Genomic DNA, 144179 nt, shown 5'->3' with positions numbered 1-144179 from the left:
CATCCTATCCACTTGATCTTTAAGATCCTCCTCTGCTGAGCTCACCCTTTGGGGAGCATTTACATGAGACACAAATATCTTCACTTCTTTGGCCCTTTCAGAGAGGTCTCTCCACGTCCCCCTTCCCCGTAAATCCTTGTCTCCAATTTTTCGATCATGTCCCTTCTAGGTCCCTAACCATTCAGCCAAACCATTGGCCACAGGCCATGAGTCAGTATACAGTCGCACATCTGGCCATTTCTCCTTCCTAACAAAGTGAACAGCCAGGTGCACTGCTTGAAGTTCTGCCCATTGGGAAGATTTCACTTCACCACTGTCCTCCAGGGAGGTCCCAGAAAGGGGCTGTAGTCCTGCCACTGTCCATTTGAAGTGCCTGTATATCTCGCAGAATCATCTGTAAACCAGGCACAAGTTTTCTTTTCTTCCATCAACTGATCATAAGGAACTCCCCACGAGACCATGGGTGCAGACTGGGAGATGGAAGGTAACATGACAGGAGTGGAGACCATGGGCATTTCAGCTACTTCCTCACGCAACTTAGTTGGCCATCAGGTCCTGCTTGAGCCTCGTATATACCACTTCAATTTTATGATGGAGTTTTGGTGTGCATGTCCAACTTTATGGTTCTGTGGGTCAGACAACATCCAGCTCATGATGGGCAGCTCAGGCCACATGGTGACTTAGTGGCCATGGTTAAGTGTTCAGTCTCTACTAAGGCCCAGTAACAACCCAAAGCTGTTTCTCAAAAGGAGAGTAGTTATTTGCAGAGGATGGCAGGCTTTGCTCCAAAATCACAAGGGTCTGTGCTGTGATTCACCCTGCCAAAAACTCCAAGCAGCATCTCTATTTGCCACTGACACTTCAAGCACCATTGGATTAGCCAGATCATATGGCCCAAGTGGCAGAGCAGATTGCACAGCAGTCTGAACCTGTTGCAGAGCTTTCTCTTGTTCTGGGCCCCACTCAAAACTAGCAGCTTTTCGAGTCACTTGATAAATAGACAGGAGTAGCACGCCCAAATGAGAAATATGCTATTTCCAAAATCCAAAGAGGCCCACTAGGCATTGTGCCTCCTTTTCAGTTGTGGGAGGAGCCAGATGCAATAACTTTTCCTTCCCTTTAGAAGGAATATCTTTACATACCCCACACCACAGGATCCCTAGAAATTTCACTGAGGTGGAAGGTTCCTGAATTTTTGTGGGATTAATTCCCCACCCTCTAGCACACAATGTTTTACCAATAAGCCCAGAGTCATCGACACTTCTTCCTTACTAGGTCCAATCAGCATAATGTCATCAATGTAATGGACCAGTGTGACATCTTGTGGAAGGAAAAGGTGATCAGGTCCCTGTGGATTAAATTACGACATAGGGATGGAGAGCTGATGTAGCTCTGAGGTAGGCAGCTGAAGGAGCATTGCTGACCTTACCGTCTGTCATGGATTGAATTGTATCCCCCACAAATTGTGCGTCAACTTGGTTAGGCCATGATTCCCAGTATTGTGTGGTTGTCCTCCATTTTGTGATTGTAATTTTATGTTAAATAGGATTAGGGTGGGATTGTAACACCCTTACTAAGGTCACATCCCTGAGTCAATGAAAAGGGAGTTGCCCTGCAGTGTGGCCTGCACCACCTTTTATCTTACAGGAGATAGAACCAAAGGGAAGTGTGCAGAGAGTGGGGACCTCATACCACCAGGAAAGAAGCAGCAGGGGCAGAGCACATCCTTTGGAACTGGGGTTCCTGTGCAGATAAGCTCCTAGCCCAGGGGAACATTGATGAGAAGAACCTTCCTCCAGAGCTGACAAAGAGAAAGTCTTCCCCTGGAGCTGATGCCCTGAATTTGGGCTTGTAGCCTACTAGACTGTGAGAGAATAAATTTCTCTTTGTTAAAGCTATTCACTTGTGGTATTCTGTTATAGCAGCACTAGATGACTAAGACACCAGGCAAACTGCTTCTGATGGTCCTTCGAAACAGGTATGGAGAAAAAGGTGTTAGCCAGATCAATAGCTGCGTACCAGGTTTCAGGAGATGTATTAATTTGCTCAAGCAATGAGACTACATCTGGAAGAGCAGCTGCAATTGGAGTCAGCACTTGGTTAAGTTTTTGATAATCCACTGTCATTCTCCAAGATCCATCTGTTTTTTTCACAAACCATTTAGGTGAGTTGAATGGAGATGTGGTGGGAACCACTGCTCCTGCATACTTCAAGCCCTTGATGGTGGCAATAATCTGTGGAATCCTTTCGGAAATGCAGCATTGCTTTTGCTTTACTATTTTCCTAGGTAGGGGCAGTTCTAATGGCTTCCACTTGGCTTTTCCTACCATAATAGTTCTTATTCCATTTGTCAGGAATCCAATAAAGGGGTTCTGCCAGTTGCTGAGTATACCTATTTCAATTATGTGTCCTAGAACTGGGGAAATCACTATAGGATGGGTTCGGGGACACACTGGACCTACTGGGAGACTGACATGAGCTAAGACTCCATTAATAACCTCACTTCCATATGTCTCCACTCTGAGGGGCCGCAGTGATGTTTTGGGGCTTCTGGAAGTAGTGTCAGTTCAGAGCCAGTATCCAGTAATCCCCCAAATTCCGATTATTTCCTTTTCCCCAGTGAACGATCGCTCTTGTAAAAGGCTGCAGATCCCTTTTGGAAAGGCTCGGAGAAAGACTACCACTGTAAGTTTTTGGCAGTGTATTCTAGTCCTTCCTCAAGGGGACCTGACTTCCCCTTCAATCAAGGGGTTGTGGATCTGTAAACTCGCTGAAGTCTGGGAATTGATTGAGATGCCATGATTCTCTGTTCTGGCAATTCAAGTTAGACGGCTTTTCACTTGGCCATGAATTCATCTGCTTGTACAGATCAAGTAAATATTTAGTAGGTTTCCTATCTATTTCACTCCTAGGAACACCATGACTAAGTAACCAACACCTTAAGTCCATACCAGTCACACTATTCTAACTACTGCTTTGATTCTGCAGTCCATTATGGTAACCACACCCACCTAGTCTTTGTTGATTGACTGCTGCCGTTTCGGCCCTACCACCAAGGGCTCCAGTCAGCCCCATTGTAGTTAGGTGTCTTAATTCAGTTAGGGCAGTTCCCACTGTCAAATCTGACTTACATAAAATAGCAATCACAGCAGTCTTTGAGGATGCTGGCACTTCCTTCACAAATTTGTTCCTCACTGTTATGGTAAAAGTTGTGTCCTCTGGGCACTCCATGTGTGGGTCTGTGGGTCTAACCTGATAAATCCACTGTAGCATGCCAATCTCCCCAAGCCTTTGAATACCTTCTTCTACAATATACTAAGGCAAGTCTGGTACTTTAACTTGATTTATTTTAGGCTGCTGCACAATCCGTTCTTCAGCAACCCCCCAAAATAAACTACTGGATCCTTTCCTAACTTCTCAAGCTGAAACATTGAATGAAGCATCTGTCTTTAGAGAGCCCATACCAATAAACTCAGACTGATCCATCTTTATGTTTCTTGCAACATTACCCCACACCCTTAATAGCCATTCCCACACATATTCCCCAGGTTTCAGTTTGTACTTAGAAAATTCAAGCAGTTCTTACAGAGTGTAGTGTACCTCCTCCTGGGTTACAGTTTGTACTTTCACCTTTTGGGCCTCAGCGGAGACTTAAGTCTATTTATAGATCTAGGAGCCAAAATTGGTGGGAAAATGTTTTGAGAACATTCAGCATTGTGTTGTAAAGCATCTGTCTCAGGCTATGTACCAGGAAATGACTCAGACAAAGGTGCTTTACATACAGCAGGGTAAATCTCATTAGATGGGAATGGAGGGGGTAATGGTTCTGTTGGCAGGAGTGATTCAATGGAATTTAGGGGCTCAATGTCTCCAGCTTCCTCATTATTCACCCATATGTTCCCATCCCAGGTTTCAGGATCCCAGTTCTTCCAAATCAATGTCCTAACTTTAACTTCAGACACCTCTTAAGGTTGGCAGTTGAATTGGCGTTGTAATTCAGTCACTCTTACGATAAAACTCTGGGTTTGGTTTTCAGCAGTATCAGCTGTGTTATTACAAGAAATAAGGCTTTCTTTCAAGGCACAAGTTGAAACTTTGAGGTCGTGTATGCGACGTATGAGCTTTGACTCTGAAGCCCTGAGCTCATCTCTTTCTTTCACCAGTTTGTCTAGCAAAAGTAGGACCAAACGACCAGCTTCTTTGGACTTCTCATTATGACAAAATTGTAAAAGGGTATCATCCATGCAATCACCCAGAGCCTCGTCTTTCATTAATACCTGATCTCTTTGTGCTGATATTTTGCGTATTTGTATTGTCACCTCATATCATGGATTAGCAGTGCCCTCTTTACTAATGGAAGCAGAGTCATGAACATCTTTAAGACTAACCAGATCTGAGAACCAATTTAGAAAATTCATCCTTACAATATTGTTTCTCTAGAACCACTGTAGGTACCAAATGTCTTAGGCTGGGTTCTCTAGAGACGCAATACCAGCAAAGTGTATAAATATATATATGTAGAGAGAGATTTATATCAATGAAATGGCTAACACGGTTTTTAGAGGCTGTAACTTTCCAAGTGCATGGGGGCAGGAAAAGGCTTCTCCTGTCTCACGTAGCCACAGGGGCTGGCAAACCCAAGATCAGCAGGCCTGAAAGCAGGGCTGTTGCTTACAGGTTGTGAAGAGCAACAAATCTCAAGATCTCTAGGCAAGACCGCAGGCAAGACGAACAGGAGCCAGGTGAAGGATCCAGAACAAGCAAAAGCCCCGGCAAGGCAAGTAGGAAGAGCCAGGTCCTGGAGAGCAGAGAGCTGAAGATTGAGGGAGGCAGTGAGCCAAAACAGGCCCCACCTCTACCAGTACCGCAGCAGATCCCATCATGGGGGTGATCATGTATCAAATGTCAACAGGGAAGTGATCACAACATTATACAACTGCTGAGAATTATGGCCCAGCCAAGTTAACACACAATCTTAACCATCACAACTTCCATGATGAAATTTGATACAATGTGATCACCTCCATGATGGGATCTGCTGTGAGTAGCCAATCAGTTGAAGGGAATTTTCCTTGTGGGTGTGCCTTGCATCCAATATGGGTGGACTCTCTGGCAAGGCTCTTAGACTTTTGCTCGTTCTTGATCTTGCCGCTGGCTCCTGTTGGTCTGACCTCTGGTTATTGGAACTTGAGCTAGCAGCTTACCAGCAGTCTTGCCTGCCAGTTTTTGGATTCATTGGTCTTCCCAGCCTGTGAACAAGAGCCCTGCTGTCTGTCCTGTCAATCTTGGGTTTGTCAGTCCCTGTGGCCACGTTAATCAGGAGAAGCCTCCAGCCTGACCCGTGGACTTGGGATGTTCTAGCCTCTACAACCCCATGAGCCTTTCCTTGATATAAATCTCTGTATATAGATATTTATAGGTTTTACTGGTTTTGCATAAGTAGAGAGCCCAGCCTAAGACAGGTGGTATCTCGTTGTAGTTTTGATTTGCTTTTCTCTAATGGCTAATGATGTCTTTTAGCCAACTGAATGTCTTCTTTAGTGAAGTGTCTGTTCATATCCTGGGCCCATTTTTTAAACTGGATTATTTGCCTTTTTGTTGTTGAGGTTTTGAAGTATTTTGTAGATTTTAGAGGTTAAACCCTTGCCGGATATGTTGTAGCCAACAATTTTTTCCCAGTTTGTAGGTTCTCCTTTTACTCTTTTGGTGAAGTGTTTTGATGAGCACGATTGTTTAATTTTTAGGAGCCCCCAGTAATTTAGTTTCTCTTCTGGTGTTTGTGCATTGTTAGTCACAGTTTGTATACTATTTATCCCATGTATTAGGCCCCCTAGCATTGTCCCTATTTTTTCTTCCATGATATTTATTGTTTAGGTTTTATATTTAGGTCTTTGATTCATTTTGAGTAAGTTTTCGCATATGGTATGAGGTATGAAACTGGTTTCTTTTCTTTTCTTTTTTTTTTTTTTTTTTTACAGATAGGCATCCAGTTATGCCAGCACCGTTTGTTAAAAAGACTGTCTTTTCTCATTTAACAAATTTTAGCCCTTTGTCAAATACCAGCTGCTCATAGACAAATGGATTTACATCTGGGTTCTCAATTCTGTTCCCTTGGTCTATGTGTCTGTTGTTGTATTAGTACCAGGATGTTTTGACTACTGTGGCATTATAATTGGTTGTAAGATCAGGTAGTTTGAGGCCTCCCACTTTTTTCTTCTTCTTCAACAGTGCTTTACTTATCTGAGGCCTCTTCCTTTTCCATATAAAATTGGTGATTTGTTTTTCCATCTTGTTAAAAAAATGTTGTTGGAATTTGGATTGGGATTGCTTTGTACCTGTAGATCGCTTTGGTAGTATTGACATTTTCACAATGTTAAGTCTTCTTATCCATGAGCATGTATGCTTTTCCAGTTACTTAGGTCTCTTTTGGTTTCTTGTAGTAGTGTTTTGTAGTTTTCTTTGTATAGGTCTTTTGTGTTCCTGGTTAGATTTATTCCTAAGTATTTTATCTTCCTGCGGGCTATTATAAGTGGTATTGATTTGCTGATTTCCTTTTCCAAGTTTTATTTGTTGGTGTAGAGGTATCCAACTGATTTTTGTATGTTAATCTCGTATCCTGCTAGTTTGCTGAAATCTTCTATTGGTTCCAGTAGCTTTCTTGTAACTTCTTAGAGGTTTTCTGTGTGTACGATTACATCATCTGCAAATAGGGAGTTTTACCTTTACTTACCAATTTGGATGCCCTTTATTTCTTTTTCTTGCTTTATTCCTCTAACTAGGACTTCCACCGTGGTGTTGAATAAGAGTGGTGATAAAGAGTATCTTTGTCTGGTTCCCTTTGAAGGGAGATGCTTTCAGTCTCTGTCCATTTAGAATGCTGTTGGCTATTGGTATTGTATAAATGCCCTTTATTATGTCAAGGAATTTCCCTTCTATTCCTATTTTGCTAAGAGTTTTTATCAAGAATGGGTGTTGGACTTTATCATGAATGGGTGTTGGACTTTATCTGCATTGATTGATAAGATCACGTGATTCTTTTGTTTTATTTATGTGATGTATTATGTTGTTTTTCTAATGTTGAATCATCCCTGTGTAGCTTGTATGAATCAGACTTGGTCATCATGTATTATTTTATTGATATGCTGTTGAATTCTATTGGCTAGAATTTCATTGAGAATTTTTGTGTCTATGTTCATGAGGAATATTGATCTGTAGTAGTTTTCTTTTTTTTTTTCTGATGTCTTTTCCTGGCTTTGGTATCAGGGTTATGCTGGCTTCATAGAATGAGTTCTTGTCTACGTTCTGAAATAATTTGAGTTTTATTGATGTGAGCTCTTCTCTTAGAGTTTGGCAGCATTCTCCAGTGAAGCCATTCAGGCCAGGCCTTTTTATTGTTGAGAGTTTTTAAATTATCTTTTCAATCTCTTCTATCTTTATGGGTCTGTTTAATTTTTCTTCTACAGTTTCTGTTAGTTTAGGTAGGTAGTGTGTTTCCAGAAATTTGTCTATTTACTCTAGGTTTTCAAGTTTGTTGGAGTACAATTTTTCATAGTATTCTGTCATGATCATTTTTATCTCAGTCGTGTCTGTTGTGATACACTGTTTCATTTCTTATTCAGTTTATTTGCTTCCTCTCCTGTTTTCCTTTTGTCAGTTTGGTCAACAGTTTGTCAATTGTGTTGATCTTTTCAAAAAACCAGCTTTTGAAATTGTTGATTTTTCTATTGTTTTTCTGTTCTCTATTTCATTTATTTCTGCCCTAATCGTTATTATTTCTTTCCCGTGCCCTGGACTTCTTTTGCTCTTCTGTTTCTACTTGTTTGAGTTTTAGGGTTAGTGTTTTGATTTTGGCACATTCTTTTATTCTGATGCGTGCATTTTTTTTTTGCTATAAGTTGACCTCTAAACACTGCTTTTGCTGTGTTCCGAAAGTTTTAGTAAGATGTGTTTTCATTCTCATTTGATTCTATGAATTTTTTTATTCCATCCTTGATTTCTCCTGTTATTCAGTAGTTTTTAAGCAAAGTGTTGTTCAGTTTCCATGTATATAATTTTTTTCTTTGCTATTTCTGTTATTGATTTCTACTTTTATGGCGTTATTATTAGAAAAGATGCTTTGTATTATTTTCATTATTTGGATTTTGTTGAGGTTTGCTTTGTAGCCCAAAATATGGTCTATTCTGGAGAATGTCCCATGAGAGTTGGAAAAGAATGTAACTTTGTTGGTGTTGGATGGAGTGTTCTGTGTATATGTCTATGAGGTCGTGTTGGTTGATGGTGGCATTTAGATGTTCTGTATCTTTATTGAGTTTCTTTCTAGATGTTCTGTTCCTTCACTGAAAGTGGTGAGTCGAAGCCTGCTACTATTATTGTTTCTCTATTATTTCTCTTTTCAATGCTATTAGAGATTGCTTTATGTAATTTTTGAGCCCTGTCATTGGGTGTGTATTATTTATTATGGTTATGTCCTACTGGTGTGTGCTATATTAACCCTTTAATCATTATCTCGTGTCCTTCCTTACCCTTTATTGTGGATTTTGCTTTAAAGTCTTTTTTTTTTTTCAGAGATTAATATTGCCACTCCTGGCCTTTTTTGGTTATTGTTTGCTTAATGTATTTTTTTCCTTCCTGTGAGTTTTACTTTGTTTAGTCTTTGTGTCTATTGTATGTCTCTTGTAGACAGCATATATATGGATAGTGTTTTTTTTTTAATCTATTCTGCCACCCCGTCTCTTTACTGGTGCCTTTAGGCCATTTACATTCAGTGTAGTTATTGACAGGAATGAGTTTATTGCTGTCATTTTTTTTTTGTGTGTGTGGTATTGATGGTTTCTTTGTTCCATTTAATTCTCTGTGCTGAGTTCTTTTTATTTATGGGTTTTCTTTACATTTCTTTCATTATTGTTGATTTTGTGTGTGCTTAGTCTTTTTTTTTCTTCTTTTTTATTTTGATGGGTAGGTTTGTTAGCTTCCTTTGTGGTTATCTTGAAATTTACCTTTATTTTTCTAAGTTTAGGCCAGCCTTTTCTTTCTTGATATCACCTTGACTTCCTCTCCATATGGCAGTTCTATGACTGCACCGTTCATTCCCTCTTTTTGGTTTTGAAGTTGTCATCATTTACATATTGATATTCCTGATTCCCTATTTTCACTCTTTTAGCTTTGTTTTATTTTTGAAAGAATTCTCTATTTGGATTGGTATATGGTTGATCTGTCCTGTGTCCTAGTCTTGAAATATTGTCTGGTGTTGTTGGTTCTCCAACTGGAGGAGTTCCTTTAATATTTCTTGTAAGTTTGGTCTGGTTTTTACATAGTCCCTTTATTTCTGTTTATCTGGTAATGCTCTAATTTTGCCATCATATTTGAGAGACAATTTTGCTGGATATATAATTCTTGGCTGGCAATTTTTTTTCTTCAAGGCTTTATATATGTCATTTCATTGCTTTCTTGCCTGCATGGTTTCTTCTGAGTAATCAGAGCTTAGTCTTTTTGGTTCTCCTTTGCAGGTGACTTCATTTTTCCCTAGCTGATTCTTTCTTTGTCTTTGGTTTTGCCAAGGTTGGTATGATATGTCTTGGTGACTTTCTTTTGGGGTTTATCCTATATGGGGTTTTTGAGCTTCTTGAATAGATATCTTCTCATCTTTCATGATATTAGGAAAGTTTTTTGCCAGCAAATCTACAACAATTCTCTCTGTGTTTTCCATTATTCTCCTCTGTTCTGGAACTCCAATCACTCTTAGATTTTTCCTCTTGATAGTATCCCACATAATTCTTAGGCTTTATCCATCTTACTTCATTCTTTTTTCTGATTTTTCCTCAAACAAATTGGTGTCAAGGGATTTATCTTCAATCTCACTAATTCTGATTTCCATTGTATCAATTCTGCTCCTGTGACCTTTTATTGAGTTGACTAATTCTGAAATTTTATTGTTAATTTTTTTTTACTTCTAGTTGCTGCTTTTGTATGGTTTCTAGTAGCCTATTTATTCTGTCATTTTGTTCTTGTATTGATTTCTTGAATTTTTCTATTGCTTTGTCCATGTGTTCCTTGGTTTTGTCTGTATTTTTGCTGATCTCCTCCTTGATCCCTTGGAGAGCTCTGTATATTAACCTTTTGAATTCTGTATCAGGTAGTTCCATTTCTTTATCTTCTTCGAGAATGTTTTCTCACTGTTTATATTGGTCTCTTGCTAAAGCCATCTTGTCTTGCTTTTTTATATGATTTGATATTGACTATTTTCTCCGAGGCATCAAGAAGTTATTGTATTTATTTATTGTATGTTTGTTTACTGCACCCTGAATTTTTGTTTTCTTTTGTTTTGATATATCCAAATAGGCAGGGTGTGTGTACTACTCAGATCATTAATCTGTTCACATTGAAGCTCTCACCTCCTGTCTGTAGGTGGGCTGAGCAACTACTAGGTGTGTGAGCCTGGGACTCTGTTCATTGTCCTTGTGGGGCTGCTGAGAATGCAGGTGGTGTTTCTGGTGAGGTGATGTATCTGTCCTTCTGGTCACCTGGCCATGGGTGTAGCAGGTATTCTCCCCGGTTGTTGGGTTGTATACTCTGTGTGTGTGCTCCATCACTTGCCAGATGGTTGGGGTGAAGGAGCCTGGGTTATTGATCACCGTTTTGTGTGGAGGCTCTCACCTACAATTCTGGGCATGCAGTGCTGCATGGGGGTGTTCAGAGCAGGTGTGGAGACTGTCAGCTGCTCCTGGGTGCCCAGGCAGAGGGCATGCCCTTGTCTGCTAGAGCGCATAGTGGGGTACCTGGTTCCTTGGGTGCCTGGTGTCATTCTCTGGAGGGATTAGGTACACACCTGGTTCTTAGGACCCCATCATGGGTGGCTGGATGAAGTTGGTGGTACCGCTGGCCCTTAGGCCCCGTGTGTGTGTGGTTGAGGCCCTTTCTTGGGGGTGGGGCAGTGTCAAATGTAACAGATCTGCAGCTCCTGCTTAGCTGCTACAGGTGAAAATGTGCTACTGCTGGGAACCCTGCGTGCTTTGTCCTAAAGAGGGCATGCCTGCTGGGTCAGCTAGTAAGTCACTGGTGTGGGTAATCAGCAGGGGTGAAGTGTGCTACAAGTTTGTGGATCCCCTGTGCCAGTGGCTGGGCTAAGGGGCAGGCACCTAGGACTGGGTTGAGAGCTACAGGCTTAGGGGTTGGGTGGCATCAAATGTCACAGATCTGCAGCTCCTACTTGGCTGCTCCTGGTGAAAATGTCTCAGCTGGGAACTCTGCCTGCCTTATGCCAATGTGTACGTCTTGGTTCCAACTCAGTCAGCAAGGCACTGGTGCAGGTGGTTGGAAGGTGTGGAGGTCTCTGCAAGCCCATGGACTACCTGTGCCAGTGGCTGGACAAAGGGGTGGGAGCCTCCAGACTGAGGGTTGGATGAGAGAGAGGGAATGCTCCTTGGCCTGTAGAGCTCTGGTGGGGGGAGCGACTGTAGTGCACATGGAGTTGGGAGTGTGCACTTAACTTTTGCAGGACTGGTGTCACTCCTGTCTGATTCTGGAGGTGCATGTAGAGTTATTCCTGCTTAGCTGCACCAGATGAGGTTGGTTTAAGCTTGGAATGCTGCTTCTTGCCTCAACATGGCCATGCTGTGCAGTTCAGCTAGCAAGATGCCAGTGATCTTGTGATCTGTAATTCCTTATTTCCACTATTTTTCAATTGTCTCTCCTTCCACCTATAGCTCAGTCCAATTCTTCAGCTTCAGCTTTGATGCTTAGGGTTCCTAGATTGTTATGTATATCCAATTCACTTGTTTTTTTCTGATCTTTGCTTTAAGAGGGATGGCACGAAGTGTCTGACTATTCTGCCATCTTGGCCCCTTCTCCTAATAATTTACAATTTTTAGGGAGCTCATTCTGACATATGTCAAGGGATCTCCTCCCCTGTCCACCCTCCCCTGGCACTATAAGAACAAAATTTCTGTTTAAAAAGAAAAACCCCAACTTTTTTGATGGTTTGCAACCAAACGAGGGTTCTTGTCCGGTCTTATTAGCCAATCGAAATAAGACGGACGCCACATCACCAGTTGTAAAAGAAAGAGAAAGTGGAAATTTATTGTCTGTGCAGACAAGGAGCAACACAGGGTCTAGCAACCATAAGGCCACATGCTCGCTGTCTGAGGGGGTTAGGGAGCTTTTTATTTCCAATGGCTTCTGGGGGCTGGGTTTTGTGCCCCGAACTCTCTGCCCTTAGCCCTCCCATGTCCACATTTGGAGGTCTGGATGTTGAATCATGTCGGTAATGTTCAGGTCCAAAGACAGATTGAGGACACACTCTTCAGGTCCTGCGCATGTGCTGAAATCTTGGTTTGCACATGTGCAGGATTCTGGCACCAAATTCAAACTGTGGTATGGCCTCAGTGTGGTTGGGTCAAACTGCAGTTAGAAGCTGTGGCTTGGCGGGCTGCAGGTGGGGAGGGGGGTGTGGAACCGTGGCAGAGTGAGGGGAAGTCTCAGCAGAGGCTTCAATCCCCCCCTAACAGGTTCCTTTTAATCTTAGAAAGGGTTTAGGGCCGAAGGTCTCATCTTTTGTAGCTTCTTCCTGCTAGCTAGGGGTGCTGGCATAGAACTGGGCTCTAGCTAGAAGCTGCTCGGGGAGATGGGGTGATATCCCCAGTGCAGCGTCATTTGTAGGCGTAACTTCTTAAGCCTGGAAGACACAAACTTTACCAAAAAGTTAAACAAATCCTGAATATAAGCAGGAGGATGACCATGGCCAAGGATCTTAGGAGGGGAAGACACCATGTTAAATTTGGGATTGTTGCCTTTACTATATCTCAGATATCTTGTGAAGTTGGGCCTTGGTTGAACTTGTGTAGCCATTTATTACAGAGGGACTCAAGTCTTCAACAAGGGGCCATGAGCCCTATTACTGCGCCTGCCCCAGTTAGGATTAAACCCAGTGCCCTCTTTAGTCTACAACCTGAGGCTCAGCTGGAGGCCCAGTACATGCAGACACTGGTGCCTGAGAGAAACAAAAATTCTAGGGAACATTGACTGGTGGTTTTGGCAGGGCCGATGTAAGAAGCTGTCCATCTACAGCCAGGACAACGACAAGCTGGGTTGCAGTCACCCAGGCACAAGCCATACTCACACACTCAGACACACCTACTGGGGGCACAGTGATGGTACAGCCGCCGAGGGTGGCACCAGCTCATTCGAGCCAAGTGCCACTCCATAATTTTGGGGCCAGGGGACCATAAAACCCAGGTTGGCACACTTGGCACTTGGGGCTTTGGTTTTTTTGTGTGTGTGTGGCGTTGTAAATGTGTTTCAGAGGTAAATGAGTGCGCCTGGGGGTGTAGGCCCCATGTTGTTGGGCAAGCAATAGTCAAGGAGCAAATAAAATTTTGGGGGAAATTCTTGGATATTTTCTCTCAGTGCGTATCTCCATGTAACAGACTTGGTTGGTCAGATTAGTCTGGAGATAAGTTGTCTCATTCCAATTGTCTGGGGTTTTAGCAGTGGAGTCAGTGAGACCCTGGATAGTCTGTTGGACAAAGTTCTTATTGTAATTAATGAAAGATGGGCCCAGGGGGAGAACCATCGCCTGGGGAATCTAGTGGTGTTTTTAGAATGTGGGGGCACCTGGACCAGAACTGCCTCTACATTGTCTTTAGTTCTGGTGGGGGAGGTGAAGCAGACCCAATGATCTTTTAAGTGGAGAGCATTTGAGGTGTTTATGAGATAATTATCTTGTCATTCTGGGGGTGCTGTTTTTCTTTTAGAGAGACATAGGAAATAAACAAGCAGGATATAAGGCTGCATATAGGTGGCAAACTTGAACAGAGTCATGAATAACAACCTGCATGATTGCCAGGGGATGACAATCAACTGGCACAATTGTCTATCACTTTACATCTTCTGAAGCCTGACTTTTTGAATTATTACTGTCTTGTCAATTCTTACTGTTCTGTAGGACTTGTTGGTCGGTATCGTGAGTAGGAGCTGGCTCCATGCGAGAGGTGTGGATCCACACTCCCTTTTTGGCTATCTTGATTGCAGTGTTGGGGGTTTGTTCTCTTGCCAGGTCTGTAGTGCTCCAGGTCTTGACACTGACAGAGAGGCTTCAGGCTGTGCAAGAGTCCGTCACATTGTGTACCTGTAAACAGAGTCAAGCACCCCTGCCACAGAATATAAATTTTGTTTAATAGCGAGCTAGCTTTGTGTATGTCTCTAGCCTCCAAGGTATCTTCAGGACCCAGAGTAATGAAGCCCTCCCACAAGTTACAGAGGAGGGGACGCCCATACATAAGCTCAAAAAGGCTTACCTTAAGTTTGGTTTGAGGTGCAACTCTAGTCCTGGACAGAGCCAAGGGAAGGGTCTTAGTCCATGCTAATTAGGTCTTCTTGCAAGTTTTAGCCCGGTGGGCTTCAATAGTTCAGTTTACTTTTTCTTGCAGTCTTTTTCCGGAACATATTCCTGGTGCTTACTCTCCTCTTACGCTGCCAAGAAGATCTTGTTGTCTCTCTCTCTCTTTTTTTTTTTTTTTGTAAGTAGTGGGCTTTAATATTGAGAGGGACCATACAGAGTGCCAAGTAGTACAAAGCCAGCTGTTCACAAGACTCTAAAACCTGATCCAGTAGCAGAATAAATCAATATATTTACATTTAGGTTTTTCCTGGAAACCCAGGACTGTCCAGTCTGGAGTAATCCCTCTCTTTCTTCTCTACCTTTTTACTTCCTTCTCACATTTTTGTTTTCTCTTTATTCTTCTTGCTCTCTACCCTTTTACTCCTCCAAGCCTCATCAGTTGTTTTTTTCCCCTGTCCGGCCCCTGTTTTTGTAACTATAAAGCTCTTCTGCAGCTTATGGCAAGCTAGAATCAATCACTACTATTGCGGTCACCATTCTCGCTGCTCGCTTGGCCTATAAGTTGGCCCTTTGGTGGCCTTGGGCCACTACTGTATCTTCCTGTTGATGTCTTTTGCAGGGTACCATAGCCAGAACAACGGGAAGTGACACCGCCTCAAGGAGTTGTAAAATCTGTTGGCCATGTTTGATTTCTTTACTGACCCAATTTAAAAGCTCTCTTTGCTTCTACAAAGTCTCATATACATGTAAAACTGACAGCACTACTCCAAATCTATATAAATGGTCACTCACTTGGACTTAGCCAACTGCAAGGCCTGGATCACCGCAACCAGCTCAGCTTTTTGGGCTAAGGTTCCATTTGGGAAACTGTTTGCCTCAAGGACCTCTTCTGGCCACCCTTGATGAAGCTACTCCCACCTCTGAAGATCTCTAAACTGGCATCTCTCAGAGGCTGATTTTGTGGGTCTGGACAGCTGACATGGACCAGGCCCACTGTCTGGACACAGTCATGGTGGATGGAGTTTCCCAGGGACAGAGCGGGAAGAGGGGTGGCTGAATCTGGTGCAGCAACAGTTTGGGCCGATGTGTTGGAATTACTGACTAGAGAGGTCTGGTATTGAGTTACTCGGTACTCACTCTATGTCAGGATACTCTCTTTGTCAGTGGCCCTCTTGCTCACAACAGTATGCACACTGGTTCTTTCCTAGTGGGGGTCAGGGCTGGGCCTCACTAGGGTCTGTGGGTGTTTTCTTCCAATGGGGCCTATACTGTTTCTGTACTGTTGCTGCTGTTGCTGGTAGGGCAACCTGGGACTTCCTGGCTTTGTCTTCTTCCCTGTTGTTATAGACCTTGAATGCCAATTCAACTAGGTGTTACTCTTCCCTCTATTTTATGAAGTTGGTTCCCAATATCTGGGCACACTGTCTTATAAAAATATTATTGACCATGTGAGCATTTGTTGGGTCCTTTGGATCTTGATCAGTGTATCATTTAAAGGCTCTATAACTCTTTCGAGGAAGGTTGCAGGGTCCTCATCTTTACACTGGTTAATTTCATATACTTTGTTCTAATCTAAGAGCTTAGGCACTCCACATCTAAGGCCCACTAAAAGACAGTCCCAATATTGAGTGAGCCTACCATATTCTACTGTGTGATTGTGGTCCCAGTGGGGCCTTGAAGGGGGAAGGTGTCATCAACTGCATCTCTGGTCCATCAAGAATAATGTCTCCTCTGGGATTCCTCTCCGGCCTTGTCTAGGACCATCTTCTCTTTCAGGGGGAGGAAGGTGCTTAAGAGAGATTGACAGCCTGCCCAGGTGGAATAAAACGAGTTAAAGATGGCAGTAAACGGTTCATACAATTTTTTTAGTTTCTTTCGATATCCTGAGGTGTTATTCTTCCAGTTACCCAGGTCTGCTCTACTAAAGGGAACCTGGCCCCTAGTCACCACTGGAGTTATTTGGTGGAGGGGATAGTGGCCGGGGGGTAGCCTTCCCTGTTGGCTCTCTTCTGGCTTTGTGGCAACCAGGGCCACATTTTTCCTTCCATAGGGTGTCCCCCCGCCACCTCCGTATGGGGGGATGGCAAGGGAAAATTCTCAGGACATTTGAACTGCCTTTCCTGGTTAATTCTCCAACCCCCCCTCCACCATGGCACAGGTCCAGGAGGGAGCTGTGCACACTGCTGGAGTTGTAAGGGCTGTTCATCACTAACCCTGGTGGCAGCATGGTGGACTTTCTCTTTTCCCCACAATTACAACCGAATTTATTTCAATTCTCTGAAGTACACCTTAAGGGTGAATGTTTTTAGGATTATTTCTGTTCCTACACCTACACACTCACGCAAAGATACACAGACAGACAGACAAAGAACACCAGTTTTGAACACATTCAGACAGAAGGATACCCACCCCAACCTAGAGGAGCGCCCATCAGACAGACAGACAAAGAATACCAATGCAAAAAGGACGTTCCCTAAACCAAAACCAAGACTTAACCAAAATCGATGACCATAAATTAAATTACCAGTTTTCTGTTGTTGCAGAACAGAGTTAGAGAGAGAGAAAGGGAAAGGGGAAAAGAGTGCTCCGAAAGAAAGATTGTTGCGATGGCAGGGCAACCTCTGAGGGACTTAAAAAAAAAAATACCCTCTATCAACTACCGATTAACCTTGGGTGATCACATATGGACAAAGATCATCGCCGATGGTAGCGTGACCTGATACCGTTGGTTTCAGATGGGGCGAGGGACCCCAGCTAGGCTGAGGACGGGTCCCAAGGGCCACGACCCCCACTTCCCTCATTTTACAACCCTTGAGGCTGGGTTTTAGGACAGTACTTTTGCCACCCTCTTTTTTACCTAGCTCCCTGGGGGGACTGAACCCCTCTCGGGGGAGACTTTAACCCCCCTCAGATGACCAGTGGAACGACCTGGTCCTGTGAACATGCTTACCTTAATTCAGAGGCCTTTCACATCCAGTTTCCAGTTTCTGTTTCGAGATGAGGTGGGGACCCAGAGGACCTCGTCCTGGGGTAGGAATCACGGTGACAGCCCGAAACTCCTTACCCACCAAACGGGGTCCGGGCACACCTTAAGGGGTTGCGGGGGATCTGGATGCTCACCGCCCAGGCTTGGGAGCCTGCAAGACCCGGCAGAGTGGCCAAAATCTGTAACTAAACGAGGGTTCTTGTCCTGTCCTATTAGCTTATCGAAATAAGACGGCAGCCACACCACCAGTTGTAAGGGAAACAGAAAGTGGAAACTTACTTTCTGTGCAAACAAGGAGCAACGCAGGACCTAGAGACCATAGGGCCACATGCTCGCTGTCTGAGGGGGTTGGGGAGCTTTTTATTTCCAGTGGCGTCTAGGAGTTGGGTTTTGTGCCCGGAACTCTCTGCCCTTAGCCGGCTCATGTCCACATTTGAAGCTCCGGATGTTGAATCACGTCAGTGATGTTCAGGTTCAAGGACAGACTGAGGGCACAGCTCTTCAGCCCTGCGCATGTGCCAAAACCTTGGTTCGCGCATGCGCGGGATTCTGGCACCAAATTCAAACTGTGGTTATTGCCTCAGTGTGGTTGGGCCAAACCACAGTTAGAAGCTATGGCTTGGCAGGCTGCGGGGGGGGCTGGGATCCGTTGTATAGTGGGGGGAAGTCTCAGCAGAAGCTTAAGGTTCTCTCCCTTTACATTACTTCAACTTTTTCTAACCCAAACTTGGTTTCTTTGTGTCCCTTTTAAAAGTATAACAGGTCCAACTAATTGGGTTCTCACCAGGACTAGGAGTTATTGGATGTTTTATCGACATTACCAGCCACAGTAGTAATGGGAGACATGAAAGCATTGGCTTATGTCATACCTGCACTAGACATCAGGACAACTGAACTGAGCCACTATGAAAATCAACGATTTAGAATCAGCCAAGACCTTTGATATCTCATTTAGTCTTCACATTTTACTAATGGAAAAAAGAGGGGAAAGGGATCTGCCCAAGGATACATGGCCTGAACTCCTAATGTAACTCAGGTCTTCTGTCTCCCAGCCCAGTGCTCTTTTCACTACACTACGGACTTTATCAAACATACATATGACCACCATTTTGAAAAAGGAAAACCTAGTCTTTGTCACCACTATTGCTAGGGGTTCCCACTGGGAGCTTGCCTTATATTCTGGACTGTTCCTTTCCTCTTCATCCTTCACCAATATGTCTTTATCCTGGGCCCAGCTCTTCCAGGTTCTGTTTGCTGCTTTCCCAGGGGACAGCAGGTGTATTAACAGCCCACCCTTGGTCTATTTCTGTACATATAATTGGCCTTCTGGCAACAATGCCTTAACCTGAAGGAGTGATTAATATTGAACTTCAGGCACTGTGGCAAGATGGATGTTTAGGGATGGTGGGACCATATGATGGTTTTCAAATCATACTGAGTGGTCTCTTAAGTTTTGTACAATCAGGGCCATGACTTATCATATTAGAGGAAAGGTCAAAGGATCTCTACTGTTGATAGAGACATATCATTTTCCAACCTTACCAGCCTTTCTCTCTTTTTAAGTCTGGAAAAAAAAAATGAAAGACAGTGCAGACTGCACAGCAGATTTTTGGACACTTCATGGACTAATAATTAAATCACTTTATTTTATATACTTTGATTTCTTCAGCATGGTCTAATGGAAAGACCACTGCACTAGAAGTCAGGAAATAGGTTCTGTTTCTACTTCATTCACTAACTGATGCTATGACCTTGGCCTTGAACCCTACTCTTCTCTGGGCCCCAGTCCCCCTCACCCCTGCAAACTGAGGTGGCTAGACAAAACCAGTGGTTATCAACCTTCTGTGGATCACAATCAACTGAGGAGTTTTAAGAATACACATGTGTGGTCACTACCTCTCAGATTCTGATAGTTTTTTTTGGGGGGGGGCAAGCATTGATGTTTATTAAATTTCCCAAGTAAATCTAAAAAGATGAGGTTCAGAACTATTAGACTATATGTGATTCTGCAAGTTGACTCTCCCCAAAAGAGACGTTTTAAGGATAAACAAGCTGTATGTTAAAGGGTTTATGAGAGAATTACTAGGAACAGATTGTAGGGCAGAGGAGAGGGTGAAAATAGGGTATTACTTCAGTGTTTATCTCTTATTTATGTTATCCATGTGTCTCACAACTATCCTAACCTTCATTAAAATCCTCAATTCACTTTGTATGCAATACTCCCTGTTCTGAGCTCTGCTTTCCATCTTTGTATAATGGTAGATCTCAAAAGCTTGAAAGCTAGTAACAATGCAGACTCTGGAGAGAAAGTGAGGTTAGCTCACTCTCTTAATAGCCTTCAGAATGTCACTAATTATAGTTAAGCATTTCCAGTCACAATTAGCCCTTTTTAACTCCATTACAATATCTCTCAGGTTCCAGACTATATATAAAAAAAAAAAAAAAAATTTTTTTTTTTTTTTATAACAGACTGAAAAATATCCAAGATCTTTGTGTAATTGGTAGTAATTGGCATATCATTTTATAAACATGCAGACACTGTGAAAATGCAGGGAAATTTCCTTGTTTCCTTTTTCCTTTCAGGTTCCCTTACATCTGTTGTATATTAGTCCAGGCTGGGGGAGGGGGAAGGTAAATCAACATTGACATGAATCTCACCCCTATCTGATCTGAATTTCTGTTATGCCAATTTGGAGCTTCTTGTTGAGAGCCTTCCTCTTTTTCACTGACCCTTTATTCCACGAAGCCTGATGTGCTTCTTCAGGGACCGGTCCCTCCTGGTAACATGTCCCAAGTATGTAAGATGAAGTCTCACCATCCTTGCTTCTAAGGAGCATTCTGGCTGTACTTCTTACAAGACAGATTTGTTTGTTCTTTTGGCAGTCCATGGTATATTCAATATTCTTTGCCAACACCATAATTCAAAGGCATTGATTCTTCTTTGGTCTTCCTTATTCATTGTTCAGGTTTCACATGCATATGAGGCGATTGAAAGCACCATGGCTTGGGTCAGGTGCACCTTAGTCCTTAATGTGACATCTTTGCTTCTTAAACACTTTAAAGAGATCTTTTCAGTAGATTTGCTCAATGCAATACGCTGTCTGATTTCTTGACTGCTGCTTCCATGGGTGTTGATTGTGGATCCAAGTAAAATTCAATTCTTGACAGCTTCAATCGTGTCTTCACTCATCATGATGTTGCTTATTGGTCCATTTGTGAGGATTTTTGTTTTCCTTATGTTGAGGTGTAATCCATACTGAAAGCTGTGGCCTTTGATCTTCATCAGTGAGTACTTCAAGTCCTTTTCACTTTCAACAAGCAAGGTTGTGTCATCTGCATATCACAGGTTGTTAATGAGTCTTCCTCCAGTCCTGATGCCCTGTTTTTCTTCATATAGTGCAGCTTCTTGAATTATTTGCTCAGTATACAGATTGAATAAGTATGGTGAAAGGATACAACCCTGAAAGGATACACACCTTTTCTGACTTTAGACAATGCAGTGTCCTCTTGTGCTGTTCACACGACTGCTTCTTGATCTAAGTACAGGTTCCTCAAGAGCACAATTAAGTATTCTGGAATTTCCATTCTTCTCAATGTTATCCATAATTTGTTATGATCCACACAGTCGAATGCCTTTGCATAGTCAATAAAACACAGGTAAACATCATTCTGGTATTCTGCACTTTCAGATCCATCTGACATCAGCGATGATATCCTGTTTCATGTCCTCTTCTGAATCTGGCTTGGATATCTGGCAGTTCCCTGTCGATGTACTGCTGCAACCACTTTTGAATGATCTTCAGCAAAATTTTACTTGCATGTGATATTAGTAATACTGTTTGATAATTTCTGCATTCTGATGGATCACTTTTCTTTGGAATAGGCATAAATGTCGATCTCTTCCAGTCAGTTGACCAGGTAGCTGTCTTCCAAATTTCTTGGCATAGATGAGTGAGCACTTCCAGCTCTGCGTTGATTTGTTGAAACATCTCAATTGGTTCGTATTCTGTCAATTCCTGGAGCCTTGTTTTTCGCCAAAGCCTTCAGTGCAGCTTGGACTTCTTCCTTCAGTATCATAGGTTCTTGATCGTATACCACCTCCTGAAACGGTTAAGTGTCGACTAATTCTTCTTGGTACAGTGACTGTGTGTATTTCTTCCATCTTCTTTTGATGCTTCCTGAATTGTTCAACATTTTGCCCATAGATCAATATTGCAACTCAAGGCTTGAGTTTTTTCTTCAGTTCTTTCAGCTTGAGAAATGCTGAGTGTGTTCTTCCCTTTTGGTGTTCTACCTCCAGGTCTTTGCGCATGTCATCTAAATACTTTACTTTTTCTTCTCGAGCCGCCCTCCAAAATCTTCTGTTCAGCTCCTTTATGTCATCATTTTTTCCTCTTGCTTTAGCTACTCTACATTCAAGAGCAAGTCTCAGAGTCTCTTCTGACATCTATTTTGTCTTTTCTTTCTTTTCTGCCTTTTTTAAATGACCTCTTGCTTTCTTCACGTATGATGTCCTTGATGGCATTTCACAACTGGTCTGATCTTCAGTCATTAGTGTCCAATACGTCAAATATATTCTTGAGATGGTCTCTAAATTTAGGTGGGATATACTCAAGGTCGTGCTTTGGTTCTCATGGACTTGTTCTAATTTTCTTCAACTTCGACTTGAACTTGCATATGAGGAATTGATGGTCTATTCCACCAATGGCCCTTGCCTTTGTTCTGACTGATGATACTGAGTTTTTCCATTGTCTCTTTTGGCAGATGTAGCCGATTTGATTCCTGTGTATTTCATCTGACAAGGCTCACTTGTATAGTCGCCATTCATGTTGTTGAAAAAGATATTTGCCATGAAGAAGTCGTTGGTCTTGCAAAACTCTATTATGTGATCTCTGGCATTGTTTCTTTCCCCAAGGCTGTATTTTCCAATTACTGATCTTTCTTTTCTTCCAACTAGTAAGGGAAAAGGAATGAAAGCAAAAGGGACTACAAATCATTTTTTTTTATGTATCCTCTATTTACAAACTGTAGAGCCCTGGTGGTGCAATGGTTAACAGCTATGGCTGCTAACCAAAAGGTCGGCAGTTCGAATCCACCAACCACTCCTTGGAAACACTATAGGACAGTTCTACTCTGTCCTATGGGGTTGCTCTAAGTAGGAATAGACTCGATGGCAACAGGTTTGGTTCTGGTTTATTTACAAACTATATATGAGTCACTTGCAGAGTAGCCTTTGTGGACTCAAGGACCTTTGACACATCCCACATTTCTGAGTTCTGCTCATTACAGGAAATCTGTACATTTGATTGACTTATGCTGATCAGCCTGCCTTGACTAATGTCTATTGTGTTTCTAATCCTGTACTAGGGTACCCTTTAGGGAAATAGGGGAATCTAAGACATGGTTTTTCCTTTAATGACACTCTATTTTAGCTGTGGGGGGCTAGATTACAGTGTCCTTATTTTCCAGACCAAAATTGGGATGTCTGTTCTGACAAATACACATGTTCCTATGGAGATGTTTGAACATTTAATATTTGTACTGTAAAGAAAATATTAGGATGTTTGGTTGTAATAGAAAATGCACACACATACAGAAGTAGCATATGCTATATAGAATTGCTAGTTGTTATGTTGAGTGGGGCAGAGTGATAAAGGGAAGGTTTATCTAATATGGGGTGGTCAGGAAAGTCTTTATTAAAGATCCAAGATGTGCAAGCTTGTGAAAAGGAGGGAGAGGACATTCCAAACATTAGTATAGTGATAGAGTAGCAAATTGTTCCATATTAGAGAGAATCCAGTATTAGGCAGCTGTTTATGTCACAGCTGAAAAGGTTTCTCATGTGGCCTAACAAACCCAAGTCCACATAGCTCAAAGTTCCAATCTGACTCCACGTTACCCTGAGCAGTAAATTAACCCTCTGTGCCTTTCTTTATCCCCCTTAGGATGAACACAACAGGGGTGGCTATTGCACTGAGCAAATCCCCAGCTAAATGAAGAGGATATGGAAATGCTAGAATACATCAGTTTACGAGGACTATACCAGTTCATATATGCATCAAAACACCAGATCCTGTTAAAGTGCAGCCGACTAAAGTCAGGTGAGCTTCATCTTTCAACTTGGTCCCTGACCAAGTCCCCAAGGAGTCCTATGTTTAGAGAAGTCTGCTTTCTTCCATGCTCAGTGCCTGGCTTAAAATGCCACATTTCGATCAAGGGTGAGCCAGGAGATTCTCTACTTCACAGAATGGCAAAACTATTCATGATAAATAACAGATAAAAGTTTAACATATAATGCATATGAAGAACTTGCAAAAATGTATAGAGTTGCTCTAATATGTTTACATGATAAAATGATATGGGTATAGAATTTTAGAACTGGAAAAACTACTAAAGGTCCTTGAAGTTTCTCGTTTCAAAGCAGAGAAACTGTATCCCAGATTGCCTAAGATTTCACAGTTAATGAATGGAAGAGGTAGGGCTAGAATATTGGTTTATTTTTATTTTTTAAATACTTGTAATTGTTAAGGATGTGTGTCAACTTGGCTGGGCCATGCTTCACAGTAGTTTGGCAGTTATGATGTAGTTTGGCAGTCATATGATCCTGTGATCACTTCCGTGATGAGATTTGATATAATGTGGTCACCTCCATGATGAGATCTACTGTAAGTAGTCAATCAGTTGAAGGGGAGTTTCCTTGGGGGTGCGGCCTGCATTGAATATAAGTGGGCTTTCTACAAAGGCTCATGGGCTTTTGCTTGTTCTGGATCCTACAGCTGGCTCCTGTTGGTCTGACCTCCAATTTTTGGGACTTGAGCTAGCGGCTTACCTGCAGTCTCGCCTACCTATCTTGAGATTCGCCAGTCTTGAGATTCGTCATTCTTCGCAGCCTGTGAGCAAGAGCCCTGCTGTCTGACCTGCAGATCTTGGGTTCACCAGCCCTTGCAGCTACGTGAATCAAGAGAGGCCTCTATCCTGACCCACGGACTTGGGATGTTCCAGCCTCTACAATTGCGTGAGCCATTTCCTTGATATATAAGTCTCTCTATATGCATATTTATATGCTTTACTGGTTTTGCTTCTCTAGAGGACCTAGCCTAAGACAATACCCATTCCAGTGTTCTCTTCATTCTAATACACTGTTACTCTCAAATCACATAAAAATATCTAACATGTACTGAATTTTTGCTTTGTGCCAGGCTCTGGGCTAAGTATTTTACATGTATTGTCTCATTGAATCCTCACAAGAACATTAATAATTTGATACTACCAATACGGTGATATTCATTAGGAAACTGAGACTTAGGTTAAGTAATGTGTTCTAGGTCAAAGAGCTAAAAAAAAAAAAAAACAAAAAACAAACCAAACCTGTTGCCATCTATTGATTCTGACTCATAGCGACCCCTACAGGACAGAATACAACTGTCTCATAGTGTTCCCAAGGCTGTAATCTTTATGGAAGCAGACTGCCACATATTACTCTGGCAGAACAGCTGGTGGGTTGGAACTGCCAACCTTACAGTTAGCAGCAGAGTGCTTAATTACTGCATCATCAAGGCTTCTTAAGTCGAAGAGCTACTAAGTGGCTTAATTCAGGTCTAACACCAAAACCCATTATCTTCACAATTATGCTATACTGTCTGCAAACTGTAAACCATACGTGAAAGAAATTCAGCCTCACTACAAATAAAGGCAGACTAAATTCATTATTAGATACATTTTACTTCTCTTAAGTTAATAAAAAAGGAGCCCAACATTGCCAAGAAGCAGAAACACGCATTGCGAATAGTGATATAATTAGCAATGTAAATCTTAATGGAGAGCAATTTGGCAATATGCATCAAGACATGAAAAAGTCAGACTGCACTTTAACCTAGCAATCCCATTTATGGGATCTACTCTAAGGAAATAATTGTGAACCAAGTAAAAGGTATTTGTACAAAGCCATTGATACTTCTGTTAGTAGAAACCTGGGAATTGTCCAAAAGTCCTCAATGCAGAAATGTTTAAATCCTATCATTACAGAATACAGGAACTATAATCTATGAGATCATTTTGTCCAAACTCCATTTCTTTGCCAATACACCTTTTTTTTTCAGATGAAGCAATTAAGGCTCAACTGAACGAATATTCTGCATTCATCAAACATGATAATGACCATGAAATATAAGGTATGGATAAGATATTGTAGTCACAGCCTCCTATGAAAATGTAATGAAAAGGGGAAAAAAATACATAGTCAGTGAAAAGTTAAATTTCTAGGCCCACTCCTTGACAGCTGTCTGATATCTCAGAGTTACCGCTTAGTTGGTGCCATGCTGGAAAACATTAAGTAGCTTTTCTTGTTATGCTTTTTTGAATTTTAAAAACTTGACATTTAAAAATTTAATCAACTTGAGCAGTAAGTCAAGTAGAAGATGTCAACACTTGAATTTCTTACAGTCTTCTGACAGAGTCAAAACTTGTCAAGTAGCTTTACATTTCAACAAGTTCTTGCACTAAAAATGTATGCTTAGTAAGGTACAACTGCCCTCGGCTACTTGAACTTTATTTTTAATTTTATAGTTCACATGTAGGCATGCAGAGCTGAATGCAAAGTCGCTTAGAACCAACTTCCTACTTAGCCAAATGCCAAACATTGGGCACAACAAAGTCCCCCAAAGCCAACATATAGCGTGAATTACTTACAGGGTCAGGCATAATAGTAGCAAATGTGGGAAAGGACAATATGCAATATACAATTTTTAAAAGGAAACCTTAAGTATTCACCTTATAATGAGAAAAACAGAGAAGGGAAGGAAGATGCACCAAAGAAACACACTTTACTTCATTAACATCGATTTCCACTTTATTTTAATTTTGCATCCTGAGATAATAAAACTTTATATCTGACAAGTGAACAATGACAGAAGCAGCAGTGAAAGTTTCAGAGAGGCAGGTGTCCTTCATTTTGGCACAGCTGTATATAGGCTGAGTTCTCTCAGAGGAGTCACTCCAGTACTCAAGGGAGAAAAATGAATTCATTCCACAGGCTACGTAATAATACAAGATGCATGAATGTTCTTGCTTTGGATGGACAGGTCCACTATTCTTTTTCTGGTAAAGCTGTCCCAACAGGAATCCTCTGCCAAAAAATAAAAATCCTAGACTTTTCAATTAGATATTTTGATTAATGCCCACTTTCTAGCTATGTGGATTTCCTGTTCTTGCAGCCAAGACTCGTATTTGTCTGTGGTTAGTCCAAGGGTGATAAATTAGCTTGTAGATCATATCGTTTCAAATATTTGTAACTTGTTTCAAAGTCCAGGCATTAAAACAATCTTAAACACTATTTGCTTACTAGAAAAATGGAAAATTAAGCCAAGATTAAAAAAAAAACAAGCAAGAATAACAGTAACATTTGAGAAATTATTGCCTTGACTCATCATGTTGAGTTTATACACAGAACCATTTTAACAGACTCAGAAATTGATATTCAGTCCAACACTAGAACATGAAATTATAACACTTTTTACATTTGCAATCCTATGTGTGTATATATCATTTATACATATATATCCAAATAAATTAGCTCAGTCATATCATCCTGAAACAGAAAAAAAAAAAAAACGGAAGGCAAATTCTAACCTGAAGTTATGTAGCCCAAGCCAGGCAAAAGACATACATACACACACACACCCCACAATCCAGCATTTCATTATTCAGGGACAAAGTAAGCAATCTGTGGGGAGGGTCAGATAATCTTAGTTCCTTTACAGTGGCTCCCAAGAGTTTCACTATTATCCCCTCCATGTTTTCAAGTATTTTAGTTATCAAATTGCATGTAATAACAAGCTTTCTCAATTTTTTTCATTAATCAAAGGCATAACTGCCAGTCATAGCTGCTAATCAGCATGCGATAACCAGTGTTAACAGATAAACTTGGAAAACTAAATAAGCAAAATGCCAGGAAATTCCATGTTTTAGTTGACTTGTGCAGCAGGAATATTATGGGTAAATATGATTTCTAGTACATTTTTTTTAATATTGAAAAAGGCTCAAGGATGCTCCAATCTGCCCCAAATTGAGAACCATCTGCTCTTCCTCCCTAAATCAAGTATTAACACAATCACCCATGTTTAACACAGGAAATTAATAACAAAATTTGCTACTGACAAAGTAGACTAACTGCAGCACTCATTCTGTAGGTTATGACTGAGAAAGAAAACAACATGGATTTAAAGGAATCTATTTAGAAATTATACCATTAAGATAGATATCCAGTGTTATCAGTCTACTTCAAAAGCACACTAATATATGAAAAAATCCTCAATTCCCCTGTGAGGTAGGTCCAGATTATTGTCCCCACTTCAATGATGAAGACATGAGGTACAGAGGAATCAAGCAGGAGAGCTAAGAATTAAACTAGAAGTAACTTGGGTTTGAATGCAATACCACTTTCCTTTCCATCTACTATTATCAATTTTTTTCCAAAAGATCTTTTTGAAGGTAACACACTGAAGCAGATGCTGGATAGGTTATGAAACTCTTATCACATAAATGTCAAAGTGGGTCCTCTCGTGTCTCCATTGTTGTCACAGCTATAACTCTTGCCAGGATACCAGCTGGTAGCCGCATAGTCAAATTCCATAGAGGCAACGCCCACAGCCTTTAGTCCTTGGTTCCTAAGGAAACTACATTCATTCTTATCACCATGGAGAGGCTGAGGTCTAGGAGACATCAGGTTCTTTGAGTCTGTGATATGAATACACATCAGCTAGCAGTCAGTTGGCAAATATGGAACTTTTACTAAGTGCAAGGCACTGTGAGTGTTTCCACCAAGGGTAGTCCATCTGAGAATAATCATTCTGATCTTTTTCAGAGTAAAAATTTCCCAATGATTCCCAGAATTACAGAATGTTAGGTGATCTGTACTTTCCTGTCTTCTGATTTTATAGATGAAGATACTGAGAAGTAATTTAAGTGATGCCTGGACACAATATTAGATCATTTCCTCATACAGTATTTATTTGACATAGTCACAGAAAATGGACCATATTCTCAGGTTGCCATCATCAAAACAAAAAGACCAGCTCAGAATTAGGAAAGAATAATTTGGGGCAAGATAAGGTTAATGAGATATGTGTGTGTGTTTATCCTTCAATTAATTTCAGTCATGTAATACATGAACGGGTATTAGCAAAGCCTATTTTTTTTTTTTTCTGTAGAAAATTTTCCAACAGTTCACCATTTTAAGGAGTCTGAACAATGTGACAACTCTTGCAAAAGTTTTTTTTAAAAGAAGAAATTTATAGGCACAAGAGGACCTAATTTAAATGAATATGAGCATCTTATAATCAAATTAGCAAAAAAGTATTTCCATTATGTGAAACTGCTCCAATTAATCAGTGTGCACGATTTCTATATCCTAAGTCCAATAGTAAATCTTAATGAAATAGTGTTTGGGGACTTTATGTTCAAGTAGTGAAGTTTTATTTAAGTGGCAGTTTATTTTCTGTAAGCAAAATAAGGATGCTAATGATTTTCTTAAAGCTCTCATACATTTGAAAAAATCCTATTTGTTCAAAGGCTTACAAGTGTCATTGAACTTAAATTATGAAAAAATAAGAGTAGACTTATTAAAAAATGGTAGAGTATTAAAATAAATATTAATTCAGTTTGCTGAGTGTTTACAGGTCATAATACTATGAATAGTATGTGCAATAAATAAGTGCATCTTAACAGGACTTCAAACACACCATCATCCTTCCAATTTTTACTAGTATTCAAAGTATACAAGTTCATGTGACTGACTGATGTTAGGTGCCAACAATTTGATCTGGACTCATAGTGACCCCATGTGACAGACTAGAGCTGTCCCATAGGGTTTTCTAGGCTGTAACCTTTACGGAAGCAGATCGTCAGGTCTTTTCTCCGAGGAGCTGCTGGTGGGTTCAAACCACAGACCTTTTGGTTAGCAGCCGAGGGCTAATATATCACGATAGGGGGAAAACAAGGAAACAGGCTTTAATTAAAAATAAAAGAACTATAATATGCTATGTAATACTCTTTTATCTACTTGAAAAGGATGATTTTAAATCTAATAATATACTAATTTATTCACTCTGCTTCCTTCAGCATGATATGTTATCTTTGTTCAAAAAAGACAAGGCACTTTTCCATCTACTTCTAAAACCTGTTGCCGTCGAGTCAATTCCGACTCATAGCGACCCTATAAGACAGAGTAGAACTACCCCATAGGGTTTCCAAGGAGCAGCTGGTGGATCTGAACTGCTGCCCTTTTGGTTAGCAGCCGAGCTCTTAACCTACTTCTAAAGTTTGACTATAACGGTCTCTTTCCTAAGTTAACACAGAGGGTAAACAAAACCCAAACCAGTTGCCACAGAGTCAGTTCTCATTCATGGCAATCCCATGTGTGTCAGAGCACAACTGTGCTCCATAGGGTTTTCAATGGCTGTGATCTTTCAGAAGTAGACTGCCAGGGCTTTCTTCTGAGGTGCCTCCGGGTAGATTCAAACTGCCAATCTTTCAGTTAGCAGCTGAACGCTTAACCATCTGTGCTACCCAGTGACTCCAACATAGAGCGTAGGAGGGAATACAGAGTAGAGGACATGTCCAGGATGAAGCTAATAAATCTGTAAATGACTTGCCCATATTTGTTATTAATACTGCACATGCTATTGGCTTTCTGGACAAAACAAGCTTAAAAATGACCAGTTGGGCTAATGTATTAATCCAGAATCTTGGGCCAAATGAGAAGCATTAGAACACAAATTATAAATAAGGAGTGAAACCCAGACTGGAATGAAGATGAAGTGGCACACATCAGGCATCATAGTCCTTATTCTCTGGAGCCTAAACCACCACTATAAATGTGAAGCTGAAAAGAGTTTGAGCCTTTTCTATTTTATTCACAATTTAGGTGTTTAAAAGGGCAATGAAGATGGAGATGCAAAGAGGAAAGAAAGTTAGAGAACACTTTTAACCTGAAGGTCAAAGCCTTGTGAGATTTATATACTTTGGCAAATACATGTTATTTAATCTGGAAATTACCACAGCAGGCTTCATAAAGGAATATTATGTGACAAAGAAATTCAAAATTACTTTCATTAATCTAAAAACAATTTTCACAAAAATATTTTACTAAACCGATGGAAGAAAAATCTAAATATGATCTATGCTTAGGATTAAAAAAAAAAAAAGCCTGAAGGGGAGGAATTAATTACCACAGTGTGTTCTGTCATTTCAGCATTTGCTGCTGCCAATTTTATTTAAGGAATACAAATCCCCAAAAGCATTCCAAAATATCTGACTGGTAAACAGCCCCTTCCAAGGAAACATACTTTGAAAAAGCAGTAATAGAGAAAAAAGAAAACTGAGTGTTTTCTGGGTAGTTCAAGAAAATAACATGAGCCGACTAGCATAATGAACAATAAAATAATATTTAAGAGTGATTAGAGTCTGTTTTAAAATTATGTTTACCTACGCTGTCAAACGGTTTATATGACAACTACTACTGTTACTTGAATCATACTTTGTCACTTCCAGATGCAATCTATTCCTGTCTCAATATTTGTTTAATGGAAACAATTCACCACTTCCTGCTGTTCTTTCAGCAAAAACCAAGTGTGATTTATACATGGTAGAAAAAGTTACTATGACCACCACATGACCAAATTCTAAGTTTACAGGAAGAAAAAATGAAATTTTAATGGTTGACACTTGTATCAGTGATAATTAGAAATTTTGTACTACACTGGAAATCAATTTTGATAATAAAATACCACAGTTTGAAGCATAGATCTGATGCATCAGCTGGCACATAAACCACAGATACAATTTTTTCCTGATCTTAGCTGTAAAACAAGACACTTGTATACATTTCAAAGGTTTCCACCATCTATAAAAATACACTTTCAATTTTATGGCAGGTAGACACATGATATTTGCAGCTATACACAGTATATTAATAGAGATTTTAGCTGGCTGGGTGGCATAGGGAAAATGGTGTTGCACAGAGGAAGGTGGGAAAGTTTTTTTTTGCAAACAATTATAGTTACAAATCAAATAGTGCCTCTTTTTCCCTTATTTTACTGGTCAAGGACTGTGGATTCCAAATTACGCATACATTTTTAAAGTGGCTTAAGAAGTTTTGCCCTTGTATGAAGAAATGATTGTTCCCTTCACTGGGATGAATATTGCCCAAAAGTTTTACTAAAAGAAATAAACGATGACAAATAAAATATTATTCAGTCCCAGATACTTTTAATTTACTTTTAGCACTATGATTTACAAATAATGCCTACATACAGGCATATATTTGCATGTGAATTAACATGATATAAACCTTTAATTACATTAAAATTTTAAATACTAGCAGAATAAGGGTGTGGTACTCTCACTCAACTGTGAAGAGAAATACCCACACGGCAATGAAATGGACATGTGTGGTGAATTTATAAGTAAAAATACCTTTGTCTAAACATTTGTCTTCTCTCTTTCATTAATAATACCAAATGTTTAAAAAAGATCCCCAAAAGAGGATTTAGAATATTCTGTCAATTATGAACAAGCTACCATACCTTCTTTAGGTGCAGCTTCTCAATTAGCTTTTTTCCAAAGCAGAATATCAGAATTCCAAAAGGGAGTTAGCAGTGGCTTTCACAGGGGTATAGGCACCTCCTAGGACATTTAAAATCTCCAAATACACCTTAAAGGGCATACCTGTGTATATTTTCAGATGAGAAAAAGGATACATAAGGCGAAATAAATGAAGGATGGTAAAGCTGTGAAATACGTCAGATGCCAAAGGAATTCTTTTGGAGGTAGGAGTGGGGGACAAAACGGGGATTGTTGAATTAAATTAAAAAAGGGGGGGGTTCTTGGTTTCGGGTGCAACACAGAGTATCTGAGACAACAACTTCAATTTTAATCCACTTGTTACAAAGGGCAATCCTGCCCTACACCTGACATTTTTAACATGCTTATTATGGCTCTGCCATAAAATGGCATGTTGACAGCCTATACATTCAAAAGGATGCTTGCAAACATCATTCATATTAAAATCTATGCAGAATTGTCGGCAATACATTAAAAGTAATATTACATTCTGTAAACCATGGCATATCATATTTTTACATTATGCAGAGACAATATTTACAAGTCTTTAGATGTTTAAATATTTTATCCATTAACGCAAGAGATAATTTAGCAAAGTGCAGGACAAAACAGGTACTCTTATTTGAATGTTCCTTAAAAGCAGATTAGAGCAAAAACATTTCTAAAAGCTACCAAAAGCTTATTTAAATATACCCAGTGAGGGATTACAGAGCATAAGTAGCCTAGAAAAATGATGCATAATTAGAAATAGTATGAAAATTAAGAGGCAGCATGCTAGAACAAGTTTTTTTTTTTTTAACATCAGCACTGATGTTTTATCTTTAGTGGTAACTATATATATATATATATGCATATATATGTGTCAGTGTATACTTATTTAAAAATTAAATGTGCAAAACACAAGCCTCATTTAACATAAAAAAGATGTGCAAATTTTCTTCTTAAACTAACACAAACAAAAGAGCAAGGAGAATATTCTACCATTATAAAGAATAATCTGAACAGGGCAAAAAGAGACCATCTTCATTCTAAAATCATCTACAAGGCACTAAGGGTAGGAAATGACAGGTAACACAGAAGTGACTGAACAAAATTCCTCAGTCAGGTCGGAATATGGGATATTTTGGTAAGAATTCTATTAGTATTACCTGTAAAATAAAAGGAAACACGAATATATTGATAAAATGATTTTCATTTAACATAATTAATGTATAACCTAGAAAGTCTATGATCATTTCTCACAGGACTATATTTTGATCCTGTGCTATAAAGTAACTGAAATATATAAAACAGGGTTATATGAAGAACTTACCACAAATTATTTTTAGGTTGAAAATAAATTTAGCAAATATAACCACTTACTGTAGCAAATCCATGGCACTGGGTTGGGTAGCAAATAGTTTTTATTGCCTGATTTACAATAAGCATTTGTTTAGGTTCAGAAAAGCAAACACTATTACATTATTATGCCCCTCCCATTTTTCGCAATGGGATTAAAATTTGCAAAACAGATAAGATACTTTTATCTAAATGTATGTAATTTTCAATTAAAGCAGCTGGTATTGGTTGAGTATTACTATCTTTTACAAGTTATTTGTGAAAAATAATAAAGTATCCAAATGGACTGATTAAAACATTTTAATGATAGACAGGTTTGGAAACAGAATAAAAACAATCTATTTTTTAATGTTCTATCTACAGTAGATTTTAGATTTGTGGTCATTTGTACTTTTTCCCTAAAACTATTCAAAGGAGAAAGATACCATAATAATCCCTATTTATGAGATGCAAACAGAATATTTTATTATTAAATATATGCTACACGTCAGCAACTTGAGCTTAAAACCAAAAACCAAACCCAGTGCCATCAAGTCGATTCCGACTGAAAGCGACCCTATAGGACAGAGTAGAACTGCCCCATAGAGTTTCCAAGGAGTGCCTGGCGGATTTGAACTGCCCACCCTTGGGTTAGCAGCTGTTAGCACTTAACCACTATGCCACCAGGGTTTCCAACTTGAACTTAGAGAAATTTAATATTCTTTTGAATGTTAATGATGCTGAATTTATCACATTGAATATATGTGAATCTATGTTTTATGACTAAGATCACATAGTCTTCAGTAAAATATTTAGAACTTACAGTTACTTCACTCAAAGTTAAAGGTTAGCCAAGAAAAAAGAAAAGGCAGAAGTATGAAATGAATGCAGAAATCCAAAGTCAATTCATATCTTATGCAAGTTTTTACAAGATTATATTTTGGAATGTTTTGTTCAGAGTAGCTATTCCCATCACCATATACTAAGGTTTGCACCTGTGTTAAAAGGAGACTAAGGCAGTGCAATGTTTTTCATTCGAGCATATTAGCTGAGACTTATGCAAAATCTAAAGCATTGCTAGCTTTCAAGATATTTTATGTTGGCTACAAATTTAAAGAAGGTGGAAATCTCTAGGTTCTACCTGACAAAGTTCAGGCTGAGGAGAAAAAAGGTAGAAGGAAAATCTTACAACGATAAATCAAATAAAATGTTATATTTAGGATGGAATCTAAATCATGTAATGAAAAACAGCAGCATACTTACATACTCCATCATATTGCTAGTTTCACATTTCCTTTTAGTCAACTTCCAGTGCAAAGCAAGCTAAGAAAGTAAAATGTATTAAGTATTGTGATATCAAGTTATACCAATTACAACCTCTACAACCAATTACAACCTCTTGAATAAGTCACTGAAAACAATCCAGAAGAAATATAAGATACAAAACACAACATTTAAAAATCCTTGTAAAGAATATATATTAAAAAGTATTAGTTCTCTAATTCATTCCTTTGCTACTTGAAAAATTTCCATTTGGTACTTTTTTCCAATTTAAAATGCAAATATATAAAAAAACCTTTTTTTAAATGGGGCACTTATTTGCTTAAACTTTCTTACCTTGTGATATAATCTGTTATTTTCCCATTCTAATAACTTCTGAATTGATCTTCTGGTCTAAGAGAAAGGATCAACAGTTGTTACAAGATGAGTTGAGGAGCTATATAAACTGTGTGTATCTATATTTTCTGCTTACTTGTAAGATCACATTATTTTTTCCTCTTGTTTTTCTATTAGAAATCAGAAAAAAGCAACGTAAGAAAAGAAAACGCCAAAATAGGAGCAAGGTATTATATAACTATTATAGTCACAAGATTATAAGATTACATACATATATGTATACATATATAGGAAACCCTGGTGGCATAGTGGTTAAGAGCTATGGCTGCTAACCAAAAGGTTGGCTGTTCAAATTCACCAGGTGCTCCTTGGAAACTCTACGGGGCAGTTCTACTCTGTCCTGTAGGGTCGCTATGAGTCGGAATCAACTTGACGGCAACGGGTTTGGTTTTATATACAGAGAGAACTGCCAGCCAAAAGGTCGGTGGCTCAAATCAACCCACAGGTGCACCAAAAGACAGACCTGGCAGTCTGCTTCTGAAAGGTCACAGTCTTGAAAACACTATAGAGCAAAGTTCAACTCTGACACATGTGGAGTTGTCCATGAGTCTGAATTGACTTGACGGCAACTAACAACAATAATATACACTACATGTTAGGAATTAAAAAAATATTTTATTTATTGTGTTTTTGATGAGTTTACACAGCAAATTAACAATTTATATACATATTGTTCACTGACATTGGTTACATTTTTCACAATGTGTCAGCATTCTCATTATTTCCATTCTGGTTGTTCTGTTTCCATTAATCCAGCTTCCACATTGGCCCTTCTCATTTTTGGTTTAGGGTAAATGTTTACCATTTGGTTTCACTTAGATGATTATTTAGAAGAACACAATACTCACAGGTGGTATTAGTTATTTTATTACCCAATCTGTCATCTGGCTAAACGGTGACCTCAGGGAGTGGTTTGAATTCCAAGTTCAAAGGGTATCTCAGGGTGATAGTCTAGTTCCGCTAGTCTCTACTGGTCCAGTAAGTCTGGTCTTTTTTTCAGGAATATGAGTTTTGTTCTACATTTTTCTCCCATTCCATCTGGGACTATTTATTGTGTCCCTGGTTGGAACGGTCAGTAGTGGTAGCCAGGGACCACGTAGTTCTTCTTGTCTCATGATGGTGAGGCCGTTGTTCATGTAGACTATTAGTCCTGTAGACTAGTTTCTTCTTTGAGTCTTTGCTTTCCTCCTTTCTCTTTTGCTCTGGATGAACAGACCAATAATTTTATCTTAGATGGCCACATGCAAGCTTTTATGACTCCAGACCAAACTAGGATGTAGAACATTATTTTTATGAACTATATTGTGCTAACTGACTGAGTTGCCCCATAAGACTATGGTTCTAAGCCCTTAAACCCAGTAAACCAATCCTGTGAGGTGTTTAATTATGTCTAGGCAGTATCTATAACTGTGCCCCTATGTGCTTTATTTTACATATGAATATATATGCAGCACACATGAATACACACACACACACGCCTACAGATGAACCTATACATGCACATTTGTATATTCATATGTGCCTTCCTATACATATATATGCACACATATCTATCTATGTAACCACACACATATTTTTAGTTATTATTACTATTGTTGCAAAGTTATATATATCCTAGGTCCATTGTATTTGATAGAATCTCTCTAAACAATACCAGATGGGTAACAAATAGATTGAATTAGTAATTAAAAATCTTTCCACAAAGAAAAGCCTGGGCCCAAGATGGCTTCAATGGCAAATTCTACCAAACATTAGGGAGAAAAAATACCAATCCTTCACAAATTCTTACAAAAAATAGACGAGGGGACATTTCCTATCTCATTCCGTGAGGATATCAAAGCCAGAAAAAGAAAGACATCACAAGAAAACTAAAGATCAATATTCCTCATGAAATGCTCTCAAGAAACTAGCAAACTGAATCTAGCAACATATGAAGAGGATTATAGATCATGACAAAGTGGGATTTATCCCAGGAACATGAAAATAAATTAGGATAATACATTATACCAATAAATGGCAAAAACCACAAAATCATCCTAGTAGACACAGAGAAAGCATTGGACGAATCCAATTCTCACTCATGATAAACACCTCTAAAATACTAGGAGTAGAAGGTGTTATGGATTGAATTGTGTACCCCAAAAAGATATGTCGAAATCCTAACCCCTGTACTTGTGAACCTGACTGTTTGGAAAAAAGTGTCTTTCTTTGAAGATGTTAACAGTTAGATTCACATGCACTTATAATGGAGTAGGGTAGGTCTTAATCCCATCTGAGTAGTTTCTTATTAAAGGGAAAACAGAACAAAGACAGAAACACAGGGAGAAGACACTATGTGAACATGCTTCTGTAAGCCAAGGAATGCCAAGAATTGCTGGCAGTTACCAGATGCTAGGAGAAAAACATTGGAACAGTTCCCTTCTCAGAGCCCTCAGAAGAAATCAAGATGGCTGATAACCTGATTTGGACTTCCAGCCTTGAAAGCCATGAGACAATGAATTTTTTTTCTTTAAAATCACCCATTTTGTGGTATTTTTTTTACAGCACCCCTAGGAAACTAAGGCAGAAAGGAGCTTCCTCAAACTGATAAAGGCATCTATGAAAAACCTACAGCTAGCATCATATTTAATGAAAAAAAAAAAAAAACCCAAACCCATTGCTGACAAGCTGATTCTGACTCACAGCAACCCTACGGGACAGAGCAGAACTGACCCATAGGGTTTCCAAGGCTGTAATCTTTTACGGAAGCAGATTGCCACATCTTTCTCTTGAGAAGTGGCTGGTGGATTTGAACCACTGAGCTTTTGGTGAGCAGTTGAGCACTTAACCAGTGCACCACCAGGGCTTCCTATATTTAATGAAGAGAGACTTGCCCGTAAGATTGAGAACAAGACAAGGATGCCTCCTCCCACCACTTTTATTCAACATTCTACTGGATGTTGTAGCCACTGCAATTAGACAAGAAAAACAAATAAAAGACACCCAGATTGGAAAGGAAAAACTAAAACATTTTTCATTCACAGATGACATAATCTTGTATTTAAAAAACCCTAAAAATTGTTCTATAGCATCTTGGAACAAAATGTTCACTAATGGTAGCTGGGCACTAGCCAGTTCTAGTCTCATGGCAAAGGAGGCAGTTGTTCATTGAGGTAATTATCGGTGCCTTCGATTTCCTCTTTCTATTCCTGTAGTCACTGCTATAAATATTTGATACAATTCCCCAGTGAAACCATCCTTGCCCATGACTTTTCTTTGTCGGGAGGTTTCTGATTTTTGATCCAATATCTTCACTTGTTATGGATTTGTTGAGATCTACTACTATTTCTTCTTGAGTCAGTGTAGGAAGTTTCTGTGTTTCAAGGAATTTGTCCCTTTCCTTTTTTTTTTTTTATCTAATTTGTTGGCATGCAACTGTTGACAGTATTCCCTTAAGCAACAATCCTTTAAATTCTGTAGGATCAGTTATAATGTCTCTAATTTCTAGTTTTAGGTATTTGCATCTTCTCTATTTTTCTTTGTTAGTCTAGCCAAAGATTTATCAATTTTATTGATCTTAAAAAAAAAAACTTGTAGTTTTGTTAATTCTATTCTCTATTTCATTTATTTCTACTCTGATCTTTATTAATTCCTTTCTTCTGGTAGTTCTAGGCTTAGCTTCTCTACCTTTTCTAGTTCCTCTGGGTGAGAGTTAGGCTATTGATCTGAGGTCTTTCTTGTTTTTAAATGTAGACATTTATTGCTATAAATTTTCCTCTGTGTACTGCCTTCACTGTATCCTGTATGTTTTGGTATGTTGTGTTTTCATTCTTGTTTGACTGTACATATTCTTTTTCCTCTTTTGATTTCTTCTTTAACCTACTGGTTGTTTAGTAGAGTGTTATTTAGTTTCCATATATTTGTGTATTTTCCAGTTTTCTTCCTGTTACTAATTTCTAGTTTCATTCCACTGTGATTGGAGAAGAAACTTTGTATTATTTCAATCTCGTTAAACTTATTGAGGCTTGCTTTGTGTCCTAAGATACGGTCTATCTGGAAAATGGTTCGTGTGCACTGGAGAAGAATTATATTGTGCTGTTGTTGGATGGAGTGTTCTATATATATCTGTTGGGTCTAGTTGGTTAATAGTGTTATTCAAATCTTCTGTCTTTTATTGATATTCTTCTAGCTGTTCTATCCATTATCGGAAGTGGTACTTTGAAGTCTCTATTATTGTAGACCTATCTAATTCTCCCTTCAATTCTGTCAGTATTTGCTTTTTAAATTTGGGGGCTCTGAGGTTAGGTGCAAAGTGAAAGTTTACAGCACAAATTAGTCTTTCATTCAGAGATTTATAAACAATTTTTTTTGTGACATTGGTTGCAATTCCCACGACGTATCAACACTCTCCCCTTCTCCACCCTGGTTTCCCTATTACCATTCATCCAGTTTTCCTGTCCCTTCCTGCCTTCTCATCTTTGCTTTTGGGTAGGTGTTAGTCTCATTTACATGACTGAACTAGGAAGCACATTTCTCACGTGTGCTATCGTTTGTTGTATGGACCTGTCTAATCTTTGGCTGAACAGTGAGCTTCAGGAGTAACTTCAGTTTTGGGGTAAAAAGGTCTCCAGGGGCCAGAGTCTAGGGGTTCCTCAAGCCTCTGTCAGACCAGTAAGCCTGGTATTTTTTTTGTGTATTTGAATTTTGTTCCACATTTTTCTCCTGCTCTGTCTGGGACCCTCTATTGTGATCCCTGTCAGGGCGGTCAGTGGTGGTAGCTAGGCACTATCTAGTTGTTCTAGGCTCTGGCTGGTGGAGGCTGTGGTACTTGTGGTCCATTAGTCCTTTAGACTAATCTCTCCCTTGTGTCTTTGGTTTTCTTCATTCTCTTTTGCTTTGGATGGGATGGGACTATGTTCACTTTTTTATGCTTTTGTCATTATAATGCCTGAAGGACACACCAGTTGTATTTGCCAACCAAAATTACCTTAAATTTGATCTTTGACCTTGTCTAGACATTTCCTTTAATGGAAAAAAAACTTCCCCCATTTGTACACCTTCAAGTTACTGTCTAGTGTCCTTACTTTACCTTCTGGAGAATTCTCTTTAGCATTGCTTGTAGGGCCAGTCTCATGGTAACAAATTCCCTTAGTTTTTGTTTATCTGGGAATGTCTTAATTTCACCCTCAGTTTTGAACAGCAATTTTGCTGGATATAGTATTCTTGGCTGACAATTTTCTGTCAGTACTTTAAATATGTCATCCTGCTGCCTTCTTGTCTGAATGGTTTCTAAAGAGAAACTGGCACTTAATTTATTTGAGGACTGCTTGTATGTGATGAGTCAGATTGACTCGGTGACAATGGGTTTGGTTTTGGTGTATCATACCCAGCTGGAGCCTCCACTGCTTGATAGCTATTCCTCTTTTGTTTTTAACAAAAACAAAACTTCACTTCTCTCTTGCTGCTCTCAATATTTTCTGCTTGTCCTTGGTTTCTGAGAGTTTGATTATAACATGCCTCAGGGTTACTCTTTTTTGATTTATCCTACTTGGAATTTTCTGAGATTTTTGGATGTGTAAGTTCCCATCTTTCACCGTATTGGGAAGTTCTCAGCCATTATTTCTTCAAAAAATTTCTTTCCCTTTCTCTTCTCCTTCTGGGACTCCCATAACTGATATATTATTCTGCTCGACGGTGCCCCACAGATCTCTTAGGCTGTGTTCATTTTTCTCATCTCTCTCTTTTCTTCTCAGACCAAATAATTCCAATAGCCCTGTCTTCGAGTTCATTCTTTCTCCTGCCAATTCAAATCTGCTGTTGAGCCTTCCAGAAAATCGTTCACTTCTGTTATTGTACTTTTTAGCTCCAATATTTATTTTTTTTACAATTTCTATCTCTTTATTGAAATTCTTGTTTTGTTCTTGTATTGTTTTCCTGTATTGTTTAGTTCTTTTTCCATGTTTTCCTTTAACGCTTTAAGCATGCTTAATACTGTTGTTTTAAAGTCTTTGTCAGGTGATTCTGTTATCTCATTTTCCTTGGGGACTCTTTCTACCCCCTTATTTTGATCTTTTGTATAAGCCATCCTTTCCTGTCTCTTCATATGCTTTGTGATTGTCATAATTGGAACATTAATCCATTTTACTGTGGTAATTGGAGATTCAATTCTTCCTCTTCTCTAGGGTTTGCTCTTCTTTATTAATGTTGTTATTATTACTTTAAATTACTGAAGGTTGAAGTTCTCTGCTTCTATTTCAGACTCCCTATCTAGGTGCACTTGTTATTCTCCCTTCCCTATTAGTCCTCCCTGCCCAGGGATGCAAGCCATCACTGTTTCACTTCTAGGTATCCTGAATGGAGATGTTGGCCATGTTACTTCAGCACCAAACACTATGGTTTGTAGCATGTGGCATTGTTTTCTCCCAACCAGACACTGGGTATGCTAGTTGCAGCTTATGTCTCAGGGTATTGTCAAAAACAAAAGAGGAATAGCTATCAACCAATGGAGGCTCCAGTTGGGTATGATATCAACAGAGACAGACCAACCATAAGCTTAATAGGGAAATCAGGGTAAAAGAACGTATTACTCTGGCACCAGACTCCCCTCCCCAAGCATGCTGACCATGTCCCTCTAGCACCCGCCTCCTCATTTGGGATTACTGGCTTTCTTTGATTGCTCACCACAAATCTGCCCCACTATGAGAACTGGTCGTACAACTCTTGCACTAGGCCCCCACTCAGGGGTTGCAGCTGTCACAGACACACTATAGATCCTCTCCTGGGAGTATAAGTTGGGCTACATCAGTCTCAGAGTCCCACCCTGGAAGCAGCTGTTGCCAGTTCACCATATGTCCTTATTTTCCAGGAACCCCAGTCTAAACTGTGCTCACCTAGTTGCTTATTCCCGGGACTCATGGTAACTCCAGTTTGTCCTAGGCTCACCTAGTTTCTTTGTCCCAGGTCTTTCTGCCCAATTATTTCAGCCTGGACTGTGGCCCCCCTGCTGCTCTCCATCCTGTGGCTGACCACTCACTTACTATGGTCTGTGTTGAGCCCACTACACCACTCTTTATCAGGACTCATGGGAATTCATACCTGGTTTGTGCTCACAGAGCTTTTATGTCCCAGATCTGCCCACTCAGATGACTCGGCCCACACTTTGTCCTTCACACCTCTCTGTCGCAGGCCTACCTGTTCGCACACTGTGGCCTGTACTGCACCTGCTGCATTGTTCTCATTGGAAACTCCCGCCTGAGTTGTGCTTACTGGACCTCTGTGTCCCAGATTCCCCTGAGCAGGTATCTGGGGCCATGCTGTGCCCTCCACGCCTCTTTCCTGGCCCACTTGTTCACGTGCTACAGCCTGCACCATGCCTGCCATGCTGTTCCTTCCTGGGAACGTGGGAGCTCTCATCTACGCTGTGATCACCAAGCCACTCTGTGCCAGGTCTGGTGTCCATTGTGCTCTCTATGCTCCTCCAGTCCTGTGCTCCCTGCCCAAGATCACCAGCTGAAGCCACTCCAAGATGGCTGCGCTGAGTCAGGGAGTGGAGTGGGGCGAGGACACATCATGAACCCCCACTCTCTCTCTGTATGATATCTTTTTTGTGATCCAGTATCCACTTTGTCCCTCCACTCTTTTAATTGATGTCTAGAGTTCCAGGATCATCAATTTAATTAGTTTTTGCTTGTTTTCTTCTAGATTTGTTGTAGGGTCATGGGACAGCGAGACTGCTTATGTTGCCATGTTGCTGTGCCATCCGACAAATCAATCTTAAAAAGAAGGACCAAGTTGGGGAACTTACATTTCCTGATTTCAAAACTTAATATGAAACTGCAGTAATCATGTCAATGTGGTACTGGCATAAGGACAGAAATATAAAGCAATAGAACAGAAATGAGAGCCTACAGAAAAGCCATTATGTTTACGATCAACTGATTTCAGACAAAGGTGCCAAGAAAATTAAATGGAAAAGAAATAGTATTTATAACAAATGGTGCTGAGACAATTGTATATCTACATGAAAAATGATGAACTCAGTCCCCAATTCACACCATACACAAAAAATAACTCAAAATGGATCAGAGACCTAAACATAAGAGGTGAAAGTATAAAACACTTAGAAGAAAACATACATATAGGACTAAATCTTTGTGATACTGGGTTAGGCAAAGCCCTCTTAAATACAACCCTGAAAACAGATGGAAACAAAGAGAAAAAAAAAAGATAAATCTGACTTAAGTAAAACTTAGAACATTTGCCCTTCAAGACACCATTAAGAAAGTGAAGGCCATTCCAGAATGGGCCACGTGAGAAGCTTGAAGAAACCTCTTCCTTGGGGAGACAACTATTAAGCTGAACAATATTAGCAAAGATCATCATTCAAAGTCTTCAAAGAATGATCAAAGGGCAAAATTGAGAGGCATTTATTCTTTCAACAAAATCTATGGTAAGTAGGTAAGAACAGTGGGAGGCCTTTGTATTGCAGCTAGGGAACACACCCATCCCTATCTCCTCCAGATCCTTGGAGTGGAACAGCTATTCTGGGTGGTTCCAGTAGACAGTGAACATAGACAGAACCCATTTGCCACAGCTCTGTGGCAAATAGATATAGGCCACAGAAGGCCTATATCAAGTGGATCTTGGTAGCTGGGCAGCATCCATTTCCTCACCCCACTTCTGCTATATGGGAGGATACAGGAAGGGCAACTGTTTAACAGTGCAGAACCCCTATCTGGCACATATCTGTGTTGCAGGAGAGCTGCTGTAGTTGGCTTGGCAGTTGAGAGGCAGTACCTATCTCCCACAGAGTCCTGTGGCAGACCTATTCTAGGTAGATTTGACAACTAGTGAATACCAATAGATCCCATCCTCCCTAGTTCTGGGCTATTTAGGATCGATACTGGGTCCTGGATGCAGTCATGGGACGGCACCAGTTCTAATCTTATCTTCTAACAGCTCCTGCTCCATATTCCCCATTCTATGCCAAGTCTGCACCATAGCACAAGAATTTTCTTGAGGACTAGAATACAACTCAAAGTCTGGCAACCCCCGCCCCTCCCCCAAAGGGCTCAACTTAAATTGGTTCAGACTGTGCAACAACTTATACCTCAGGAGCACTGTCAAAAACAAAAGAGGAATAACTATCAAATAATGGAGGCTCCTTTGAGTTGGAATCAACTCGATGGCAGTGGGGGTTTTGCCAGCTGGGTATGATACCAATAGAGGCAGACCATCCATAAGTTTAATAGGGAGATCAGGGTAAGAGACAGTCAATGAAAGCCCAGTCAATAAATAGTCTTCATTGAACTAATCCATGTAAGGCATTAGACAAACAAACAAGAATAATAAGCTCTGGTTGTGGGGAGGGGTGGTAGTAGATCTGAATACAGGGTGTCTACAATGTATTATATAAACTATCCAATTTTAAACAAAAAATTAGGAGACATTAAAAACAACAGTAGAGAATGACTCACATGCAAGAAAATAAACAGGCAATAAAATCTTCCTTTGAGTGGGCCCAGATGTTGAACTTAGCAGACAAAACATTCAAAGCAGCTATTGTAAGTATGTTTAAGTCCAAAGGAAAACATATTTAAAGAATTAAAGAAAGGTATACTGACAATATCTCATTAAATAGAGAATATCAACAAGAGACAAATTATAAAAATGAACCAAATGGAAATTCTGGAGTTGAAAAGCACAATAACTGAAATGAAAAATTCACTAGAAGGCCTCAACAGTAGATTTGACCTGGTAGAAAAAACAATCAGTGAACTTGAAGATAGATTAATAGAGGTTATGCAATCTGAAAAACAGAGAGAAAAAAGTATGAAGGATATTAAACAGCGACTCCAAGAAATGTTACACATAAGTAGGTAAACCAACATATGTGTAACGGGAGAACCAGAAAAAAGAGGAGAACAAGAAAGAAACAGTTGAGGAAATAATGGTTGAAAACCTCCCATATTTAATGAAAAGCATTTATCTAGGCATCCAAGAATAGCCACAAGGAGATCCACACAAAAGACATCATAGCAAAAATTCTGAAAGCCAAAGATAAATAGAAAATGCTGAAATCAACAAGATGAAAATGATCCATCATGTACAAAACCTAAACCAAACCAAACCCGTTGCTGTCAAATCAATTCCAACTCATAGTGACCCTGGTAAGATGGAGTAGAACTGCTCCACGGGGTTTTCAAGGAGTGGTTGGTGGATTTGAATGCTGATCTGCTGGTTAGCAGCCTAGCTCTTAACCACTGTGCCACCAGGGTTCCCATCATGTACATGGAAACCAAAATAAGATTAACAGCTTGAATTCCTATGAGAAATAATGGAAGACTGAAGACAGTGAGATAAGGTTTTGAAAGTGTTGTAAGGAAAAAGAAAATTGCTGTCAATCAAGGCTCTTACATGCAACAAAATTAATTTTCAAAAATGAAGGTGAAATAAAGACATGCCCAGATAAACAAAAACTTTCAGCATCTGCTGCTAGCAGACCAGATAAGAAATACTAAATAAAGTTCTACAGGCTGAAAGCAAGTGACACTAGATATTAATTTGAATCCATACACAAAAATCCCCAAAACTCTAAGAAGCTCAACAAATTACAAGTAGGATAAACTCAAAAGATATTCATACTGAGACAAATTATAATCAAGCTGTTGAAAGAAAAGGACAAAGAGAATCTTGAAAGCAACAAGACAGAAACAGCTCATCAGATACAAGGGATCCTCAATAAGATTAACAGCCTATTTCTCATCAGAAACCACGGAGGTCAGGAGGCAGTAGGTTGATATACTTAAAGTACTAAAAAAAAAAAATCAAATAAGAATTCAGTATGTAGCAAAACTACTGGAGAAATTAAGACATTTCCATATAAATAAGGGTTGAGGGGGTTCGTCACTATTAGAAATGACCTAAAAAAACCAACAAAACCCAAACCCGTTGCCATTGAGTCGATTCTGACTCATAGCAACCCTATAGGACAAAGCAGAACTGCCCCATGGAGTTTCCAAGGAGCACCTGGTGTATTTGAACTGCCGACCTTTTGGTTAGCAGCTGTAGCTCTTAACCACCATGCCACAAGGGTTTCAAATGACCTACAAGAAATACTAAAGGGAGTCCTTCAGGCTGATAATGAAAGGATACTAGATGGTACCTTGAAGCCAAACTACAAAATAAAGAACACTGGTAAAGGTGACCACATACGTAAATAAAAAGCCAGTATTGTATTTTTGGTTTGTAACTCTTCTTTTATGCCTATATGCGTTAAAAAACAAGTGCATAAAACAATAATTATAAATTTATGTTAATGGGCACAAAATGTACAAAGACGTAATTTTGACATTAATAACATAAACAAGAAAGGACAAAAATACATTTAACAGCAGAGTTTTTGTGTACTATAGAAGCTAAACCCCTCACCCTCCCCCCAAAAAACCAAACCTGTTGCCGTCAAGTCGATTCTGACTCATAGCTACCCTATAGAACAGAACAGAACTGCCTCTTAAGAGTTTCCAAGGGGTGGCTGGTGGATTTGGGCTCCTGACCTTTTGGTTAGTAGCCATAGATCTTAACCACTGTGCCACCAGGGCTCCTAAGTTAGTATGAATTCAAACTAGGATATTCTAAATTTAGATATTAATTGTAATCCTCAGGGCAACAAATTAAAAAATGGCTAAAATATATAGAGAAAAGGGACCAAGAAGGCAAATGGTACACTACAAAATTTCAATTAAGCACAAAAGAAGGTAGTAATAGAAACAGAAGAAAAAAAAAAAAGACACACAGAAGACGAATGGCAAAGGTAAACCTTACTTATCAGTAATTACTTTAAACGTAAATAGGCTAAACTTTCAATTAAAGGCAGATTTTTGAAAAAATTAAAAAAGTGATCCATCTATAGGCTGTATATATGACACTCACTTCAGATCAAAAGACACGAATAGGTTGAAAGTGAAAGTAGGGTGTCACAGTAAGGGTCCTCTAGAGAAACAGAACCAATAAGATATGTGTGTGTGTGTGTGTGTGTGTGTGTGTGTATCCATTTATCTTGAGGAATAATCCATTTATTTTGAGGGATCGTGGGAGGCTGGCAAGTCCAATGCGTGTATGCAGTTCAAGTAATGGGCTGGAGATGCCTGCAGTCTTGTCCCCAAATCCACAGGTTAGATGACAGAAAAAGGAAATAATTCGGGGAACATATCTAGTTATACTCTGGAGGTATAATATACTCTAGTAAAAACTCTCTTTTTGCTGTTAAGGTCTTCAACTGATTGGTTTAGGCCCATCCACACTATGGAAGGTAATCTGCTTTGCTTAAAGTCAACTGATTTATTCACATGTAGTTCTTTATAACAGCAGCTAGACTAGTGTTTGACCAAGCAACTGGGCACCGCAGCTTAGTCAAGTTGACACATAAAATTAGCCATCATAGTCCACCTCCTGTCAACTTTGTACCCATAGACATCTCCTTAAACCATACTTCATCTCCAAATAAAGACAATAACAAAGATATATTTCAGCCTAATATGATACAACTATCCTGCATACAACTGAAAATGCACTAATCCCTTTTCCATAAAGAATGTAAAGTAAATGTATCTTATGTTTTATAAGTAATAAGATATGGAAGAAAATGAATATATTTGTGTGTATATATATACACACAAACATATTCATAATAAAAGAAGAAAGAAATACTCATTACAATTCCAATCCTTGTTTCTGCAACTGGCCATGTGGTCACAGCTGGTATTTAAAACTACGTTCTTCCACTACTCATACCATATTCCCTTTACCCTCAGCAAGCACCTCAGTTGGTTGTGGTTCTCTCTCTGCCTGGTGAGGAGACTCAACTTTCATTCCTGAAGGGTCTTGGCCGTTCATGGTCCTGCCTGAATTGGGTTGTTATAGTTCTATTGACCTTACTCACTGGGCATGGCAGTACTAAGAAATGCCCTAAGGTATCTTATGTATTTCAGACATACATTTATTTAACTTCATTGTATAATAACAGTCCATTAGTAATCAGGATCAATTGCACCAGCAAGTACAGCAAATCCGTTTTTTTGACTGTTCGTTCAGAGGCACGAAGAGCACAAAATGGCCAGGTGGCATTCTTAACTTCCAGTTTAATGGAATCATTGTGTCTTCTGGTGGAAGCATTCCTCCCTTAGGAACTAAGACTAGTAGACCAGCAAAGCGTACGATCATGGGGACGGAAAGCAAAAAATTTGTCAGTGGATCATTAGGGTACTAGACAATGGAGACACTCCCATTTTTACCCCTTGATTCCTGGACTCATGAATCCTGGCTAAGGGAGAAACAGCACCATATATTGGATGCTAAATTAGAGCATACACAGCCTCCTGGAGGACACTGCCCCAGCCCTGCAAGGCACTGCCACTTAGCTGGTAACATAACTGAGTTTTCAAAAGGCCATTCCACCATTCTACCAAGCTAGCTGTATCAGGATGACAGAGAACATGGCAAGATCAACAAATTCCATGAGCCCACTGCCACACTTCATTTGCTGCAAAGCAAGTTCCTTGATTAGAAGCCATTCTGTATGGAATACTGTGAAGGTGAATAAGGTATCCTGTAAGTCCATGGGTGGTAGTTTTAGCAGAAGAATTGTATGCAGGGAAGGCAAATCCATATTGAGACTAAGTGTCTGTCACACTAAGAATAAAATACTGCCCTTTCCATGATGTAAGCAGTCCAATGTAATCAACCTACTACCAGATTACTAACTAATCATCCTGCAGGATGGGGCCATACTGGGGCCTCAGTGTTGGTCTCTGCAGCTGGCAGATTGGCCACACAGCAGTGACTGTAGCCAGGTCATCCTTGGTGAGTGGAAGTCCATGTTGCTGAGCCCATGCATAACTTCCATACCTGACACTACAGCCACTTTGTTCACAAGCGCATTGGGCAATGATAGGAGCAGCTGGGGAAAAAGTTTGACTGATATCGATAGAATGCACCATCCTACCCACTTGATTTATTTAAATCTTCCTCTGCCAAGGTCATCCATTAGTGAGCATTCACTTGAGACACAAATATCTTCACTTCTTTGACCCTTTCAGAAAGGTCTATCCATAATGCCTCTTCCCCACACTGCCCTTTCACCAATTTTCCAATCATCCTTCTTTTAAGTCCCTGACCATCCAGTCAAACCACTGGCCACAGCCCAAGAATCAGTATATGTTTACACACCTGGCCATCTCTCCTTCCAAGTAAAATGAACAACCAGGTGCACTGCTCGATATTCTGACCACTGGCAGGATTTCCCTGCACCACTGTCCTTCAGGGAGGTCCCAGAAAAAAGGCTGCAAACCAGGCACGAGTTTTCTCTTCCTCAGTCAACTGATTGTAAGGAGCTCCCCAGGAGGCCATAAGTGTAGACTGGAGGAAGGAAGGTAATGTGACAGGAGTGGGGACCATGGACATTTGGGCCACTTCCTCATGTAACTTACTTGTGCCTTCAGGTCCTGCTTGCGCCTGATCTCATATATACCATTTGCATTTAATAATGAAGTGCTGCTCCGCACGTCTGAGTTTATGACTCTGCGGGTCAGACAACACCCAGTTCATGATGGGTAGCTCATGCTGCCTTGTGACTTGGTGGATCATGGTTAAGCATTCAGGCTCTACTAAGGCCCAGAAACAAGCCAAAAGCTGTTTCTCAAAAGGTGAGTAATTACCTGCAGAGGATGGCAGGGCTTTGCTTCAAAACCCTAAGGGTCTGTGCTGTGATTCACCAACAGGCATCTGCTGAAGACTCCAAACAGCATCTCTATGTGTTACTGACACCTCAAGCACCACTGGATTAGCCAGATCATATGACCCAAGTGGCAGAGCGGCTTGTACAGCAGGCTGAACCTGTTACAGAGCCTTCTCTTGTTCTGAGCCCCACTCAAATAGAAGCTTTTTCAGTCACTTGATAAACAGGCCAGAGTAGAAAACTCAAATGAGGGATATGTTGCCTCCAAAAACCAAAGAGGCTCACCAGGGGTTGTGCCCCCTTTTAACATGTAGGAAGGGCCAGATGCAACAACTTATCCTTCACTTTAGAAGGAATATCTTGACATGCCCCATACCATTGGACCCTTAGAAATTTCACTGAGGTGGAAAAGTGTCTGAATTTTTGTGGGAATGTCTTACCAGTGAGTCTAGAGTCATTGACACTTCTTCCTTATTTAGTCCAATCAGCACAATGTAATCAATGTAATGGACCAGCATGATATCTTATGGAAGGGAAAGACAATCAACATCCCTGTAGACTAAATTATGACATAAAAACCTGTTGCCATTAAGTAGGCAGGTCAGATGTCAGGCTGTTGGCTCAAGTCTCAAGGGTGCTTTGCCACACCCTCAGGCCACACCCCCAAAGAAACTCCCCTTTCAACTGATTATCTGCTCACATCAGATTACAAAATGGAGGATGATTGCATAATATCTGCCAAACCACTGGGAATCATGGCCTAGCCAAGCGGACACATAACCTCAACTATCAGAAGACTAAAGAAAAAATCATTTGGCAGATCAACAGCTGTGTACCCTGTACCAGGAGTTATAATTTGTTTAAGCAAGGAAACCACACCTGAACAGTAGCTGTAATTGGAGTTACCATCTGGTTTCATTCACGATAGTCCACTGTCATTCACCAAGATCCATCTGTGTTTCTGCACAGGTCGAACAGACGGGCTGAGCAGAGATGTGGTGTGAATTACCACCTCTGCTTTCTTCAAGTCTTTAATGGTGGCACTAATCTCTGCAATTCCTTCAGGAATATGATACTGATTTTGATTTATTACTTTCCTAAGTAAAGGCAGTTGTAGTGGCTTCTGCTTGACCTTCCCTTCCGTAATAGCTTTCATTCCACATACCAGACAGCCGATGTGGGGATTCTGTCAGTTGCTGAATATGTCTACTCCAATTATTCATTGTGGAACTGGGACAATTACTACTGGATAGGTTCAGGGACCTATTGGTCCACTGAAAGACAAACATGAGCTAAAACTCCATTGATTTCCTGACCTCCGTACACCCCTACTCTGACTGGCAGACCACAGTGATGTTTTGAGTCTCCTGGGATTAGTTCAGAGCCAGTTTCTAGTCATCACTGCAAAGTCTGATTATTTCCCTTTCCCTAGTGAACCAATACCCTGGTAAAAGGCTATAGGTCACGCTGGGGGAAGGCTGGAAGAAAGATTGCCAGTGTACATTTTTGGCAGTGTAGTGGGGTCCTTCTTCAAGGGGACTTGGCCTCCCCTTCATTCAATAGATTGTAGCTCACGTCTGGGAATTGATTGAGGTGCCATGCCTCTCTGTTTTGGTGATTTAAGTTAGACTTCTGTTCACTTGACCTACAACTCTTCTGCTTGTACAGATCAAGTAAATATTTACAGATTTCCTATCCATTTCACTCCTATGGACACCATGACCAATTACCCAATACCATAGGTCTATGTGAGTTACACTATTCTGACTGCTGTTTTGACTCTGGTGTCCATAACAATAACCACACCCACCTCATCTTTGGCAATTAAGTGCTGTGACTTGGCCCCTGCCACCCCCGGAACCAATGCGCCTCCCACTGCTTTTAAGTTTCTCAATTCAGTGGCAACAGCTCCCAGTGTAACATCTGATCGAAAGAGAATGGGGAATCACAGAACTCTTCAAGGATGATGAGTCTCATCTCAAACTTATTCCTCAGTCGTGCTGAAAGGTGTGTCCTTGGGGCACTCTCAGGGTGGGTGGGTGGGTCTGACATGATAAATCCACTCTAACATTGCAATTTCCCTAAGCCTTTGGATACCTTCTTCAACAGTATACCAAGACAGTTCTGTTATTTCAACTTCATTTATTGTAGATCACCTTTTGGTCCTTATTTTAGTCAACCAACCAACCAAAGAGTTAAGATTTCTTTCTAACCCCTTGAGTTGAAACACTGAATGCAGAATCTCTTAGCTAATCAACCCATATCAATAAATTCAGACTAATACAACTTTATGTTCTTTCCACCATTATCTCACAACCTTAATATCCATTCCCACACCTATATCCAGGACTTTTGTCTGTATAAATTAGAAAAGTCATGTACTTCTTTTGGCGTATAGCATACTTCCTCATGCTCACACTTTGTATCTCAATTTTTGGGGCGTGCTGGAACCTGAGTCTAGTTACAGGTCTAGAAGCAAAGAGAGTTGATGGGATGGCCCTGAGAACAATAATCAGTACCTTTCAAGGCATGTGTCTCAGGGGTGGTCATTACAGGTTCCTCAGGCAAAGTTGGATTAATCTCTTCAGATGGGGGAAAAAGGGCTGCTTCTATTGGGAAGAAAGAGTCACCAAAATTTAGGGGCTCAACATTGTCAGCTTCATCACTATCTGGCCATATGTCCCGATTCCAATTTTGAGGATCCCATTTCTTCCCAATCAGTGCCCTCACTTTAACATCAGACACCTTGCGAGGGTGGGAATTCAAATGGCATAATTCAGGCACACACAGGATGAGACTCTGGGTTTGGCTTTCAGCAATTTCAGCTCTGTGGCTATAGAAGTTGAGGTTTCCTCTCAGGGCATACATAGCAACTTCCAGGTCATTTATGTGGTGCTTGAGCTGGGAATTTGAAGCCCTGGGCTCATCTTTTTCTTTCTCCAATTTGTCCAGTGAAAGTAGGAGCAACCAGCCAATGCATTATACTCATCAGTTTGACAAAAATGTTTTAAGATGTCAAATACATGATCACCCAAAACCTTGTCTCTCAAAAGTTTTTGATTAGGAGTGTCCAATGGTGATTTTGTGAACACTCCACCCAACAACAGAATGCACATTCTGCTCAAGTTTACACAGAATATTCTCCAGGACAGACCATATATTAGGTCACAAAACAAATTCCAATAAATTTTAAAAGATTGTTGTGCTCTTAAGCAACAATGGAATGAAACTAGAAATCAACAACAAAAGGAAAATTAGAAAATTCACAAATACGTGGAAATTAAACTACACACTCTTAAAAAGTCAATGGGAACAGAAGAAATCACAAGGGAAATTAGAAAATATTTTGAGATGAATAGAAAAAGACAACAACATAGCAGCATACCAAAACATATGTTGTTGTTAGGTGCCATCGAGTCGGTTCCGACTCATAGCGACCCTATGCACAACAGAATGAAACACTGCCCGGTCCTGTGCCATCCTTATAAGCGTTGTTATGCTTGAGCTCAGTGCTGCACCTACTGTGTCAATCCACCTCATTGAGGGTCTTCCTCTTTTCCAATGACCCTGTACTCTGCCAAGCATGATGTCCTTCTCCAGGGACTCATCCCTCCTGACAACATGTCCAAAGTATGTAAGACACAGTCTCACCATCTTTGCCTCTAAGGAGCATTCTGGCTGCACTTCTTCCAAGACAGATTTGTTCGCTCTTTTGGAAGTCCATGGTATATTCAATATTCTTCACCAACACCACAATTCAAAGGCGTCAACTCTTCTTCGGTCTTCCTTATTCATTGTCCAGCTTTCACATTCATATGATGTAATTGAAAATACTATGGCTTGGGTCAGGCGCACCTTAGTCTACAGGGTGACATCTTTGCTCTTCAACACTTTGAAGAGGTCCTTTGCAGCAGATTTGCCCAATGCAACAAGTCTTTTGATTTCTTGACTGCTGCTTCCACGGCTGTTGATTGTGGACCTAAGTAAAATGAAATCCTAGACAACTTCAATCTTTTCTCCGTTTATCATGATGTTGCTTACTGGTCCAGGTGTGAGGATTTTTGTTTTATGTTGAGGTACAATCCATACTGAAGGCTGTGGTCTTTGATCTTCATTAGTAAGTGCTTCAAGTCCCCTTCACTTTCAGCAAGCAAAGTTGTGTCATCTGCATAACACAGGTTGTTAATGAGTCTTCCTTCAATCCCGACGCCCCGTTTTTCATATACTCCAGCTTCTCGTATCATTTGTTCAGCATACAGATTAAATAGGTATGGTGAAAGAATACAACTCTGATGCACACCTTTCCTGACTTTAAACCAATCAGTATACCCTTGTTCTGTCTGAACATCTGCCTCTTGATCTATGTAAAGGTTCCTCATGAGCACAATTAAGTGTTCTGGAATTCCCATTCTTCGCAGTGTTATTCTTCGCAGTGTTATCCATAGTTTGTTATGGTCCACACAGTTGAATGCCTTTGCATAGTCAATGAAACACAGGTAAACATCCTCCTGGTATTCTCTGCTTTCAGTCAGGATCCATCTGACATCAGCAATGATATCCCTAGTCCCATGTCCTCTTCTGAAACCGGCCTGAATTTCTGGCAGTTCCCTGTCGATATACTGCTGCAGCCGTTTTTGAATGATCTTCAGCAAAATTTTGCTTGCGTGTGATATTAATGATATTGTTCTATTATTTCCACATTCGGTTGGATCACCCTTCTTGGGAATAGGCATAAATATGGATCTCTTCCAGTCGGTTGGCCAGGAAGCTGTCTTCCATATTTCTTGGCGTAGATGAGTGAGCACCTCCAGTGCTGCATCTGTTTGTTGAAACATCTTGATTGATATTCCATCAATTCCTGGAGCCTTGTTTCTTGCCAATGCCTTCAGAACAGCTTGGACTTCTCACTTCAGTACCATCGGCTCCTGATCATATGCCACCTCTTGAAATGGTTGAACATCAACTAATTCTTTTTGGTATAATGACTCTGTGTATTCCTTCCATCTTCTTTTGATGCTTCCTGCATCATGTAATATTTTCCCCATGGAATCCTTCACTATTGCAACTCGAGGCTGGAATTTTTTCTTCAGTTTTTTCAGCTGTAGAAACGCCGAGCATGTTCTTCCCTTTTGGTTTTCCATCTCCAGATCTTTGCACATGTCATCATAACACTTTACTTTTTCTTCCCGAGCTGCCCTTTGAAATCTTCTGTTCAGTTCTTTTACTTCATCAATTCTTCCTTTTGCTTTAGCTGCTCGATGCTCAAGAGCAAGTTTCAGAGTCTCCTCTGACATCCATCTTGCTCTTTTCTTTCTTTCCTGTCTTTTCAGTGACCTCTTGCTTTCTTCATGGATGATGTCCTTGACGTCATTCCACAACTTGTCTGGTCTTTGGTCACTAGTGTTCAGTGTGTCAAATCTATTCTTGAGATGGTCTCTAAATTCAGGTGGGATATACTCAAGGTCATATTTTGGCTTTCGTGGACTTGCTCTGATTTTCTTCAGTTTCAACTTGAACTTGCATATGAGCAATTGATGGTCTGTTCCACAGCCTTGTTCTGACTGATGATATTGAGCTTTTCGATCGTCTCTTTCCACAGATGTAGTCAATTTGATTTCTGTGTGTTCCATCTGGTGAGGTCCATGTGTACAGTCGCCCTTTATGTTGGTGAAAGAAGGTATTTGCAATGAAGAAGTCGTTGGTCTTGCAAAATTCTATCATTCGATCTCCGGCATTGTTTCTATCACCAAGGCCATATTTTCCAACTACTGATCCTTCTTCTTTGTTTCCAACTTTCGCATTCCAATTGCCAGTAATAATCAATGCATCTTGACTGCATGTTCGATCAATTTCAGACTGCAGCAGATGATAAAAATCTTCTATTTCTTCATCTTTGGCCCTAGTGGTTGGTGCATAAATTTGAATAATTGTCGTATTAACTGGTTTTCCTTGTAGGCGTATGGATATTATCCTATCACTGACAGCGTTGTACTTCAGGATAGATATTGAAATGTTCTTTTTGACAATGAATGCAACACCATTCCTCTTCGAGTTGTCATTCCCAGCATAGTAGACTATATGATTGTCTAATTCAAAATGGTCAATACCAGTCCATTTCAGCTCACTGCTGCCTAGGATATCAATGTTTATGCATTCCTTTTCATTTTTGAGGATTTCCAATTTTCCTAGATTCATACTTCATACATTCCAGATTCTGATTATTAATGGATATTTGCAGCTGTTTCTTCTCGTTTTGAGTCGTGCCACATCAGCAAATGAAGGTCCCGAAAGCTTTACTCCATCCATGTCATTAAGGTCGACTCTACTTTGAGGAGGAAGCTCTTCCCCAGTCATCTTTTGAGTGCTTTCCAACCTGGGGGGCTCATCTTCCAGCACTATAGCAGACAACGTTCCGCTGCTATTCATAAGGTTTTCACTGGCTAATGCTTTTCAGAAGTAGCCTGCCGAGTCCTTCTTCCTAGTCTGTCTTAGTCTGGAAGCTCAGCTGAAACCTGTCCTCCATGGGTGACCCTGCTGGCATCTGAATACCGGTGGCATAGCTTCCAGCATCACAGCACGTGTCTGTCAGTTTGTCGCACTGTGGAGGCTTGTGTTTTGCTGTGATGCTGGAAGCTACCAAACCACGTAGGATGCAGCCAAAGCTGTGCTCAGAAGAAAATTTATAGCTGTGTCTAAATTAAAAAGGAAGAAATATCTCAAACCAATAACCTTACAACTTAAGAAAAACCACAAACCAAACGCACTGTTGTTGAGTCGATTCTGACTCATAGCGACCCTATAGGACAGAGTAGAACTGCCCCATAGAGTTTCCAAGGAGCGGCTGGTGGATTCGAACTGCTGACCTTTTGGTTAGCAGTGGTAGCACTTAACCACTACACCACCAGCGTTTCCTTACAACCTAAGGATCCAGAAAAAAGCACAAACTAAACTCAAAGCTAGGAAAAGGAAGGAAATAATTAAGACTATGGCAGAGATATATGAAAGAGGAAACAGAAAATCAACCAAACCAAAAGTTGGTGCTTTGAAAATATCAACAAAATTGCAAACTTTTAGCTAGATTTACAAAGAAAAAGGAGAGAGAACCCAAATTACTAAAATCTGAAATGAAACTGGATACATTACTACCAAACTTACAGAAATAAAAAAGGATTATAAGAGAATAAACAACTGTATGCCAATGAAGTAATAACCTAGATGAAATGGCAAACTCTTAGGAAGACACAAACTACCAAAACTAAGTGAAATGAAATAGAAAACCTGAATAGACCTTTGAGAAATGACTAAGTGAGTAACCTAAAAGCTCACAACAAAGAAAAGGCCACGATCAGATGGATTCACTGGTGAATTCTACCAAATGTTTAAAGAAGAATCTACACCAATCCTTCTCAAATTCTTCCAAAAATAAAAGAGAAGGGAACACTTCTTACCTCATTCTATGAAAACAGCATTACCCTGATAGCAAAGCCAGACAAGGGCATCACAGTAAAATAAAAACACTGACCAATATGAATGGAGACAGGAAAATCCTCAATAACATACTAGCACACTCTGAATCCAGGAGCATATGACAAACAAGGGTTTTATACCATGAACAAGTGGGGTCGGACCAACATTAATGAATGTTTACAGCTGTTTCTTCTCATTTTTAGTTTTGCCACATCAGCAAATGAAGGTCCCAAAAGCTTTACTCCATCCACGTTATTAAGGTCGACTCTACTTTGAGAAGGCAGCTCATCCTCAGTTGTATTTTGAGTGCCTTCCGACCTAAGGAGCTCATCTTCCAGCACTGTATCAGACAATGTTTTTCTTCTATTCATAAGGTTTTCACTGGCCAATTTTTTTTAGAAGTAGATTGCCAGGTCCTTCTTCCTAGTCTGGAAGCTCCGCTGAAACCTGTTGTTGTAAAAAAAATTAGCACAGCACACTTATGAAGGGGAGAGGGGAGGAAGCTGCTGGCAAACAAATGCAGAGGGTGTGCATCATTTGTGTAAAAATGCGGTACGTAAAAAAAAAAAACAAAACATGAAAACAAACAAGATAGTGGCTTGGTTAAATAATAGAATTCTATCTCCTAAAACATATTCATGGTGAAAGACTGAGAGAATAATCCCTTCCCTCTGAATATCCTTAATTCAGCAACTTTTAAAGTAAAAAAGATGTAGGTTAAAAGTAATTTCAAATTTAAGGATGGTGGTATAATTAGGACTAAAATTGACTATAACATCACAGTTGTTTCCATGGTAGATTTGGAATGGGTAAATGAAAAGCCCCATTTCATAAAAGTCATGTAGCTTTGGAATCCTACCAGAGCCAAGAGAGACTAGAGTGAGCTCAGGGCATCTTGATCTATATTTCTCTTTTCTATCACTTAATTTGCTAGAAAATATGTCCATTGAATCATAATGGTTGAAAAAATAGTGTATAAGGTAGACTGTTTACAGAGATGTTCTTTTCTTGGAAACATTTATAATAACTAATTCACATAGCAACCTTGGGATACAGGACAGAGTAACCATATTATCTTCATTTTATTTTGTAGAAAAACAGAGACATGACTTCCAATTAGAGATGACTAGACCAGGATGGCAAACCATATCCCACTGGCCAACTCGCATCCACTGTGTGTTTATGTAAGTGAAGTTTTACCAGAACACAGCAACACTCACTTGTTTACGCATTTTCTATGGCTGTTTTTACACTGTAACAGCAGAGTTCAGTAGCTGTGACAAAAATCATATGGCCCACAAAGCCTAAAATATTTAGTATTTGGTCTTTTAAGAAAAAGTTTGGTGATATCTGCCAGACAATTAAAACCAAGAGGGTTGACTATTTATCATACCACTTATCCTAATGTTTCTTGACTCAGGAATAAGAAATTTGACCTAAGGAACATGTAGTCAAGAAAATACAGTATTACAGAGAAAAAACAAAAAAACTGGATTATTTTTCTGGTTGTGCCATTTATTGTATGACCATGGAAAGTCATTTCACCTCTCTGGACCTTAGTTTCCACATCTGTAAAATAAGGGATATGGGCTACATAAATGATAATCATCCTTTAATTAAACAATTACAGTCTATACAACTTACTTTACAGATTAGAAAGCAGTAGGGAAGGCAGAAAATTCTTAAATTGTGTTTTATTTTTCATTTCTCTAAGTAGACAAAAAAGCAGTCAGATGACTTAAATCTCTTCATTATAACAACCACCTTCCAAATAAGTAGTGTATCTCGATTTTAGGAGCCCACATAGCACAATGGTTAAGCACTCAGCTGCTGACCAAAAGATCGGTGGTTTGAATCCATCAGCCGCTCCGCAGGAGAAAAGACCTGGTAACTGCTTCCATAAAAATTATAGCCTGGGACACCCTATGGGACAGTTCTACTCTGTCCTATAAAGTCCTCAGGAGTCAGAATGAACCTTATGGCACACAACAACAACATCCCAGTTTTATAGATGATGAAACTGAGACTCCACAAAGTAAGGTGACTTGCCCAAGGTTACTAGCTTGTGCTTACTGTTTCATTGTTTTGTGTACTGTTGACAACATGGAATGTATAAAGGGGTCACAAAGTATAATGCCTACAGAGCAAGGCACATAATGTAAGTGCTGGGTGGCTCTATGTTGAACTAGAGACTTCAAGTCCTATCTAAAGGGAGCAGCCACAACTCCCTTAGCACCAACTGTTGATACATAAGCATGTGGGTCCATTATTATCAGATCTTTAAATTTTTCGAGAGAGGTTGGATATCCCAAATTTTATTTTAAATATCCCAATTTTTAAATGCTGGCAATTGATTCAAATGTTTAAAAACAACATGGGCTGGATTTTGACCATGGGACAATAGTTTACAACTTCTGTACTATGTAATTTTTTTAATTGACAGATTAGTGGCCCAAGAATACACTAATACCTCAACTTCAGTACGAACACTTAATTAAGTGAAGTAATGGAAGACAAGGAGACAAGAGAGCATCAGTATTAATCTCATTTTCCATTGAATATTTTTACCTCAGTGCTAATAGCAAAATCAAATGAAAAAAGTGCTTCTATTTCAGGTCCTCTGGAGAAGGTATTAACAAAAAGCCCAAGTGTAAAGAGGTCATCAGAAAGATATCCTAGATAATATTAAAAACAACAAAAAAATCTATTCTTAAGTAATTGAGATTAGCTGTATTTGCATTATAGAAAATCTAATTAACATAGAAGCTTTAAAAGTAATGGGGGTGCGTAGGAGTCATACGGGCTTTTAGAAGTAATTTTATAATGATTAAGAAATTTATGCTCAGTTTTTTTTTAATTTATAGACACCCATGTGAGAATATTGTAAATGTTTTGACAAGCAATAAACTAAGCTGTATGTAAAGTACTCCGACCACTCATCCATCAGTTTGTCACATCTGCAAGTTGCTGTGATGCTAGAAGCTATGCCACTGGTATTTCAAATACCAGCAGGGTTACCCATGATGGACAGATCAAATATGACTTGGAATTGACTCAGCAGCATTGGGTTTGTTTTTTTTTTCTGATGGAAACAGATGATAGAGAAGCCGAATATCATCAGTCAGAATGAGACCAGGGGCCGACTATGGAACAGATTATCAATTGCTCATATGCAAGTAAAAGCTGAAGCTGAAGAAAAATTAAAACAAGTCCATGAGAGTCATAACATGATTTTGAGCATATTCCACCTGAATTCAGAGACCACCTCAAGAACAGATTTAATGCACTGAACACTAATGACCAAAGACCAGTCGAGTTCTGGGATAACATCATACATGAAGAAAGCAAAACTTCATTAAAAAGGTAGGAAAGAAAGAAAGCCCAAAATGGATATCAAAAGAGACTCTGAAACTGGTTCTTAAATGTAGTGAATGGAAAAAATGATGAAGTAAAAGAACCAAACAGAAGATTTCAAAGGACGGCTCAAGAAGATAAAAACCCATTGCCATTAAGTCGATTCCAACCCACAGTGGCCCTAAAAAAAAAAAAAAAGGGTAAAACTGCCCCATAGGGTTTCCAAGGAGCGCCTAATAGATTCGAACTGCCAATCTTTTGGTTAGCAGCTGTAGCTTTTAATCACTACACCACCAGGGTTTCCTCAAGAAGACAAAGTAAAGTATTATAATGAAATGTGCAAAGACCTGGAGTTAGCAAACCGAAAGGTAAGAACGTGCTCGGCATTTCTAAAGCTGAAAGAAATTCAAGCCTCGAGTTGCAATACTGAGGGATTCTATGGGCAAAATATTGAACAACACAGGAAGCATCAAAAGAAGATGGAAGGAATACACAGAGTCACTATACCAAAAAGAATTGGTCTACATTCAGCCGCTTCAGGAGGTAGCATATGATCAAAAACTGATGGTATTTAAGAAAGAAGTCCAAGATGCACTGAAGGCATTGGTGAAAAACTGACAGAATACTAATTGAGATGTTTCAACAAACAGATGCTATACTGGAGGTGCTCATTTGTCTATGCCAAGAAATTTGGAAAACAGCTACCTGACCAACCAACTAGAAGAGATCCATATTTGTGCGCATTCCAAAGGAAGGTGATCCAACAGAATGTGGAAATTTTTGAACAATATCATGAGTATCACACACAAGTAAATTTTTGCTGAAGATCATTCGAAAGCGGTTGCAGCAGCGCGTTAACAGGGAACCATCAGAAACTCAAGACGGATTCAGAAGAGGATGTGGAACAAGGAACATCATTGTTGATGTCAGATGGATCCTGGCTGAAAGCAGAGAATACCAGAAGGATGTTTACCTGTGGTTTATTGGCTATGCAAAGGAACTCAACAGTGTGGATCATAACAAATTATGGATAACACTGCAAAGAACGTGAATTCCAGAACACTTAAGTGTGTTCATAAAGAACCTGTACATAGGCAAAGAGGCAGTAATTCAAACAGAACAAGGTGATACTGCATGGTTTAAAATCAGGAAAGGTGTGCATCAGGGTTGTATCCTTTCACCATACTTATTCAACCTGTACGCTCAGCAAATAATCCAAGAAGCTGGACTATATGAACAGGAACATGGCATCAGGATTGGAGGAATATGCAGATGACACAACCTTGCTTGCAGAGAGGACTTGAAGCACTTACTAATGAAGATCAAAGACCACAGCCTTCAGTATGGATTACACCTCAACATAAAGAAAACAAAAATCCTCACAAATCCTAGACTATGATCAATGGAGAAAAGAGACTTAGGTTGTCAAGGATTTCATTTTACTTGGACCCACAACCAATGCCCATGAAAGCAGCAGTCAAGATATCAAACAACGTATTGTACCGAGCAAATCTGCTGTAAAAGACCTCTTTAGACTGCCGAAAAGCAAAGATGTCACTTTGAGGACTATGGTGTGACCGACCCAAACCATGGTGTTTTCACTTGCCTCATATGCATGCAAAAGCTGGACAATGAATGAGAAGACCGAAGAATTGATGCATCTGAATTATGGTGTTGATGAGGAATATTAAATATACCATGGACTGCCAGAAGAATGAACAAATCTGTTTTGGCAGAAGTACGGCTAGAATGTTCCTTAGAAGGAAAGATGGTGAGGCTTCATCTTATGTTCTTTGGACATGTTATCAGGAGGGACCAGTCCTTGGAGAAGGACATCATGCTTGGTAGAGTAGAGCGTCAGTGAAAGGGATGAAGATCCTCAACACAATGGACTGACACAGTGGCTGCAACAATGCGCTCAAACATAGCAAATACTGTGAGGATGTGGCAGGACTGGGCAGTGTTTCATTGTGTTGTACATAGGGTTGCTATGAGTCAGAACTGAGTCAATGGCACCTAACAATAACAACATGTAAAGTAAAGCTCTGACCTGTCGATAGCTCCCAAAGAAATCAACAACATGCTTAATTTTTCCATTGAAAAAGTTATGAGGTTGGGAGTATTCTAATATTTGTCTTTTTGATGCAGACATTAAAATGGTTAGGAGGAGGAGGTAGAGGAAAAAATAATGAGTACTTGTTAGGGAAATTTTGTCTTTTATGAAACAATTTCATCACTAATTATTCCTCCACAAAGTGTTGTAATTTTCAGGGGTTCAGTGAGCTAATTACCATTTAAAAGTTTAAATGAAATCATCAATGTGGCACAGGGAAAAGAACTTTAGGTGAAATGAATTAAGTTTCCTCATTTAGCTTCCATTAAAAATTTTAAAGAAATCTTTATGCTGGGGAAAAAATTCAAAGACTAAATCAAAAATTTAAAAGAGAATAAGATACCCATTGCTGTTGAATTCATTCTGACTCGTAGCGACCGTACAGGACAGAGAACTGCTCCACACGATTTCCAAGGAGCGGCAGATGGACTCGAACTGCCAACCACTGCACCACCAGGCTCCAATGTTACGTTAGTAATGTTATGTTAGACTGTTACTGTAACATGTTCAAATCTAAGCAGGATTTTCTTCTTAACTTTGTTGGTTACTCTCACTTCTGCCTTTCCTTGGATCAGAAGAAACTCTCCCATATACCTGTAGCTGGGGAATGCCTTAAGTCAGAGCTTCGGGTTTTGTTAAAAGAGTAAATACCACACTTAAACGTACATTTAAATATACCTAAGTACTTCATCTTCACTGCATTTACTTAAAATGATATTAAGTGATAAAGTGCTGATGAAGGTTGAACAAATGATTTAATCTCTCTGTCCCTGAGACTCCTTATCTCTATAATGAGGATAGCATTGTTATAAGAATTAAACAGATCATGTTAAGTACTTGGAAACAGTTCTTAGCACATACTAAGTGTTCAAAGAATGTTAGCTCATTATTATACAACAAAATGTTTACTTACTCTTTTGCTGAGACAAATAACAGGCCACAGGCTGCAACCCAGTGTGCAACAGCAGCAGAGACAACCACACAGCAGCCATTTCACATTGACTGGAAGAGCCTTTTTCAAACATGCATTCACTCGGCCAATGCTGGTCTTAAATTCTTCTGGGGCCACCTACAACAAGGGTATACTCTTTAACAGTTTGTGGGTAGCTTTTTACGAACTATCTCTAAACTTAAGAATATGTTTGTCTTATTGTTTAGTAAAAATACTTTAAGCATTTAAAAATACTAAATATATTTCCTCTCCCTTTGCTCCCATAATTACGTATTATATACTCCTGGATGGCATTAGACAGTAAAACAATATAATTTACTGTTCACAGAACTTAGCCTGATTTTCAAAAACCTTCTGAAAGGACCAAAAATAAAATGACAACAATAAAACTGATGGTAAATGATACCTGGCAGGCAGTTTTCTTACCAATTACTCTTATTATTAAGGCAACATTATTTATAAAAAAAAAAAATTTTTTTTCTCACTCTGACCAAAAGTTGAGTAAGTCTATAAACAAAAAACACAATAAAAACCCATACTACAGGACGAAATGGAATTAAAATTAAACCTTTGCAATATTCCTGGATTACTTTTATAAAGGTAACTCTCAAACATTTTCTCCCCAGCAAATTTACAACATACTAATTTTATCATCTGTCGTTGTTTGAGGGAAAAGCTAATAAAAAACGATGCTGAGTGATTACATTAAAAATAGTCTGTTTATATTCAGCACAAAATGGGCTCATAACTGATGTAAATTTTGAAAGGTGAAAGGTCCTTAAATATACAAATTCATTATTTCTAAATACTACCTCCATTCCTGGAAGTGGCTGCCTATGCCCCTTTATAAACAATGACAAATCAGTTCAAAGGCATAAATATGACAGGCAAAAATTTATATCAAAAATTCTGCTTGAAGGTTATACAATTCAAAGGCACATCATTTAGCTTTCATTTAGAAAGCTGTTAGACTACAAAATGTATAGGAAAAAATACTACAACTGGCTGTGAAGGCAAGAATATGAAATTGTTAAGAAAAATAAGCTGCTATAAAATAGAAACCCTGTTAGCACCTTTGATATCAAAATATAAGAGTTTTATAGCTCTTTGAAATAAAAATTTTACCAGAGGAATCAACTTACTAGATTTTTGTCTTTAATACAGATGTCTTTGAATTAGTACCACAAAATATACCTATTCGTTGGTGGAATAATTCAGAAAAGGATAGTGATAATGGTTATACAACATGAAGATTGTAATCTATGTCACTGAATTATAATGTAAAAATTGATGAATTGGCAAATGCTTTGTTATGTATATTCGTACCACAATAAAAAAAACATACTTATTGACAGATGTTATAAAGACACATGACCTCAAAATTTAGCATGATCATGGTTAAACCATTAAGTAATATTATAAGCTTTATTACAGGTCTTCATACCACCCAATAATGTTAACTGCTTAATCCATATTTGATTTTCTTTCTAATATGCTAAGCAATTACAGTTGTGAAATTGTAAGGCTTCAAACTGTTTACATGGAGAAAGTAAACTAATTTCATTCTATATCTAGATTATCAGCAACATGACAATCACTGGTAAAAACAATTCCGTTTAGTGACAAAATTTCTAGGGTAAATACGAAAACAAATTCAGGGAACCACATAATTTAAAATAGAAAACACTAAGAAGCTAAGAACAACAGACAATAAGTCAAGACACGTGGATCCAGTTACTTACTAAAAAAAAAAAAAAATCCTAGGCAAAATCATTGAATTTTTCTGAGTTTCAGTTTCCCATCTATAAAATGAGAATAATAATCTTTGTTTTATATACCTCACAGGGAATGGAAATTACATCATGAACAGAACCTCTTGACTGAAATGCTTTGAAAAAGGAAGTCTTTGAATCATATCTCTTCCTAGATTTGAAGAAAGAAAAAGCAAAGCTCTCTTTTGCACGGACTCTCACTTGAAGGCATGGGGTTTCATCAGGTAAGTTAATACTCCACAGCTTTGCTACATATTATATCACAAACAAAAGGATAATCTGCTACATTTTAAAAGCAAATACTGAACTCTTTAGGTCTTCAATTCTTTCTTTAAAAATAATATTTTATTGTGTTTTCAGTGAAAGTTTACACAGCAAATTAGGTTTCCATTTAACACTTTCTACACTATTTTTTCACTGACATTGGTTACATTTGTCACAGTGCATCAACTTTCTCATTATTTCCATCTAGGCTGTTCCATTTCCAGCAATCTAGTTTCCCTGCCCCTATTACCTTCTCATCTTTGCTGTAGAGTAAATCTTGACCATTTGGTCTCATAGAGATGATTTTTTTTAATGAAGCACAGTATTCATGGGTGATACTGTTTATTTTATAAGCCAATCTGTTATTTAGCTAAAAGATGGCCTCATGGAAAAATGTAGAACAAAGTTCTAACTCAAAAAGAATGACCAGACTTGCTGGCCTGACAGAGACTGGAAAAACCCTGAGAGTATGGCCCCTGGATACCCTTTCAGCTCAGCAATGAAGTTACTCCTGAGGTTCACCCTTTAGCCAAAGATTGGCCAGGCCCATGAAACAAAATGAGACTAAAAGGGCACATCAGCTCAGGTGCAAGGACTAGAAGGCAGGGGCAGGGGGGAAGGGGGTACAGGAAAACTAGTAATAGGGAACCCAAAGTTGAGAAGGAAGAGTGTTGACATGTTGTGGGGCTGTTAACCAATGTCATAAAACAGTATGTGGACCAACTGTTTAATGAGAAATTAGTTTGTTCTGTAAACCTTCATCTAAAGCACACACACAAAAAAAGATGACCTCATGGAATAGTTTAGGTTCAAGGTTTTAAGAGTATCTCAGGGGGATAGGCTCAGAGTCCTCAAGCCTCAATCGGTCCAGTAAGTCTGGACTTTTTAAGAATTTGAATTCTGTTCCACATTGTGTTCCCATTCTATCAGTATCCATCTATCGTGTTCCCAATCAGAATGGTCAGTGGTGGTAGCTGAGCGCCATGTAGCTCTTCCGGTCTCAGTCTCAGGGTATATGAGGCTGTGGTTTGTGTAGACTATTAGTCCTGTAGACTAGTTTCTTGAGTCTTTGGTTTCCTTCTTTCCCTTTTACCCCAGATGCATAGAAACCAATAGTTGTATCTTAGATGGCCACTTGCAAGCTTTCAAGACCCCAAACGCTACTCACCAAACTAGGAGGTAGAACATATGCACTGTATAATGTCAATTGACCAAGCTGTCCCACGAGACTATGGTTCTAAGCCTTCAGACCCCATAAACTAATCCCACGAGGTGTGTGGTGAAGTCTAAGAAGTATCCATGCTTGTGCCCATGTGCTTTACTGTATATATGAATATGTATAGTGCATACACTTACACGCATATGCACTTGGATATAGATATCTATATATGCCCATATATACACACATACATACATACTTACACACTTGTGTGCATACATACATATGGAACCAAACTCGTATTTTTTTAGTTGTTTCTGCTATCGTTGCAAAGTCACGTATGTCACAGCATTTACCAAAAACGTCTTTTTTCTTGTGTACTTCTTAGTGACACCATTTAACTTGGTCAAGCTGCGCACAGTTCACTCGTATTTGGTGTTACCTTTCCCATCGCCAAAACTAAGTGTCTACTATCTAGACAGCGATTCTCCACCACCACCACCTATTCCTGGTAACCACCAGTGAATGCTGGTTTCAGTACGCATACCTAAATTTGTCTTTTTATTAATAATGAGATCATACAGTATTTGTCCTTTTCTGATTGACTTATTTCACTCAGCATAATGTGCTCCAGATTCGTCCGTGTTAAAATATATTTTGAGAACTTATTCTTTGTGGCTGCAGTGTATTCCATTATATGTATGCACCACATTTTGTTTATCTACTCATCCGATGATGGGCACTTAGGTTGTGTCCATCATTTTGCTATTGTGAATAGTGTTGCAATGAACACAGGTGTGCATATGTCTCTGTGTCTTTATAGCTCTTCAACTCTTAAGAGAAAAAAATGGAAGATGCTCTTTTTAAAAACAAGGTACCAAGTTAACTATCTTAAGATTTGCTTCTTGAAAAAAAAAATGTTAACTATCTTAAGATTTGCTTCTTTAAATAGCACTATTCAATTTTTTTTGTAGTAAATCACTGAGCAACCAAATATAAGTTAAAATAAGGATAATATATATTTATTTATATATTTAGATCTAATTTGTAATATAAAATTACTATCAATTCCTGCTAAAACTGTGAATCCAGAATCACTAACATTTTTAAACACAGGCATATTTTCATATAATTAAAGTAATGCAAATGATAAAATTATTAAGTGTATCCATTTAACAAATTTATTTAAGTGCTTGCAATCAGAATTTAAATTTTTATTTTAAAGTGAGTCTAAGTACAGATAAAAAATTAAAAAGTTAAATTAAAAAAGTAAAGGGTTAGGATAAAAGCAGAAATGAGTCAGTCCAAAAAAAAAAAATACGATTATTAAGCTACCTAGAAAACAAAGCTCCATTTCACAAGGGACGAATGGTTTTAGAAGTCTAGGGAAAACTCAAGCTAGAGGATTAAAGGAAAGAGGAAAAGAAAAACTTGCATTTTATTATAAAATTGTAAATGAAATAAATAGTCTGGTGAGGTATACAGAGTTGTTATAAAATGTCCTTTATGACATGATTCTGGCAAGAAATTAGCAAAAACGTTCCAAAATTTCATGATTTTCCTTCCTCCTCATCGATACAGTCTACTTTAAACACATAATATTCTCAGTTGTACAAATTAAAAACTACAATATTCAAGTTACTAAAACTGAGAATTCAGATTTTTCATGTTTTTATTGTACATTAGATGATGGTTTACACAGCAAATGAGCTTCTTACTAAAATATTAATACACATATTGTTTTGTGACATTGGTTGGCAACCCCACGGCATGTCAACACTCTCCCTTTTTCAACCTTCGGCTCCCCGTTACCACCAGCTTTCCTGTCCTCTTCTGCCTTCTCATCCTTGACACTGGGCTAGTGTGCCCATTTAGTCTCATTTTGTTTTATATGCCTGTCTAATCTTTGGCTGAACAGTGAACCTCAGGAGTGACTACAACAGTGAGTTAAAAGGGTGTCCGGGGGCAATACTCTCAGGGTTTCTCCAGTCTCTGTCAGACCAGTAAGTCTGGTCTCTTTTTGTGAGCTAGAATTTTATTCAACATTTTTCTCCAGCTCTGTCTGGGACCCTCTATTGTGATCCCTGTCAGAACAGTCAGTAGTGGTAGCCGGGAACCGTCTAGTTGTGCTGGACTCAGTCTGGCGGAGGCCGTGGTAGTTGCAGTCCATTAGTTGTTTGGACTAATCTTTCCCTTGTGTCTTTGGTTTTCTTCATTGCCCCTTGTTCTAGATGGGGTGTGACCAATGGAGTATCACAGACAGCTGCTCATATGCTTTTAAGACCCAGACGATACTCACCAAAGTAGAATGCAGAACATTTTATTTATAAACTATGTTATGCCAATTGAGCCAGATGTCCCCCAAGACCATGATGCCCAACCCTCAGCCCTGTAATTCAGTCCCTCAGGGAGTTTGTATGTGTCCATGAAGCTTCAGTGACTTGCCTTGTGTCAAGCTGTGCTGACTTCCCCAGTATTGCGTACTGTCTTACCCTTCACCAGAGTTACCATTTATCTATCATCTAGTTAGCGTTTTTCCCTTCCCACCCATCCCCTCCCTCGTAATGATCAAAGATTATTTTTTTCTGTGTGTAAATCTTTTCAGGAGTTTTTATAATAGTGGTCTCATGTAGTATTTGCCCTTTTCTGATTGACTTATTTAACTCAGCATAATGCCTTCCACATTCATACACATTGTAAAGTGTTTTCCAGAATCATCATCATTCTTTACTGTTGCGTATTATTCAATTGTGTCTATACACCATAGTTTGTTATCCATTCATCTGTTGATGGGCACTTAGGTTGTTTCTCTCTTTTTGCTATTGTGAGCAATGATGCAATGAACATGGGTGTGCATATGCCTATTCGTGTGACGGCTCTTATTTCTCTAGGATATATTCCTAGATTCCGACTCAACTCAATGGCAATGGGTGTTGGAATGGGTATATTCCTAGAAGATTGCTGGATTATATGGTATTTCTATTTCCAACTTATTAAGAGAGTGCCATATTATTTTCCAAAATGGCTGTACCATTTTACATTCCCACCAGCAGTGCCTAAGAGTTCCAGGCTCCTTGCAGCAACTCCAACATTTGTTATTTTTTTGTTTGTTCTTGTTTTTTTTATTCTTGCCAGTAATGCTGGGGTGAGATGGTATCATGGATTGAATTGTGTCACCCAAAAAAATGTGCGTACCAATATGGCTGGGCCATGATTTCCAGTATTGTGTGACTGTCCACTACTTTGTCATCTGATGTGATTTTCCTAAGTGTTGTAAATCCTGCCTATATAATGTTAATGACAGGGAATAGGCAACAATTGTCTTGATGAGGCAGGGCTCAATCTACTAGATTGGATTGTGTCTTGAGCCAGTTTCTTCTGGGATATAAAAGAGAGAAGCCAGCAGAGAGACAGGGAGACCTCCTACCACCCGAAAGCAGCGCTGGGAGCAGAGCGTGTCCTTTGGAACAGAGGTCCCTGTGCTGAGATGCTCCTAGTCCAGGGAAAAATTGATGACAAAGACCTTCCTCCAAAGTCGACAGAGAGAAAGCCTTCCCCTGGAGCTGATGCCCTGAATTTGGACTTCTAGCCTACTTTGCTGTGAGGAAATAAATTTCTCTTCGTCAAAGCCATCTACTCGTGGTATTTCTGTTACAGCAGGACTAGAAAACTAAGACGGGTGGTATCTCATTGTAGTTTTGATTTCCATTTTTTCAATGGCTAGTGATTGGGAGCATTTTCTCATGTGTCTGTTAGCTGCCTGAGTGTCTTCTGTTGCCTATTTCCTTGCCTATTTTTAATTGGATTATTTCTCTTTTTGTTATAGAGGTGTTAGATTTTCCTATAGATGTTAGAGATTAGAACTTTGTCGGATATGTCACAGCCAAACATTTTCCCCTAGTCTGTAGGTTCTTTTTACTCTTTTGGTGAAGTCTTTTGATGAGCATATGTATTTAATTTTTAGAAGATTCCATGTAGCTAGCTTATCTTCTGGTGTTTGTACACTGTTAGTTATAGTTTCAATCCTGCTTATGCAGTGTATTAGGGCCTCTAGTGCTGACTCTATTTTTTCTATGATTTTTATAGTTTTTGGTTTTATATTCAGGGCTTTGATCTATTTTGAATTAGTTTTTGTGTATGGTGTCTGGTATGGGTCCTGTTTCATTTATTTATAAATGGACATCTAGTTTTGTCAACATCATTTGTGAAAAAGACTAAAAAGACTGTCTTTTCCCCATTTCATGGACTTTGAGACTTAGAAGAAGTTCAGGTGACGGCAGGTGGATGGATTTACATGTGGGTTCTCGATTCTGTTCCATCGGTCAATATGTATGTACTTGTACCAGTACCAGGTTGCTCTGACTACCATAGCTGTACAGTAGGTTCACAGGTCAGGTAGTGAGGCCTCCTACTTTATTCTTTTTCTTCAACAGTGCTTTACGCATCTGGGAATCTTCCCTTTTCATATAAATTAATGATTAGTTTTTCCACCTCGTTAAAGAATTCTGTTGGTATTTGGATTGGGATTGCCTTGTATTTGTAGATTGCTTTGGGTAGAACTGACATTTTCACAATATTGAGTCTACCTATCCACGAGGATGGTATGCTTTTCCATTTATGTAGGTCTTGTTTGGTTTCTTGCAGTAGTTTGTTTTTTTTTTCTCTATAGGTCTTTTACGTCCTTGATTAGATTTATTCCTAAGTATTTTATTTTTTCAGGGGCTATTATGGTATTGCTCTCCTGATTTCCTTTAAGTAGTTCTCTTTATTGGTGTATAGGAATCTAATTGCTTTTGTATGTTTATCCTGTATCCTGCTAATCTGCTGAATCTCTTAGTTCCCGTAGTTTTCTTGTGGAATCTTTTAAGGTTCTGTATGTATCATATCATCTACAAATAGGGACAGTTCTACTTCTTCTTTATCAATTTGGATGCCCTTTCTTTGTCTTGCCTTATTGCTCTAGCTAGGACTTCCAGCACAATGTTAAATAGGAGTGGTGATAAAGGGCATCCTTAGCCTTGTTCCCGTTCTCAGGGAGAATATTTTCAGCTTCTCTCCATCAAGAATGATTTTGACTGTTGGTTTTGTATGGACACCCTTTATTACGTCGGGGAATTTCCCTTCTATACCTATTTTATTGAGAGTTTTTATCAAGAATGGGTGTTGGACTTTGTCGAATGCTTCTTCTGCATCGATTAAGGTGATCATGTGATTCTTCTCTTTTGTCTTATTTATGTGGGGGATTACATTGATTGATTTTCTAATGTTGAACTATCCTTACATACCTGGTATGAAACCCACTTGGTTGTGGTGTATTTTTTTAATATGATACTGAATTTTATTGGCTAGAATTCTGTTGAGAATTTTTGCATCTATATTCATGAGAGAGATTCATCTATACTTTTTTTTTTTCTGGTGTCTTTGCTTGGTTTGGGTATCAGGGTAATGCTGGCTTTAGAGAATAAATACTTAAGTTTTCCTTTTCTATGTTCTGAAATAGTTTGTGTAGTACTGGTACAAGCTCTTTTCTGAATGTTTGGTAGAATTCCCCAGTGAAGCCATCTGGGCCAGGGCTTTTTAAGTTTTTTTTCTCCCCTTATCTTTTCAATCTCTTCTCTTGATATGAGTCTGTTCAAATTTTCTACCTCAGTTTGTGTTAGTTTAGTTAGGTAGTATGTTTCTAGAAATTTGTCCATTTCCTCTAGGTTTTCAAATGTGTTGGAGTATTGTTTTTCATAGTACTCTGTTATGACCCTTTTTATTTCAGTTGGGTCTGTTGTAATGTCCCCCATTTCTTATGTGGGTTATTTGTGTCCTCTCTTTTGTTTTTGGTCAATTTGGCCAACGGTTTCTTGATTTTTTTGATCCTTTCAAAGAACCTACTTTTGGTTTTGTTGATTCTTTCTATAGCTTTTCCTGTTCTCTATTTCATTTACTTTGCTCTGATCTTTATTATTTCCTTTCTTCTGGTGGCTGCGGGTTCTTTTGCTGCTCTCTTTCTATTTGTTTGAGTTGTATGGCTAATGTTTTGATTTTGTCTCTTTCTTTTTTGATGTGTGCACCTAGTGCTATAAATTGACCTCTGAGCACTTCCTTTGCTGTGTCCCAAAGGTTTTTGTATGATGTGTTTTCATTCTAGCTTGATTCTAGGAATTTTCTGATTCCATCTTTGATTTCTTCTATTACCCAGTGGTTTTTAAGCAAGGTGTTATTCTGTTCCCATGTATTTGATTTTTTTCTTCCTCTTCCCACTATTAATTCCTACTTTTATGACATTGTGATCAAAGAAGACACTTTGCATTATCTCAGTGTTTTAGATTTTGTTAAGGGTTGCTTTGTGGTCTATTCTGGAGAACATTCCATGTGTGTTCAAAAGAATGTGTACTCTGCTGCTGTTGGGTGGAGTGTTCTATATATGTCTATGAGGTCGAGTTGGTGATTGTGTCCTTTAGCTCTTCTGTAACTTTGTTGAGTTTCTTTCTAGATGTTCTGTCCTTTACCGAGTGGTGTGCTAAAGTCTCCTACTACTGTTGTGGAACTGTCAATTTCTCTTTTCAGTGCTTTAGAGTTTTTTTTTTTTTATGTATTTTGGAGCCCTGTCATTGAGTGCGCAGATATTTACTATGGTTATGGCCTCAAAGTGGATTGTCCCTTTTTCTTGAACTGCTCTCAGTATTCTTTTTCTTTGGTTTTAGTGAGTGTGATTATGACATGTCTTGGTGTTTTTCTTTTGGGATCTATCCTACATGGAGTTCACTGAGCTTCTTGGATGGTCAGCTTTTCGGCTTTCATGATGTTAGGGGAGTTTTCTGTCAACAAATCTTCAATGATCCTCTGTGTTTTCTGTTTTCTCGCCCATTCTGGAACTCCGATCACACACAAGTTTTTGCTTTTGGTTGTATTCCACATCATTCTCAGGGTTTCTTCATTCTTTTCTCTGATTTTTCCTCAAAAAAACTGATATGCAAGGATGTCTTCAAAATCGCTGACCCTATCTTCCATTGTTTCAAATTGGCTCCAAAACCTTCTATTGCACTATTTCTGAAATCCTGTTTATCTTTTGGATTTCTAATTGCTGTTTTTGTATGATTTCTAGTTGTTTATTTTGACACTTTGTTCCTGTATTATTTTCCTGAATTCTTTCACTGCTTTTTCTGTGTTTTCCTTAATTTTGTCTGTATTTTCCATGATTTTGTCTATTTTTTCCCTATTTTTTCTGCATTTTTCTTCATCTCTTGGAGAGACCTGAATATTAGAGTTTTGAATTCCGTATCAGGTTGTGCAGTGGTTAAGAGCTACAGCTGCTAACCAAAAGTTTGGCAGTTCGAATCCATCAGTCACTTCTTGGAAACTCTATAGGGCAGCTCTACTTTGTCCTACAGGGTCGTGATAAGTTGGAATTGACTCAACGGCAATGAGTAGGTAATGAGTATCAGGTAGTTCCAGTGCCTTTTCTTCTATCAGAAGGTCATATGGTGTTTTATTTTGGTTGCTTTCTGCAGCCCTTCTGTCCTTTTTTGAAAATTTTTTGATATTGCCTGCAGTCTCCAGGACATTCAGGAATGATTTTCTTTGTTTACTGACTGTAGATTTGTTTGTTTCATCCTGCTTTTTTATCTCATTGTGTCTAGGTAGGTAGGTTGGGTGTGTTTTGTTGCTTGCTTGCCTGTGGGTATGATACTCCTCACCGTTTTGTGCAGGTGGGTAGGACCAGTCCCTCAGCTACAGTGAGTGCAGCCGGGCAGGTCCAGAGTGGGAGAGGGGCAGGGATGGGCAGTGTGGGGTAAGAACTTGGCCTGATGTGGTAGATCCGGGGAACTGTGCAGGCGAGAGTCCAGGGGACCATGCTGGTGCTCCTCAGGGGCCAGGATTTGGTTAGCAGTGCAGATAGGAAGGAGGGAAGGGAGAGGATGTGATGCATGGGGCTAAGTGGGTGAGTGAAGGACGAGAATGAAGAGAGGGAAAAAAGTGAAGAAAAAAAGACAAAAGTGAAGGAAAAAAGAAAATAAGTAAATAAAATGGTGGTGTCGTAGGATTCGGTGGGTGGTGGCGGGGCAGACCCAGCACATCCACGTGCCAGTGGCTCTCTAGTCAAGTGGTGTGGCTCAGCCTGTCGAGACGGGGTGTGGGCAGTACTCGGGGCTAGGTCGATGGGAAAACGGAAAGGGAAGAGGGAAAAGAGAGAGAAGAAACCAACCAACCAATAAACAAAAATAAAATAAGAAAAAACAATAAATGTGGTAGGACAGCTGGCCATTGGGGGTGGGGCAGAATTAGGGTGGCAGCAAAGTGATGTCTCTCTAGCCTGATGGCACAGCTTAGATCATCAGGAAGGGGTGGGAGGCAATCCAGGGCTTAGCTAGGAACGCAAAAGGGAAGTTACAGAAAAATAAAAAAATATGGCAGAGGGAAATGGCCTGTGGGCATGGCCCAGACCTGGGTAGGCCGTGTGCCAGAGGCTCTTCAGCTGAGTGGTACAGCACAGTCTGCCAAGGGGGGGGCAGTGCATGGGGATACGTGGGTGGGAGAAAGGAAAGGAAGGAAGGGAGAGAGAGAGAAGGAACAAAAAAAGAACAAAGCAAACAAACTAAAAAATATGGCACTGAGTGAGCTGGTTGGTGGGTTTAGTGTAGACCCAGGGAGGTCATGTGCTGGTGGCCACCAGCTAAGCAGTTCAGCAAAGCCCATCAAGAAGTGGCTGGGACAGCACACCAAGCCAGGTGGACAGGAGAATGGAAAGGAAGGGATAGAAAGAGAAGAAACAAAGAAAAACTTCAAAGAAAGAACAGGGCGTTGAAGAAGCCAGCCATTGGGGGAGGCCTGGACCCAGGGAGTCCGTGTGCCAGTGATTCTCTAGCTGAGTGGTACAACCCTGCCTGTTGAAAAGGGGTGAGGGCAGCTCACAGGGCTAGGTGGACTGAAGAAAGGAAGACAGAGAGAAGAAACTGGAAAAAAACAATAATAAAATAAAAAATGGTGCTGAGGGAGCCTGCCTGTAGGGACAGTACAGACCCCAGGTGACCTTATGCCGCTGGTGGCTCTCTAGCCAAGAGGTGTGGCACAGTCTATCAGGAAGGGGAGGGGACGGTACATGGGGCTAGCTGGGTGGGAGAAAGGAAAGGAAGGGAAAGAGAGAGAGAAGCAACAAAAAAAGCCAAATACAAAAAAGAACCTCAAAAACAGTAATGATAAACAAATAAAAAAATGGCACTGAAGGGGCCAGCTGGTGGGGGGGGGCACACCCAGGAGGCAGTGAGCTGGTGTCTCTCTGGCTGAGCAACCATGGCCCGTTGGAAAGTGGTGGAGGCCACGTAGAGGGAAGAGGGTAGGGGTGGGAAAGTGTGTATTCCTGGTTACTGAGCACTCTGTCTCCTGTTGGGAGCTCCCTGATGTTGTCTTCCTGTCCTCTCTGTCCACAGTTCTTGGTGGCTGAGGTCCAAGATGGCAAATCTGGGCAGTAGTGAGCTGGTGTCTTTCCAGTTGAGTGACCGTGGCCCATTGGAAAGTGGCAGTGGCCACGTACAGGAAAGGGTGGGGGGTGGGAGAGCATGTATCCCTAGTTACCAGGTGCTCTGTCTCCTGTTGGGAGCTCTGTGAAGTTGCCTTCCTGTCCTTCTTGTCCTCGGTCCTTGGTGGCTGAGGTCCAAAATGGTGAATCGGTTGGCAGTGAGCTGGTGTCTCTCTGGTCGAGCAACCGTGCCCTGTTGGAAAGCAGCAGAGGGCTCGTACAGGTGAGGGTGGGGGATAGGGAAGCATGCATCCCTGGTTACCAGGTGCTCTGTCTCCTCTTGGGAGCTCTATAAAGTTGCCTTCCTGTACTCCCTGTCTGCGTTCCTTGGCAGCTGTAGTCCAAGATGGCGAATCCATGCTGCATTAGCTGGTAGGAGACCTCTACCCCGTAGCTCGCCTCATTCTCTGTTCTCTGTCAGTTTCATACTCTAGTCTGTGCTCGACTGAGTTCTTATTCCTTCATTTGATGCTTAGGGTTCCAGGACTGACGTTTGTATTTGTTTTTAGTTTTGCAGGTATTTGCTGCAGAGAGACGGCGTGGTACTTCGGTCTATGGCACTGTGTTGGCTCTGACTCCAAGAATTCACATTTTTTTGAAGTCATAAGACAAATACTTGAAAATGTTCTACTAGAACTTCAGGCAATAAAGTAAAATTCCCATGTTGACTTTTAAAAGGCGGCCAAGGTTGTCTTTGAAAAAAATTCTGTATTTGAATAATAGTAAAAGTCACCAAACAAATACAAAGGCATAAACCCATTGCCGTTAAGTCAATTCTGACTCACAGTAACCCTATGGGACAGAGCAGAACTGCCCCATAGGGTTTCCAAGCAGCAGATGGTATATTCGAACTGCTGACCTTTTGGTTAGCAGCTGAGCTCTAAGCCACTGCATCGTCAGGGCTCCATAAAGGCATAGGAAATGAGAATTGGTTAACTCTTAATTTTAAACTATTTGAAAGAAACGTTTAGTTGACTGTGAGAAATCAGAGTTAATATCATTTTACTCATTTACTTCCATGTAACTGAGTATTTGTAGTAATGAAGGTTAGATGGAAACCACTTACTTTCTAGTTGAATGGCAGGTTGTAAAAGAATTCCTTTTGACTTTCTCAGAAAGAAATGAGAAAACCAAATGATAAAGTTGGGAAAAGGGTCATAATATTTTATAACAGATTGCAAGAGATTCTGCAAACAAGAAAATCTAAGCAAAACCCTACAGGACTGACTTGTTTCTTTCAAGCATGGGGAACACACCCTATCAATCACTTGTCATAATGGATCACAAAAGGTCGATTTTATGGCTTATGATTCCCAACACCGCACACTAATTTCCACATCACTGTCTAACTGTTTTAAACTGAGAACCAAAAGCTTTAATTTCTTTTCTAGTATTTTGTGGTTCTGGTCACCAGGATCTGTGTGTATACACCTGCTTCATTTGTCATATCAAGAGAGGGGGGCTTACCTTTAATGACACAGAGAAAAAAAAAACTTTTCTGCACTTAATATTAAAGATTATTTTTTTCTTTGCATTAAAAGCATTAACATATAAGAAACAAAAAATTAATATTTAGTCACAGAGCTTACCAAAATAGCTTTTTAAATTTTCAGAATTCACTCTGCCCAATTTTGCTCAGCTTAGGCATGAAAACTATCTATTTAGCATCTTGGTCATGCCAGAAGATTGATTTTGTAAAAGGTAGATTTTTTTTTTCTATTTTAACCCCATTTACTCTTTTTAAAAATACTTTCCCCTTTTTTTCAGATTCATGTAAATTCTTTTTGCTTCTTCCCCCAGTTATCAGAGAAGGATTTTGATAATCTAAAATAACCTATACAAATGAAACGATGCCTGCACGAGAAAAATTATCTCATTAAAGAGAAAATCAACAAAACTAATATTACCACCTTGTGACTTAAAAATCAGGTAGTCAGATCTCCTTTTAGTGTTTTTCTCATCACCAAACACTAAACTAAGAAGAAATCACAGTATCATTTATACCTTATCCAATACATAACCAATTTTGTACACTTTAATGCACACTGGAATAAATATCCAAGTGCCATTAGGATAAGTGCTATAAAAATAGTCTCATGAATACAATGGATGTCTTTTAAAAAAGCTCATATTCAGATCATTAGGTTGTGTGAATGTATACCAAATGAAGCTTAACATTCTTACTCCTTTAGTTTTAAAAAACTATGGTATCTTTTGGTCCAGTGGAATTTTTAGTTTCAGAAGGCTTAGGAAGAAATGAGGAGGTGTGAAGAGACACCTTGATGTTTCTTTGAGTACATACAGCTGACCAATCTCAAAGCTGGATAATACTTATACCTGGGAACTGACATATTTTTGATATTACTCATTTTCTAGAATTTTTTAGACTTGTAATTCGAGCTTTTTTTTTTAAGTAAAGTAGTAATAAAGCTGGGTGTAACTGCTCAGACAACACATGCAGCAGCATCAAGGCAAATATGAAGGCTTAGTTTTCCATTTGGAGCTCTTTTAACTCATATTCTCATTAATTTTAATACTGAATTTGCCATCTTTCTACAAATCCAATAAAACCTGTGAAAGCTGGGATCTGTGTAAGGCAAACATTTTTCAGAGAAGGAAAATTCAAATATTTTTCACTAAGCCAAGCAATAGAAGACTGCACTTTGTTAAAAGTAGAAAACTTGCAAGACCCGTGTCTTAGCCATCTAGCGCTGCTATAACAGAAATGTCACAAGCAGATGGCTTGTAACAAAGAGAAATTTATTTCCTCACACTAAAGTAGGCTAGAAGTCCAAATTCAGGGTGTGAGCTCCAGGTGAAGGCTTTCTCTCTCTGTTGGCTCTGGAGGAAGGTTCTTCTCATCAATCTTCCCCTGGACTAGGAGATTCTCTACGTAGGCACCCTGGGTCCAAAGGATGAGCTCTCCTCCTGGCACTGCTTTCTTGGTGGTATGAGGTCCCTTCTCTCTGCTTGCTTCCCTTTCATCTCTTGTAAGATAAAAGGTGGTACAGGCCACACCCCAGGGAAACTCCCTTTATATTAGATCAGGGATGTGACATTAGTAAGGATGTTACAATCCCACCCTAATCTTCTTTACCATAAAATTAGAATCACAAAATGGAGGACAACCACATAATACTAGGAATCATGGCCTAACCAAGTTGACAGATACTTTTGGGGGACACAAGTCAATCCATGACAACCCGAAAAATCAAGGTATCCCATTGAGTTCTGGCTTTTACAAATTTCACTGTATTTTATTATTCAAGAGATTTTCCATAGCTATTTTTTCCATTTGGAGAAAATGTTTATTATTAAGTCATATGAAACTCATCTAAGCCTAAGCTGCTGCTTCAATTACTGAATTATTATATAAATTATCAGGATAGGAGGGAAAACATACTAGAGAGCAAGGCTAAGATCTCATACTAAAGAGTCCTCTGTGTCCTGAAAAATTAAAAGGTCACTTATTTTCTAACGTTAATATAGTCAAGGACTATCATCATCCTGTTTACTATTATTTGGAAGTATTTGGCTTTATATCTCAGGAGAGAAAGAAAAGGTCAATAGGACAAATATTTATGTAGATGAAGAATGTAAAAGTAGCAAAATCAATTAAAATTGAAAGCCAGTGAATAGAGAAAATTGGAAAAATAATCAGGGTGAAACTGGGATAAACTGATGAAGAATGGTCAACAGCAACCAAAACTAACATTCATTGGGATGCTAATATATGCACCTGGTAATAACTACCCTGTTTCTGTCATTCCAACTGATAGTGACCCTGTAGGACAGAGTAGAATTGCCCCACAGGGTTTCCAAGGCTGTAATCATTATGAAAGCTGACTGTACCATCTTTTGCCTGTGGAGCAGCTGGTGGGTTCCAACTGCTGACCTTTCGGTTAGCAGCCGAGCACTTAACCACTGTACCACCGGAGTTCCTTGGCAATATGCTAGGACTTTTATATATGCACTCTCATTTAATCATTACAGTGAAAGATGAGGTAACCATCATCTCTCTTTTTCACATAAGAACGGAGGCTCAGAAATGACTTGCTGCAGGCCAAATGGCCAGTAGTAAATTACAGAATTTGGATTCCAACCCAGATCTACTTCAAAGCTTCTTTAACTACTCTATACTGTCTTTGAGCCCTGGTGGTACAGTGGTTAAGCATTCTGCTGCCTTCCAAAAGGTCAGCAGTTCAAATCTACCAGTTGGTCCTTGGAAACCCTATGGGGCAGTTCTACTCTATCCTATAGAGTTGCTATGAGTCAGAATTGACTCAACAGCAACCGGTTTGGTGTTTTTTTTTTTTTTTTACCGTCTTAAGCTGTTGTTGTTAGGTGCTGTTGAGTTCAGCTCTGATTCATCGTATCCCTATGCACAGCAGAACAAAACATTGCCCAGTTCTGTGCCAGCCTCACAATTGTTCCTATGTTTGAGCCCATTGTTGCGGCCACTGTGTCAATCCATCTCATCGAGGGTCCTTCTCTTTTTCTCTGACCCTCTACCAAGCATGATGTCCTTCTCCAGGGACTGGTCCCTTCTGATAACATGTTCAAAGTATATAAGATGTAGTCTCCCTATCCTTGCTTCTAAGGAGCATTCTGGTTGTACTTCTTCCAAGACAGGTTTGTTCGTTCTTTTGGCAGTTATTGGTATATTCAATATTCTTTGCCAATACACAGCTCAAATACATCAATTTTTCTTAGGTATTCCTTATTATCTGTCCAGCTTTTGCATGCATATGAGGTGACTGAATATATTACAGCTTGGGTCAAGTGCACCTTAGTCCTCAAAGTAAAGTGACATCTTTGCTTTTTAACACTTTAAAGAGGTCTTTTGCAGCAGATTTGCCCTATGCAATATGTCATTTGATTTCTTGACTGCTGCTTCAATTGGCAAGTGAAAACCTTATGCATAGTCTTAAGCTAGCCCCCATTTTTCTGGAGGAAAATGAAACAATTAAAGAGTAAACTACCTTTTAATACTAAATTGAATACAACTTCTTATGATCTCAGAGATACCCTTTGAAAAAAGAAATATGTCTTGTATCTTTCTCTTCTGTTTCCCTAAGGAAGCTGGGAGGAAGACTGGGATTAGGCCAAAGGTGAGAAGGGTAGGCAGCTGGAAAATGCATCCTGACAAAAATGAACCAATATCTTAAAAGCTTGCAAGTGGTCATCCAAGGCACAATAATTGGTCTCTATTTACCTGGAGCAACAGAGGAAGAAGGACAGTCAGGAATAGGAGGAAAATATGCCATGTGTGGCTAATTGCCTCCATGAATAACTGCCACCTTTGCCATGAGTTCAGAAGAAATATATGGTGCCCGGCTACCTCTTTGGAAAATTTTGATCAAAGACTCCATAGGAAAATCCTGATCAAAAGGGGGAAAATGCGGGACAGAATTTCAAATTCTCACAGGCTCCAGACTTTATGGAACCATGTGGAAGCTGGATGAACCCATGAAATCATTGCCCTGAGATAATCTTTAAACCTTAAACCAAAAATATCCCTGAAGTCTTCTTAAAACCAAACAATAGTTTAGCTTAACTAGTAAAAAAAGATCTGCCTTGAACCTTATGCTCTTTTAAGAACTATCTATATGGGATCAAATTGACAACAGCAACTCAAAAGATTAGATAGGAACCATAGAGGACAGTGAGTTTATGTTAACGAGGGAGGAACAACTCAGAAAAAGAGGGTGTACAATTTGAAGAATGTAATCAATGTCACTAAATTGTACAGAAAGAAACCATCGAATCGGTGTATGTTTTGTTGTGTATATTCTCAACGACAAAAAAATAAAATTTTCAAATTTATCCCATTTGAAAAGAGTTTAAAAAAAGAGAGGACAAATTAAAGTTTTAATAGGTAATACAGTTGCATGGTTCAAAAATCAAAACAGTAGTAAGATATGAAAATAAACAGTTCCATTCCCACCCCACTACCATCTGTCACATTCCCCTGCCAAAAGTAATCACTTTCATTAGTTTCATGTATATCCTTCTATAGTTTCTTTGTGCAAAAATACAAATGTGAATGTGCACATTTCTCCTTTTTGTTATACATAATATACACACTGACTCACACCTTGCTTTTCTCACAATGTAAGAGAAAAATTAACACTAAAGTATCATAAAAGCCCTTTAGAGAATGAAATGATTTTAAAATATGACCAAAATCTGCACTGATAAGAGCATTATTCTAGTACTAAAATAATACCAACAATAAATTTTTAGTTTAATTTTAAATGAAATTAAATTACATGCTTCAAAATACAAAAAGGTAACTTTTTTAAGCCCCAAATCAACATTTTAGCTACCCAAGCATTCAGCTATTAGCCTTTTGAAAATTATTGAGCATTTTGTAATCTAATAGCTTTTATCTCCTCTTCCACATTCCTCAAGTAATCTCAAAAGAGTATAAGTAACTTCTTTCTTTAGTCAGAACCTTCTCCTTTGGACCCAGAAAGGTAGGAGTACTGTTTTAAGAGCATTTTCCAAACACTTTTGAGCCCTAGGAAGTCTGAATACTGATCCTCAATGCTAGAAAATATTATTGAATGCAGAAGAACTAGGGAACAGAGAGGTAATAACAAGTAAGTTATTGCAGTGGGCCCAATTTTAGAATCTCAAACTATGTAAAAGGTAAGAAAATATCCAACCAAAATTTTGACTCCTTTCAGGTATAACAAATTATACCATACGGCACCTTAAGAAATAATAGAGTGATACAAAGTTAAAATGATAAGCGGTCCAAACCTAAAAACACTGGAAATTACTGACTGAAACAGAAACAGATTACTATAGCTACCTGTGCTGAGAAAAAAAGATAAAACTGGAAAAGCTGAACAGATAAATATGACTGGCATTAATGGACAATGAACAAAGTAACTGGTCATAGGCTAGTAGTCACAAAAGCAGCTTTGACTCACAAGCAACAAGGCCTGTAAGTATCCTGGCCTCTTATTTGATTTCATTACCTATGGGCCAAAACATTTATCATAACACCGAATAAGCCATAAAACAATGCTTTTAAAACAGAAAAGTTCAAAATGAACTCTCACTTACCTTCCCTGTTAGAATTGAGGGAAATTCAGTATCAAACTTGTTGCTCAAGCCAAACCTTAAAAACAAAGACAGAACAAAATATAGTCTACCCAGCATATTTAACTCTTTCCCTTAAAAAAAAAAAGTTACAAAGCCATGCATTTTTCCTTTGATCTTGTGATTTAAAAAAGTGTCCTGAAAAAAAATTTGTGATACTTATTGAAAATAAATCTTTGACTATTACTCCAAATAAACAGCAAAAGAAGCTTAATGGGAGTAAATGTTAAGATTGCATTCTAACTAGACCTCTAGACCTACATATGGCATTAAAAATAATAAATTAGAGAAACACTGATATATAGCTAGAAATACCATAATTATAACTGAAATATTTCTGCTAAACCATACTTCATTTGATAACTGTTGGAGCTGGATGATGGGTAGTACATGGCAGTGCATTATACTATTCTTTCTACTTTTGTGCATATAGAAAAATTTTTTCTAATAAAAGGTTACCCCAACTTTGAAACTATAGAGTTCGACAACTTGTAACCAGTTACTATTCAGATATTCAAAGGTTGGTTGTTATGACTGGCTTTCATCTATGTGCTCAACCAGTTTTGAGGAAACAAATTCCAACCTCTAAAGCCCCAACTCTCTCAAGTACACTTACTGAAGTCTGTACAAAGAAGTCAAAACGAATTTTATGAATGTACATTTACCTACTTGTTGATTTCAGTAGGAATAACAAAGCACCTCCTCCAGGTTAAATGATGTTATACAATAGTGACTACAACTTTATGTTAGTGGATATAAGCAAAAAGGAAAATACTCTATCATTTAGTAGGAACTCCTTGTGAGGTAACGGTAACCATTAACTGTGTACTTACTATGGACCAGAAACTGCGTTAGGTACTTTAAATGTATTACTTCTAAACTTGACAATCAAACAAGAAATGTATTGTCATACTTATTGTATAAACAAGTAAGCTGGTACTCAGAATGAATGAATGAAATGACTTGCCCAAAGTCATGTGCGTAGTAAATGGGGGAAACCAAAATTCAAATGCTCACCCCAAAGTTCTTTCTGTGCTATATTAAGCTCCTTGAGAGCATTGATTGTGGCTTATTTTGCTCTCTTTCATTATGCCTAATAGCATAATGGAATACCAAACCAAAACCAAACCCAGTGCCGTCGAGTCGATTCCGACTCATAGCGACCCTATAGGACAAAGTAGAATGGCCCCATAGAGTTTCCAGGGAGTGCCTGGCATATTCGAACTGCCGAACCTTGGGTTAGCAGCCGTAGCACTTAACCACACCACCAGGGTTTCCTAATGGAATACAGTAGGTATTTAATAAATATTTGTTTAATAATAGGCTACCGTACTGCTTGATTCAAATGATTTATTGCACTTTGGTTAGGGTCACTTTAAAGAAATGTGGACATCAGGTCCTTAGGAAAGAATCCAATGTCCTATTAAAACTCCTTGTGGGAATATCATATATTCTTTGCATCATTTATGCTCATAGCTCCCTTTCAAGGACACAAGCCCATTTTAGGCATGAAGACTCTCTATACTTAGCAGCTAGTAACAAGGCATACACCTGTGCATAAATATACTATACCTTATATGTTTATACTTTAAAACAAGTTCTATGTTTTAAGAGTTGACGAAATTAATAAACAATTATAAAAAGACCTTAACTCCATTAAAAAACAATTACTTCTGTTGTTCAGGTGTCAGTACAAGTAATAAGAACGTAAAATACAAACACACGTTCCTTTTAAATCTATAAATAGGCACAGAAGTACAGCCAAACTTAAAACAAGATGGGACACCCCTGTACATAAATCTTTTTATGCCAACTTTCATCCTACGTTTGACAAATTGACACTCTAGTATTAAACAAGTATTTGCAATGATATGCTATCTCAGCGATCAATAATACAACAAATATTTAAGAGAGCAAGACACATACTTCATTTAAATCACTATTTAGCTAGTTAAATGTATATCACTAGTCAAAAAGCAATTGATGCTATGTTCCACAGTCAGCCCTTGGCCTTGTTATGACTGATGATATTGGGCGTTTCTATCATCTCTTTCCACAGAGATAGTCAATTTGAGTCCTGTGTATTCCATCCAGCAAAGTCCACCTGTATATTTGCCATTTACATTGTTGAAAAAAGGTATTTGCAATGAAGAAGTCATTGGTTCTGCAAAATTCTATCACACGATCTCCAGCATCGTTTCTATCACCAAAGCTGTATTTTCCAACTACCCATCCTTTTTTGTTTCTAACTTTCACATTCCAATCACCAATAATTATCAATGCATCGTAAGAGCATGTCTGATCAATTTCAGACTGGAGAAGTTGGCAAAAATCCTTAATTTCTTCATCTTTGGCTCTAGTGATTGGTGCGTGAATTTGAATAATATTTGTATTGACTGGTCTTCCTTGCAGGCATTTGGATGTTACACAACTACTGACAGCATTGTACTTCAGGATAGATCTTGAAATGTTCTTTTTGACAATGAATGCAACACCATTCCTCTCCAATTTTTCATCCCTGGCATAGCAGACCATGATTCTTTGACTCAAAATGACCAATATCAGTATATTTTAGCTCACTGATGCCTAGGATATTGATGTTTATGTGTTCCATTTCATTGTTGATGATTTCCAATTTTCCTAAATTAATACTTTGTACATTTTGAGTTTCGATTATAAATAGACGTTTGCAGCTGTTCTCATTGTGAGTCATGCCACATCAGCAAATGAAGGTTCTGAAAGCTTGACTCCATCCATGTCATCAAGGTCGACTCTACTTTGAGGAGGCAGCTCCTCCTCAGTCATATTTTGAGTGCCTTCCAACCTGAAGGGCTCATCATCTGGCACTATATCAGACAATGTTCTGCTGGTATTCATAAGAGGACAATTAGACAATAAGAGGATTGAAATCATTAATTAGAACAAGGCCAGGGGCCGACTGTGGAACAGACCATCAATTGCTCATGTGCAAGTTCAAGCTGAATTTGAAGAAAATTAGAACCAATCCAAGAGAGCCAAAGTGCAGCTTCGAGTATATCCCACCTGAATTCAGAAACCATCTGAAGGGCAGATTTGATGCACTGAACACTAATGACCAAAGACCATAAGAGCTGTGAAATGACATCAAGGACATCATACAAGAAGAAAGCAAGAGGTCATTAAAAAGACAGGAAAGAAAGAAACAACAAAATGGATGTCAGAAGAGACTCTGAAACTTGCTCTTGAACGTCGAGGTAGCATATGATCAAGAACCAATGGTACTGAAGGAAGAGGTCCAAGCTGCTCTGAAGGCATTGGCAAAAAACAAGGATCCAGGAACTGACGAAATGCCAATTGAGATCTTTCACAAAGGGATGCAGCACTGAAAGTGCTCACTCGTCTATGCCAAGAAATTTGAAGACAGCTACCTGGCCAAGCAACCGGAAGAGATCCATATTTATGCCTATTCCCAAGAAAGGTGATCCAACTGAACGTGGAAATTATAGAACAATATCATTAATACAACAAGCAAGCAAAATTTTGCTGAAGATCATTCAAAAACAGCTAGAGCACTATATCGAAAGGAAACTGCCAGAAATTCAGGCTGGTTTCCGAAGAGGACGTGGAACCAGGGATATCACTGCTGATGTCAGATGGATCCTGGCTGAAAGCAGAGAATACCAGAAGGACCAGAAGGATGTTTACCTGTGTTTTATTTTTTTCCTTTTTTTTTTTAATTAATTTTTATTAAGCTTCAAGTGAACATTTACCATTCCAATCAGTCTGTCACATGTAGGTTTACATACATCTTACTCCCTTCTCCCACTTGCTCTCCCCCTATTGAGTACTTGTGTTTTATTGACTATGCAAAGGCATTCGACTGTGTGGATCATAACAAATTATGGATAACACTGTGAAGAATGGGAATTTCAGAACACTTAATTGTGCTCACGAGGAACCTTTACATGGATCAAGAGGCAGTTGTTTAGACAGAACAAGGGAATACTGATTGGTATAAAATGAGGAAAGGTATGTGTCAGGGTTGTATTCTTTCACCATACCTATTTAATCCGTATGCTGAACAAATAATCCGAGAAGCTGGACTATATGAAGAATTGGGCATCAGGATCGGAAGACTCATTAACAACCTGTGTTATGCAGATGACACAACTTTGCTTGCTGAAAGTGAAAAGGACTTGAAGCACTTACTAATGAAGATCAAAGACCACAGCCTTCAGTATGGATTGCACCTCAACATCAAGAAAACAAAAATCCTCACAACAGGACCAATGAACAACATCATGATAAACAGAGAAAAGACTGAAGTTGTCAAGGATTTCATTTTACCTGGATCCACAATCAACAGCCATGGAAGTAGCAGTCAATATATCAAAAGACACATTGCATTGGGTAAATCTGCTGTCAAAGACCTCTTTAAAGTGTTGAAAAGCAAAGATGTCACCTTGAAGACTAAGGTGCACCAGATCCAAGCCATGGTGTTTTCAGTTGCTTCATTTACGTGAGAAAGCTGGGTGATGAATAAAGAAGACAGAAGAAGAAATGATGCCTTTGAATTGTGGTGCTGGCGAAGAATATTGAATATACCATGTACTGCCAAAAGAACAAACAACTCTGTCTTGGAAGAAGTACAACCAGAATGCTCCTTAGAAGCAAGGATGGCGAGACCACGTCTTATATACTTTGGACATGTTATCATGAAGGATCAGTCCCTGGAGAAGGGCATCATGCTTGGCAAAGTACAGGGTGAGCGGAAAAGAGGAAGACCCTCAACGAGATGGACTGACACAGTGGCTGCAACAATGGGCTCCAGTATAACAACAATTGTGAGGATGGCGCAGGACCAGGCATTGTTTTATTCTCCTGTATATAGGGTTCCTATGAGTCAGAACTGATTTGACAGCACCTAACAACAACAACACATGTAGTATGTGTGGTGTATTTGTGTATTCTGTGGGTGTATTGATGAATTCCAGAGATTGTCATTGCCCTGGAAAAGACAAAAAGACTTAAATGGTGGATTGTTCTACTCATTCCCTGATTTCAGAGACATCAAGAGCACTGTTGCTATGAGTTGGAACCGAATCAATGGCAACAGATTTGGGGTTTTTTTGGTGCCCTTTTTGGACAATATAAAGTTACAGGTCCTTTTAATGTTTTATTGGCCAAGCACACTGGAAATCGAAATTGAAAGCACAATACCATTTACAATTGCTCCAGTAAAAAGGAAATGCTTAGGCATACTCCTAAAAAAAATGCAGAGGAGCTGTACGCTAAAAATTACAAAAAGCTGATTCAATAAAGCAAAGAAGGCCTAAATAATTAGAGAGACATATCATGTCCATGGATTGAAAGACTCAACATTCGAAAGCAGTTGCAGCCTTACATAGACAGGGAACTGACAGAAATTCAAGCCGGATTCAGAAGAGGACATGAAACATCCATGCTGATGTCAGATGGATCTTGACTGAAAGCAGAGAATACCAGAAAGATGTTTACTTGTATTTTACTGACTATGCAAAGGCATTCAACTGTGTGGATCATAACAAATTATGGATAACATTGGAAATGCCATAAGACTTAATTGTGCTCATGAGAAATCTGTTCTTAGACAAAGAGGCAGTCGTTAGAACAGTACAAGGGGCTATGGCATGGTTTAAAGTCAGGAAAGGTGTGCGTCGGGGTTGTATCATTTCACCATATTTATTCAAACTGTATGCTGAACAAATAATCCAAGAAGCTGGATTATATGAAGAACAGGACATCAGGACTGGAGGAAGACTCATTAAGAGCCTGCATTATGCAGATGACACAACCTTGCTTGCTGAAAGTGAAGAGTACTTGAAGTGCTTACTGATGAAGATCAAAGACCAAAGCCTTCAGTATGGATTACACCTCGGTACAAAGAAAACAAAAATCCTCACTACTGGACCAATAAACATCATGATGAATGGAGAAAAGATTGAAATTGTCACAGACTTCATTTTACTTGGATCCATAATCAACACCCATGTAAGCAGCAGCCAAGGTATCAAAGGACACATTGCATTGGGCAAATCTGCTACAAAAGACCTCTTCAAAGAACTAAAACGCAAAGATATCACTTTAAGGATTAAGGTGGCGCCTGACCCAAGTCATGGTGTTTTCAATGGCCTCACATGGATGCGAAAGCTGGATAATGAATAAGGAAGACCTACGAAGAGTTGATGCCTTTGTATTATGGTGTTGGCAAAGAATACTGAATATACCATGGACTGCTAAAAAAAGAACAAATCTGTCTTGGAAGGACGGCCAGAATGCTCCTTAGAAGCAAGGATGGTGAGACTTTGCCTCACATACTTTGGACGTGTTACCAGGAGGAATCGGTCCCTAGAGAAGGATATCATGCTTGGTAAGGTAGAGGGTCAGTGATAAAGAGGAAGACCCTCCACCAGATGGATTAACACAGTGGCTGCAACACTGGGCTCAAGCATAACAATGATCATGAGGATGGTGTGGGACCAGGCAGTGTTTCGTTCAGTTTCACACAGGGTTGCTATGAGTCGGAACAGATTTGACGGCACTTAACAACAACGGTCAGAAAGAGGTAATTAATTCATTATTACAAATAGTAAATTTTTATTGTGTAGCATAGAGAAATAGATGCAAGTTTCACTTTTAGAAAGTAGACACGATACATTTTAAAGAGAGAGCTCTATTCATATGCCTTTTAGATGTAATAACAATAACATGTTCCTACCTTTTTTAGATATTGCTACCATTATAACTTCTCCCAACTGCCGTTCCTCTACTTGATATCAAATACATAGAGGGTACATACAGGTTTATCCCTCAAAATGTTTTGAATATTTTATTTAAAAATTCTAACATGTTCTAATGTTAGAATAAATAAAGATAAATAAAGTAGAAAATATAAAAATAGATAAAATCAATGAAACCAAAAGTTGGTTCTTTGAAAAGTTCACCAATATTAAGAATTTTAGCAGACTGACAAAAAAAAAAAAAGTGAAGATGCAAATAATTAAAATCTGAAAGTGGTGACATTACAATTTACCTACAGAAATAAAAAAAGATCATAAGAGAATATTATAAGCACAAATTAGATAACTTCGATGAAATGGACAATTCTTACAAACACATAAACTACACAGATTGTCTCAATAAGAAACAGGAAATCTCAAATGAAAGGTACCCAAATTAGAAAAGAAGTAAAACCAGTTTTATTCACAGATAATATGATTCTATATATGGAAAATCCCAAAAATACCACGAGTAAGCTTGATTTACAAAATAATATTATAATCATTATTCTCTGTTCTTGAGCATAGAGAATGTGACCCAGCTGCCTGTACCAATGATTGTTAAGAGCGGATTCAAAATGTAAGATCACAGTCTGTAGTCAATCTGTGAAAAGGTGAAGCTTTCAATGGTTTTGTCCATTTGTGATGTTAATATATACTAATGACCCAGAGCTCTCCTCGGACTTGGGCAGACATGGCTGCGGCAGCATGCTTGTCCATTTTCCCACTTTTTTGTAATATTTTCTCAAATTCGGACAGACATTAGTTCTGGCAGCATGCCTGTCCTCTTCCCACTTTTGGCTTTTTGAATATATGCCAAATAAAACTCTATTTTTGTTTAACTAAACTTGGTGATATTTTTTCCCTACAACAGGCTACTGCTGTTGTTGTTAGCTGTGGTCAAAAAAAAAATCAAGTCAGTTCTAATTCATAGTGATCCTATGTACAAAAGAACGAAACACTACCCAGTCCTGCGCCATCCTCGCAATCGTTATCCTTGAGCGCACTGTTGCAGCCACTGTGTCAATCCATCTTGTTGAGGGTCTTACTCTTTTTTGCCAACCGTCTAATCTACCAAGCATGATGTCCTTCTTCAGGGACTGATCTGTCCTTATAAAATGTCCAAAGTATGTGAGATGAAGTCTCGCCACCCTTGCTTCTAAGGAGCATTCTGGCTGTACTTCTTCCAAGACAGATTTGTTTATTCCTCTGCTATTCCATCGTATATTCTGTATTCTTCACCAGCATCATAATTCAAAGGCATCATTTCTTCTGCAGTCTTCCTTACTCATCGTCCAGCTTTCACATGCGTATGAGGTGACGGAAAACACAATGGCTTGGATCAGACGAACCTTAATCCTTACAAGTGACATCTTTGATTTTTAATACTTTAAAGAGCTCTTTTGCAGCAGATTTGCCCAGTGCAATACATCCTTTAATTTCTTGGCTGCTGCTTCCATTGGGGTTGATTGTAGATTCAATAAAATGAAATCTTTGACAATTTCAATCTTTTCTCCATTTATCATGATGCTGTTTATTGGTCCAGTTGTGAGGATTTTTGTTTTTTTATTGAGCTCTAATCCATACTGAAGGCTTTGGTCTTTGATCTTCATCAGTAAGCGCTTCAAGTCCTCTTCACTTTCAGCAAACCAGGTTGTGTCATATGTATATCGCAGGTTGTTACTGAGTCTTCCTCCAATCCTGACGCCGTGTTCTTCTTCATACAGTCCAGCTTCTTGGATTATTTGCTCAATGTACAGATTGAATCAGTATGGTGAAAGATCACAACCCTGACACATACCTTTCCTGACTTTAAACCATGCCATATCCCCTTGTACTGTTCAAACGACTGTCTCTCGGTCTATGAACAGGTTCCTCATGAGCACAATTAAGTATTACGGAATTCCCATTCTTTGCAATGTTATCCGTAATGTGTTATGATCCACACAGTCGAATGCCTTTATATAGTCAATAAAATACAAGTAAACATCTTTCTGATATTCTCTGCCTTCAGCCAGGATCCATTTGATATCAGCAAAGATATCCCTGGTTCCATGTCCTCTTCTGAATCCGGCTTGAGTTTCCGGCAGTTCCCTGTCAATGTACTGCTGCAGTTGCTTCTTAACGATTTCAGCAGAATTTACTGGTGTGTGATATTAATGATACTGTTTGATAATTCCTGCACTCTGTTCAATCACCTTTCTTTAGAACGGGTACAAATATAGATCTCCTCCACTCAGCTGGCCAGGTAGCTGTCTTCGAGTTTCTTGGCACAGACAAGTTAGCACTTCCAGTGCTGCATCCGTTTGTTGAAACATCTCAGTTGGTATTCTGTCAACTCCTGGAGCCTTGTTTTTCACCAGTGCTTTCAGTACAGCTTGGACTTCTTCAATACCATCAGTTCCTGATCATATGCCACCTCTCAAAATGGTCAAACATTGACTAATTCTTTTTGGTATAATAACTCTGTGTATTCCTTCCATCTTCTTTTGATACTTTCTGCATCATTTAGTATTTTCCCCATAGATTCCTTCACTATTGCAACTCGAGGGTTGAATTTTTTCTTCAGTTCATTCAGCTTGAGAAATGTCGAATGTATTCTTCCCTTTTGGTTTTCTAACTCCAGCTCTTTGCACATGTCATTATAACACTTTACTTTGTCTTCTTGAGCTGTCCTTTGAAATCTTCTGTTTAGCTCTTTTATTTCATCATTTCTTCCATTAACATTAGCTACTCAGCATTCAAAAGCAAGTTTCAGAGTCTCTTCTGACATCCATTTTGTTGTTTTCTTTCCTTCCTGTCTTTTTAATGACCTCTTGCTTCCTTCTTGTACAATGTCCTTGATATCATTCCACAACTCATCTGGTCTTCGATCATTACTGCTCAATGCATCAAATCCGTTCTTGAGATGGTTCCTAAATTCAGGTGGGATATACTTAAGGTCAGACTCTGGCTCTTTTAGACTAGTTCTAATTTTCTTCAACGTGCATGTGAGTAACTCATGTTCTGTTCCACAGTCAGGCCCTGGAGTTGTCCCGGCTGGTTATATTGAGCTTTTCCACATCTGTTTCCACAGATGTAGTTGATTTGGTTCCTGTGTATTCCATCTGCGGAGGTCCAAGTGCACAGTCACCATTTATGTTGTTGAAAAAAGTTATTTGCAATGAAGAAGTCGTTGTTCTTGCAAAATTCTATCCTGTGATCTCTGACATCGTTTTTAACAAAAAGGCCATATTTTCCAACTACCAATCCTCCTTTTTTTCCAACTTTCGCATTCCAATCGCTAGTAATTATCAATACATCTCAATTGCATGTTTGATCAATTTCAGACAGAAGCTGGTAAAAATTGTCAACAATAAATGAATTCAGAAAACTGCAGTATACAAGATCAATATACAAAAACCAATTGTTATTCTGTACATGAGCAATGAATAATCTGAAAAGGTAATTAAGAAAACAATTCCATTTATACCAGTATCTAAAAGAATAAAGTACTTAAGTATAAATTTAACCAAGGAAGTTAAAGACTTATACACTTAAAACTATAAAACACTGGTGAAAGCAATTAAAGGATACCTAAATAAATTGTTGCTTTAAAAAAAATCATGGTGCAGTTGTTAAGAACTTGGCTGTTAACCAAAAGGTCAGCAGTTCAAATCCACCACCCACTCCTTGGAAACCCTATTGGGCAACTCTACTCTGTCCTGTAGGGTTGCTATGAGTCAGAATGGGCTTGATGGCAACGGGTTTGTTTTTTTGGTTTGGAGTTTAAACAGTTAAGCTCTTGGCAACTAATAGGCTGGCTGTTCAAGTTTGCCCAGAGGCACCTTGGAAGAAAGTCCTGGCTGCCTGCTTTCAAAAGGTCACTGCCATTGAAAACCCTATGCAGCACAGTTCTACTCTAACACGTGGGGTCACCATGAGTCAGAATCAACTTGACAGCAATTGGTTTATTTCATTTTTTTTAAATAAATAAAAACACATCCCATGTTCCTGGATGGAAAGCCTCAGGGGTTTACATCAACTTTACTTCCAGTAATTGGTCTTTGTTCTTGACTCCTGGGAGGTAGCTCTAAAACCACTAAACCAACCCGCTGCCGTTGCGTTGATTCCGATTCATAGCGACCCTATAGGACAGAGCAGAACTGCCCCATAGGGTTTCCAAGGAGTGCCTGATGGATTCAAATTGCTGACCTTTTGGTTAGCAGCTGAGCTCTTAACCACTGTGCCACCAGGGCCCCAACTCTAACCCTTGGAATTTCCTAGCTGAGGTGCCTTTGTTAAAGTCCTCCAGACCATATCTTAAAGTTTAACTAATAAGGTGATTGAGGTAGGGGCTGGCCAGCCCAGAAAGACCACCTCTTGATATCAGCTGACCTCAAGGGAGGTGGGCTGATTCAATCAGTCATGGCTACATAATGAGACTACAATAAAGGCTCTGGACATGGAAGCTCAATGGGCTTCCTGGTTGGTGAAAGACATTAGTACAGGTGGGAGGGTAGCATGTCCCTTTTTTGGAACATGGAAGTTCTGCATTGGCAACTCTCCCAAACTTCACCCTAGGTATCTCTTTTTTTGCTGATTTTGATTTGTATCCTTAAAAACAAAACTGTAATCATAAGTATAGTGCTTTCTGTGAGTTTTGTGACTCATTCCAGTGAATTATCAAACCACAGGGAGTACTGGGAGCCAGCAAGTCAGAAGTGAGGGTTCTAGGAACCCCTGAGCTTATGGTTGGTATCCTGATGGAGTAAGGGAAAACCCTGAATTTGTAGCCAGCAGGTCAGAAGTGGGGGTGCTGTGCGGATTCCCAAGGCGAAGTCTTTGGCCAACTTGGCACTCTGAAGGTCTGTGTCCTTTACCCTGTGTGACCTCTACATGGTTATGGTCAGAGGAAGAATTGTTGCATGTGCAGCTGGTGTCAGAATAGAAGTGGTAAAGATATAAAAAATAGGGACTTTGATTTATGTGGATTATTATCCTCTCAAAGGCTTAGTATTGTTAAGATGTCAATACTACCCAAAGTGATCTACAGATTTAATACAATCTCTGTCAAAATTCCAACAATCTCTTTTTTTTTCAGAAATGGAAAAGTCAATCCTTAAATTCATCCAAAATTACACAAGGTCCTGAATGGTCAAAACAATCTTGAAAAAGAAGAACAAACTAGGAGGACTCATATTTCCCAATTTTCCAATTTCAAAATGTACTACAAAGCTATGCAATCAAAATGGTATGGCAGGAACCCTCATCTATTGCTGGTGGGAATGTAAAACGGTGCAGCCACTGTGGAAAACAGTTTGGTGGTTCCTCAAAATGTTGAATATAGAACTACCATATGATCCAGCAATCCCAATCCCAGTTATACACCCATGAGAAGTGAAGGCTGGAATACAAACAGAAACCTGTACACCAACGTTCACTGTGGCACTTTCCACAATAGCCAAAAGGTGGAAACGACCAAAATGTCTAACAAGAGATGAATGGATAAACAAAATGTGGTATATATACTCAAGGGAATACTACTCAGCCATAAAGAGAAATCAAGTCCTGATGCATGCCACAACATGGATGAACCTTGAAAACATCATGCTGAGTGAAATAACTCAGTTGGAAAAAGACAAATACTGTACGGTCTCACTTATATGAAATAAGCAAATACATACAAGCCAAAGGTTACTAGTTGTTACGAAGGGTGGGAAAAAGTGGGAAAGGGGGAGTTTTTGCTTAGGGGGCACTGAGTTTATGTTAACGGTGGTAGAATGATTTGGAAAAGAATAGTGAGAATGGTTGCACAAGTTGAAGAATATAATCAATGTTACTGAACTGTACATGTAGAAATGCTTGAGATGACATATGTTTTATTTTGTACATTTTCATCAAAATCTCAAACAAACAATAAACCAGTGTGATACCGGTATAAGGATGGACACAGATCAATGAAATAGAACTCAGAGTCCGGAAACAAACTCATATATATACAGCTACTTGATTTTTGACAACGGTGCTGTTATGGATTATTGAATTGTGTCCCCCCAAAATGTGTGTCAACTTGGCTAGACCATGATTCCCAGTATTGTGTGAGTGTCCATCATTTTGTCATTTGATGTGATTTTCCTATGTGTTGTAAATTTTACCTCTATGATGTTAATGAGGGAGGATAAGATGCAGATATGTTTATGAGGCAGGACTCAATCTACAAGATTGGGTTGTATCTTGAGTCAATCTCTTTTGAGATATAAAAGAGAGAAGCAAGAAGAGACAGGGGGACCTCATACCACCAAAAAAGCAACACTAGGAGCAGAGCACATCCTTTGGACCTGGACTTCCTGCACTGAGAAGCTTCTAGACCAGGAGAAGATTGCTGACAAGGACGTTCCCCCAGAACCACCAGAGAGAGAAAGTCTTCCCCTAGAGCTCACACCCTAAATTTGGACTTCTAGCCTCCTAAACTGTGAGAGAATAAATTTCTCTTTGCTATAGCCATCCACCTGTAGTATTTCTGTTAAAACTGCACTAGATGACTAAGACAGGTGCCAAGTCCATTCACTGGGGAAAGAATAGTCTCTTCAAAACAATGGTGCTGGGACAACTTGATTTCCACATGCAGAATAATGACACTGGACCCCTACCTCACACCATATGTAACTTAAAATAGATCAATGATCTAAATATAAGAGCTAAAACCATACAACTCTTAGAATAATACTCTTAGGGGTAAAGCTTCAGGACCTTGTTTCTGGCAGTGGATTCTTAGATATGACACCAAAAGCTCAAGCAACACAAGAAAAAATAGATAAATTGGACTTCATCAAAATTAAAAAATTGTACATCAAGAAAGTAAAAAGACAACCTAAGGAATTGGAGAAAATGTTTGGAAACCCTGATAAGTGTTTAATGTACCGACTATATAAAGAACTCCTAGAACTCAATAAAAAACAAACAACCCAATCAAAAAATAGGCAAAGAACTTGAATAGACATTTCTCTGAGAAGATATACAAATGGCCAATAAATACATTAAAAGACACTCAACATCATCAGTCATTATGGAAATGCAAATCATAACCACAATAAGGTATCACTTCACAACCACTAGAATGGCTATTATTAAAAAATAAATAAGCAAAAAAAAAACTAGTATTGGTATGGATGTGGAGAAACTGGAACCCTCATCCATTACTGGTGGAAATGTAAACTGCTGCAGCCACTGTGGAAAAGTTTGGTGGTTCCCCAAAAAATAAAACATAGAATTACCATATGACCCAGCATTCCACTCCTGGATATATACCCAAAAGACTTGAAAGCAGGGACTCAGATAGTTGTACACCAATGTTCATTGCAGCATTATTCACACCACCCAAATGGTGGAAACAACCCAAGTGTCCATCGATAGACGAATGGATAAAGAAAATGTGGTATATACACACAATAGAATATTATTTTACTACAAAAAGGAATGAAGTTCTAATACATGCTAAGATATGGATGAACCTTGAAAACATTATGCTAAGTTAAATAAGTCAGACACAAAAGAACAAACATTGTATGACCCAATTTATATGAGATAGCTATACTAGACAGATACTTAGAGATAGAAATCAGTGATTACCATAGGCTGGAAAGGAGGGAGGAATTAGAGTTATTACGTAATGGGTACAGAGTTTCTTTTTGAGGTGATGAAAGAGTTTTGGAAACTAATAGTGGTAATGCTTGCACAGCATTGTGAGTGTCATTAATATCACTAGATTGTAAAATTGAAAATGGTTAAAATGGCAAATTTCATGTTGCGTACGTTCTACCACAATAAAAAAAAATTCTTAACTTTGCTATTGTCTCTTTTTACTTATTTCCAGACAAATGAATTTTTGTAGTTTCCATTTTGTCAATAGCCCCTCCCTTCTTAATCTCTTCATTTTTGATGCTGCCACTTTACTGAAAATAACCCTTTAGAGTTCATCTTGTCTTATTGTCAAATTCTATGTCCTCTTCAGAATTTTTCTCCCTGACTTTGCCTGCAGTTTGTGACACCGTTGATCGCTCCCTAATACTCTCCCATTTCTTCCATTTCCTCTTCCTTGACTTTTTCCAAAATTTAGCTTTTAGCTATCTGCTTCTCTTTCTAAAGGAAACTATAACAGCTTATTTCTATTTATAGCTTTGACAATCACTTCTTTTCTGGTGAATATGAAATCTGTACCTCTAGTTCTACATTTTCAGAAGTGCTCTAGTCCCTTATCTTTAATTGCATACTGAAAATTTCCATTTGCATATCTTGCCATAAAAAGAATACCACCTTAAGTGAAACATGTCTAAAATTAAATTTTACCATTTAGTAGAAACTGGTTCCCCCTCTCAAATTCCTCATCTCTGTCAATGGGACCATTAATCTCCTCCTTTAACCTAGACCCTGTTATCATTTTTGCACCTTGCCTCTCTTATTTTTTGCACTCTCTCCATAACCAGATGGTCCCTAAAGTCCTGTTATTTCTTCCTTAGGTAACATTCTCATAACGATTTCTTCCTTTCCATTGCCACTGCCATGTTCATTCTCGTCTTTGCTCATGTGGTTCCTGTTGTTTCCTTTCTCTACTTTAAATCCTATCTATGCAGCCTTCAAGGAATAACTCAAATTCTAATCCTCTCTGTGATACCTTGAATGCTCCACCTCGGGGATGCCCCCTTTCTCTGAATAAACAATCACTTCTAATCTATACTACACAATTCAACAGTTAATAATTTTTTTAATTTTTTGCTGCTCATCCATATCAATATCTTAATATCCTGATCATTCATATCAATATCTTAAAGTCAAATTTAAAAGTTAGCTTTGTAAGGCAAAGCCCATACTTTGTTTTCTCTGTATTCTTCACAGTGCTTAGCCCAGTGCTCAAGTTCTGAAGAAATAACTGCTATGTTCAGGTTACTAATTTTCTTCTCTAATACAAAAATTATTTTAGAAATGGTAAGGAAAACATCATTTTACTTAACATACTCCTCTATAGCATACAATATTCACTTAAAAAAGTATGAAGGAAGGCAAACTAGGCTCAATGCTATCTCATAATTTTGGCTAATGGACAGTAGCAATTCTGTTCTTTCCTACTAGGAATTTCTTTCCTTAACTTTCTTCTTTAGAGCCTCAACACATAAAAAGAATGCTAAACTCGAATAACCCTAAGTAAAACAGTTCACTTAATAGCTGCTAGGAAAATGTTGAAATGGTTGCTGCTGAATAAACACCACAGCTGTTTCATTAAAAAAACATTAAGTTAAGAACTCTGAGTCCACAAAGGTTATAAAAGCTCATCTATCACTGACAGACATTAGCCAAGATACGGGATTCTTCAGCATTAGACAAGCAGACACTTAGGAACTGCTCACATTGTCATTTTATCTTTACTAAATATAGAATCTAGTATGTATTTGAAGCTGACCAGGCTGGTGGTACTCAACGATTATATTTTATTTGTCAAGTATCTTCAATGCTCAAATTATAAAGAACATTTCCTTGGTGTATAGGAAATTGAGGAAAAGAAGGCTGGGTCCTCTTAGTTTTCTCCTCTTCTTCTTCCCCTCCCCAAACCCCTCCCTGTTTTTCATCTTTTGAAAATGGCTACAGATTAGCCTTTCAAAACCTCGCACAAATTAAAGTTCACGCACTTAGGCTGCTTAAGAAAGGATGGGGACTATACTAACAGATCAAAGTGTAGTAAGATTCTGCAAACAAGAACATTTCATTAGGACACCATGCACCTGTAGTAACACTGGCACTGAAGCATGCATATTGAATTCTATTTACTATACCAAGGAAAAGGCAAGTCTATGCCATGCAACTCAAAGGGATTTTTTAAAAAATTCTGTTAAATCTCTTCAGTCTTTCATATGGAAATAATCATGTCTCATCACATACACAATGGCAAGTTACCGTACCTTCATCATTCTTAAAGCCTACGAACCTTATATTCACCTTATATAAACACAAATTAAGAATGCATTACTGTAATTTCCCAGACAACTCTTTACAGGAGAAATATTCCACTCCCTGATTTGAGAAGTATTAACATTTGTAATGCTCTCTGAATTTTTGCAGAAATACACTGTTTGGCAAATTTGGCCCTCTTCTTCAATTCTATATCTAATAACTTCAGCTCTTTTATATTAATTTTAATGTGCCAATTTTACGAATTCCTAAGAACTGGTAACCTATCGTATCTGCTAACTTCTATACAGGCCTACTATCAAGGGTAAATATTTTAAATAATACAAAGAGTGTGATCATTGCTATAAATAAGAGAAAATCTCATGAGATGTAATTTTCTTCATATTTCAATACACTGGATCTAAATATCCCCTCAAAAAACAAGAAAAGTTATAGATACAAAGTTATATCACTCATATGTATAGTATTTCTGAAACACTTTCTATATTTCCAAAAGACATTTTATTATTTCTGTTTCTATAACCTAAAATTCATGGGAGTTAGTCATTTTTTTAATGTGGAAAAAGACCCCAAAATAACCATATGATCGTTGTCTCAGAAATGGAATCACAATTTGAATTCTTTAAGATATGTAGTATGGTTAGATTATTCAGCTTCTTAAGAAATTATTGTAATGAATTGCATGCTAAAATATTAATACCTTGTTAAAGAAACTAGAATGCCAAATATTAAGAGGATAGAAGTAGACAGGGGTACTCTGACATTTAGGGGCAAGCTTAACAAAGATTTCAGAGGTAAGGCCATGCTATACTCCTCATTGCTGAGACTGGTGATAATACTGAATCAGTATACATCTATGCTCAGAAACAAGTACTCTGCACAGCGTGATTCAACTAACTAGTACTTGTTGAGGACTTGTAATACAGCTTGCACTATGGTGGACACACTATTATTTGAGTAAACCAATAGTCATTAAACTTAGTTTTACTGAGTGTCTACTCCCTGCTAGGCACTGTGCTAGACCCTGAGGATTCACAGGGAACCAGACACTGTTCCTGCCATTGAAGGTTACAATTTAGTAGGGGCAGAGAAAACTTGCAAGAGGTAGTGACATATGGACAATTGGGGCAGCGGGAGGTAGGTGCTAGCATTCTAGATGGAGGCCCCAGCTTGAGCAGATGCAAAGAAATAAGAAAAAGCATGCTATGAACAAAGAAATATAAGCAATAAGGGGAATGGCAATTGAGGATGATATGTAGACATGGTCCAGTTCATTGAGGGTTCCATATGTCATATTATGGACCTTAGACTCTATCCTGTAGGTGGAAGGAAAGCCACAGCATAATCTTTAGCAGAGAAGTGTTTTAGTTAGATCTGCACTTTAGGTGTCTCAATCTAGCAGCAGGCTGGAGGATAGACATGGGGGTGACAAGAACAGAGGCAGGATGACTAGCCAGGATGGTGAAAAGGGTCTGAATCAGGGAAGTGGTGGGATGGAGGAAAAGAAGAAATATTTAGGGTGGACATTGTTAATACTTGCTTAGCTGTGGGAAGTGAGTGGGGAAAAAGAAACCAAGAATGGGTTATGGGTAGAGGTACATTCAACTGAATTTGTAGACTACAGATGGAGAATACAGAAAAAAAGGAGGTTTTGTTTGTTTTTTGAGGGGTTGGGGTAGGAGTGTAAGGGGATAAAAGGTGGGGTGAATTCTGTTTTGAACAAGTTGAATTTAAGACGATGATGGGCCATCAGGTGAAGAAGCCCAGCAGACAGCTAGGGGTGAAGAGGAAGTAGACATGGTGAATGTATCTTCTCTTTAGAAATCTGGAGGTGAAAGAAAGAAGAAAGATTAGATGTGGGTCAAGGAAGGTTAGTGTTTTGTTTTTAAAAAATGAGAGAGACTCTGAACATCTTTACATGATGAGCTAGCTGAGAGGCAAAGAGAGAGGGACTGCCTGATGGATTGAGATTGGGGAAGAGGCTGGAAGTGAAGGGCATGGGAGGCATAAGTGGAGTGGTGGGCTCTGGACAAGTAGAGAGATTCCTTAAGCTCTGAGGCTGGAGGAAGTAGGCACAGGAATTCAGACTTAATTAAGATCCAATGCAGGTTCTTTCAGAAGGAAAATGGCATGATTAAACTGTGTTTTAAGAAGATTAGTTTGGCTTAAGCATGGAGGAAGGATTGGAGTGGGGAGAGGCTGCAGACCATGGCAATAATTTAAGCAGGAGATGATGGAAATCCAAACTAGTATAGGAACAGAGAAAATGAACAATCTAAGTTACATTTCAAAAGGCATGATGACATAACCCTGGGATAAAGTTAGCATAGGGCAATTCAAGGAGAAGAAACAGTTAAAATGACTTTAAATATTAACCTGGGGGATTAAAATGGTGGTACCAGCGTCAGAAATGGGGCAACTGGAAAGCACAGCCAATGTGGAGATGGAAAAATGTTAGGGTTAAGATACACTGATTTGGGGTATGGCTCTGAAATTTTAAACTTTTAAAAGAAACAAAGTCCTCTACAGAATAGAAGGCTGTACAGAGAATGGAAAAAATTAAATGTTAGGTGAGAGTATTTCATTGAGATACGGCATATAGTTTAAGGCAACTCTAACACTCCCACCCCAAAAGAAAATTAAATAGAAATTAATATTTTAGACATCTCAGGATAAGATTAAATATTTTCTAAGAATTTTATTTTACCTGATAGTATGAAGGCTTTACTACCATAGGAAGACTAGCATCTGAGATCCAGTAAAACTTAATCTTAAACATGTAATCTTTTTTCATTCCCAGACATTATATATCAAATGTGTTTTCTAGGTGACAGAATGTGTACAGTACAACTAAATAAGTATACATTGGTCAGCTGGGTTCAGTCAATTAATACCAACAGTTACACTAGCACCGCTACTTCACACTCCTAATGCCAGAATTTTTAAACTGGGAGAGACTTTACACCTATCACAGGGGTCTGGCCTGGCAAGTGTCAGTGCTTTGCTTTTAATGAAGAAAATGGGTTCCTTAAGTACTTCACTATAGTTATGTGGAGAGTGGAATGGAACCACAAATAAGTTTCAGGGAACTTAAATTCTGTTTCCTTGCTCCTTCTCCATAGTCTGAATTTTAGAAAATAATAAAGGGTTTTAGAAGTGCTGGAGTATAAAATTATGAACTGGAATAAGAAACCTTTTTCTGCTCAGTCATGTGGAATAATCTACATGAAAGTAATCTCTGGTGCCAGAATCATAATTAGTTTGAGTAACAAACTGTCTCCCTAGTGACAAAAAGAATGGAAGTAAAGTAGCTCAGAAATTTGGCATCTGAAGTTGTAGGCTATCTGTAAAATTCTTGAACCAAGAAAAATTTTGTTAACATTGCCTAATCAAAAAGCAGGCCTAAATCCCCCCCCCCAGCCTTTCCACAATTTCAAAATCTTAGTTGATACACTTCACACAAAGATACAAAAGTACATTAGGATCCAATCTTCAACATGTAAAAATTAAAAGCTAACATAGTGAGGGGAGGTGGTGTATATTTACAATATACAACTTCATATAATATGAACTCAATTGAAAGGGGTAGGTGAACCATTAACGAAATTAGAGGCAGCACGACTTGATAGGAAAAAAAGGCCTATTTTGAAAATGCAGTAAAAGATAACATGGATGAGAGGATAAACGTAACACAATACTCAGACTTCCAAGTATTTTACAGTCCAAGCACATAAAAACTGATGACGCACCTTTGAAAGCCCAGAGAATTATTCAAAAAAAAATTGCTTTGCAATTGTTATGATGTCCCTCTCCCTTTTATTTTCTCAAATATGATCCAAGATTTCGATTAAAAAAAAACACCCTGGATAAGTTTTCAAGAAATATTCTTCAGCTCACAGGGTTGCTGAGTAATACTTATTATAATATAGGGTCGCTATGAGTCGGAATCGAGTCGACAGCAGTGGGTTTGGGTTTTTTTTTGTTGTTTATTTATTAAATGATTGCATATTTAATATTTCTGCCTACAAAATCCATTCCAGCTATTTTAGGATTATCTGAGAACTGGGAAGGCCTTAGAAACCATCTACCCCAAACCCCTCATGTACAGATGGAGTAATCAAGGTCCAGAAATAAGAAGTAACCTGACCAAGGTGACAGAAACAGTAAGAAGCAATGCTGGGACTAGCATTCAAGATACCTGACTCCCCATCCATTGCTTTCTTCTTTCCATAGATGCTTCTCAAATTGAACCTCTAATGATGTGATATTTAAGGAACGTCAGAGTGAGGAGTGATCAAGATAAAGGATTATTGTATTCATTAGTATAAGGATTAGATAGGAAGAATGGATGGACGAATAAGGGTGGATATACTATTATTCACAAGTATATCATTTTTCAATTTTGAAGAACAAAAGCCTATGTCTTGTCACATGTCACAGCAGTCACCGTGTTCCACTAGACACCAATCTTAGCAGCACAGAACCCACTGGTACCTCCTGCAGTTTAAAGATCATTCACTTGGAAGGATACATAGAAGAAAGGAGATTGACCCCTACTCCAATTCCACTGGCTCCCAAACCCCTAACTTCCCTGCCCTACACTCACTCTGGTGGTGCATCAACTTACAGTTACCTCACTTCGTTTCCACCTATCACCCCCCCCCCCCGGTTTAACCATTTAGACTATGCGTCCTTTGCTAACTGTACGCCTCAGTCTGCCCTCCCCCACTTCACAGGCCCCTCTAACGCCTGCAAATCTCAGCCTTTTCGAACCCCACAGCCCTCTCTCGCTTACACAGTGATGTGGCCGGCGCCGCGAACCAATACAGGGTCTGGGGCATATCTTCGCAGATGCTCCTCGCTCACTACCCGAGGTGGGGGCGGCGCCTCCTCCTCCTCTTCTTCCTCCTCCTCCTCATCTTCCTCGTCGTCGTCGGGCCCAGATACCGACGACGACGACGGCGACGACGACGACGTTGCCGCTTCTTCCTCCTCCTCCTCCTCCAGTTCCGAGATGGTGTCGAACTCCGCCATGTTGGGCAGCAGGATGCTCATCACGTGACCTCGCGATCGCCGCCACCCTCACGGAAAACAGTTTGAACCTGCTGAGGTACTGGAAGAGGAGGGGGAACAAAATGAAGGGAAAGAGGAGCGGGGTAAGAACAGGATTTGAGGAGACGCGCCTGCGTGTTGGGGGAGAAGGTGCAGGAGGGGGACAGTTGGAGGCGGGGGCACTGGGAGAAAGGAGCAAATTCAGTGTACGCTTGCGCGGCTCCAAGGGAGGGGGGCGTTGAAGGTGGACTCCAGGGAATTATCGAAGTCCGGTTTGCGGGTGCTGCTCTTAATACTGCTCTTTGGGCTTCTGGACCTGTATCGTGGGGACTATCTTAAGGTTTTATTTCCTACTGATTAATGCTGGGTATTATTACCCTAGTGCAGGCGGCTGAAGGAAAGTATATCCTGTAAAAGTGAGATTATAATTTTACCCAATATATATCAAGTTATATAGCAATCCCTCACTTTTGTTACTGAAGAGGAAGCTTTCTATTACTACTTCTATGTAATATTTATGGAGGATTTACTGTCAGAGACTGTGCTTAGTGTTCTGTGTGCATGTCTCGTTATGTACCACGACGATCTCATTTTACAAATGGAAAACTTAGATGCAGAGAGGATAAGTGTTTGTCCAAGGTCATGGCACTACCAAATGGCAGACCTCGTTTTAAACTCGGACTGTTTCTTGAAAGATGAATCAGAATATGCATGTTTGATTTTTAAAGGTTTTTTGAAGGGAATGGAGGTGGAGGGAGCATCCCAAACCATGGAAACATCAATTAACATCCATTTTCCAGACACCAGCTAGACTCCTTCACATACTCAATCTCGGTAAACCCTTAAACAATCCTGTGAGGTATGCATCAATTATCTGTTTTATGGATGAAAAAATTGAGTCTCAGAAAGTTTAAGTAATTTATTCAGGTATACGATGGCCTTTTGCCTCAAATTTTCTATTTCAAATAGTCTATCCTTTCTTTTCTACACTCACTGAAATGTAGAGATCACATATTTTTGGTTTCCAAATAACATCACAAAACGTTTTCATACTTGGCAGCAGCACAAAAATCTGTGTCATAATTTAGGGATCATTGAGACAGGAAAGTAAAACAGCTGCTCAATAACAGTACAAATAGTGTAATCCAGGTATTCTAATATGAGCTTCACTGCTCTTTCCGTTGCACTACAGCTGCATTCCAATCAGATGGTGAGCCTGGGGAGACAGGATGAGGATTACATTAGCAATGTAACAGTATAAAGTATTTTGGGTGTATGAGGGAGGAAGAAACTGGTTCTCTTATGTTGAAACCACCACCATTATCAAGAAGTTCGGGTTTAAAAACACAAAATAATAAATGTTGGAGAGGTTGTGGAGAGACTGGAACACTACTTATACACTGCTGGTGGGAATGTAAAATGGTACAGCCACTTTGGAAATTGATTTGGTGCCTCCTTAAAAAAAGCTAGAAATAGAAGTACCGTATGATCCAGCAATCCCACTTCTTGGAATATATCCTAGAGAAATAAGAGCCATCACACAAATATATGTGTACACACCCATGTTCATTGCAGCACTGTTCACAATAGCAAAAAGATGGAAACAACCTAGGTGGCCATCAAAGGACAAATGGATAAACAAATTATGGTATAGTCATACAATGGAATACTACAAAACGATAAAGAACAACAATGAACCTGCAAAACATCTCATAACATGGATGAATCTGGAAGGCATTATGCTGAGTGAAATTCGTTGCAAAAGGGCAAATATTGTGTGAGACCACTATTATAAGAACTCAAGAAAAGGTTGAAACACAGAAGAAAACATTCTTTGATGGTTATGAGGTTGGGGAGGGAGGGAGAGGGGTATTCACTAACAGGATAGTAGACAAGAATATCTTAGGTGAAGGGAAGGACAGCACACAATACAAGGGAAGTCAGCACAACTGGACTAAACAAAAAGCTAAGAAGTTCCCTCAACACAACCAAACACTTCAATGGACAAAGTAGCAGGGGTGGGGTTCTGGGGACCATGGTTTCAGGGGGCATCTAGGTCAATTGGCATAACAAAGTTTATTAAGAAAATGTTCTGCATCCCACTTTGGTGAGTGGCATCTGAGGTCTTAAAACCTAGCAAGCAGCCATCTAAGATGCATCAATTGGTCCCAATTCACCTGGAGCAAAGGAGAATGAAGAACACCAAAGACACAGGGAAAATATGAGCCCAAGAGACAAACAGGGCCAAATAAATCAGACACTCCATTAGCCTGAGACCAGAAGAACTAGACGGTGCCCGGTTACCACCAATGACTGACCTGACAGGGAACACAACAGAGAGTCCCTGATGGAGCATGAGGAAAGTAGAGTGCAGAACTCAAATTCTAGTAAAAAGACCAGGCTTAATAGTCTGACTTGGAGGTACCCTAGAAGACATGGCCCCTAGACTTTCTGTTAACCCAGAACTAAAACCATTCCTGAAGCCAACTCTTCAGACAAAGAATAGACTGGGCTATAAAACATAAAATAAGACTGGTGAAGAGTGTGCTTCTTAGTTCTAGTAGGTACACAAAACTAAATGGCAGCTCCTGTCCGGAGGCAAGATGAGAAGGCAGAAAAAGGATAGGAGCTGATTGAATGGACATGGGAATTCCAGCATGGAAAGGGTGAGTGTGCTGTCACATTATAGGAATAGCAACTATGGTCACATAACAATATATGTATAAGTTTTTGTATGAAGCAACTAACTTGAGCTGTAAACTTTCACCTAAAGCACAATTAGAAAAAAAAAAGCTACAGCTACTAACCAAAAGTTGGCAGTTCAAATCTGCCAGCCACTCCTTGGAAACCCTATGGGGCTGTTCTACTCCGTCCTTAGTAAGATTACAGTAAAAACACAAGGAATACTAGCACTGTAGTAATTATACATGGTAACCAAACCAAACCAAACCCAGTGCCGCCGTCAAGTCGATTCCGACTCATAGCGACCCTATAGGACAGAGTAGAACTGCTCCATAGAGTTTCCAAGGAGTGCCTGGCGGATTTGAACTGCCGACCCTTTGGTTAGCAGCGGTAGCACTTAACCACTACGCCACCAGGGTTTCCATGGTCACTTTAATTAAATAAAAAGGCTTCATTTACAAAGAAAAAAAAAGTTTCGGTTATTTAAGTGAAAAAAAAATTCTCTTTGTATTCAAAAGCTTGATTATTTGGAGACTTTAAACGCAAGTTGTAACACTATCAATAAGCAACAAAACTAGCTTTTTGTAGTATAAAAAAGAAAAAAACTAAATCCATTGCTGTCAAGTGGATTCCAACTCAAAGCGGCCCTATACCACAGAGTAGACCTGTCCTACGGGGTTTTCAAGGAGTGACTGGTAGATTCGAACCACTGACCTTTTTGGTTAGCAGCTGAGCTCTTAAGTACTGTGTCACCAGGGCTCCTTTTGTAGTATAGAGAACTTTTATCTACTAGCCAGAAATTATGATAAATGATGGAAATATTAAAATATTTCATAATAGCCTTCTGGCAAAACATATAATTTTTATTCTCTTTGGTGTTAATAAATAAGATGCCATGTGCCAATTAAGGGATTGACAGACCTTTGACTTAAGTTTAAATTCAGTATTCTGCACCAGTTCTTTTCTTTAAAGAAGCAAAAAAAAAGATGACTCTAAAAATTTTTCAGACATATTATCCATAAAGGTCTACTAAGTCAATACCTAGAGGACATTATTTCATTTATTATTACTTAAATAGTAACTTCTTTTCACCACTCAAGCTTGGGCTATTTGAAAGAGAGAAAGGAAAAGGAGTAGGAAGTGACCTTGGAACAAGCACAGATGAGGTATTAGAACCATAATAAAAATGAAGAAATGATGGCTGTGGGGTAGGGAGGAAGGAAAGGGAGGGGGAAATTTCACTGTCAATATGGAAAGAGGCCCCTGTCAAAAAACAAAGCAGTTCAGGAAAGTGTTGTGCTTGGAGAAACTTACAAGGAGAGTCAAACTTGCACATCTATTTTCCTGCATATACATCGTGCTGAAAAGGCATATTTGATTCCAGAGGTAATTTGTTTTACTGAACCATAGGGGAATTGAGCAAGCCAAACAAAATGCAATTTTGTTTATCCATTGTCAGTAAACATGAGAAGCATCAGAGTTTCTAAACAATGCTTTAGCAACCGTTGAGAATAGTAAAGCTAGGCATTGATGGAGAAGAAAGCAGGCCTTGTAACATTCTGTCTGATTTGCTAATCAGGGGACAGGGTAATTCACCCATCTGATGTATGGGGACCCTGAGGCATGAGGTAACAGGTTTAATGATCTGAGAGGTTTTCAACCCTCAAACAGCTGAAAAGAACTGTAACTAAAAAAAAAAAATAGTTTTCTTTGTTTATTAAAGCATACAATTAAATGATTTTAATAAATTTACAGAGTTGTGAAACTATCACCACAAAGTAATTTTAAAACATTTCCGTCACCCCCAAAATAAACTTCCTGCCCCTTTGTAGTCACTCTCCATTCTCGCCCCCAGCCCGAGGCAACCATTGCTCTCTTTTATGTTTCTATAGATTTTTTTTCAGGGCATTTCAAATAAATTAGATCATACAATATGTGGTCTTTTGTATCTAGCTTCTTTCACTTAGCATAATGATTTTGAGGTTTGTCCACATTATAGCATTATGCACACTTCATTATTTTAATCAATGAATACAGTACTATTCCATTGTAGGGACATATCACATGTCATTTACCGATTCACCAGCTGATGGACTTTTGAGTTGTTCTTATCTTTCGGATGTTATGAATAATGCTGTCATGAACATTCACATATGTGCCTTTGTGCGGCCATACGTTTTCATTTTTCCTGGGTAGATACCTTAAGTGGAGTTGATGGGTCATATGATAGTCTATGTTGAACTTACTAGGAAGCTGCCAAGCTGTTTTCCATAGTGGCTCCATCAGTATGATGGAATGTATGCAGGTTCCATTTTCTCCATATCCTTGCCAACACTTGTTATTGTCTGTCTTTTTTATTATAGCTATTATTGTGAGGAAAACCCTGGTGGTGTAGTGGTTAAGTGCTACGGCTGCGAAACAAAGGGTCGGCAGTTCAAATTCACCAGGCGCTCCGTGGAAACCCTATGGGGCGGTTCTACTCTGTCCTAGAGGGTCGCTATGAGTCGGAATCGGCTCGACGGCACTGGGTTTGGTTTATTATTGTGAGTACGAAGTGGTATCACATTGTGGTATTATTTTGCATTTCCCTGATGACTACTGATGTTGAGCATCTTTTCATGAGCTTGTTGTCCACTTGTATCTTCTTTGGTGAAATATCTATTTAAATGTTTTGACTCATTTTTTAAAAATGAAACTCTTTTTAGATAGAGATTCACAAGTGGTTGTAAGAAATAATACAGAGAGATGCTGTGTATCCTTTACCCAGTATCCCTCAACAGTAACATCTTGCATAATTATAGTACACTATCAGCCCCTCCTTGGAAACCCTATGGGGCAGTTCTACTCTGTCCTTTAGGGTCGAGATGAATCAGAATCAACTCAACAGCAATAGGTTTGGTTTGGTTTTTGGTACCTCTCATGGAGTGAATTGTGTCCCCCCAAAATATCTGTCAACTTGGCTAGGTCATGATTCCCTTGTATGATTGTGTGATTGTCTACCATTTCATCTTCTGCTGTGATTTCCCCATGTGTTGTAAATCCTATCACTAGGATGTAATAAGATGAATTAGTGGTAGTTATATTGATGAGGTCTACAAGATTAGATACTGTCTTTAGCCAATCTCTTTTGAGATATAAAAGAGAGAAGTGAGCAGAGAGACATGGGGACTTCATACCACCAAGAAAGCAGCGCTGGGAGCAAAGCACATCCTTTGGACCTGAGGTTCCTCTGCTGAGATGCTTTCAGACCAAGGGAAGACTGATGCATCACAAGGACCTTCCTTCAGAGCTGACAGAGAGAGAAAACCTTCCCCTGGAGCTGGCACCGATAACTCGGACTTCTAGCCTACTGGACTGTGAGACAATAAACTTCTCTTTGTTAAAGCCATCCACTGGTGATATTTCTGGTATAGCAGGACTAGATGACTAAAACGGTATCCCTATAGGGTCGCTATGAGTTGGAATCAACTTGACGGCAACAGGTTTGCTTGTTTGTTTGGTTTTATCCCAATTAGGAAACTGATATTTATACAATCCACCTATATTATTTAGATTTCTGCAGTTATACATGTACCCATTTGTGTGTATATGTGTGCATTTAGTTCTGTGTAAGCTTTTTATCTTCTTTTAATTGTTGTAAAAATATAGGTAACAAAACATTTGTCACTTCAACATTTTTCATTTGTCTAATTCAATCAAAACAATTACATCAATCATGTTATGCAGCCATCACCAAATTTAACTGCAATATTTTTCCTTCCCAATAAACAGAAATTCAGTCATTGCAGCACTATTTACAATAGCCAAAAGGTGGAAATGACCCAAATGCCCATCAGCAAATGAATGGATAAACAAAATGTGCTATATACACGCAATATTACTCTACAGTAAGAGAAATAAAGTCCTGATATATGCCACAACATGGATGAAACTCAAAAAATTATGCTGAGTGAAATAAGTTAGTCATATAGAGACAACTATTGTATGATTTCACTAATATGAAATGCATAGAATAAGCAAATATATAGACATCAAAGTTTAACAGTGACTATCAGGGCAGAAGGGAAGGGGAAAGAGTTCTGTGCAATTTTATCATATGTATAGGTTTTATGATCACCATCACAGTCAAGATACAGAACAGTTACATCACCACAAGGATCCTTCATGTTGCCCCTTTATAACAACTGCTCACCATCTATAATTTTATAATTTCAAGAATCTTACATAAGTTGTATTATACAGTACGTAACATTTGGGGATTGGATTTTTTCACTCAGCATACTTCTAAGATTCATCTCAGTTATTGCATGTATCAATGGTTCATTCTTTTTATTGTTGTGTAGTATTCAACAGTATAGATGTACCATGCTTTGTTTAACCATTCACCCACTGAAGGACATCTTAGTTGTTTCTAGGTTTTGACTATTATGAGTAAAGATGCTATGAACATTTTTGTACAGATTTTTAGTCCTTTTAAAAATTGAGTTCTAGGACTTTTTCAGCAAAGTAAGAAGACAGCACACAGATTGGGAGAAAATTTTGGGGAACTGTGTATCACATAAGAACCTCATATCCATATATGGTATACATTTATATATATGTAAAACTCTTACAACTCAACAACAAAAAGACAAACAACTCAATCAAAAAATGTGTAAAGGCCTTGAACAGAAATTTATCTCACCAACGAGAACATTCAGATGGCCAACAAGCAAATGAAAACGTGCTCAACATCCTTAGACATTAAAAAAACAAAAACAGAAACCCATTGTCATCGAGTCCTATAGGACAGAGTAGAACTGCCCCAAAGGGTTTCCAAGGAGCAGCTGGTGGATTCCAACTGCCAGTCTTTTGTTTAGCAGCTGAGCTCTTAACCACTGTGCCACCAGGGCTCCTTATTAGCCATTAAAACCAAAACCCATTGCCATCGAGTCGATTCAGACTCATAATGACCCTATAGGACAGAGTAGAACTGCCTTGTGGGGTTTCAAAGGAGCAGAGGGTGGATTCAAACTGCTGATCTTTTTTTAGCAGCCAAGCTCTTAATCACTATGAAACCAGGGCTCCATTAGGCCATTGTTGTTCTGAGGTGCTGTCGAGCCAGTTCAGACTCCTAGCCACCCTATGTACAGCAGAACGAAATACAGCCTGGTCCTATGCCATCCTCACAATCGTTGTTATCGTTGAGCCCATTGTTGCAACCACTGTTGTCAGTCCATCTCCTGAGGGTCTTCCTCTTTTTTGCTGACCCTCAACTCTATCAAGCATGATGTCTTTCTCCAGAGACTGATCCCTCCTTATAACATATACAAAGTATGTGAGATGTAGTATTACCGCCCTTGCTTCTAAGGGGCATTCTGGTTGTACTTTTTCCAAGACAAATTTGTTTGTTGGTTTTTTTATCACTTAATCAAAATTTATTTCAGTGCTTGAAAATATTCAGACTAATCAAATTGTTACTACTATAATTTTGTATAATAAATACTTAATATAAAACTTTTTTGAAAATGTAAATGTAATACTATTACCTGACCCCTAAATGACACATTAAGATTTTCAAAAGCAGTGGCTATTTAATGAAATGCAAGGCGACAATGAACACAGCAAACAACTGTCACACTTATGAGGACATGATTAGCAGCAAGCTTTTTTTAGTCAAGCAAAACAAACACAAATCTGTTTTTACATTTTACATGTTTGTTCTTAACTTTGTTTCATAAAGTCATTCATAATTTAAGCATCTTTCTTTCAAGTACTGGATTTCTAACATTTAAAATTACATTTTCTAAAAATTTTATTTAAAAAAAGCCATAAACTGCTTCATTTACCACAAATCCACATACCATAAAGTGAAGCACAATTCAATTGATTTTATCCACGTTTCCCCCTACTCTAACATCAGGGTTAACACATTTTTCTATATACTTTGTAAATATTTTTATTGAAGTCAGTTCTAATTCATTAATGCTGATTTAGGGAAAACCGATTTATAATGAGTTGCTATCATCTTTAAAATTACCATCTATATGCTGCCCCTGCCCCCAAATCTGGAGCTAAGTTGAATGATGATGCAATGTACTACTTCAGTGCCCCAAAACAATCTGTGATCTTAAGTTCCTAAATATCCAAAGATTTTAAATTTCTGCCAATATAAACAAAAGACTCAAGTGGCCAAAAATCATATAGTTAGGAGGAAAAATACATAGGATGAAGTTTATTTAACTGAAACTTTATTATTTATGCCTTTTCCCTCAGCTACAAGCACTATTTAGACTGGCATTAAATTACATTGCTACAGTTGTGTATGCACGGAGTTTAGATTTGCTGAGGACCATACAATTACATTAAAAATAAATAGCCTTCTATTTTTCATCGTTTCACTGGCTCTTAAATAGTTTCCCAGGGGGCAAGGGACAACCATTTTGTGTTCCTTAAGAAACTGGTGCATATAAATGAACTGCTATGCATTAATTTAAATCTTGAGAAAACCTAACGATGAAGTCCCCCTGCTACCCCCCAAATTACAGTACAGATCTATATGGTAATCACTGTCCATACTGTGAATGGATGAAACACTACAGACAAATTCAATCTCTTGGAAGTGTACAGCTGTAAGATATTCTCAGTTGACAAAACTGATACTGGCAATCACTTAATGGAAAAAAGACCAAAATCAAGAAAAATGTTGAACAAGGATATCTACTCTTAAAAAGGAGAGAGAACTGTTACCCAACACAAAAATGAGACCTATAGATTTGAAAAACATTCATTTTCCTTTGTCTTAAAAAAAAATCAACAAATGGTAGGAGGAGGGAGTCAAGAATTGACTTAGAATTGAGGCAGGTTTATTTAAAAAAAATGGACAAGCACAATGTTTTGAACTCATGAAGGAAACGACTAAAATGAAATGCCAAGTTTTCAATGTCTGTAATAAAATACGTGAATGTACAATACATCAAAAATACAAAGTATGGATTTTCCCCCTTAGGTTTATAATCAACTACCAAACCTCTGTTTTTAATGCATGTACTTCCATAAGCCTTCTCTGTTTAGCTGGATGTGCCGTACAAGTACAGATACACTGGTGTTTTCCCAGACGTGCCTTTGCATCCAGACTTACATACATTTTATTTCCATCATAAGAATATAAGAACTTTCTAGTGGCATGTTTTGAAAAGATTTGAAAGTTTTATTAACATAATACATAAAAAAGAGCCTTGATTTTTAAATTAATCTTCCTAGTACTGTGTGGCATGATGGGTTTTACAGTTGAAGCATAATATAGCCACTACATTGTAACATTTAAACTAATTCACAACTGAAGGAAAATGTTAGATTTTTAAAATACAACCAAGATGAGACTGCAGAGTTATGAACAGTGAAATACTAGAAAACAGTGAATGAATAAATAAGATGATTTTTCAGCAGTGGCCCTTCAGTATTTTGCTTTTAGGAACCTGGAAGAAATTGTCTTCTTTGAGTTTCAAATGTTCTGGTAAATCTACTCATTTCTTACCTTCCTCAGTATCACCTTGAATTGCTGAAATAAGCGACTCTAAAGAATCAAAGTTGTTTACTGGTCTCAGGTAGCCCACGAAGGCCACATTGACGATTTCCCCATAGAAGTCTTCTTTGAAGGTATGCATGAGTTTCCATGGACTTTTTCATACTCTTGTAGTAGGGGTTCCATCCTATGTTCACCACAATCTTATGGACATCTCCGCTTCCAACACTGGCCCAACCATAATAAATGCCACTGGATACATCAGGTGGTAGATTATCTACTACTTGTTCAGGGAAGTTAGCTGTGGGGATGCCCAGCTGTTTGGAACTTCAGCCGAAGCCCGCACCACTTGTCCGCGGCAGATGTACAGCAAATGCCTCAGGACAACGCAGGTTTGGGGCCCGGGCTCCGGCCCGGTCCGCGCGTCCAGCGGAGTCGCCGTCGGGGCGCTGCTAGGACACCCGGACCAGACGGGGGACACAGGACAAGCTCGGCCGGGCTGGGCCGGCAACGCGCGGTGGCCAGTCCCTCATGCCGCTGAGCCAACAGAAGCCGCCAGGCGACTCAAGAGCTGTCTCCACCCTGTAGCAGCGGCGACGGCCTTGTTCTTTTTTTTTTTTTTTAATAATTTTTATTGTGCTTTAAGTGAAAGTTTACAAATCCAGTCAGTCTCTCACACAAAAACCCATATACACCTTGCTCCAAGCCCAAGCCCAGTGCCCTCGAGTGGATTCCGACTCATAGCGACCCTGTAGGGTCGCTATGAGCTATGAGTATACACCTTGCTTCACACTCCCAATTACTCTTTCCCTAACGAGACAGCCCGCTCTCTCCCTCCACTCTCTTTTCGTGTCCACTTCTCCAGCTTCTAACCTCCTCCACCTTCTCATCTCCCCTGCAGGCAGGAGATGCCAACATTGTCTCAAGTGTCCACCTGATCCAAAAAGTTCACTCCTCACCAGCATCCCTCTCCAACCCATTGTCCAGTCCAATCCATGACTGAAGAGTTGGCTTGGAACATGGTTCCTGTCCTGGGCCAACAGAAGGTCTGGGGGCCATAACCACCAGGGTCCTGCTAGCCTCAGTCATACCATTAAGTCTGGTCTTATGAGAATTTGGAGTCTGCATCCCACTGCTCTCCTGCTCCCTCAGGGGTTCTCTGTTGTGTTCTCTGTCAGGGCAGTCATTGGTTGTAGCCAGGCACCATCTAGTTCTTCTGGTCTCAGGATGATGCAGTCTCTGGTTCATGTGGCCCTTTCTGTCTCATCGGCTCCTAATCACCTTGTGTCCTTGGTGTTCTTCATTCTTCTTTGATCCAGGTGGGTTGAGACCAGTTGATGCATCTTAAATGGCTGCTTGCTAGCGTTTAAGACCCCAGACGCCACTCTTCAAAGTGGGATGAAGAGTGTTTTCTTAATAGATTTTATTATGCCAGTTCACTTAGATGTCGCCTGAAACCATGGTCCCCAGACCCCTGCCCCTGCTACGCTGGCCTTTGAAGCATTCAGTTTATTCAGAAAACTTCTTTGCTTTTGGTTTAGTCCAATTGCGCTGACCTCCCCTGTATTGTGTGCTGTCTAATTACTGAATGCCCCTCTCTGAGCCGCCCTCCCTCCCCCCTCTCGTAACCACGAAAGAATGTTTTCTTCTCAGTTTAAACTATTTCTCCAGTTCTTATAATAGTGGTCTTATACAATATTTGTCCTTTTGCAACGAACTAGTTTCACTCAGCATAATGCCTTCCAGGTTCCTCCATGTTATGAAATGTTTCACAGATTCTTCACTGTTCTTTATCGATGCGTAGTATTCCATTCTGTGAATATACCATAATTTATCCATTCATCCATTGATAGGCACCTTGGTTGCATCCCCCTTTTTGCTATTGTAAACAGAGCTGCAATAAACATGGGTGTGCATATATCTGTTCATGTAAAGGCTCTTATTTCTCTAGGATATATTCCAAGGAGTTGAATTGCTGGATCCTATTTTTTTTTATGCTAGTTCTAATTCTAGCTTTTTAAGGAAGTGCATAATCGATTTCCAAAGTGGTTGTACCATTTTACATTCCCACCAGCAGTGTATAAGTGTTCCAATCTCTCCACAGCCTCTCCTACATTTATTATTTTGTGTTTTTTGGATTAATGCCAGCCTTGTTGAGGTGAGATGAAATCTCATTGTAGCTTTGATCTGCATTTCTCTAATGGCTAATGATCGTGAACATTTCCTCATACATCTGTTAGCTACCTGAATGTCTTCTTTAGTGAAATGTCTGTTCATATCTTTCGCCCATTTTTTAATTGGGTTATTTGTCTTTTTGCAGTTGAGTTTTTGCAGTGTCATGTAGATTTTAGAGTTCAGGCGCTGATCAGAAATGTCATAGCTAAAAACTTTTTCCCAGTCTGTAGGTAGTCTTTTTACTCTTTTGGTGACGTCTTTGGATGAGCATAGCTGTTTGCTTTTTAGGGGCTCCCAGTTATCTAGTTTTTCTTCTACATTCTTTATAATGTTTTGTATACTGTTTATGCCATGTATTAGGGCTCCTAACGTTGTCCCTATTTTTTCTTCCACGATCTTTATCATTTTAGGTTTTATATTTAGGTCTTTGATCCATTTTAAGCATGTTTTTGTGCATGGAGTGAGGTATGGGTCTTGTTTCATTTTTTTTGCAGGTGGATATCCAATTATGCCAGCACCATTTGTTAAAAAGACTTTCTTTTCCCCATTTAGCTGTTTTGGGGCCGTTGTCAATTATCAGCTGCTCATATGTGGATGGATTTATGTCTGGATTCTCAATTCCATTCCGTTGCTCCAGGTATCTGTTGTTGTACCACTACCAGGCTATTTTGACTACTATGGTGGTATAATAGGTTCTAAAATCAGGCAGAGCAAGGCCTCCCACTTTGTTCTTCTTTTTCAGTAATACCTTATTTATCCGGGCCTTTTTTCCTTTCCATATGAAGTTGGTGATTTGTTTCTTCATCTCATTAAAGAATGTCCTTGGGATTTGGATTGGAATTGCATTAAATGTATAGATCACTTTTGGTAGAATAGACATTTTTATAATGTTAAGTCTTCCTGTCCATGAGCAAGGTATGTTCTTCCACTTATGTAAGTATCTTTCGGTTTTTTGCAGAAGTGTACTGTGGTTTTCTTTGTATGTCTTTTACATCTCTGGTAAGATTTATTCCTAAGTGTTTTATCTTCTTCGGGGCTACTGTAAATGGTATTGATTTGGTGATTTCCTCTTCAATGTTCTTCTTGTTGGTGTAGAGGAATCCAACTGGTTTTTGTATGTTTATCTTGTATCCCGATACTCTGCTGAACTCTTCTATTAGTTTCAGTAGTTTTCTGGAGGATTCCTTAGGGTTTTCTATGTATAAGATCATGTCATCTGCAAATAGAGATACTTTGACTTCTTCCTTGCCAACCTGGATGCCCTTTATTTCTTTGTCTAGCCTAATTGCTCTGGCTAGGACTTCCAGCACAATGTTGAATAAGAGTGGTGATAAAGGGCATCCTTCTCTGGTACCCGATCTCAATGGGAATGTTTTCAGGCTCTCTCCATTTAGGGTGATGTTGGCTGTTGGCTTTGTATAAATGCCCTTTATTATGTTGAGGAATTTTCCTTCTATTCCTATTTTGCTGAGAGTCTTTATCATGAATGAATGTTGAACTTTGTCAAATGCCTTTTCTGCATCAATTGATAAAATCATGTGATTCTTGTCTTTTGTTTTATTTATGTGGTGGATTACATTAATTGTTTTTCTAATGTTGAACCATCCCTGCATAACTGGTATGAATCCCACTTGCTCATGGTGAATTATTTTTTGGATATGTTGTTGAATTCTATTGGCTAGAATTTTGTTGAGGATTTTTGCATCTACATTCATAAGGGATATAGGTCTATAATTTTCTTTTCTTGTCGTGTCTTTGCCTCGTTTTGGTATCAGGGATATGGTGGCTTCATAGAATGAGTTTGGTAGTATTCTGTCCTTTTCTATGCTCTGAAATACCTTTAGTAGCAGTGGTGTTAGCTCTTCTCTGAAAGTTCAGTAGAGCTCTGCAGTCAAGCTGTCCGGACCAGGGCTTTTTTATTTGGGAGTTTTTTGATTACCTTTTCAATCTCTTCTTTTGTTATGGGTCTCTTTAGTTGTTCTACCTCTGTTTGTGTTAGTTTAGGTATGTAGTATGTTTCTAGGGATTCATCCATTTCTTCTAGGTTTTCAAATTTGTTTGAGTATCGTTTTTCCTAGTATCTGATATGATTCTTTTAATTTGAGTTGGGTCAGTTGTAATATCGATCCCTTCATTTCTTATTCGAATTATTTGCTTCCTCTCCCATTTTTCTTTTGTCAGTTTGGCCAGTGGTTTATCAATTTTGTTGATTTTTTCAAAAAAACAGCTTTTGGTCTTGTTAATTATTGGAATTGTTTTTCGGTTTTCTATTTATTTCATTTAGTTCAGCTGTAATTTTTATTATTTGTTTTCTTCTGGTGCCTGTGGGTTTCTGTCATTGCTCTCTTTCTATTTGTTCAAGTTGTAGGGATAATTCTTTGATTTTGGTTCTTTCTTCTTTTTGTATGTGTGTATTCATTGATAGAAATTCACCTCTGAGCACTGCTTTTTCTGTTTCCGAAAGGTCCTGATAGGAAGTGTTTTCATTCTTATTGGATTCTATGAATTTCTTTATTCCATCCTTAATGTCTTCTATAATCCAGTCTTTTCTGAGCAGGGTATTGTTCAGTTTCCAAGTGTTGGATTTCTTTTTCCTTCTTTTTCTGTCATTAAACTCCACTTTTACGGCCTTATGGTAAGAGAAGATGCTTTGTAATATTTCAATGTTTTGGATTTTGCTAAGGCTTGCTTTATGACCTAATATGTGGTCTATTCTAGAGAACGTTCTATGTGCACTAGAAAAGATAGTATACTTGGCTGCTATTGGGTGGAGTGTTCTGTGTATGTCTATGAGGTCAAGTTGGTTGTTTGTGGCATTTAGATCTTCTTTGTCTTTCCTGAGCTTTTTTCTGGATGTCCTGTCCTTCAGTGAAAGTGGTGTGTTGAAGTACCCTACTATTATTGTTGAACTATCTATCTCAGTTTTCAATGCTGATAGAGTTTGTTTTATGTATCTTGCAGCCCTGTCACTGGGTGCATAAATATTTAATATGGTTATACCTTCTTGGTATATTGTCCCTTTAATCATTATATAGTGTCCTTCCTTATCCTTTATGATGGATTTAACTTTGTAGGCAGCATATAGACAGATTTTGTTTTTTAATCCATTATGCCACTCTCTATGTCTCTTTATTGGTGCATTTAGTCGATTTACATTCAGGGTAATTATGGAAAAAAAATTATTAATTTTTTAATGAATTTAGTCTATCATTTTGATGTCTTTTTTTGTGTGTTGACAGTTTCTTTTTCCCACTTGATTTTATGTGCTGTGTAGATTTTCTTCATATATTGTCCTTTCCTCATATTTGCTGTTGTTGATTTTGTTTCTGCTGAGTCTGTATTTTTCCCTTGTATTTTATGTTGAGTAGGATAGTGTTTCTCCTTTGTGCTTACCTTATTATTTGCCCATATTTTTCTATATTTAAAACTAGCTTTTATTTCTTTGTATTGCAGTATCTTCCTCTCCATATGGAAAGTATATGATTACATTTCTTAGTCCCTCTATATTAATGTTGTCTTCTTTTAAATAATAACATCGCTGTTAACCTGTTTTGGGCTTTTTTTTTATAATCTTGCTTTGTTTTTTTATTTTTTTTTTGATTTCCCTGTCTGGGTTGACTTCTGGTTGCTCTGCCCAGTGCTCTAGTCTTGGGTTGATACCTGATATTATTGATTTTCTAACAAAAGAACTACGTTTAGTATTTCTTGTAGTTTTGCTTTGGTTTTAACGCATTCCCTAAACTCGTGTTTATCTGGAAATGTCTTAATTTCACCTTCATATTTAAGAGACAGTTTTGCTGGATATATGATTCTTGGCAGGCAATTTTTTTCTTCAATTTTTTTGAATATGTCCTCCCATTGCCTTCTTGCCTGCATGGTTTCTGCCGAGTAGTCCGAGCTTATTCTTATTGGCTCTCCATTGTAGGTGACTTTTCATTTATCCCTCACTGCTCTTATAATTCTCTCTTTATCTTTGGTTTTGGCAAGTTTGATTATTATATGTCTTGGTGACTTTCTTTTAACATCTACCTTATGTGGAGTTCGATGAGCATCTTGGATAGATATCTTCTCATCTTTCACAGTATCAGGGAAGTTTTCTGCCAACAAATCTTCAACAATTTTCTCTGTATTTTCTGTTATCCCTCCCTGTTCTGGTATTCCAATCACTCGTCAGTTATTTCTCTTGATAGAGTCCTACATGATTCTTAAGGTTTCTTCACGTTTTTTAATTCATTTATCTGATTTTTCTTCAAATAAATTAGTGCCAAATGATTTATCTTCAAGTTTAGAAATTCTAGCATCTACTTGCTCAGTTCTGCTCCTCTGACTTTCTATTGAGTTGTCCGCTTCTGTAATTTTATTGTTAATCTTCTGAATTTCTGATTGCTGTTTGTATATGGATTTTTCCGGCTTATTAAACTTTTCATTATGTTCCTGAATAATCTTTCTAATTTCTTCAGCTGCTTTATCTGTGTGTTCCTTGGTTTGTTCTGCGTATCGCCTCATTTCCTTCCTGATGTCTTGAAGGGTTCTGTATATTAAACTTTTTTATTCTGCATCTGGTAATTCCAGGAATGCACTTTCATCTAGAAGATCCCTGGATTCTTTGTTTTGAGAGCCTGTTGAGGTGATCATGGTCTGTTTCTTTATGTGACTGGACATTGACTCTTGTCTGCGAGGGTCTATAAGTTATTGTATTAATTTATGCTTGCTTACTGTGTCATAGCTGCTTGCTTTCTTTTGTTCTGGTATACCCCTATGGGTTGCTTGAGTGAGCTAGCTTGATTATTTTTGCCTTTGGAGCTCTGGTGTCCTGTCCCCAGCTGGCTAGAGCTGTTATCAAGTATATCAGTCTAGGAGTCCATTCAGTTTTCTTGTATGAATTCAGCTCAGGTTTCCAGGTAGCTGATCATCAAGTGTGTGGTATAGGCTCTGTCCTACAGTCTTAAGCGTGCAGAGGTGATTGGCGTACATACCGGTATCTGATTGTAGCAGGGGGTCATGCTCTGAACAAGGCAGGGGGCCGAGAACCGACCCCCAAGTGTCTCTGAGGAAAATGTGTGTCTGTTCCCTAGAGAGTGCTGGTGGGTGGGTTCTGCAGAGGGACCATGGTCACCCAAAGTTTTTGGTTGTAAGGACTGGGAGGTACCAGTTATCTTTTGGCCCCTGTCGCAGGTGGCTGGGTGACCTGAGTGGAGCTACCAGTCCTTAGGTCCCTGATATGGGTAGGTGAGGACCTTGTTTAATAGGCAAAGCAAAGTCAAACATCAAACACCCACCTCTCCACAGAAATGGTTGGAGTTTGCCAACAATGGCCTATTCTCCCAAAATAGGCCCACACAGGTCCATGCAGAAGGGAAAGTTGTTCAAGGTGCACGGACTGTTTATGCCTGGACAGGAGCCACTTCTGTCTTGAGCTCCCCCAGTTAATGGAGCTAGCAAATTATCTTTTCCCCCCAATTGCAAATTTTTTCGTTCCCCAAGGCAGGGAGGATGGCTCTAGGTGCTCACCAGGGTCTATCTCAGGCCCAGGAATTCAGCTGTTGAAAGTGGCTTGGGGTGGGGGGGTGCGGTACAATATAGGCAAGTACTTAGCTTTTGCCGAGAGCGCTGTTCTCCTCAGGTTCCAGAGGTCTGAGTAGGCTGCGTGGCTGGCTGCTTCTCCCCGAGGAAACTGCAGGCGAACGCTAGTACCAGCCCACCACCACCGCTGCCACTCTGGGAATGGTGCCTGTGGGCTTCCTGCGATTCAGGTCCGGCAATTCCTCTCCACTTCTGAACAGTCTCTTCTTCCCCCGCCCCTCAGTTTGTTGTCTAAGCTTGCCTTTGATGCTCAGGGCTCCCAGCTTTTCACACATATACTCGTTTCACTTGTTTCTTCAGGTCTTTGTTGTAAAGAGGGCTCACTGGAAGCATCTGTATATTCCGCCACCTTGGCTCCGTCTCCTTGTTCGTTCTTTTGACAGTCCCTAGTACGTTCAATATTCTTCGCCAACACCACAATTCAAAGGTGTCAATTCTTCTGTCTTCCTTATTCACTGTCCAGGTTTCACATGCATATGATGCGATTGGAAATACCATGGCTTGGGTCAGGCGCACCTTAGTCTTCAAGGTAACATCTTTGCTCTTCAACACATTAAAGAGGTCCTTTGCAGCAGATTTGCCCAATGCAATGCGTCCTTTAATTTTTTGTCTGCTGCTTCCATGGGTATTGATTGTGAATCCAAGTAAAATGAAATCCTCGACAACTTCAATGTTTTCTCTGTTTATCATGATGTCACTCATTGGTCCAGTTTTCAGGATTTTTGTTTACTTTAAGTTGAGGTGTAATCCATACAGAAGGCTATGGTCTTTGATCTTCATTAGTAAGTGCTTCAAATCCTCTTCATTTTCAGCAAGCAAGATTGTGTCATCTGCATAACACAGGTCATTAATGAGTCTTCCTCCAATCCTGATGCCCCGTTCTTCTTTATATAGTCCAGCTTCTCAGATTATGATTGAATAGGTATGGTGAAAGGCTACGACCCTGATGCACACCTTTCCTGACTTTAAACCACTCAGTATCCCCTTGTTCTGTCCAAACAACTGCCTGTTGATCTGTGTACAGGTTCCTCATGAGCAAAAGTATTCTGAAATTCCCATTCTTCAAAATGTTATCCACAATTTGATATGACCCACACAGTCGAAAAACTTGGCATAGTCAAAAAAACACAGGTAAACATCATTCTGATATTCTCTGCTTTCAGCCAGAATCCATCTGACATCAGTGATGATATCCATGGTTCCATGTCCTCTTCTGAATTTGTCCTGAATTTCTGGCAGTTACCTGTTGATATACTGATGCAGCAGCTTTTGAATGATCTTCAGCAAAATTTCACTTGCGTGTGATGTTAATGGTATTGTTTGATAATTTCTACATTCGCCTGGATCATGTTTCTGTAAAATAGGTATAAATATGGATCTCTTCCAGTCAATTGGCCAGGTTGCTGTATTCCATATTTCTTGGCATAGAAGAGTGAGCACTTTTAGCACAGCATCCATTTGTTGAAACATCTCGATTAATATTCCGTCAATTCCTGGAGCCTTGTTTTTTGCCAATGCCTTCAGTGCAGTTTGGACTTCTTCCTTCAGTACCTTCGGTTCCTGATCATATGCTACCTCTTGAAATTGTTGAACATCGACTAATTCTTTTTGGTATAACGACTCTGTGTATTCCTTCCATCTTCTTTTGTTGCTTCCTGCATCATTTAATATTTTTCCTGTAGAATCCTCTAATATTGCAACTTGAGGTCTGAATTTTTTCTTCAGTTCTTTCAGCTTGAGTAACGCCAAGCATGTTCTTCCCTTGTGGTTTTCCATCTCCAGCTCTTTGCACATGTCATTATAATACTTTACTTTGTCTTCTCCAGCCACCCTTTGAAATCTTCAGTTCTTTTACTTCATCGTTTCTTCCTGTTGCTTTAGCTGCTCGACATTTGAGAGCAAGTTTCAGAGTCCCCTCTGGTATCCATCTTGGACTTTTGTTTCTTCCCTGTCGTTCAATGACCCTTGCTTTCTACATGTATGATGCCCTTGATGTCATTCCACAACTCGTCTGGTCTTCGGTCATTAGTGTTCAACGCATCAAATTTATTCTTCAGATGGTCTCTAAATTCAGGTGGGATAAGCTCAAGGTTGTATTTTGGTTCTCGTGACTTGCTCTGATTTTCTTCAGTGTTGCCTTGAACTTGCACATGAGCAGTTGATGGTCTGTTCCACAATTGGCCCCGGCCTTGCTCTGACTGATGATATTGAGCTTTTCCATCATCTCTTTCCACAGATGTGGTCAATTTGATTCCTGTGTGTTCCATCTGGCAAGATCCGTGTTGCCATTTATGTTGGTGAAAAAAGGTATTTACAATGAAGAAGCCATTGGTCTTGTAAAATTCCATCATTCGATCTCTGGCATTGTTTCCAACACTGAGGCCATATTTTCCAACTACCAATCCTTCTTGTTTCCGACTTTTGCATTCCAATCACCAGTAATTATCAATGCATACTGACTGCATGTTCGATCAATTTCAGACCGCAGAAGCTGATAAAAATCTTCAATTTCTTCATCTTTGGCCTTAGTGTTTGGTGCTTAAGTTTGAATAATAGTCATATTAACTGCTCTTCCTTGTAGTTGTATGGATATTATGTCACTGACAACGTTGTTCTTCAGCATAGATCTTGAAATGTTATTTTTGACTATGGATGCAACACCATTCCTCTTCAAGTTGTCATGCACAGCATGGAAGACTATATGATCGTCCAATTCAAAATGGCCAATACCAGTCCATTTCAGCTCACTAATGCCTAGGATATCGATGTTTATGCATTCCATTTCATTTTTGATGATTTCCAGTTTTCCTAGATTCACACTTTGTACATTCCAAGTTCTGATTATTAGAGGATGTTTGCAACTGTTTCTTCTAATTTTGAATCATGCCACATCAGCAAATGAAGGTCCCAAAAGCTTTACTCTATCCACTTCATTAAGGTCGACTCTACTTTGAGGAGGCAGCTCTTCCCCGGTCATATTTTGAGTGCCTTCCAACCTGGGGGGGCTCATCTTCCAGCACTATATCAGACAATGTTCTGCTGCTACTCATAAAGTTTCACTGGCTAATTCTTTTCAGGAGTAGACTGATGGTTCCTTCTTCCTAGTCTATTTTAGTCTGGAACTTTAGTTGAAACTTGTCCTCTATGGGTGACCCTGCTGGCATCTGAATACCATGACATAGATTCCAGCATCACAGCAACACTCAAGCCCCCACAGTAGGACAAACTGACAGACACATTAAAAAACCCATTGTTGTTGTATTGATTCTGACTCATAGTCACCCTATAGGACAGAGGAGAACTGCCCTTTAGAGTTTCCAAGGAGCACCTGGTAGATTCGAACTGCTCACCTTTTGCTTAGCAGCCATAGCACTTAACCACTAAGACACCAGATTTTCCATAGTGACTGTTAGGGAGATGCAAATAAAACTACAATGAAGTTTAGGAAATTCATAAAAACCAAACTAAAACTACAAGAAATATGAAAGGGAGTTCTATGGTTAGAAAATCAATAGTATCAGGTATCAACCCATGTCTAGAACACTGGGCAGAGCAACCAGAAGTCAACCCAGACAGTGAAATCAAAGAAAAAAATCAAGATTAAAAAAAAAAACGCTCAAAACTGGGTAACAGCAATGTTATGATGTAAAAGAAGACAACATTAAAATAATAAAGAGCGACTAAGAAATGTAGTCGTAGAAAAGGTGCTACAAAGAAATAAAATATATAAAGATAATCTAATCAGCCCATAAAATTAAGTGGGAAAAAGAAACTGTCAACAACACACAAAAAAAGACATCAAAAATGTTTGCATTAAATTCATACCTATCCATAATTACGCTGAATGTAAATGGATTAAATGCACTAATAAAGAGACAGAGAGTGGCAGAATGGATTAAAAAACATGATCCGTCTATATGCTGCCTACAAGAGACACACCTTAGACTTAGAGACACAAACAAACTAAAACTCAAAGGATGGAAAAAATAAATCAAGAAATCAAGCAAACAACAATCAAAAAAGAGCAACAGTGGCAATATTAATTTCTGACAAAATAGACTTTTAAGTTAAATCCAACAGAAAGGATAAGGAAGGACACTATATAATGATTAAAGGGACAATACACCAAAAAGGTATAACCAAATTAAATATTTATGCACCCAAAGACGGCTGCAAGATACATAAAACAAACTCTATCAGTATTGAAAACTGAGATAGATACCTCCACAATAATAGTAGGGTACTTCAACACACCTTCACTGAAGGACAGGACATCCAGAAAAAAGCTCAGGAAAGACAAAGAAGATCTAAATGCCACAAACAACCAACTTGACCTCATAGACATACACAGAACACTCCACCCAATAGCAGCCAAGTATACTTTCTTTTCAAGTGCACATGGAACATGCTCTAGAATAGACTACATATTAGGTCATAAAGCAAGCCTTAGCAAAATCCAAAACATTGAAATATTACAAAGCATCTTCTCTTACCATAAGGCCGTAAAAGTGGAGTTTAATGACAGAAAAAGAAGGGAAAAGAAATCCAACACTTGGAAACTGAACAATACCCTGCTCAGAAAAGACTGGATTATAGAAGACATTAAGGATGGAATAAAGAAATTCATAGAATCCAATAAGAATGAAAACACTTCCTATCAGAACCTTTCGGAAACAGAAAAAGCAGTGCTCAGAGGTGAATTTCTATCAATAAATACACACATACAAAAAGAAGAAAGAACCAAAATCAAAGAATCATCCCTACACCTTGAACAAATACAAACAGCAACAAAAGAAACCCTCAGAAACCAGAAGAAAACAAATAATAAAAATTAGAGCAGAACTAAATGAAATAGAAAACAGAAAAACAATTGCAATAATTAACAAGACCAAAAGCTGTTTTTTTGAAAAAATCAACAAAATTGGTAAACCATTGGCCAAACTGACAAAAGAAAAACAGTAGAGGAAGCAAACAACCCGAATAAGAAATGAGATGGGTGATATTACAACAGACTCAACAGAAATTAAAAGAATGATATCAGACTACTATGAAAAATTGAACTCTAACAAATTTGAAAACCTAGAAGAAATGGGTGAATTTCTAGCAACACACTACCTACCTAAACTAACACAAACAGATGTGGAACAACTGAATAAACCCATAACAAAAGAAGAGATTGAATAGGTAATTAAAAAACTCCCCCCACCCCCAAAAAAGCCCTGGCCCAGACAGCTTCACTGCAGAGTTCTACCAAATGTTCAGAAAAGAATTAACACCACTACTACTAAAGGTATTTCAGAGCATCGAAAAGGACGGAATACTCCCAAACTCGTTCTATGAAGCCAGCATATCCCTGATACCAAAACCAGGTAAAAAAAACACCACAAAAAAAGAAAATTACAGAGCTGTATCCCTCATCAACTTAGATGCAAAAATCCTCAACAAAATTCTAGCCAATAGAATTCAACAACATGTCCAAAAAATAATTCACCATGACCAAGTGGGATTCATACCAGGTATGCAGGGATTCTATCATTCTATCTCCTGCATTGTTTCTATCACCAAGGCCAAGTTTTCCAACTACTGATCCTTCTTCTTTGTTTCCAACTCTTGCATTAAAATCACCAGTAATTATCAATGCATCTTGGTTGCATGTTCAATCAATTTCAGACTGCAGCAGCTGATAAAAATCTTCTATTCATCTTTGGCCCTAGTGCTTGGTGCGTATATTTGAATAATAGTCACATTAACTGGTGTTCCTTGTAGGCGTATGGATATTATCCTAACACTGACAGCATTGTACTTCAGGATAGATCTTGAAATGTCCTTTTTGATGATGAATGCAATGCCATTCCTCTTCAAGTTGACATTCCCAGCATAGTAGACTATATGATTGTCCGATTCAAAATGGCCAATACCAGTCCATTTCAGTTCACTAATGCCTATGATATCAATGTTTATGTGTTCCATTTCATTTTTGTTGATTTCTAATTTTCCAAGATTCATACTTTGTACATTCCAGGTTCCGATTATTAATGGATGTTTGCAGCTGTTTCTTCTCATTTTGAGTCGACTTCTTCATTGCAAATACCTTCTTTCACCAACATAAGTGGCGAATATATACAAGGATGTCCCCAGGCGGAACACACAGAAATCAAATTGACTATGTCTGTGGAAAGAGATGATGGAAAAACTAAATATCATCAGTCAGGACAAGGCCAGGGGCTGACTGTGGAACAGACCACCAATTGCTCACATGCAAGTTCAAGCTGAAACTGAAGAAAATTGTAGCAAGTCCACGAGAGCCAAAATATGACCTTGAGTATATCCCACCTGAATTTTGAGACCATCTGAAGAATAGACTTGATGCATTGAACACTGGTGACCGAAGACCAGACGAGTTGTGGAATGACATCAAGGACATCATACATGAAGAAAGCAAGAGTTCATTGAAGAGACAGGAAAGAAAGAAAAGACCAAGATGGATGTCAGAGGGAAATCTGAAACTTGCTGTCAAACGTTGAGCAGCTAAAGCAAAAGGAAGAATTGATGAAGTAAAAGAACTGAACGGAAGATTTCAAAGGGTGGCTGAAGAAGACAAAGTAAAGTATTATAATGACATGTGCAAAGAGCTGGAGATGGAAAACCAAAGGGAAGAACATGCTCGGCGTTTCTCAAGCTGAAAGAACTGAAGAAAAAATTCAAGCCTCGAGGTGCAGTAGTGAAGGATTCTATGGGGAAAATATTAAATGATGCAGGAAGCAACAAAAGAAGACGGAAGGAATACACAGAGTCATTATACCAAAAAGAATTAGTCGATTTCTACCGTTTCAAGAGTTAGCATATGATCAGGAGCTGATGGTATTGAAGGAAGAAGTCCAAGCTGCTCTGAAGGCGTTGGTGAAAAACAAGGCGCCAGGAATTAATGGAACAACAATTGAGATGTTTCAACAAATGGACGTAGCGCTGGAGGTGCTCATTCGTCTATGCCAAGAAATATGGAAGACAGCTTCCTGGCCAACTGACTGGAAGAGATCCATATTTATGCCTATTCCCAAGAAAGGTGATCCAACCAAATGTGGAAATTATAGAAAAATATCATTAGTGTCACATGCAATCAAAATTTTGCTGAAGATCATTCTAAAACGGCTGCAGCAGTATAGTGACAGGGAACTGCCAGAAATTCAGGCCTGTTTTCAGAAGAGGACATGGAGCCAGGGATATCATTGCTGGTGTCACATGGATCCTGGCTGAAAGCAGAGAATAACAGGAGGATGTTTACCTGTGTTTTATTGACTATGCAAAGGCATTCAACTCTGTGGATTATAACAAATTATGGATAACATTGCAAAAAATGGGAATTCCGGAACACTTAATTGAGCTCATGAGGAACCTATGCACGATCAAGAGGCAGTTGTTCGGACAGAAAAAGGGTATACTGATTGGTTTAAAAACAGGAAAGGTGTGCGCCAGGGTTGTATTCTTTCACCATACCTATTCAATCTGTATGCTGAGCAAATAATCCAAGAAGCTGGATTATAGGAAGAAGAACGGGGCATCGGGATTGGAGGAAGACTGGTTAACAACCTGTGATGTGGAGATGACACAACCTTGCTTGTTGAAAGTGAAGAGGACTTGAAGCACTTACTAATGAAGATCAAAGACCACAGCCTTCACTTTGGATTGCACCTCAACATAAAAAAAACAAAAATCCTCACAACTCGACCAATGAGCAACATCATGATAAACGGAGAAAAGATCGAAGTTGTCAAGGATTTCACTTTACTTGGATCCACAATCAACAGCCATGGAAGCAGCAGTCAAGAAATCAAAAGACACATTGCATTGGGTAAATCTGCTGCAAAAGACCTCTTTAAAGTGTTGAAGATCAAAGATGCCACCTTGAAGACTAAGGTTCGCCTGACCCAAGCCATGGTATTTTCAATCTCATCATATTCATGTGAAAGCTGGACAATGAATAAGGAAGACCGAAGAAGAATTGATGCCTTTGAATTGTGGCCTTGGTGAAGAATATTGAATATACCATGGACTGCCAGAAGAACGAATAAATCTGTCTTGGAAGAAGTACAGCCAGAATGCTCCTTAGAAGCAAGGATGGCGAGACTGCGTCTTACATACTTGGACATGTTGTTGGGAGGTATCAGTCCCTGGAGAAGGACATCATGCTTGGCAAAGTACAGGGTCGGTGGAAAAGAGGGAGACCCTCAACGAGGTGGATTGACACAGTGGCTGCAACAATGGGCTCAAGCATAACAATGATTGTAAGGATGGCGCAGCACCGGGGTGTGTTTCATTCTGTTGTGCATAGGGTCACTATGAGTTGGAACCAACTCGACGGCACCTAACAACAACATGCAGGGATGGTTCAACATTAGAAAAACAATTAGTGTAATCCATCATATAAATAAAACAAAAGACAAGAATCACATGATTTTATCAATTGATGTAGAAAAGGCATTTGACAAAGTTCAACGCCTATGTATGAAAAAACTCTCAGCAAAATAGGAATAGAAGGAAAACTCCTCAACATAATAAATGGCATTCATACAAAGCCAATAGCCAGCAGCATCCTAGATGGAGACAGCCTGAAAGCATTCTCCTTGAGATCGGGAACCAGATAAGGATGCCCTTTATTAACACTCTTATTCAGCATTGTGCTGAAGGTCCTAGCCAGAGCAATTAGGCTAGATGAGAAAATAAAGGGCATCCAGATTGGCAAGGAAGAAGTAAAATTACCTCTATTTGGAGATGATATGATCTTATACACAGAAAACCCTAAGGAATCCTCAAGAAAACTACTGAAACTAATAGAAGAGTTCAGCAGAGTATCGAGGTACAAGATAAACGTACAAAAACCAGTTGGATTCCTTTACACCAACAAAAAGAACATGAAAGAGGAAATCACCAAATCAATACCATTTACAGTACCCCCAAGAAAATAAAATACTTAGGAATAAATCTTACCAGACATGTAAAAGACTTATACAAAAAAACTACAAAACACTTCTGCAAGTAACCAAAAGAGACCTACATAAGTTGAAAAATGTACCTTGCTCATGGATAGAAAGACTTAACATTATAAGAATGTCTATTCTACCACAAGTGATCTATACATTTAGTGCAATTCCGATCCAAATTCCAACAACATTCTTTAATGAGATGGAGAAACAAATCATCAACTTCATATGGAAGGGAAAGAGGCCCCAGATAAGTAAAGCATTCCTGAGAAAGAAGAAGAAAGTGGGAGGCCTGATTCTACCTGATTTTAGAACCTATTATACTGCCATGACAGTCAAAACAGCCTAGTACTGGTACAACAACAGATACATAGAACAATGGAACAGAATTGAGAATCCAGGCATAAATCCATCCACATATGAGCAGTTGATATTTGACAAAGGCCCCAAAACAGTTAAATGGGGAAAAAACTGTCTTTTTAACAAATGGTGCTGGCATAACTGGATATGCATCTGCAAAAAAATGAAACAAGACCCATTACTCACTCCATGCACAAAAACAAACTCAAAATGGATCAAAGACCTAAATATAAAATCTAAAACGATAAAGATCACAGAAGAAAAAATAGGGGCAAGGTTAAGAGCCCTAATACATGGCATAAACAGTACACAAAACATTACTAACAGTGCAGAAGAAAAATTAGATAACTGGGAGCTCCTAAAAAGCAAACAGTTATGCTCATCCAAAGACGTCACCAAAAGAGTAAAAAGACTACCTACAGACTGGAAAAAGTTTTTAGCTATGACATTTCTGATCAGCGCCTGATCTCTAAAATCTACATGACACTGCAAAAACTCAACTGCGAAAAGACAAATAACCCAATTAAAAATGGGCGAAAGACATGAACAGACACTTCACTAAAGAAGACATTGAGGTAGCTAACAGATACATGAGGAAATGCCATTAGAGAAATGCAAATCAAAACTAAAATGAGATTTCATCTCACTCCAACAAAAAAAAAACAAGGGTGGCATTAATCCAAAAAACACAAAATAATAAATGTTGGAGAGACTGGAACACTTATACACTGCTGGTGGGAATGTAAAATGGTACAAACACTTTGGAAATCGATTTGGCGCTTCCTTAAAAAGCTAGAAACAGAACTACCATATGATCCAGCAATCCCACTCCTTGGAATATATCCTAGAGAAATAAGAGCATTTACGCAAGCAGATATATGCATACCCATGTTTGTTGCAACACTGTTAACTATAGCAAAAAGATGGGAGCAACTAAGGTGCCCATCAAGGGATGAATAGATAAATTATGGTATATTCACACAATGGAATACTACACATCGATAAAGAACAGTGAAGAATCTGTGAAACATTTCATAACATGAAGGAATATGGAAGGCATTATGCTGAGTGAAATTGGTTGCGAAAAGGACAAACACTGTATAAGACAGCTATTATAAGAACTCGAGAAATAGTTTAAACAGAGAAGAAAATATTCTTTGATGGTTATAAGAAGGGGGAGGGAGGGAGGGTAGGAGAGAGGTATTCACTAATTAGATAGCAGATAAGAACCATTTTAAGTGAAGGGAAAGACAATGCACAATACAGGAGAGGTCAGGACAACTAGACTAAACCAAAGGCAAAGAAGTTTCCTGAATAAACTAAATGCTTCGAAGGCCAGTGTAGCTGGGGCGGGGGTTCGGGGACCATGGTTTCAGGGGACATCTAAGCCAATTGGCATAATAAAATCTATTAAGAAAACATTCTGCATCCCACTTTGGAGAGTGGTGTCTGGGGTCTTAAACGCTAGCAAGAGGCCATCTATGATGCATCAATTGGTCTCAACCCACCTGGATCAAAGAGAAATGAACACCAAGGACACAAGGTAATTAAAAGCCCAAGAGACAGAAAGGTCCCCATAAACCAGAGACTACATTCAGCCTGAGACTAGAAGAACTAGATGGTGCCCACTATAACCGATGACTGCCCTGACAGGGAACACAACAGAGAACCCCTGAGGGAGCAGGAGAGCAGTGGGATGCAGACCCCAGATTTTCGTAAAAAGACCAGGCTTAATGGTCTGACTGAGGCTAGAACGACCCCGGTGGTAATGGCCCCCAGAACTTCTGTTGGCCCAGGACAGGAACCATTCCCAAAACCAACTCTTCAGACAGGGATTGGACTGGACAATGGGTTGGAGAGGAATGCTGGTGAGGAGTGAGCTTCTTGGATCAGGTGGACACTTGAGACTATGTTGGCATCTCCTGCCTGTAGGGGAGATGAGAGGGGGTTAGAAGCTGGAGAAATGAACAGGAAAAGAGAGAGTGGAGGGAGGGAGCAAGCTGTCTCATTAGGGCGAGAGCAATTGGGAGTATGTAGCAAGGTGTATATAAGTTTTTGTATGAGGGACTGATTTGGTTTGTAAACTTTCACTTAAAGCACAATAAAAAAAATAAGTCAGTCTAAAAGGACAAATACTGTATGATCTCATGTCCTAGTCATCTAGTGCTGCTATAACAGAAATATCACAATTGGATGGCTTTAACAAAGAGAAGTTTATTCTCTCAGAGCTCAGTAGGCTAGAAGTCCGAATTCAGGGCACTGGCTCCAGGGGAAGGCTTTCTCTCTGTGTCAGCTCTGAAAGAAGTTTCTTGTGATGCATCAGTCTTCCCTTGGTCTGGAATCATCTCAGCCCAGGAACCTCAGGTCCAAAGGACACTCTCTGCTTCCGGCACTGCTTTCTTGCTGGTATGAGGTCCCACTTTCTGCTTGCTTCCCTTTCCTTTTTATCTCTCAAGAGATAAAAAGTGATGCAGGCCACACCCCAGGGAAACTGCCTTTACATTAGATCAGGAATGGACCTGGGTAAGGGTGCTACAATCCCACCCTAATTCTCTTTAACATAAAAAGACAATCTCAAAATGGAGGACAACCACACAATACTGGAAATCACGGCCCAGCCAAATTGATACATACATTTTGGCGGGGGGACATAATTCAATCCATGACATCTCACTTATATGAAATAAGCAAATATAAAAAAAACCACAAAGATTATTCATGGTTAACAACGGTTGGAGGGAGGGGGGAAAGGGGAGTTTTTGGTTTGGGGAACACTGAGTTTATATTGATGGTGGTGGAATGTTTTGGATGAGGACAGTAATGGTGGCATAACATGAATTGCAATGTGTAACGTGGGAGTCGTGTTGACAGATGTTTTGGTGTGTATGTTTTCACCACAATTTGAAAAAAAAAGAAAAATTAGATTATTGAGTTATAAGCATCTTTATATATATATACATATTTTTAAGCATCTTTTTATATATTCTGAATAGATCCTCTTTATCAGATATGACATATAAATATTTTCTCCCAGTTGGTGGCTTCTTTCATTACTTTGTTAATGGTGTCTCTTTTTATTTATTTCATTATGCTTTAAGTCCAAGTTTACAATTCAAGTCACCTTCTCATACAAAAACATATACACACATTGTTATGTAACCCTAGTTGCTCTCCCTGCAATGTGACGGCATACACCTTCTCTCCACCCTGTATTTCCCGTGTCCATTCAACCAACTCCTGTACCCTCTGCCTTCTCATCTTGCCTCCAGACAGGAGCTGCCCACATAGCCTCATGTGTCTACTTGAGCTAAGAAGCACACTTCTCACCAGTATCATTTTATGTCTTATAGTCCAGTCTAATCTTCATCTGAAGAGTTGACTTCGGGAATGGTTTTAGTTTCGGGCTAGCAGAAAGTCAGGGGGCCATGACCTCTGGCGTCCTGCCAGTCTCAGTCAGACCATTAAATCTGGTCCTTTTACTAGAATTTGAGGTCTGCATGCCACTTTTCTCCTGCTCCATCAGAGATTCTCTATTGTGTTCCCTGTCAGGGTAGTTGTTGGTGGTAGCTGTGCACCATCTAATTCTTCCAGTCTCAGGCTGATGGAGTCTTTGGTTTATGTGGCCCTTTCTTTCTTTTGAGGTCATATTTTCCTTATGCCTTTGGTGTTCTTCATTCTCCTTTGCTCCAGGTGAGTTGAGACCAATTTATGTATCTTAGGTGGGCGCTTACTAGCTTTTAAGACCCCGGACGCCATTCATCAAAGTGGGATGCACAACATTTTCTTAATAAACTTTGTATGCCGAATGACCTAGATGGCCCCTGAAACCACGGTCCCCAGGCCCCTGCCCCTGCTACTCTGTCCCTTGAAGTGTTTGGTTGTGTTCAGGAAACTTCTTAGCGTTTTGTTTAGTCCAGTTGTGCTGACTTCCCCTGTATTGTGTGGTGTCCTTCCCTTCACCTAAAATAATTCTTGTCTACTATCTAGTTAGTGAATACCCCTCTCCCTCCCTCCCCACCCTCGTAAGCATCAAAGAATGTTTTCTTCTGTGTTTAAACGTTTTCTTGACTTCTTATAATGGTGGTCTCATACAATATTTGTCCTTTTGCAACTGACTAATTTCACTCAGTGTAATGCCTTCCAGATTCCTCCATGTTATGAAGTGTTTCATGGGTTTATCGTTGTTCTTTACCTTTTTACAGTATTCCATTGCGTAGTATTCCATTGTGTGAATATACCATAACTTATTTATCCATTCATCCATTGATGGGCACCTAGGTTGTTTCCATTTTTTTGCTATTGTGAACAGTGTGGCAATGAACATGCTTGTGGGTATATCTATTTGTGTGATGGCTTTTATTTCTCTAAGATAAATTCCAAGAAGTGGGGCTGCTGGAATGTATGGTACTTCTATTTCTAGGTTTTTAAGAAAGCGCCAAATCGATTTCCAAAGTGGTATACCATTTTATCTTCTCACCAGCAGTGTATAAGTGTTCCAGTCTCTCCACAACCTGTCCAATATTTATTATTTTGTGTTTTTTGGATTAATCCCAGCTTTCTTGAGGTGAGATGGTATCTCATTGTAGTTTTGATTTGCATTTTTCTAATGGCTAATGATTGTGAGCATTTCCTCATGTTATCTGTTAGCTGCCTGAATGTCTTCTTTGATGAAGTGCCTGTTGATATCCTTTGCCCATTTTTTAATTGGGTTATTTGTCTTTTTGTTATTGAGGTTTTGCAATATCTTGTAGATTAGACCCTGATTGGAATCTCGTAGCCAAATTTTTTTTCCCAGTCAGTAGGTTGTCTTTTTACTCTTTTGGTGATGTCTTTAGACAGCTACCAGTTATCTAGTTTCTTTTCTAGTGTTTGTGTGTTCTTAGTAATGTTTTGTATTCTGTTTCTGCCATATATTAGGTCTCCTAGTGTTTGCCCTGTTTTTTCTTCCATGATCTTTCTTATTTTAGATTTCATATTTAGGTCTTTGATTCATTTTCAGTTAGTTTTTGTGCATGGTGTGAGGTATGGGCCTGGTTTCAGTTTCTTGCAGATGGATATCCAGTTATGCCAGCACCATTTGTTAAATAGACTGTCTTTTCCTCATTTAATGGACTTTGGTCCTTTGTCAAATATCAGTTGCTCATAAGTGTATGAATTATTTATGTCTGGATTCTCAATTCTGTTCCATTGGCCTATGTATCTGTTGTTGTACCAGTACCAGGCTGTTTTGACTACCGTGGTGGTATAATATGTTCTAAAATCAGGTAGAGTGAGGCCTCCCACGTTGTTCTTCTTTATCAGTAATGCTTTACTTGTCTGAGGCCTCTTCCCTTTCCATATGAAGTTGGTGATTTGTTTCTTCATTTCATTAAAAAATGCCATGGGAACTTGGACCAGGATTATATTGTATCTATAGACTGCTTTGTGTAGAATAGACATTTTCACAATTTTGTGTCTTCCTCTCCATGAGTAAGGTATGTTTTTACATGTATGTAGGTCTCTTTTGGTTTCTTTTAGTAGTGTCTTATAGTTTTTTTTTTTTTTTTGTATAGGTCTTTTACATCTCTGGTTTGATTTATTCCTAAGTATTTTATCTTCTTCTGGGCTATTGTAAATATTATTGATTTGGTGATTTCCTCTTTGATGTTGTCTTTGTTGGTGTAGAGAAATCCAACCGATTTTTGTATGTTTATCTTGTATACTAATACTTTGCTGAAATCTTCTATTAGTTCCAGTAGTTTTCTTGAGGATTCTTTAGGGTTTTCTGTGTATAACATCATATCATCTGCAAATAGAGACACTTTTACTTCTTCCTTACCAATCTGGATGCCTTTTAGTTCTTTTTCTAGCCTAGTTGCTCTGGCTAGGACCTTGAACACAATGTTGAATAAGAGTGGTGATAAAGGGCATCCCTGTGTGATTCCCATTTTCAAGGGGAATGCTTTCAGACTCTCCATTTAGGATAATGTTGGCTGTTGGCTTTGTATAAATGCCCTTTATATGTTGAGGAATTTTCCTTCTATTCTTATTTTGCTGAGAGTTTTTTTTATCATGAATGTGTATAGAACTTTGTCAAATGCCTTTTCTGCATCAATTGATAAGATCATGTGGTTCTTGTCTTTTATTTATGTGATGGATTACATTAATTGTTTTTCTAAAGTTGAACCATCCCTGCATACCTAGTATGAATCCCACTTGGTCATGGTGAATTATTTTTTGATATGTTGTTGAATTCTATTGGCTAGAATTTTGTTGAGGATTTTTACGTCTAAGTTTGTGAGGAATATTGGTGTGTAATTTTCTTTTTTGTGGTGTCTTTACCTTATTTTGGTATCAGGGTTATGCTGGCTTCATAGAATGAGTTTTGGAGTGTTCCATCCTTTTCTATGCTCTGAAATACCTTTATTAGTAGTGGTGTTGCCTCTTCTCTAGTGGTGAAGTTGGTATTTGTGAGTTCACCAAATTTATTCTTTTTCAGTATCATTTTGGTTATTCTGAATCTTTTACATATCCATAAGGTTTTAGGATCTGAGGCAGAGCCAACATAGTGCTATAGACAGAAGCACCATGCTGTCTTTCTGCAGCAAAGACCCAAAAAACTAAGTAAAACAGAAACAAATGTCAGTCCTGAAACCCTAAGCATCAAATGAAAGGATAAAGGACTAGATCAAGTACCACATGGAAGAAGAATCTGACTGAGAACATAGAATGAGGAGAGCTACAGAGTGGAAGTCCCCTGCCAGCTAATACAGCACTGCTTTGTCATGTTGGGGTACAGCCAGCAATGACCCTAGACAGGGAGTATGGAAAGCAACTTCACAGTAGATAGAGCACCTGGTAACCAGAGAAATATGCTTTCTCACCCCTCACCCTCCTGTCTTGTATGCTGCCTCCACTGCTCTCCAATGGGCCATGGCCACATGGCCCAAGAGACACTGGCTCACTGCCATCCTGAGTCTCCCCTGCCCCCACCAGCTGTTTCCTGCCAAGCCATTGTTTTTTTCTTTCCTTTCCTTCCTTTACTTTCTCCCTCCTACCTAGCCCCATGTATTGTGTCCACTCCTTCTCAACGGGCCATACCACACTGTTCAGCTGGAGAGCCACTTGCACACGGCCTCCCTGGATCTGCCTCACACCTACCAGCAGGCTTCTGCCATGCCACCATTGTTTTTTTTTCTTTTATGTTTCTCTTTCTTCCTTTTCTTTTTTTCCTCCCACCTAGCCCCCATACACTACCTTCAGCCCATTCTACTAGGGCACGCCTTGCTACCTTGGCTGGGGAACCACCTGCCCACGACTGCCCTGGGTCCGCTTCACCCCAATCTGCTGGTTCCTGCTATGCCATTTTTGTTTTTTCCTTTTGTTTCTCTTATTTCTTTCTCCCTCCCACTTAGCTCCACACATCACATCTGCTCCTTTCCAACCGGCCCTCAGGTCTGCCCTGCTCCCACTCACCAGGCCCCATCACGCTGCCAGGTTTCTTTCTTTTCTCTCTCTCTTTCTTTTCTTTCTCTCTCGGACCTAGCCCCATACCCCACCAACCCCCCTGCTGCACTGCCACAGCCGGAAAGCCACCAGCCTGTAGCTCTGAACTACTGTGGGGTAAAGTGGTATCTCATTATGAGTTTGATTTGCATTTCTCTAATGGCTAACAGGAGTCCTGGTGGCACATTGGTTAAGAGTTCAGATGCTAACCAAAAGGTAGGCAGTTCAAATCCACCAGCCACTCCTTGGAAACCCTATGGAACAGTTCTACTCTGTCCTATATGGTCGCTATGAGTTGGAATTGACTTGAAGGCATTGGGTTTAATTGGCTAATGATGTTGACCATCTCTTTGTGTACCTATTGGCCATTTATATATCCTTTTTGTTGAAATGCCTATCCAAGTCCTTTGATCATTCTTTTATAATAACAATAGTTAATATTCATTTATTGACTGTGTCTAATGTGCTAAGCAACTTTTATTATGTTATATATGTAACAAAACATTTACCATTTCAACACTGTTCACATGTACAATTCAGTGACATTAATTATATTCATCATGTTGTGCAATCATTACTATTACTATTACTTATTTTCAAATTATTCCATAACCATTAACAGAAGCTCATTTTCCCTTAAGTAATGAGCCCTCTTTCCCCCTCTTTCCAGCCCACCACTGGTGTCTTAGTCATCTAGTGTGCTGCTATAACAGAAATGCCACAAGTAGATGGCTTTAACAAAAAAAATTTATTCTCTCACAGTCTAGTAAGCTACACATCCAAATTCAGGGCATCAGCTCCAAAGGAAGGCTTTCTCTCTCTGTTGGCTCTGGAAGAAGGTCCTTGTCAAAAGTCTTCCCCTGGTTCAGGAGCTTCTCAGCACAAGGACCCCTGATCCTAGCTCTTGTTTCTTGGTGGTATGAGGTCCCCATGTCTCTCTGCTTCTCTCTTTTATATCTCAAAAGAGATTGGCTTAAGACACAATCTAATATTTTAGATTGTCCTGCCTCATTAACGTAATTGCCACTAATTCTATCTCTTTAGCGTCATAGAGATAGGATTTACAACACACAGGAAAATCACATCAGATGACAAAATGGTGGATGATCACACAACACTGGGAATCATGGCCTAACCAAATTGATACACATATTTTTTGAGGACACGATTCAATCCATGACACCTGGCAACCACTAATAAACTTAGGTCTGTATATACTTGCTTATTCTAGATATTTAATATTATTGGAATCATATATTTGCCCTTTTGTGACTGACTTGTTTCACTCAGTACAATGTTTTCAAGGTACATCTATACTGTAGCAAGTATCAGAACTTCAATTCTTTTTATGGCTGAGTAATATGGTAGTGTATGTATGTACCACATTTTCTTTATCTATTCATTTGTTGATGGACATTTAGACTGTTCCCATTTTTTGACTGTTGTGAGTAGAGTTACAATGAACATCGGTGTATACATATCTGTTTGTGTTCCTGTTTTCAATTCTTTTGGGTATATACCTAGAAGTGGAATTGCTGGGTCATGTGGTAATTCTATGTTTAACTTTTTAAGGAACCACCATAATGTTTTCCACAGAAGCTCTATCATTTTACAATCTCAACAGCAATGGATGGAGCTTCCTATTTTTCCACATTCTCACCAAGACCATTTGTTTTCCATTACTTTTTTTTAGTCATAGCCATCTTAGTATGTGTGAGATGATAGCTCATTGTGTATTTTTTTACGTGAGATATTGTCAAGTGGGTATCTTAGTTTGTATTTTACTTTATTATTGTTATAAAAATATATATAGTGTAGCATTTGCCAATTCAACATTTTTTTACACACACAATTCAGTGATACCAATTACATTAATCATTTTGTCCAACCAGTATCCTTTGCCAAATTTTTCTATTACTGTGAATCCATATTCAATGCCTTTCTAAACAGTGACTTCCCTTCCCCTCTTCCCTCCTGTGCCTGGTAATCACTGATAAGCTTTGGTCTCTATACATTTACTTGTTCTAGATGTTTCATGTAAGTGGGATCATATAATATATGTCCTTTTGTGATTGACTTACTTCACTCAGAATAATGTTTTCAAGGTTCAGTCATGTTGTAGCATGTATCAGGACTTTGTTTCTTTTCATGGCTTACTAATATTCCATTGTATGTACAGTGAAACCTGTGACAGCTGGAACTCGATGGATCTGCTTTGTTTTCCCAGGTCTCACAAGTTTTCTGCCTTTGACAGGCTGCAGCCTTACCGCTTTTCTGTCACTCGTTTTAATGGAAAATATTTGAGCTTTCTTTCTCTGACATGTTTCTGCCTTATACAAGTTCCGGCTTTCACAGGTTTCACTGTATATAGCACTTTGTTTATCCATTCGTCTGTTGATGGACATTTAGATTGTTTCTGCTGTTTAGCAATAGTGAACACTGGTGTACATGTGTCTGTTTGCGTTGCTACTTTCAAGTCTCTTCGGTATACACTCAGGAGTGGACATTCTGAGTCATATGGTAGTTTTATGTTGAACCGTTCAGCTTTTTGAGGAACTGCCAAACTTTTCCAGAGGCTGTACCATTTTCCATTCCCACCAGCAGTGGACAAATGTTCCAATATCTGCACAACCTTGCCAACATTTGTTGTTTTCCTATTTGGACTGAAGAAGAATTGATGCCTTTGAATTATGGTGTTGGTGAAGAATGTTGAATATACCATGGACTGCCAGAAGAACAAACAAATCTGCCTTGGAAGAAGTACAGCCAGAAAGCTCCTAAGGAAGCAAGGATGGCAAGACTGTCTCACGTACTTTGGACGTGTTATCAGAAGGGACTAGTGCCTGGAGAAGGACATCATGCTTGGTAAAGTAGAGGGTCAGCAAAAAAGAGGAAGACCCTCAATGAGATGGATTGACACAGTGCCTGCAACAATAGACTCAAACATATTAATGAGCGTGAGGATGGCACAAGACTGGGCAGTGTTTTGTTCTGTTTGTACTACGTTGTTTGGTCGCTATGAGTCAGAACCAACTTGACAGCGCCTAGCAACAACAACAGCAGCCATCTGCTGGGGGTGAAATGGTGTCTCATTGTGGTTTTATTTGCAACCCCATAATGGCTAATGATATTGAGCATTTTTTCATGTGCTTATTGGCCATTTCTATGTCTTCTTTGGTGAAATGTCTATTCAAGTCCTTTGCCTATTTTTGATTGGGTTATTTGTCTTTTTGTTGTTGAGTTGTAGGAATTCTTTATATATTTTGGACATTAAACCCTTATCAGACATATGATTACCAAATACTTTCTTCCAATCTGTAGGTTGTCTCTTCACTTTGTTAATAAAATTCTTCAATGAACAACTTTAAAAAAAAAATTGATGAGGTTCCAGTTGTCTATTTTGTTTTTTGTAATTTTGGTGTCCTATTTGAGATTCTGCGGTTGAAAACTATGTCTGGAGTTTGTTCTAAGAATGTTATGGTTTTCGTTCTTATATTTAGGACATTGATCTGTTTTGAATAAATTTTCATATATGGTGTGAGATATGACTCCAGCTTTGTTCTTGTGCAGGTGGAAATTCAGTTGTCCCACCACCAGTTCTTGAAAAGACTCTCCTTTCCCCGTTGCATGGACTTAGCTCACCTTGTTAAAAATCAATTGACTGTAAATGTATGGATTATTTCTGTGCTTTCAATTCTATTTCTTTTATCTATATGTCTATCCTTATACTAGTACTATACTATTTTGTTTATTGCAGCTTTATATAACATTTTGAAATTGGGAAGTATGAATCTTCCTACTTTGTTCTTATTTTTTAAGATTGTTTTGGCTATTCAGGGCCACTTGAAATGCCATATAAATTTAAAGGTTGGCTTTTCCATTTCTCCAAAGAAGGCTGTTGGAATTTTGATAGAGGTCATATTGAATCTATAGGTTGCTTTGGTTAGTAGTGGCATCTTAACAATGTTAAGTCTTCCAGTCCATGAATATGCAATGTCCTTCTATTTATTCAGGAAAACCTGGTGGCATAGTAGTGAAGGGCCATGGCTGCTAACCAAAACATCAGCAGTTCAAATCCACCAGCTGTTCCTTGGAAACCCTGTGGGGCAGTTCTACTCTGTCCTATCGAATCGCTATGAGTTGGAATCGACCCGATGGGAACAGAGTTTTTTTTTTTTTTCCATTTATTTAGGTCTTCTTTCCTTTCTTTCAGCAATGTTTTACAGTTTTCAATGTACAAGTTTTTGACCTCTCTTGTTAAATTTATTCCTA

The 144179-nt window shown here is 39.1% G+C and overlaps 1 protein-coding gene and 1 pseudogene across 2 annotated transcripts; both read right to left on the bottom strand.

Annotated features, from left to right (window-relative positions):
• Positions 1-24719: 24719 nt before the first annotated feature.
• Positions 24720-105332, bottom strand: CHIC1 (cysteine rich hydrophobic domain 1). 2 transcript variants are annotated; one of them, XM_003412718.4, is made up of 6 exons: positions 104884-105326; positions 83314-83368; positions 63495-63650; positions 34875-34931; positions 34521-34580; positions 24720-33088 (listed from the first exon to the last, which is right to left on the bottom strand). In XM_003412718.4, exons 1-6 carry the CDS (start codon positions 105141-105143, stop codon positions 33038-33040), a joined length of 639 nt encoding a protein of 212 aa, XP_003412766.1. In that variant the 5' UTR covers positions 105144-105326; the 3' UTR covers positions 24720-33037. The 2 variants fall into 2 exon arrangements, with proteins under 2 accessions (XP_003412766.1, XP_023407201.1); XM_023551433.2 differs by lacking the exons at positions 24720-33088; positions 34521-34580; positions 34875-34931 and adding an exon at positions 51706-57561 and having other exon boundaries at positions 104884-105332.
• A 9645-nt stretch (positions 105333-114977) lies between these two features.
• Positions 114978-142312, bottom strand: LOC135228941 (riboflavin kinase-like; annotated as a pseudogene).
• Between the last annotated feature and the right edge of the window lie 1867 nt (positions 142313-144179).

Source organism: Loxodonta africana, chromosome X, assembly GCF_030014295.1.
Source record: "Loxodonta africana isolate mLoxAfr1 chromosome X, mLoxAfr1.hap2, whole genome shotgun sequence".
Classification (NCBI taxonomy): Eukaryota; Metazoa; Chordata; class Mammalia; order Proboscidea; family Elephantidae; genus Loxodonta; species Loxodonta africana.
The sequence above is the reverse complement of the archived record's forward strand: the minus strand, read 5'-3'. Positions and strand labels throughout refer to the sequence as shown.

Coding starts and splice junctions, on each gene's coding strand:
- CHIC1 (XM_003412718.4), bottom strand. CDS start 105,143: ATGAGCATCCTGCTGCCCAACATGGCGGAGTTCGACACCATCTCGGAA. Junction 83,369..104,883: donor GGCGCCGGCCACATCACTGT/GTAAGCGAGAGA, acceptor TTTGTTTTTAAG/GTTTGGCTTGAGCAACAAGT. Junction 33,089..34,520: donor CTAGCAATATGATGGAGTAT/GTAAGTATGCTG, acceptor TTTATTTTACAG/GTAATACTAATAGAATTCTT.